Source organism: Amblyraja radiata, chromosome 3, assembly GCF_010909765.2.
Source record: "Amblyraja radiata isolate CabotCenter1 chromosome 3, sAmbRad1.1.pri, whole genome shotgun sequence".
NCBI lineage: Eukaryota > Metazoa > Chordata > Chondrichthyes > Rajiformes > Rajidae > Amblyraja > Amblyraja radiata.
Window position 1 is genome coordinate 102254888 of NC_045958.1, and position 122396 is coordinate 102377283.

At 44.9% G+C, this 122396-nt stretch overlaps 1 protein-coding gene across 3 annotated transcripts; it reads right to left on the reverse strand.

The window, feature by feature from the left end:
• Nucleotides 1–41624: 41624 nt before the first annotated feature.
• On the reverse strand, nucleotides 41625–120802 carry LOC116971343 (angiopoietin-1 receptor-like). Of its 3 annotated transcripts, XM_033018451.1 has the most exons (22): nucleotides 120358–120799; nucleotides 106297–106602; nucleotides 102208–102318; nucleotides 100926–101078; nucleotides 96822–96953; nucleotides 92775–92912; nucleotides 91799–91909; nucleotides 89219–89373; nucleotides 84250–84403; nucleotides 78186–78347; nucleotides 73280–73420; nucleotides 69121–69423; nucleotides 65634–65791; nucleotides 62479–62692; nucleotides 61795–61905; nucleotides 60265–60455; nucleotides 54423–54536; nucleotides 53067–53137; nucleotides 49811–49851; nucleotides 49383–49479; nucleotides 47587–47686; nucleotides 41625–44058 (listed from the first exon to the last, which is right to left on the reverse strand). In XM_033018451.1, exons 1-22 carry the CDS (start codon nucleotides 120407–120409, stop codon nucleotides 43984–43986), a joined length of 3090 nt encoding a protein of 1029 aa, XP_032874342.1. In that variant the 5' UTR covers nucleotides 120410–120799; the 3' UTR covers nucleotides 41625–43983. The 3 variants fall into 3 exon arrangements, with proteins under 3 accessions (XP_032874342.1, XP_032874344.1, XP_032874343.1); XM_033018453.1 differs by lacking the exon at nucleotides 78186–78347 and having other exon boundaries at nucleotides 120358–120802; XM_033018452.1 differs by lacking the exons at nucleotides 49383–49479; nucleotides 49811–49851 and having other exon boundaries at nucleotides 120358–120802.
• Between the last annotated feature and the right edge of the window lie 1594 nt (nucleotides 120803–122396).

The window sequence follows — 122396 nt, forward strand, 5'->3', positions numbered from 1 at the left end:
CCAGGCTCTCTCCCCACACACCTTCCCACTCCGCCCCACATCTCGCCCACACATCTCGCCCACACATCTCGCCCCCACAAACCCTGCCCACAAACTCTTCCCCCACTACCCCTCTCCCCCACAACCGCCCCTCCCCCCCACCCCCCATTCCCCCCACACCACCCCTCCCACACACAACCCTCTCCCCATCTTACACTCCCCTTCCAACACACACACACACCCTCCCCTCCCTCCCCACACCCCCCTTGCCACACAGCCCCCTTCCCTCCCCCCCTCCCCTCCCATACATGAAGAGGAGGGGGAGGGAGTGCTGGCGGATGTGGGGAAATGAGCCGCGCATGCACTATTGGTGAGTGGTGGAATATTGCGTTGGGGAATGGGTTGCATTGGGGGACCTAACCACCCAATGGGTCCCACTTAGTCTAGTTTGTTCCATATATATCTCTCTACGTCACCATCTATATCTCTCGTTTCCTTTTCCCCTGACCCTGAAGAAGGGGCTTGACCCAAAATATCACCCGTTCCTTTTCACCGGCAACAACCTACGTTAACCTGGCGACAACCACAACAGCACCCACGTCAGGAGAAGTCAAGCTACGCTCATTGGCGTCAAACCCACTGTCGCCGACTGTCTCCGAAATTTTTTCAACATGTTGAAAATCCAGCGGTGACCAGAAAGACGCTACGACTCTTTGGGCGACTGAGGAGACGACTCACGACCATACAGGCGACACCCCGGCGACCATGCGGCAACAGCCTAGTCGCCTGTAGTCGCCTAAAAAATAGCCTAAGTGGGACAGACCCTTAACCGTGATCTTGGTGAATGACAGAGAAGGATGAAAGGGCCAGACTGTCCTGTTTCTGATATTCATCTTCAGCTACAAGGACTGCCCAGGAATACGGGCTCCATGGTCAGCCAAAGAGGTTGCTTATGTGTGTGAGAATCTATGAGTCCAAAGAAGAAAAGAAAACAGCTCGGTCATTCTCTCCAGTGCCATTCACATGTCCTTCCAGGTACTTTAGAATCTAACATCTCCGATAGATTAAATGGTCAATGTTAGTGCCGAGATGCAGTTAGCCTGATGCATCTGATGAAGGGTCGCGACCCAAAACATCACCTATTCCTTTTCCCAGAGATGCTGTCTGACCCGCTGAGTTACTCCAGCTTTTTCTGTCCATCTTCGCATTAGTTTGAAAGCTGGGCTGAGTAGGGTTTAATATATTAGCCAAGATAAAGTTTGCAATCTAATTCCATTAATCTAAACAGATTTAATGTCACAGCCGTATATATGGTGTTCCACATGGTATTTCTTCCAGAGGTAAGGTGTTTCAGTTCCTCGTTCTTTGTTCAATGGGCAGTTCTCATAGGTTATTCACTGCCTGAAAATGAAAGCGTACGTTTCCATCGGTGATATTTCACTGACAACATTGGTGGCATGAGCCCCCCAATTTGTGTGCAGGTCCTCTCGCTGATTCTTCTGGTTGTCTTTGGACTTTACAGCATTTTGAAAGGAGCTTCTTTGCCTGCGTTCAGCTGGTGGTACATCGTGGGAGCATCCTGTATTGTGGCAGCAGCCTTTGCCTCCTTCCGCATCTATGAAGTTTGTTCACTCACATCACAGATGGAGACTACCTCGGAACTCCCACCCCTCAACTCATCACCGTAGCCAGCTCATATTTTTCGCTTGGGCAGCTTACAACCCAGCGGTATGATCATTATTTTCTCTAGAACATTTTTCTCTGGATGAAAGAATGGGTCGACTGGGCTTGTACTCACTGGAATTTAGAAGGATGAGAGTGGATCATAGAAACATATTAAATTCTTAAGGATTGGACAGGCTAGATGCAGGAAAAATATTCCCGATGTTGGGGGAGTACAGAACTGGGGGTCACACAGTTTAAGAATAAAAGCCATTTAGGACTGAGATGAGGAAAAACTTTTAGTTGTAAATCTGTGAAATTCTCTGCCACAGAAGGCAGTGGAGGCCAATTCACTGGATGTTTTCAAGAGAGAGTTAGATTTAGCTCTTAGGGCTAACGGAATCAAAGGATATGGGGGAGAAAGAAATGACTCTCAGTCTGAAGACGTCTCGACCCGATACGTCACCCATTCCTTCTCTGTAGTTCCTTCCTACACAGTAGTCAGTTGATTCATCAAGCACGAGCATACTGTAACTGCAGTACACAGGTTCCTGTGTAGATTAACAACCTACCACTCCTAATAATAATAATAATAATAATAATACACTTTACTGTCATTGGAAATACATACAACGACATTTCAGGCGCACTGCCCAAGTGCAACATTTCAGGCGCACTCCAACGTATCAGATAAATAATAACGAATGACAAATAATGAATAACAAAAATGGCAAGTAATAATGTGCAATATTTCACAGTATAGTGTTGTGGCAGTACAAAATATTGCCTATGGGGGCTGTGTGTTCAGTGCAGAGTTCAGAGTGGTGATGACCTTGGGGTAGAAACTGTTTGTTAATCTTGTGGTGTGTGATTTGATGGACCTGTAACGCTTTCCTGAGGGCAGAAGGGCAAACAAGTGATGTGCGGTATGAGATGACTATATTCACTAACATTGATTCCAGATGCCATGTTTTAAACTGGAATGTGACAGATGAGTACATAATATTCTGCCATCTGGAACTGAAAGCATATGTTTCCATTGGTTATATGCAAAGCTAAATATGGTAAATATGGAAGTCTGCAGGATTTGCTTTTGAAAGTTCCTTGTTCCAAAACACTAATTCGGTTTCTCTCTCCAAAGGTGTCACCTGACCTGCATATCAAGCAGTCCCTATCTTAATTCTGAGGCCTGGATAGGTATGATACGTTGAAGATTCATATTCTATTCTGTGGGATTGGGCACATCGCTTGGCATTTTATCTGTGATCATTTCCATAACCCTATATAATCTTCAATCTGCTCGAGAAGCTGAAAGTAGGTAGAATCTCAGAGTGTATGTTCCTAGTGGGTGTATTAAAAGGAAAGCAGACTGGCAGAACAACGTTTACCATTTTTAATGGTAAAAACACTTAAAGGTAAAGTGCTTTAGTTTAGTTTAGTTTCAAGATACAGCGCGGAAACAGGTCCTTCGTTTCGCCGAGTCTGCACTAGACCAGCGTTACCCCTAGACCAACGAGCCAGCTCTTATTCAGTTGAAAACTGTCAAGCCTTAAAATGTTTTGTTTGAGCTATCCGCAAGTGAAAAAATGTGAAACAACGCACAATTAATGACATGCAGATGTACAGTAAGAGTGGGACACGCAAGGAAATCATTACTGCTGCCTGTACGTGCTACAGAAAAGGAGTGTGCACTCACTAAGGAGCAGAACCTCGGTTCCTTGGTGCACACATAAGTTCAAAATGAAAAATATAAGCAAAGGATCTCTGGAGAGAAGGAATGGGTGACGTTTCGGGTCGAGACCCTTTTTCAAACTGATGTCAGTAGAGGTACAGTACATAGTTGCCTGAAAGTGGTATCACAAGTAGATAGGTTGGTCAAGATGGCTTTTGGTACATTGATCATTCAGGGTATTGAGTACAGAGGTTGGGATATTGTGTTTTAGTAGTACAAGACATTGGTGAAGCCGCTTTTGCAGTATTGTGTACAGTTTTGGTCACCCTGCTATAGGAAGGAGGTGCAGTAGAAGTACAGGCGGACGCGGGGTAGGCTACGACTTTATTCCTTGGAGCGCTGGAGGCAGGGTGCTGAATAGAGCGCTGAATAGACAGGGTGAATTCACAGAGCTGAAAGGCTTGTTTCTGTGCTGTATGACTCTTTCACTCTCTGACCCTAATCGCTTACATTACAATCCTCCCATCCCAGGAATCAATTTTGTGAACTTTTGTGACACTCCTTCCTTTAAAAGAATATCCTTCCTTATGCAGGAAGACCTGATCAGTCCCCAACATTCCACTGCGGCCATTGAGACTCTATATAATTGGAACAATGCACTCCTACTCTTGTACCCCAATCCTCTTGCTATAAAGATGATTATAACATTTGCTGAACCTCCATGTTATTTTCAATGAATGTGGATGTCGGTGTCCCTCTAAGTTTTTAATTTCACTCAACTTTTCTCCCTCTCATGGGGTTATAAAGTCATAGAGTGATACAGCATGGAAACAGGCCCCTCGGCCCGACTTGCCCTCACCATCCAACATGTCCCAGCTACACTAGTCCCACCTGCCCGCGTTCGGTCCATATCCCTCCATACCTGTTCTATTCATGTACCTGACTAACTGTTTCTTAAACTGAATTGAATTGAATTGATTTTATTAGGGACAGTGCATATTAATAAACATTTGCATGTAATATGCAAGATTGTAGCCAGTGGCTAATTTCCATCTTTAGTCCCACACAAGATAAACACATCCCAAACAAGGTAAAAACAAAAGACAAAAACAAAACAAACAATATGGATAGTCCCAACCTCAACAACCTCCTCTGGCAGATTGTTCCATACACCCACCACCCTTTATGTGAAAATGTTACCCCTCATATTCCTTTTAAATCTTTTCCCCTTCACCTGGACCCTATGTCCTCTGATCTTCGATTCGCCTACTCTGGGCAAGAGACTCTGTGCGACTACCCGATCTATTCCACTCAAGATTTTGTACACATCTATAAAATAACCCCTCATCCTCCTGAGCTCTAAGGAATAGAGTCCCAGCCTACTCAACCTCTCCCAGCAGCTCAGAGCCTTGGTTTTGTCTTTTTGCATTTGCTTTTGTGTATGTATGCATGTATGTGCGTGTGCATATGTGTGTGTACATGTATGTATGTATATATATGTATGGTATATATACACACACTGAACTTTCTTGTTTATTATATTGTTTAGAGTACTATATTTACATATATACTGTTGTGATGCTGCATGTAAGAATTTCATTGATTCATTTAGTTTAGTTTGGTTTAGAGATAACGAGCCAACCGAGGCCGCACTGACCAGCGATCCCCGCACATTAACACTATCCTACACATACTAGGGACAATTTACACATACACCAGGCTAATTAACCTACAATACTGCACGTCCTGAGTGTGGGAGGAAACCAAAGATCTCGGACAAAACCCAAGAGGTCACAGGAAGAACGTACAAACTCCGTACAGACAGCACCCGTAGTCGGGATCGAACCCGGGTTTCCGGCGGTGCAAGCGCAGCAAGATAGCAACTCTACCGCTGCGCCACCGTGGCCACCCTATCTTGACATTCCATCGGTCTATCTGGGACAGATGACAATAAAACTCTCTTGACTCATCAGCTTAGCAGTATTTTTGTCTGTGAAGTATCTTGAGACAATTGTTTATGTTACAGACTTTATACAATTACAAACGGTCATAATTTGGATGGTGGGTTTCATAATTTCAGAATCTGCAGACCTGCAGACTTGTGAATCATTTGGGCACCTTTAATATAATCATCTTCCCTGCTCTGGAAAAACAAACAGTGATGCCCTAAAATGGACCATCAAAATGCAGAGATGTTCAACTTTGTAAGTGCCGGAGTTGTGTGAAAAGATCATAATAATCATAATAATACTTTATTAGCCAAGTATGTTTTGCAACATATGAGGAATTTCATTTGCCATACAGTCATACCAATAAAAAGTGACAGAACACACAAAATACATATTCCTATCCATAAATATCCACCACAGTGACTCCTCCATATTCCTCACTGTGATGGAAGGCGTAAAAAAGTTCAATCTCTTGCCTACTTTGTTCTCCCGCGGTCGGGGGCATCGAGCCTTCCGTTGACAAGGTGATCTTGGCTCCTGTAGCCGGTGGTCGGGCCCTCCTATAAAGTTATAGGAGTAGAATTAGGCTATTTGGCCCATCAAGTCTACTCCGCCATTCAATCATGGCTGATCTCTGCCTCTTAATCCCATTTTCCGGCCTTCTCCCCATAACTCTTGACACCCGTTCTAATCAAGAACTTGTCTATCTCTGCCTTAAAAATATCCACTGGCTTGGCCTCCACAGCCCTCTGTGGCAGTGAATTCCACAGATTAACTACCCTCTGACTAAAGAAGTTCCTCCTCACCTCCTTTCTAAAGGAGTACCCTTTAATTCTGAGGCTATGACCTCTAGTCCTAGAATCTCCCACCAGTGGAAACATCCTTTCCACATCCACTCTATCTAGGCCTTTCATTATTCTGTAAGTTTCAATGAGGTCCCCTCTCAACCTTCTAAACTCCAGCGAGTAGAGGCCCAATGCTGTCAAACACTCATCATATGCAAACCCATTCATTCCTGGAATCATTCTTGTAAACCTCCTCTGGACCTTCTCCAGAGCCAGCACACCCTTCCTCAGATGTGGGGTCCAAATTTGCTCACAGTACTCCAAATGTACTCCCTATAGAGCCTCAGAATTACGTTTCTGTTTTTGTATTCCACATGTCTTGTGTTCAACATGTCTAAATCTTTTTTAAACATTGCAATTGTGCCCACCTCCATCGCTTCCTCTGGCAACTTGTTTCATATCCACCCTTCTCATCCCAAACCTGTGCCCTCTTGTTTTAGATACCCCTACCCTTGCAAAATGACTAATTATCTGCCCTGTCTATGCCCGCTCATGAGTTATTGAAGCTCAACAAGGTGAATCTTCAGCTTCCTTTGCACCCGGGCAAGGAGTTCCATTCCCCTTATAATTCAAGCCTTCAGGTCGAGGCAACCTTCTCATAATTGTTTTCTGCACACCGTCTACCTGAATCTCACCCTTCCTGCAGTGTGGCATCAGAACTACACTTGGTATTTTGCTAGGCACTCAGCTTAATAGACTAGCACGGTTTCAAATGTACTTCGGTTATAAAAGCAATTTGTGCAGGATATTACAAATCACTCCAGAAACGTTCAGGTTTGTAGGTTAACAAAAATGATGGAGAAACTCAGCGGGTGAGGCAGCATCTATGGAGCGAAGGAAATAGGCGACGTTTCGGGTGGAAACCCTTCTTCAGACTGAAGAAGGATCTCGACACGAAACGTTGCCTATTTCCTTCTCTCCATAGATGCTGCCTCGCCTGCTGAGTTTCTCCAGCAATTTATGTCTACTTTCGATTGTTCCAGCATCTGCAGTTCTTTCTTAAACTTAAGTCTGAAGTGTCTCGACCCGAAACCTCACCTATTCCTTTTCTCCAGAGATGCTGCCCGGCCCGTTTAAGTTACTCCAGCTTTTTGTGTCTATGTTAAAAAAAACATAGGTTGAACTTGCAGAGAAACCAAAGTTAACAATTGCAGGGAGGTGTCATACTCCACTCAAGTTTACACTGAGGACATTCTGGAGCAGCGTAATGGCCACGCTGCCTTTGATGGTTTCAGTTTCTTCTTCTTCTTCTTCTTCTTCTTCTTCTTCTTCTTCTTCTACTACTACTTCTTCCACTTCTTCCTCTTCTTCCACTTCTTCCTCGTCTTCTTCTTCTTCTTCTTCTTCTTCTTCCTCTACTTCTTCTTCTTCTTCTTCTTCCTCTTCTTCTTCTTCTCCTTCTTCTTCTTCTTCGTAGTTTTTTTTGGCGGTTGGCAAACAACTTAGTGTGGATTCCTCCCCGTTAATGCGCTTTATAAAGTGACCATATTAACCGCGCCCCTTGATATTAACCTGGCGCAGCTGGCGCTTGGATAGTGGGACGCTGATGTGGGCGGGATGCTGAGCTCCAGCGGTTATTTCCACACTCTGCCCTGTCCCTTCCTTCGCCACTGTGGGAGAGTTTACTGCCACTTCAAGCACGTCAAGAGACTGCCAACTCCACAGGGTAAGGACAAGGATCGGGGAGAGGGGTCACGTTTAAGACTGACGCCACTTGCGAGCAGGTGGAATATGTAGGCTGGAACTGCAGATGCTGCTTTACACCGAAGATAGAGACAGTGGATAGACATAAAATGCTGAAGTAACTCAGCGGGACTGGCTGCATCTCTGGGGACATTACACGTCGAGAGCCTTCTTCAGACAGGGTCTCGACCCGAAAAGTCAGTCCATCTCTCCAGAGATGCTGCCTGTCCCGCTGAGTTACTCCAGCTTTTTGCGTCTATCCTCGATACTTCAATGTAGTTGCGCAGCTGCCCACTCTCTGTTGAGAAGGGAGCGTTTGAATTAAATGCTTTGCGAATTGGTGGCGCTTTGGGCCCGGGTACGGTTTTCCTTGCCTACCTTGCTGGCTGGCCTGCTGTTCCCATACGCATTGTCCTGGCGCCGGTTGCATGGTCTGCATGCAACCTTTCTCGTTGTCTGAAACCCCCACCCGTCCTTCGGCCTTTCTGCTGCGAATGAGGTGGCCCGACCTCTCCAATTAGGGTGGGCACAAGAAAGCGAGATGCTGGAGTAACTCAGCGGGTCAGGCCAACATCTCTGGAGGATATGATGAGGGTCGATTCGAGACGGGGCCTTTCCTCGGATTGATTATGGGAGGGGGAGGAGAAAACTGAACAAATGGTGGGGTACACGACAAAGTCAGGCATGTGATGGGGAGGGGTGTTGATTGTCAGATGGGCCAGAGATGGGAAGACCTCGTATCCATCCATTGACCCCAACAACTCTTCCAGGTGAGAGAGGTTCACATAATCCTCCTCTAACTTCATCTTCTGCATTCGTTGCTCTCATTGTGGCTTTCTTTACCACAGTGAGACCAAGTGTAGGACCGTTTCACTGAACATGTGTGCTTGATCTGCCAAGGCTTGCTGGATCTCCCGGTTGCTAGCCATCTTGACTACCCTTCCCTGTCCCACAATGACCTTTCTGTCCTGGACCTCCTCCATCGCCACATGCAAACTGGAGTAACACCTCATAGTTTGCCCGGGCAGCTTACGACCCAAAGGTATGAACATTGAACGTGCCAATTTTAGGTAACTAACTAACCACAACATCCCTCTCCTTCACGTGTCTCACCTGGTTGTGCACACATTAGCTTTTCCCCGTACCTTGGTACACGCGACAATAAACTAAACTATTTATTGCGCTATCCCTTCCCCTTCTGTTCTCTTCCAACTATATCTCTTCTTCTGGCTTCACATTTCATGCCTCTTGTCTCACACATTGTGTCATCTTCCCATCTCCAGCTATTCTCCACCCATCTGCCATTCAACCCCTGACTCACTGCTACTCTCTGGTTTAAACTCTCCTGAGTAGCATGAGTAAACCTCCCTGCAAAGCTATTTGTCCCTATCCAGTTCTGATGCCACCCCTTGCATCTTGTGCCATTCCCTCTGCCCCAGAAGAGAACTCAATGGTCTTATAAAAAAAAAAAAACGGAATCCCTGCCCCCTACTCCGACTCCTGACACACGCATTGATCTGTCCTATATTCCTATTCCTACCCTCATCAGTTCAGTTCAAATGTGCAGCAAGGATCTGCGGATGTGGACCTGTGGATTAAACCGAAGATAGACACAAAATGCTGGAGTAACTCTGCGGGACAGGCAATATCTCTGGAGAGAAGGAATGGGTGATGTTTCGGGTCAAGACCCAAAACTTCACCCATTCCTTTTCTCCAGAGATATTGCCTGTCCCACAGAGTTACCCCAGCATTTCATCTACCCTCTGTTCTGTTCAGTTTATTGTCACTTGTACCGAGGTACAGTGAAAAGCTTTTGTTGTATGCTATCCAGAGAGCAGATCATGCCACTGGGCGTAATCTGGAAATTACTACCGTCGGGGCCCTGCCTTTTAATCTGTTGAGGGAATGGGTGGTGATGTTTTGGGTGAGAGCCCTTCTTCAGACTGTGAGATAACATTGTTCAAAATGTTGGTTCATTTCATTTGTCTAATGTATTTTGCTCAAAATGCTTAAAAGAATGGTCTTTGTTGCTTTCGGCCAGTACTGCTTGAGTTGAGAGTAAAAGGGCTGTCCCACTGCGGCGACCTAATTGGCAAGTTTAGGAGAGTTTGAAAAAAATGTCATCTTGAAGACCGCCTTCGACTATGACATGTAGATGACCTCCTTCGACTATGTTGAAGACTAGCTTCGACTAGCTACGACTAACTTCGGGGAAAATTGGACACCGAATAGTGGAGAGTGAAGATGATCTCCTTCGACCACCCTCGACTACCTAGCCGACCTATTCCGACTCAATCTACGAGTAAAAAAGGTATCATTTTGTTTCATAGCGGCCTTTTTTTACTCGCAGGCATTTTTCAACATGTTGAAAAATACACCGTGACCTAGCTGAGGCCTCGATTACACGGGGTCTACTCTCGAGCATGAAGGAGAGTTACAAAGACCTCCTAGCACCACGTGTCGACCATGCTGCGAGTATGAGTCTAGGGCAAACTCGCCAGAACTCGTGGATTAGGTCGCCCAAGTGGGACAGCCCCTTAAGAGAAGATTTCTCTGACGTTTGATCGCCTTTCTAGTTTTAGAATGATTTTCAAAGCAATGCTGATGTGGCGAATCTGTGGAACCCTTTGCCACAGAAGGCTGTGGAGACCAAGTCAGTGGATATTTTAAAGCAGAGAGATAGATTCCTGATTGGTACAGGTGTCGGGTGTTTATGGGTAGAAGTCAGGAGAATGGGGTTAGGAGGGAGAGATAGATCAGCCATGATTGTACGGTGGAGTAGACTTGATGGGCTGAATGGCCTAATTCTACTCCAATCACTTGTGACCTTGTGATGTTTCAACAGGTGCATCTGCCAATATTTTGGGGGACCATCGTGACCGGCCGGTGTCATCTGAAGCTGCCTGCACTGTGGTTGAGTTGGAAAAGATTACTAAAGTAATTGATGACATCAAGAGTGAGGTGGAGCAGCAACAGCAGCTTTTCTTGTGCCAGTCTTCATATGAAAATAACAGCTCAGTAACTGCAATGAACTGTGATCCCAGTACTTTTGCCACTACTGGCAAGACATCTACAGAACACAACCTTGCCTCCTTATCTGAATGCAATTACATTGAGTACAGTCCAACAGCAATATCTAACCGTTCTTCATGCAAATATGCATCCAATGTCCTATGTGAAGAGGGTGCATCCCGGGATATTGCAGTGGTTAATTCCAACATTAAACCTGATAGTTCCGTGCGTAATAAATATACGATTGAGCACTACAAACCTAGCAGTGATTTGGAGTATGATCCGTTGGTAAACTACTGTTCCAACTTTAAGCCAATTTGTAAAAAGGTATATATGGAGATGAAGCAGGAGTCCATTGAACAAGGTCCTGAAACTAAGCACTCTCTTGCATCTGAAACAATGAGGAATTTTCAATCTATTGAAGCAGTGGAGAGCTCTGAAGATGAACTTGTCATTGATGTACCAGACTTGCCTCCACTCGCTCTAAACCCGAGGACCGATGGGAGGATTTGGAGAAAGGGAAATGAAAACCTCCCTTTGATTCGTAAAGTTAAGCCACCCAATGTTGAGGGGCCCAGCAGTGGAATTCTGGCTTTGGGAAAACCTGTGAGCAACTTTACTGATCTTTGCTTGGAAACCGATTCCCGGGAAATAAAGATGGGTGTGGCTACTTTACAAAGCAAGCAACAATTTGCCACAGCTGAATGCAGCATAGCCTCCACCATAACCAGTGTCCAGATGAGTGAAGCTAGCTGCTATCACAAATGTATCCAGCTTGCCTCAAACACCAAGGGTAGAGGAGACCCCCTGAACTTAAGGCTGGTTCAGATGGAAAATACGCTGGCTCCAATTAATGTTAAACGGCCAAATCGGAAGACTGGACTGGAATATGCATCACAAAAGCTGGGAATGAGTGTCCAGAAACGTGGAAAAGCTAAAGAGCAAAGTTCATTCCGTCCAAAAGCCTTAAAACTGTTAGGTTGCACCGGGCAGCTCTCTGGGGATGGGAGTCCGTCACTGAAAGTTGGTCAAATGACCTTTACTGAAGTGAGGTGCAATGAATTGGAAACTTCATCTGCTTCTTGCACTGATAAATTGGGAAGGAGCCTGAAAAATGGCCGAGCTTGTGTAAAGTCACCGGACCAAGTTGGTCCTTTTGGCAACGACACCTGTGGTGGAAGCCTTCAAACTACAAGTTGGGACGATGAAGAATCGTCTCTCTCCAGTGAAGATCTGGAACTATCTGACTCGGACCCAATGGAAGAGTGCTTGAGGATTTTCAATGAGTTTTCAGAACAAGAAGTTAAAGCAAATAAAAGTGAAATTGAGCAGGTATTCGTTGTATATATCCCATGCTTTCATGGGTTGAGCAGGAAGCTAAATGTAAGAAGTAATCAAACCTGGAGCAGGATTTAGACCAGTCTATCTTTGCTTGGTTATTTGCTAGCAATTCCAAAGAGAAGTGCAGGTGTGTAGTTAATTGGCTTCTGTAAATTGTTCCTAGTTTGTCACATAAAACTGGTATATGCGTGATGGATGGTGGGCATGGAATCGGAGCTCTGAAGGGCCTGTTTCCATGCTGTATCTCTAAAACTAAACTAAAACTAATGTGTCAGATTTAATAGTCACTGCACTATTGTCGAATTTGTTTGAGACAATAGTGAAAAATATCTTTCCTCCCTGCATTGGTGAAAGGCTCTAGTGATGATGGAAATGTGGAGAGGCATTTTTCCATCCATTGTTGCTAAACAACATCTCTCGTGTTTGATTTATTCTTCAGTACTACAATGGTGCAAGTCGCCATTTTAACACTGAGAACAGCAGACATTTTGATGCGGGGCCCAAATCATCAGTGTGAAACTTGCACTGTTTTTCTCTTAATAATCTAAATGAAATGAGATGACGTCTGATCCCTTCAGTTCACAAAATTGAAAACTATGTAAATTATATTCCATCACTTGGATGGTCATAGGAGTCAGGCCGTTAGGACCAACATGTCCACACCACCCAAGATTCCCATCTAAGACACTCCCATTTGGCTGCGTGTGACTAAATCCTTCAACCTTTCTTGGATATGTACCTGCCCAAATTATTTTAAATGCTGTTATTGTACCAGTCTCAATCACTTTTTCTGATGGCTTGTTCCAAAAGCTTAGTACCATCCCTGAGGAGAAAAGTTTGCCTCATGAATCCCTGTTAAAAACCTTCTGTCTCACCTTAAATCTTTGTCCTGCCTTAAAGTAAAGATTCCCCAAACCCTGGGAAAAAAAATGCATTTACTCTATCTTGTGTCCATCCTTACTTTAAACGACTCTAAAAGATCATCCCTCGGTGAAATAAATTAGAAGGAATAAAGTCAGCCTGCCCATCCTCCCCCAATAGCTCTGCCTTGAGTCCTGACAACATCCTCATAAATGTTCTGCACTCTTAATTACATCTTTCTTATTGTAGGGTAACCAAAATTGAACACGCATTGGATGGGTTGAGTAGGAAGGAACTGCAAATGCTAGTTTACACTGAAGATAGTCACAAAATGCTGAAGTAACTCAGCGGGACAGGCAGCATCTCCGGATAGAAGGAATGGGTGACGTGTCGGGTCGATACCCTTTGTCAGACTCTGAGGAAGGGTCTTAACCTGAAATGTCACCCAGTCCTTCTATCCAGAGATGCTGCCTATCCCACTGAGTTACTCCAGCATTTTGTGTCTATTTTGGATGGATTATATTCTTTTTGATGAATGATTAAATTGAAGAAGTAATGTGGATTTTTTTCTACTCTGCAATGCTTACATTCTTTGTTCTGATGTTCCATTGCAAGGATGTGATATTGTTCGATCCCCACCATATTTGGTTTAGTGTATTTTTTCTTCTAGAGCTCTGTTGCAAATCCTGAGGTTCCTGTGAATGATGTTGGTGCTCGCACAAAGCAAAAGAAGCGGATTGCACATGTTGCAAAATATAAGGTAGAATTTCAGAATAGCTAATTTTGACAAACGTTTGTTGCAAACTAGTAAAATTAATAAAGTCAATTATATTATACATTTCTGCAATGCTGTTTTGCAAAGGTCACAAATAATTGGATAAAATCTCATCTGAGTTGTGTACTTAGTTATTCTCCCCAAAATAATACATTCAACAATATTTTTCAAGCCATGTTGATATGGGGAAAAAAATGGGAATGGTATTATAGAAATTCAACAAAATCATGTAAGTGTAAAGAATTGGGGAAGGGAAGGGATGTTATACAGCTAGAAAAGGTACAGAGAAGATTTCCCTGGATGTTGCCAGGACTAGAGGGCCTGAGCTATAGGGAGAAGTTCAGTAGGCTGGGACGCAGGAGGATGAGGGGTGATCTTATAGAGGTGTATAAAATCATGAGAGGAATAAATCAGGTAGATGCACAGTCTCTTATCCAGAGTGGGTGAATAGAGGACCAAAAGACATAGGTTTAAGGTGAAGGGGAAAAGATTTAATAGGAATCTGAGAGGCAACTTTTTCACATAAAGGGTTGTGGGTAGATGGAACAAGCTGCCAGAGGAGGTAGTTGAGGCAAGGACTATACCAACATTTAAGAAATGGTTAGACAGGTACATGGATAGAACAGGTTGGGAGGGATATGGGCCAAACGCAGGCATGTGGGACTAGTGTAGCTGGGACATGTTGGCTGGTGTGGGTAAGTTGGGCTGAGGGACCTGTTTCCACACTGTATCACTCTGACTCTCTATGACTCTATGATTAAGAAGCATGGCTTCAGCGGTAGCAATACATTTGATTTACTCCCAGTGCAGGTGTCATTGAGCAAGGGAGGGTGGTGCAGTTGAATGTGTGGCAGGAGATGTGGTGCAGGAGAGAAAGCTTTAAATTCCTGGAACAACCGGAAGGGGTCTGGGAGAAAGTGGGAGTTGCACAGCGTAGAGAGTGGTATTTGACACGATTGGAACCAATTTTGTTATCGGCAGTTAGACAAAAATGCTGGAGAAACTCAGCAGGTGAGGCAGCATCTATGGAGTGAAGGAAATAGGCAACGTTTAGGGCCGAATCCCTTCTTCAGACTGATGTGGGGGGGGGGGGGGAGCGGGAAGAAGAAAGGCAGAGGAGGAGCCAGTGGGCTGAGGGAGCACAGAGGGGTGGCAGCGAGGGAGGAGGTTGTTAAGCTGTCTTCGGAGAGAGGAGGAGAACATCATCAAAGTAGGCATACCTTGAGGAGATTTCGCAGTGGAGTAGACAAAATGTTTAAGAAAGAACTGCAATGTTTGAAAATCAAAGGTAGACAAAAATGCTGGAGAAACTCAGCGGGTGAGGCTGACGGGTTTCGGCCTCCAGCATTTTTGCCTACCTTCGATTTTCCAGCATCTGCAGTTCCTTCTTAAACAACTTGTTATCGGCAGGTTTAATTGCCATTGTAAGAAATTTAATAACGAGGGTACCCTACCATTTTCCAAGGAGGCCATTCTGGGACATTACAAAGGCCTCTGCAGGCTTGCAGAGCAACCCCAGTCCTGCATTTATATTCCATGTAGCCTACTCTTTTTCCACATTTCCTTCAACTTTCCCAGATTCAATTGTTCGTCATTGGCAAATTAAACCACCATCAGGGCGACATGGTGGTGCAGCGGTAGAATTGCTGCCTTACAGCGCTCGAGACCCAGGTTTGATCATGACAACGGGTGCTGTCTGTACGGAGTTTGTACGTTCTCCCCTTGACCGCGTGGGTTTTCTCCGAGATCTTTGGTTTCCTCCCATGCCCCAAAGACATACAGGTTTATAGGTCAATTGGCTTGGTGTATGGTAAATTGTCCCTAGTGTGCGTAGGATAGTGTTGATGGTATCTATTTGTTCGATATGTGGGGAGAGAGATTTTCAAAACAACAAGAAGCATAAGGTTAAAGTTAACTCTGGGGAAAGACAGAGATGGAAGCTTACAGAGACAATGATTAATGATTTAATTCAACTCCAGTAACGAATGTATCATAGAAAAATCTTGTTACTATGGCTTGTTAAAACATATGTTGTCCGATGTACATCGATAAGGCCTTTTAATAAACCGACTTGTTCGATCAGCTCACCACTGATCTAAGATTCTCTGATTCACTGATTCTCAGTCTGAAGAATTCCTTTGCTCCATAGATGCTGCCTCACCCGCTGAGTTTCTCCATCATTTTTGTCTACCTTCGATTGTTCCAGCATCTGCAGTTCCTTCTTAAACGCTGATCTAAGGGCTGTTTGTGTCTATGCCTATCTGAGTAGAGTCAGTTAAAGGGTAGAGATATAGTAGAAAATTCTCTCCTTCAGTCTGTAACACTGAAGGGTCGCAGAAGACCTTTTTACCTTTGTGCTTTAGAGCTCATGGCTTGGATGATGCATCTGATGGGGCAACTTTCAGATTAGACTATTGTCAGATACACCAGGGTGCAATGACATTTCTTGTTTGCATGAAATTCGGAGAGTACACAGTGTGAAAAATATACATCTTCTACATGCGCTGGGACGCTTCCTCAGTGATGTAATCTGGGGTCATCGGGTGTTTCGGGTCTCCCCACACCAGATACCCTCGCCCAGGCGACCCAGCCGGGGTTGATCGGGCCCTGACTTGTATCCCAGCAGCAACCGCCCACGGATCAGCCATCTTAATAACTATTCTGCAGGGGTTGGGAGACTCTAGTGCGTGGAGGGACTGGGCTCTGTGGGGCGAGTCCTGGCCGGGCTCCTCCTGCGTCTCACCAGGTTCAAGGCCTGTGCGCTGCACCTCTTTCTCCTTCACCGAGCATTTCATTCTCGCCTGATGGATTTTTTAGGCCACGGTGGTTCATTAGGCCTTTCCGTAGCTTAATTGGGTGTCTTTCTCACTAAAGACACAGACTGGGGTGTTAACTCGGCGTGTCCCGGGTGCCGTCTTTCCATGCCGTCAACTGTCTCTCCAGTAGTCACCAAACTATTCTTGGTTGTCACCCAGTCTATTTCTAGTTGTCACTGGCTGAGCAGTATATATGATAATGATGAATACAATAATAAATACAATGACTTTGCAAAATGGCAGAATTATGCAAAATTGCAAAACTATCTGAAATAGTAGAGTACTCCAAAGAGTAAGGTCATTAATTATGTTTCCGTCATGAAACGTGGTGATCTTATTTGTATGTTTTGTACGTTTAAAGCTAATAAATTGTCATTGTTAAATAGATGTTGAAATGTCAATTTCCTTTTAGAAGGGAAGATCGGCTTCGAACCGGGTGATTATTCCGTGCACACTGCCAGCACCAAAGCTAAGGGGTCAGAGTCGGATCAAGCTGGTCCAACAACAGGCCGTGCAGCTCATGGCCAACGTGAAAGGTGGTCAGGTTTATAAAGCAAGAGTGTCTGACTCCCCAGCTCCGAAGAGCCCGCTGTTGCAAAGCTCAAAGCCCCAGACTACAAACTCAGTGAAAAAGGGTAATCCTCTTGAGACAAATTTTTCGATGATCACCCAGGTAGTTGGAGTGTTTGACCGGAGGTCTTTCAAATTGCAACCTGTTCCATGTCCTTGGGGTATTATATCTGTGTACACCATTCATGCTTGTTTGCTGAAGTTACCTTGTTGACATACTTAGCAGTTTTCTAAGATAGACACTGGAGTAACTCAGTGAGCCAGGCAACATTTCTGGAGAGAAGGAATGGGTGATTTTTCGGATCGAGACCCTTCTTCAGACCTTGTTCAGTCTTTCATTCATTTGTTCTATATCTCCCTACATAATCGTCTCTATCTTTCCCTTCCCTTTCCCGTGACTTTCACTCTGATGAAGGGTCTCGACACAAAACGTCACCGATTCCTTCTCTCCAGAGATGCTGCCTGTCCCGCTGAGTTACTCCAGTATTTTATATCTACTGTTTTAATATTGTATTTGTTCACCTGGGGGGCCGGGTGGAGTGGTAGAGCACAAATTAACGCGACATTCATGAAAGAACGGCCTTTCTTAATATTATTTATTCTGGGTTGCTTCCTAGTTTCTAAGGATTCCTTCAGGAATATACCAGGTACTTCCCAACACTCCAGAGGTAATGTGCCACGGAGAAAAGGAAAGATCTTGTGCCCTACACCGAAACATGGCCATGATATTTTGTCACGGCATCCAGCAGCAACAGTCCCTGTCTCACAGGTATGCCGACCACTGTTATTTTACTGGAATATTTAGTTCATTTTATGCTCAAGGTAATTCTCCCTCTTCGTAGAGAACTAATTTAAAGCAGAGATCGAGAGTCTCTAGTAATATCCGAAGGCAATATCTTGGCTTCTTTATTGAGGAATTCCTGAAGACCTGTTCATCTCGACAGGAAGCAGTCAATAAGGTTAGTATGGGGAAAGTGAGTTGTTTGAAGAATTTGATTGAGTTTGCGGGTCTTCTAACTCAAAATAGCTTCCCCGCAAAATCAATTAGTTGAACAATATCTGTGTTTTGGAGGAAAGGGTTTGAAATAACCGCTGAATCTCTGTTCAAAAACAAAAAATAACCTGCAGATTTTGGAATATGAAATATTACCATATTGCATTTGAGTTATTAAAAAATTGAGAATTTGTTAATTGAAATAGATGTCTCATCTCTGTAATGGTAACCATGGAACTCTTGGGTTGTCCGTTTTGTCATTAAGGTGCATTAGAAAAGAAAATTACCATCCTTGTCTGGGGTGACCTGCATGTGATCCCTGATTGTGCAGGGGGGAACTGCAGATGTAGGTTTAAACCAAAGATAGACACAAATAGCTGGATTAACTAAAGCGGGTCAGGCAGCAAATCTGGAAAAAACTATTGAGGGTCGAGACCGTCGAGCAGCGACTTGAAACGCGCCTGATCTTTTTCTCTGGAGAAGCCGCCTGATCTGCTGAGTTACTCCAGCTTTTTGTATCTATCTGTGATCCCAGCTTCCTGAACTGTCTCCCCTCATGGATGCAGTATATTACAGATTAGGATAATTACGAATGAAATCGCTGGTGAAGTCCAAAGTCAAAGTCAATTTTATTTGTCAGATGCACATTGCATGCAGTGAAATGAATTTGCCAGCAGCAATACACTTAAAAGAACACACAATACACTATAAAATTTAACACAAACATCCACCACAGCATTCGTCACTGTGGTGGAAGGCAACAAAGTTCAGTCAGTCCTCCCTTGTTCACCCGTAGTCGGGGCCATAAACCTCCGTAGTCGCCGCTACAGACAGCCCTCTCATCAGGTTGATCTAAACTCCGATGTTGGGACGGCGAAACACACTCCGCGGCTTGGAGGTCCCGAATCGGCACTTTCCTACTGTGGTTTCAGGATGTTGCAGGCCACAGGCTGCCGGTCCGAGCTTTTCTCTGGTGATCCCAGGCTCCGGAGGCAAGTCCACGCCCCACCGGCGGCTAGTAGCTCCACAGACCACAGCCCCACAATGTCAACGACACCAGGCCAGCATTCGGAGCACTCCTCTCTGGCGACTCCCGGCAAGGGTTCGCCCGCTCCGAGATGGAAAGTCCACACTGTGCCTGCTGCCGATGCTCCGGGCCCAAATCCGGGAAAGGCCGCTCCAATCCATGATGTTAGGCCGCGAGGGAGGTGACATGGAAAAAGTCGCCTCTCCATGGAGGAGGCGGCCAAACGCGGTTTCCCCCTTCTCCCCCCCCAAATAAGACATGCCGAGAGACACCCAAACTGACACTAGACACCATGTTATTTAAGCACATAATTTGTTGGGTGGCACAGCAAAGCGTGAGCACTGTAGTAACACACTGTGACCTCATGGCTCCAGAGACCTGGGTTCAATCCTGTGCTTGTTTTTTGACTGTATTGGTAGGTTAATGAACCCTTATCATTCACCCATTGTATTTTCCCATTGAGGCAAGACCTGATAGCAGTATATGAAATCATAAGAGATGTAGATAAGGTAGACAGTCAAAACTATTTTTTCCCAGGATGGAGATATCGAATGCTAGAGATCATGGGTTTAATGAGGGGGAACGTTTAAAGGAGATATGTGAACAAATTATTTTGCACAGAGCATAGTTAGTGCCTGAAACGTGCTACCATGGATGGTGGTGGAGGGTATACAATTGTGGCATATTTGATAAACACATGGATATGCAGGGATATGTATTATGTGCAGGAAGATGAGTCTTGGAATCTTGTTCAGTACAGACATCATGTGCCGAAGTGGCTGTTTGTGTGCCGTGTTGTTCAATGTTAATGTGTGAATTACAATGAAAGAGAAAAGATGGTGTTAACATAGATATTTGCATGGTGGTCAGCGTAAATGATCCTGGTTCCCAGTGCGGAGGCTGATGTTATCTTTTCCCGTTGCTGCTACTTTGGTTCTTCTCCACACCATTGACTTGAGCATATGTTGTGATCTGCTGCCACAATTTGACCATATTTTGACTAACTTTTCTCTGCTTACTGATTTCAGGCCATGTCTGAGGAAAATAGCATCTTTGAGCACAGCACAAGTAGGTTCATGTATCTGAATGTAGCGGTACATACCCTGAAGATGCTCCGCCATCTTGCAACTCATGAACCCGTCCATTCAGATGGTATGTTTTCATCACTAGCTCTAAACATGTGCATCTACTGCCCAATATACTCACCTTAAGATTAATTTTCCATTGACTAAAATACGTGAAAGGGTGCAAGAAGATTTATGAAGATGTTGCCAGGACTCGAGGGCATGAGTTATTGGGAGAGGTTGAGCATGCTAAGACTCTATTCCTTGGAGCACATGGATTGATCTTGTAGAGGTGTACAAAATCATGAGATGAACAGAGCGTGTAGACGCACAGTCTCGTGCCCAGAGTAGGGGAACCGAGAGCCAGAGGACATGGGTTTGTGGGGGGGGAAAGATTCAACAGGAACCCAAGGAATAACTTTTTCACACAAATGGTGGTGAATGTTGGGAATGAGCTGCCAGAGTAGATAGTTGAGGCAGGTACTATCGAAACGTTTAAGAAATATGTAGACAGGTACATGGATAGGATAGGTTTAGAGTGATATGGGCCAAACATTGGCAGGTGGGACTAGTGTAGTTGGGATAAGTTGTGGGCAAGTTGGGCTGAAGGGCTGTAAGACTCTGATTCTATAAAGATTACAAGGAATGTTGCTGGGACAGGAGGTACTGGAAACTCCTTAACCTGGAGGAAGGAAGCTGAGGTTTATTTAAAAAAAATTATGAATAGCATAAATGATATGGATTGTCAGTGTATTTCCCCAAAGTAAGAGAGTCTAAAGCTGGCGCACATACAGTTAAAGAAAGAGGGGACATTTATTATGAAGACCCCACAGAGGTTTAGAGGAATATGGACCTGAGAGGCAAGCTTTTCACGCCAATGGCAGTGGATATATGAATGAATACTTTATAGTCACATGTAACAAGTCACAGTAAAATTCTTTGCTTGCATACCCAAGGTATGCAAATAGTCACTACATAGAAGGTGACTACAAAGTTACAAAGTACCCCCGCACCAGGTCCCCCTTTGTTCTCTTGCAAGGAGTTGTCAGTGATAGAGGCAGGAACAAACAACATTACAACATTTTTTTTTGTAGGTATATGGAAAGGAAAAGTTTAGAAGGATATGGGACAAGCTCAGAAAACATCTTGGTTAGCATGGATAAGTTGAGCCAAAGGGCCTATTTCCATCCAATATATTTGCTTAATTGGATTTGATTTATTTTGAAGGCCAACACCCAGTGAAAAGAAAAATGCCAACTTCAGTAACAACTTTCAAAGGTGAGACTGCCATATCCTGTTAGGATGTTAAATGAGTACATGTTTGTTTTAAAGTTAAAATCCTTTTTCATGTCCATCTCCACGTGACCTGCTATCTGGATGAAAATAGTCATTCGTATCAAAAAATTTTGACTCTTAAAATATCTGGTATCATAGAAAATAAAGATGGTTATCAAGAATGTGGTCTTGATTAGCTGGGCAAGTGGGTCGAGGCAGAGTTTAATTTAGATTAAGGAAGTCTAACATGGGCAGGACCTACACAGTGAATGATCGGCCTCGGATGTTGTAGAGCAGAGGCATCTAGGAGTGCAGATGCATGGTTCCTTGAAGGTAGAGTCGAAGGTAGATCGGATGGTCAAAAAGGCTTTTGGCGCATCGGCCTTCATCCGTCAGAGAATTGAGTATAGAAGTTGGGAATTCATGTTGCAGTTGTATGATTCAAGAGAGTTTATTGTCATGTGTCCCGGATAGGACAATGAAATTCTTGCTTTGCTTGTGAGACGATGGTGAGGCTGCATTTTGAGTATTGTGTTCGGTTCTGGGCACCATGTTATAGGAAAGATGTTGTCAAGCTGGAAAAGGGTGCGGAGAAGATTTACGAGGGATGTGGACCAAACGCTGGCATGTGGGACTAGTATAGTGAAGTTGGGCTGAAGGGCCTGTTTCTACACCATATCACACTGTGACACTAAGATAAGTGCAAGGTGTTGCATTTTTGAAAAGTCAAACCAGGAGGACCGTCACAGTGAATAACAGGTCCCTGATGAAATTTGTGGAGCAGAAAGATCTAGTACCTTAGTCATAAATGGAGGTAAGTAATTTGTGAGTGGGAAATTGTATCTCACAAATCTGAGTCTTTGTTTGAAGAGGTCACTAAGAGCATTGTTGAGGGCAGGGCAGTGGACATCATCAATATGGACTTTGGCAGGCGTTTGAAAAGGTCCTGCTTGTTTAGTTTAGACGTACAGCTTGGAAGTAGACCATTTGGCCCACCGAGTTCACGCCCAACAATGATCACCCATACATAGCATAGCATAGTCTGAAGAAGGGTTTCGGCCCGAAACGTCGCCTATTTCCTTCGCTCCATAGATGCTGCTGCACCCGCTGAGTTTCTCCAGCAATTCTGTGTACCTTCGATCACCCATACATAGTTCTGTTGTTCTCGTTATACATCTCACACACTAGGCGCAGTTTGCAGAAGCCAATTAACCTACAGGTCTTTAAGATGTGGGAGGAAACCAGAGCCTGGAGGTAGTCCACACTGTCACAGGGAGAATGTTGTCATGTTGTCTATGTTGTCACTAGGATACTGAGTTGGATGATCAGCCATGATCATATTGAACGGCGGTGCAGGCTCGAAGGGCCAAATAGCCTACTCCTGCACCTATTTTCTATGTCTATGTTTCTATGTACAAACTTTGTGCAGATAGTCGGGATCGAACCTAGATCTTTTAAGTCAGCAACTCTACTGCTGTGCCACTGTGCCGCCCATACAGACAGCACCCTTGGTCTGGAATGTTGGATCACATGGAATCCAAGCTGAGCTAGCCAAGTTGATTAAAAACTTGCTTAGCGGAATGACTCAAAGGGGAGTTGCAGATGGTTATTTTTCTGATTGGAGGCATGTATCCAGTGGTGGGACACAGGTGTTGGCGCTGGGTCCCCTGCTGTTAGTCATCCAAATCGCTAATGTATATAACTAAGCAGTTAACATTGATAAATTTGCAGATGATGCCAAAACTAGGTCAAGGAAAGGCAAATGAAATTTAACCGATGAGTGTGAGGTGTTGCATTGATATGACAAACCGGGACAGGACTTGCACAGTACATGGTAGAGCTGTGGCGAGTGGTGCAGAATACAAAGATCTGGGACTACAGGTTCACAAGGTATAGGAGTAGAATCAGGCCAGTCGGCCCATCGAGTCTACTCTGCCATTCAGTCATGGCTGATTTCTGCCTCCTAATCCCATTTTCCTGCCTTCTCCCCATAACCCTTGATGCCCATTCTAATCAAGAATTTGTCTATCTCTACCTTAAAAATATCCACTGACTTTGCCTCCACAGCCCTCTGTGGCAATGAGTTCGACAGATTAACTGCCCTCTGATTAAAGAAGTTCCTCCTCATCTCCTTCCTAAAAGAGCGCTCTTTAATTCTGAGGCTATGACCTCTGGTCCTAGACTCTCCCACCAGCGGAAACATCCTTTCTACATCCACTCTATCTATGCTTTTCATTATTCTATACTACAGGATCGTGGTTCCCTGCAAGTAGCGATTCAGGTGGGCTGTATGTTGAAGGTGGTGTTTGGCACGCTTGCCTTGGTTGGGAAGACCGAGTACAAATGTTGGGACATCATGATGCAACTGCCCAAGTCGTTGTGGCGATCACACGTGTCGTACTGTCAGCAGTTCTGGTTGACCAACTGTGGGACGGACGTGATTAACATGGAGAGTGTGCAGAAAAGATTCACCAGGACCTATAACTGGGCTTGCGGGCTGGGGTTATAGGGAGAGGTTGGATAGGCTGGGACTTTTATTCTTTGGAGCATGGTGAGGCTGAGGGGTGACCTTATTGAAGTGTAGAAGCTCAGGTAGGGAATGGATTAAGTGAACGCTCAGTCATTTTCCTAGATTAGAAGATTCTAAAACAAGAGGGTATAGGCTTCAGGTGAGATGGAAGAGAATGATGAGGGATCTTGGTGGTGGTGTGGGAAGAGGGTGGGGGAAGATTGGTGCAATTTTTTCACTCGGTGTGCAGTTTGTATCTGGAGTGAGCTGCCAGACAAAACTGCAGAAGTGGATAGATACAGTTAACAGCTTTGAAGGTCATTTGGATGTATGTATGAGTAAGAATGTTTTGGAGGGCATTGCACCAAATGAGGGCACGCGTGACTTACCCAATATGTCAACTTAGCAAGTTGTGCTGAAGGATCTATTTCCTTGCTGTACAGTTCCACGACTCTCTGGCTGGAAATTGCATGGATATTTCTGTTGGATAGATACAGATGGAATGGTATCGACTTCAACTGTTGGTGGAATGTCAAGTAGAATGATGTAAGGTCAAACTGATAAATGTTTCTGGGTTGGTATCAGCCTTGGAATTTGAAGACTATTGTAAATTGAGATAGTATTTATTGGACAATAAATATTACCCCAGATATCCCTGCGGAGAACTGATTTATATAATAATAATAATAATAAACTTTATTTATAAAGCGCTTTAAACAACCGCAGTTGCCACAAAGTGCTGTACATGAGAACTCATGGACAAAAAGTTATTACAAACCATTAAAAATCGTAAAACGAAGGACTAAAAACAGTAAAAATTAAAAGACATTAAAAGCACTAAGAACAGGAGCAATGTCTCAGCCTGGGGAGGAAAGGCAATTATCCCAGATTTAATCCTGTGTATCTGAACTAAATTTATGTGATGGGAGGAGAATTAGGCCATTCATCCCATCGTCTAATCCGCCATTTTCCGCCAAGTCTATTCCGCCATGGCTGATCTATCTCTCCCTCCTAACCCCATTCTCCTGTATTCTCCCCATAACCCTTGACACCCTTACTAATCAAGAATCTATCTGTCTATGCCTTAAAAATATCCATTGACTTGGCCTCTACAGTCTTCTGTGGCAATGAGTTCCACAGATTCACCAGCCTCTGACTAAAGAATGTCCTCCATCTACCTGAAGGAACGTCCATTATTTCTGAGGCTCCGGTTCTAAACTCTCCCACTAGAGGAAACATCCTCTCCACATCCACGCTATCCAAGCCTTTCACTATTCGGTAAGTTTCAACAAGGCTTCTATCCTTATCCTTCTAAACTCCAGTGAGTACAGGACCAGTGCCATCAAATGCTCATCATATGTTAACCCACTCATTCCTGGGATCATTCTCATAAAGCTCCTCTGGACTTCTCCAGAGCCAGCACATCCTTCCTCAGATATGATGCCCAAAATTTTCCAGATGCAGTCTGACCAGCACCTTGTAGTGCCTCAGCATTAATTACATCCCTGTTTTTGTATTCTAGTCCTCTTGAAATAATTGCGTTTGCCTTCCTTACTACCGATTCGACTTGCAAATTAACTTTTTGGGAATCCTGTACCAGCACCCTCAAGACCCTGTGCACCTCTGATTTCTGGATTCCCCTTTACCAGTAGGAGAGAACCAAATTGGACACAGTGTGGGAAAGGTGACCTGTTCCATTCTGTTTTGTAGTTTTTTTGCACAATCCGCAAGCATTGCCACTTTTCATTTCACTGCACATCTCGTACGCGTATGTGACTAATATACTTGACTTGACCTAAACGGAGGTGGATCAGACCTGTATGGAGAGCTGTTTGAGAGTGCTGTGCACAGCTGAGCTCATGAGTGTTTAGTCGGAGAGCAGAGCAGCAATGGGAAGGCTCTAAGGAGCATCATGTTAACAGCGGAGCTGCTGCATTTCCAGCCAGGAGGCAGAATAGCAGCAGGAACATTTAAGAGAGCTTCATGTGAGCAGCTGAACTAGTAAGTTGCCAGCCAGGCAGTGGAGCGGAGCAGCGCAGCAGTGCGACGGTTTAAGAGCGGCGTGAACACAGCTGAGCTAGTGTTTCTAACCAGGGGCCAGAACAGTCGCATAGCAACGGGACGGATTTAAAGAATGCAGATCGAGTGGTTCAAGGTGATATAAATTATAGAGTTGTCCAACATGGAAATGTCTCTCTGGCCCAATTTGTACATATGAATCAAGATGCCCCATCTTCGTTAGTCCCACCTGCCTGTGTTAGGTCCATAGGATAGTGTTAATGTGCGGGGATCGCTGGTCGGCGCGGGGCCGGAAAGGGCCTGTTTCTATGCTGTATCTCTAAACTAAAGTAAACTAAACACAGGAACAAACTTTTGGTCCCACAATGTCTGTGCTGAACAGTTGGAGAAATTTGCCAAATGTCACCGAACTGTTAAAATAATCTTTGCTAATGTATTAAGGGAATAGAATACTTCAAGTGTGTATTGATAGATAGACACAAAATAGTGAAGACAGACTCAAAATGCTGGAATGACTCAGTTGGGCAAGCAGTATCTCTGGAGGGAACGAATGGGTGACATTTCGGGTCGAGACCCCTCTTTAGTTTAGTTTAAAGATACAGTGTGGAAACGGGCCTTTCGGCCCACCGAGTCCGCACCGACCTACGATCCCCGCACATTAACACTGCCCTACACCCACTAGGGACAATGTTTTTAATATACCAAGCCAATTAACCTACAAACCTTTACGTCTTTGGAGTGTGGGAGGAAACCGAATATCTCAGAGAAAACCCACGCAGGTCATGGGGCAAAACCTACAAATTCTGTACAGACAGCACCCGTAGTCAAGATCGAGCCCGGGTCTCTGGCACTGTCAGGCAGCAACTCTACCGCTACGCCACTGTGCCACCCTATTCTTCAGACCTGTAATAAATGTGACTTTGTTTCCTTGTTTGTTACACCAGCTCATGGATCGAGATCTATTGAGGAAGGCCACACATGCATGGAGCTTGTGCTATGGAAAATGACGGAAGATGGAAATTGCTTAGACTAATCAGTGAAAGGCCACAGACTTCATACCCTCCAGCTTATATCATTGAATAGCTTCATCCCATCTCTCAGTCTGAAGAAGATTCCTGAGTTTTGTTTGCAGTTTGCCCTGTTTATGATGCCGTTGTTCATCTGGAACAATATGCAGTCCAGTTTCATTGTATCCATTGAAACTGGATGCTCCCCAGTTGATTTTCCCCTTCAAGTTCAAATACTTCCTTCGATGCTGTCTCTTAACTTTCATGGGTATTCTGCTTTAAGTTTTCCTGAAAGACGTTTGTGGTTAATGTTAACTGTTTGCGTGAGCTTTGTTAACTGGTTGTATTTGTCACTGCAAACTTGAATCAGTAGACGGATGTTAGAATAAGGAATCCAACAAACGGTTGATGTATGTACACACTTTTAGTGTTGGCACTCAAGATAATGTCCTCACTTGAGTGTGTGAGAGGTTTTGGGTCCGCTTGTCCAGACCAGTAATTGATGCACACTCTGTGTTGTGATGCAAGCTAATGGTAAGATTGTGTTCAGTGGACAACATGAACTCACCAACCAGTGGTAAAAGCAAATGACTGTGATTAGTTTAAATGTTCAAATGGGTTAGACGTTTTCCAGCATTGCTGTAGACCTACATCACGTAGATGTGTTCAGTTGCAGATGAGTACTTAATAAAATCCCAATGGGATCCACAGTTATCATGGGGAAAAAAAAAAAAAAATTCTGAATGTGTTCTCGATAGAAAGTGCAACAAAATGTGTAATAACTGTGATTCATAAAATGCACAATTACTTGTGTTGTAAATGTGGTTGGCCATTAAAGGATGTCTGCAAATCTGGTGCTAGTTCTCTCCAAACACTGCATGTTGGGTTATTCCCAATAATCTAAAGTGAGTACCCATGTGCCAGTGCCCAGACTGGTGACAACATGCTGGTTACTTGGGTAACAAATTCATTAGGATTAGGCCATTCGGCCCATCAACTCTACTCTGCCATTCAATCATGTCTGATCTATCCCTCCTAACCACATTCTCCTGCCTTCTCCCCATCACCTCTGACACTTGTACTATCCATCTCTGCCTTAAAAAAAAAAAAAATTTTAATCCACTGACTTGGCCTCCACTGCTTTCTGTGGCAAAGAATTCCAGATTCACCACCCTCTGACTAAAGAAACTTCTCCTCTTCCTAAAAGAATGTCCTTTAATTCTGAGGCTATGACCTCTAGTCCTAGACTCTCACACTAGTGGAAATGTCCTGACAACATCCACTTTATCCAGGCTCTATTCACTATTCAGTGTGTTTCAATGAGATCCCCCATCATTCCTCTAATCTCCAGTGTGTACAGGCCCAGTGCCGACAAACGCTCATCATAGGTTAACCAACTCGTTCCAGTTGTATTTTAAGATCAATAAGTTTCATTTGCGAGTGAGCAGCTGAGTGGAGGAGCAGGACAGGGGATTTAAAATTCAGTCGTGAGTGCCCGCTCCCAGTGGTGTATAAAAGGAAGGCAGACACTTGTGGGACAGCTATTTAAGAACGGCCATTTTGTGACGGACTATGTTGATGTACAAGAGCTGAGGCTTTGGCAATGAGGTTGAGCAAGAGATGACAGCGAGATAAGGGCTGTTTTTAAACTCTTCCGTCTTTGAGCAGTATAGATGGCATTTAAGGCAGTGGTATGCTCCTTGCAGGATGTGGGAAGTCATATGTTCATAAGTGATAGCAGCAGAATTAGGCCATTCGGCCCATCAAGTCTACTGTGCCATTCAATCATGGCTGATCTAGCTCTTCCTCTCAACCATATTCACCTGCCTTCTCCCTATAGCCCCTGACACCCCAAGTCAGAGAAACATGCGTGGGAAGGAAATGCAGATGCTGGCTTACACCAAAGATAGACATAAAATGCTGGAGTAACTCAGCGAGGCAGGCAGCATCTCTGGAGAAAAGGAATGGGTGATGTTTTGGGTCAAGACCCTTCTTCAGACTCGGGGAGATGGAGACACAGGAATAAGGAAGTGTAAGGTGTGAAAATGAGACATAATAAGAGATGGCGATCAAGGAAAATGAAGAATAGATCTTTGTTAACTGGAGAAGTGGACAGTGAAGCATACAGAGATAAAATTTAACCTGGGACAATCAGACTGGTTGGAGAACTAGGAAGGGGAAAGAATGTAGAAAGAGGGAAAGAAAGGGTTATGAAGATAGAGAAGTAAATATATTCATACTGCTGGGGTGTAAGCTGCCCCAGTGAAATATGAGGTGCTTGACAGTGGAGGAGGCCTGGGACAGAAAGGTCAGTGTGGGAATGGGAGGGGGAGTTAAAGTGTTTTGCAACTGGGAGATCAGGTACGTTTAGACGATTGAGCTGCAGAAGGGTTTTGACCTGAAATATCACTCATTCCTCTTTCCAGAGATGCTACCTGTCCCGCTGAGTTACTCCAGCATTTTGTGTCTACAGAGAAACATGTAGTGTCCCAGTGGACTACTCCCACGGGAAAGTGTGTCTGACTGTAGCTCCTGACTGATGGAGGGGGAGCTGCAGCTGTACGACTGGATCAGGAGACTGAGGAAGGTACAGAGAGGAAGTAGATGGATGATCACCACCAGGAAAGGGTGAAGGCAGTCACGGTGGCGCAGCGGTAGAGTTGCAGCCTTACAGCAAAATGCAGCGCCAGAGACCCAGGTTTGATCCCGACTACGGGTGCTGTCTGTATGGAGTTTGTACGTTCTTCCCATGACCTGAATGGGTTTTCTCCAAGATCTTCAGTTTCCTCCCACACTCCAAAGATGTACAGGTTTGTAGGTTAATTGGCTTGATAAAAAGGTTAAATTGTCAAAGTTGGCGATATGCAGAGTACTGTCCTGCCGAGTACAAAATTCAGAAGGTTCAGAAGGTTAGGCAGAGAGTGCAGAAATCACCTGTGTCTATTCTCCTCGAACAGGTATACCCTTTTGCTTATTGAAATTTTTGAAACGTTCAGTCTGAAGAAGGGTCTCGACCTGAAACGTCACCCATTCCTTCTGTCCAGAGATGCTACCTGTCCAGCTGAGTTACTCCAGCAATTTTTTGTCTACCTTTGATTTAAACCAGTATCTGCAGTTCCTTCCCACACAAACCCTTTTGCTTGATGTTAGAGGAGATGACTTGAAAGGGGAGCAGTGGCCTCAGTCATGCCTGTGACACTGGGACCAAATCCAAGGCACAGCCAGGTAGGGTGAAGTTAAATAGGACTATAGTGACAGGAGACACAATAGTTTGGACAGATGGGAGACACTGGCCACAAATGGGACTCTAGGTTGTCATTACCTCCCTGCTGCCAGGGTCCATGACATCTCATTGCGATGGGATCTCTTCAGGGGGCAGAGGAGAATTGTAACAAGGGGGGTGGTTGCACCTCAACTGGAAGGCGACCAATATCCTGGCCATATCCAAACAGTTGCCAAAGAAAATCTCACTCATCTGTATCCGCTATCACTTGCCAGACTTTGTCCTGCTCCTACCTCTCTTCCCGCTTTCTTTCTCCCCACCACATTGTCTGAAATAGGGTCCCAAACCAAAACGTCACCTCTTCATGTTCGCCAAATATGCTGCCTGGCCTGCTGAGGTACTCTGGCACCTTGTCATTTTTTGTAAGCCAGCGTCTACAGTTCCCGTGTCTAGAATATCCCGGTGGGCAGGTTTTTAAGTGCTCTGTGGACAGGTTTAAACTGGTTGTCAGGGAGATGGGATCTAATGCAGTAGTGAGGCAGGTGGAAGGCTGGAAATCTGTTCAGAAGGTCAATTAAGGCACGTTCACTTGATGGCAGGCAGGAGCATGGTAGGGAGCAAGGAATGACGGCTGGATTAAGTTGCATTTATTTCAATGCTAGAGGCCTGGCCAGATGACCTCACTACAGATGAGCCTTTACAGAAACCTAGCTAAGGGATGGACAAGGGTGGCAGCTTCCAGGGTAAAGTTGTATGAAGCACTTTATGATGGTGGATGTCAAGGCCACAGGATGGTAGTTGTTAAGACATTAACAACAACTCCTGTTTTTACACAGTGGTGAATCTGTGGAATTCTCTGCCACAGAAGGTAGTTGAGGCCAGTTCATTGGCTATAATTAAGAGGGCGTTAGATGTGACCCTTGTGGCTAAGGGGATCGAGGGGTATGGAGAGAAGGCAGGGATGGGATGCTGGGTTGGATGATCAGCCATGATCATATCGAATGGCGGTGCAGGCTCAAAGGGCCGAATGGCCTACTCCTGCACCTATTTTCTATGTTTCTATTAGATCTTGCTTTTAGTAGCACCTCAGAACAAAGTAGGCAGAGGTTAAAGATGTCCACGAATACTCTCGCTTGTTGGTTAAGATACAACGCTGAAACGGGCCCTTTGCCCTACCGGGTCCGCGCCGACCAGCGATCCCCACACATTAACACTGACCTACACCCACTAGGGACAATAATTTTTAACATTTACCAAGCCAATTAACCTACAAACCTGTATGTCTTTGGAATGTGGGTAGAAACCGAAAATCTCGGAGAAAGCCCACGCGGTCACGGGAGAAAGTAGAAACTCCGTACAGACTACACTGGTAGTCTGGATCGAACCCGAGTCTCCAACACTACAAGCGGTGTAAAGCAGCAACTCTACTGCTCCACCACCGTGCCACATTTTCTTCAGTACTGAGATGATAGTTGTTTTCTGGAAACAGGTGGGTACCTCAGAACGGAGGATGCAGAGGTTAAAGATGTCCATGAATACTCTCGCTAGCTGGTCCATACGACTTCTAAGGACATGGTCAGGGACTCCGTCCGGGTCATTTGCTTTCCGAGGGTTCACCCTCAGGAACGCCGATCTAACCTCTGCAATAGTGACCCTAGGAATAAGGCACACCTGGATCTGATCGGGTGGATGTCATCGCCCCACTGTCCTTCTGCTCAAAGCGAGCAGAGAAAGCATTCAGTTCATCAGGTAGGGCTGCACTATCACCAATGATGTTGCCTAATCGAGCTTCGCAACCAGTTGTATGCAGACCTTGCTGCATTCTGCATGTGTCTGAGTGATAATTCGGGGACTGAAATTTGTCCCGGTATTGTCTCTTTGCATCCTTGATGGCTTTGTGAAGAACATAACGAGCCTTTGTGTACCGCTCGGCATTGTTTGATTTGCATGCTGCAGACCTGACCTCAACCTGTGAATGTACCTCACAGTTCATCCATAGTTTCCGGTTGGGTTGGCCTCATCAGCACACAGTCTTCCACGCACTTGTTGATGAAGCCAGTCACGGACGTGGCGTACTCGTCCAGGATAGCTGCAGAATCGCTGAATATGGACCAGTCCACGGACTCAAAGCAGTCGCGGAGGTTGTTATTTGTGTCCGTCGACCAGCAGTGCACAACTGTCTGCACCAGATTCTTCTGCTCCAGGTTTTGTTTGCAGGCAGGGAGTAGAAGTACATAGAAAATAGGTGCAAGAGTAGGCCATTCGGCCCCTCGAGCCAGCACTGCCATTCAATGTGATCATGGCTGATCATCCAGAATCAGTATCCTGTTCCTGCTTTATCCCCATACCCCTTGATTCCATTAGCCCTAAGAGTTAAATCTAACTCTCTCTTGAATACATCCAGTGATTTGGCCTCTACTGCCTTCTGTGGCAGAGAATTCCACAGATTCACAACTCTCTGGGTGAAAATGTTTTTCCTCATCTCAGTCTTAAATGGCCTACTCCTTATTCTTTAGATAATACCTAGCACAGCCAAGGAGCGGTTGGTGTATTTTTATCGATGATGTGTAGCAGTGGTTGAGGGTATTCTGCCCTCTAGTGGGACAAGAGACATGGTGTAGAATGTCCCTGCAGTAGCTTTGATTGAAGTCCCCAGCTACAACGACCGGGATTTCAGGGTGTCTTATCTCAAGGCTGTTGATTGCAGCGTATTGTTCATTCAGAGCAAACTTGTTGTCCACATCGGAAGGATGTGGACTGCTGCCTTCAAGGAGGTACGCGGATGCTGGTGGTGGGCGTCAGCCGATACTGCTGGTGGAAGTCAGCCCGGCTTCTACTGGGACCTGCTGAGAGTCTGGAACTTGGTTGCCGTCCACCGATGCCTGTGGAGGGGACGGCCCGGGCGTGAGGGCGACAGGCCCTTGTCCCGCCCCCACCGGATGTCAGTGAGGCTCAAACGTGTGGAGTACTCGCGGCTGAACAAGCCCCCGCTGGAAGTGCTCGTCGGACCTAGGCACTGTAATCCTTCTTGTGAGCCGGTCCCACATAACCCGAACCGCCATTCCTCTGCGCCCTTCATCTCCCTCTGAGACTCAGAGAGGCGTCTCCTGTATGGGCTCCTCCTCCACACCCTGCACTTCCTCGCCCTGATCCACCACCCGGGCACAAAGTGGCGGTCGGTGTTGCTTTTGGACTCGAGAGGGCCCCCCAGCGGAGGTCTATGCAGGGATTCTCCCCCTCTACATCGGGGACCTGCGGTGGAGGGTACTGCACCGAGGAATCCCATGCAACCTGGTCTTATCCCGGTTCACTGGCCTGCCGCCTGCCATTTTTGCGGGCTGGTAGAGTCTGTGTTCACATAGAACACATGGAATGCGTGAGGCTGCAGCCCCTGTTCCATTGTCTAAAGGGGCTGCTCCTTGCCTTGTGGCTGCATTTCACCTCTACCATCCCCATCTTTGGACATCCTGTGCGTAGGGGAGAGGGTAGGGCTGAAGATGACCTGGTCGGGTTGCTCCTGGGCCTGGCCAAGCTGGCCATCCGCGAGTCACGGTGCCAGGCGGAAGAGGGCTCAGCCTGAGCTGGTTGCCTGCCCCTTTTCCGAGGTTACGTCCACGCCCTGGTGGTGTTAGAGCGGGCACCCTGGGGGATCTCCGGGACCACTGGGCACTGTGGGGGGTGGAATGCATCCTCAATAAGGATGGGGAAATAGTTGTAATATGTAAGAATATTTGTTTAGATAATTGTGTGATTTTGTATTATGGTGGTGGGTTTGGTATTAGGTAACAATGTTTGGTATTGTTTTGTATTGTAACTTATTTTTGCAATGAATTATTACATTTTTGTATTAAAAAAAATATAGAAGAAAGAAAAGAAAAGAAAAGAAAAGGATAGCTGAGCTGAATTCCCTCAGCAGGTAGTAGCGACGGCATTTTGCAGTCAGATATTCCAGGTCTGGATATCGTGAGCTCACCAGAACTGCTACATCTGAGTGAGACAGTGGGCTGTGGGAGAGCTGGGATGGGGAGGGAAAGGAAGGAGAAAGCAAGGACAACCTGAAATTGGAGAAGTCAATGGTCATACAGCTGGGGTGTAAACTACCCAAGCGAAATATGTGCTGTTCTTCCAATTTGCGGTGGGACTCACTCTGGCCATGGAGGAGGCCCAGGACAGAAAGGTCGGATTGGGAATGGGAGGGGGAGTTGAAATGCGGAGCCACCGGGAGATAAGATTGGTTATTGAGATCTGAGCAGAGGTGTTGGGCAAAGCGATCGCCGAGCCTGCACTTGGTCTCACAGATGTAGAACAGTTGACACCTGTAACAGCGGATGCAGTAGATGAGGTTGGGGGAGGTGCAGGTGAACCTCTGCCTTACCTGGAAAGACTGCTTGGGTCCTTGGATGGAGTGGAGGGAGGAGGTAAAGCGACAAGTGTAGCATTTCCTGCGGTTGCCAGGGAAAGTACCAGGGGAGGGGTGGTTTGGGTGGGAAGGGACGAATTGACCAGGGAGCTTCGGAGGGAACGGTCTCTGCGGAAATCAGAAAGGGGAGGAGATGGGAAGACATGGCCAGTGGTGGGATCCCGTTGGAGGTGGCGAAAATGGCGGAGGATTATATGTTGTATGCGACGGCTGGTAGGGTGGAAGGTGAGGACAAGGGGGACTCTGTCCTTGTTACGGGTAGGGGGATGGGGAGTGAGAGCTGAGCTACGGGTAATAGAGGAGACCTTGGTGAGAGCCTCATCTATAGTAGAGGAGGGGAACCCCTGTTCCATAAAGAATGAGGACATCTCCGATGCCCTGGTGTCGAACACCTCATCCTGGGTGCAGATGTGGTGTAGATGGAGGAATTGAGAGTAGGGGATAGTCCTTACAGGAAGCAAGGTGGGAAGAAGTGTAGTCCAGATAACCATAGGAGTCTGTGGGTTTGTAGTAGATTTACATCTCAATCATTTATCTGCAGTGCAGATAAGTGTGAGATGTTGCATTCTGGAAGTTAAACCAGTGCGGGACCATCACTGCGATGAAGAAAGCTTCTGGCACACTGGCTTTCATTAGTCAGCGAAATGAGTACAGATGTTATGTTTATTCTGACAACAAGAGATTACCCATTTATGACTGCTATTGATGCTCAAGTTATGGAATTAGTTTGAACAGAGATGAAAAATGGTAGAAGTAAAACATCATTGGTGGAGTAGGTAGTTAGGTGGTAGTAATGGTAGTTATTATCCAGCAGGATAAAGAATAAATCAAGTTCAAGTGAGTTTATTGTCATGTGTCCCTGTATAGGACAATGAAATTCTTGCTTTGCTTAAGCACACAGAAAATAGTAGGCATTTACTACAAAACAGATAAATGTGTCCATATACCATGATATAAATATATACACACATGAATAAATAAACTGATAAAGTGCAAATAGCAGAAAGTGGTTATTAATAATCAGAGTTTTGTCCGAGCCAGGTTTAATAGCCTGATGGCTGTGGGGAAGTAGCTATTCCTGAACCTGGTTGTTGCAGTCTTCAGGCTCCTGTACCTTCTACCTGAAGGTAGCAGGGAGATGAGTGTGTGGCCAGGATGGTGTGGGTCTTTGATGATACTGCCAGCCTTTTTGAGGCAGCGACTGCGATAAATCCCCTCGATGGAAGGAAGGTCAGAGCCGATGATGGACTGGGCAGTATTTACTACTTTTTGTAGACTTTTCCTCTCCAGGGCACTCAAATTGCCGAACCAAGCCACGATGCAACCGGTCAGTATGCTCTCGACTGTGCACCTGTAGAAGTTAGAGAGAGTCTTCCTTGACAAACCGACTCTCCGTAATCTTCTCAGGAAGTAGAGGCGCTGATGAGCTTTTTTGATAATTGCGTTAGTGTTCTCGGACCAGGAAAGATCTTCAGAGATGTGCACGCCCAGGAATTTGAAGTTCTTGACCCTTTCAACCATCGACCCGTTGATATAAATGGGGCTGTGGGTCCCCCTCCTACTCCTTCCAAAGTCCACAATCAGTTCCTTGGTTTTGCTGGTGTCGAGGGCCAGGTTATTGCGCTGGCACCATATGGACAGTTGGTCGATCTCTCTTCTGTACTCTGACTCATCCCCATCAGTGATACGTCCCACAACAGTGGTGTCATCAGCGAACTTGATGATGGAGTTCGCACTGTGGTTGGCTACGCAGTCATGGGTATAGAGTGAGTACAGCAGGGGGCTGAGCACGCAGCCTTGAGGTGCTCCCGTGCTGATTGTTATCGAGGCTGACACATTTCCACCAATACGAACAGACTGTGGTCTGTGGATGAGGAAGTCGAGGATCCAGTTGCAGAGGGATGCGCAGAGACCCAGTTCTGCGAGTTTGGTAACCAGTTTGGAGGGGATGATTATGTTGAATGCCGAGCTGTAATCGATGAATAACAGCCTGACATATGAGTTTTTGTTGTCCAATTGGTCCAGTGCGGAGTGGAGGGCCAGCGAGATCACATTCACCGTTGATCTGTTGTGGCGGTAAGCGAACTGCAATGGGTCCGGATTTTTGTCGAGGTAGGAGTTGATTTGCTCCATGATCAGCCTCTCAAAGCACTTCATCACCACCGGCGTTAGTGCCACTGGTCGATAGTCATTGAGGCACGTCACCTTACTCTTTTTGGGCACCGGTATAATTGATGCCCTTTTAAAGCAGGTGGGGACCTCAGACCTCAGAAGTGAGAGGTTGAAAATGTCCATAAAAACTCCAGCCAGTTGGTCCACACAGGTTTTTAGAACACGACCGGGTATACCATCAGGTCCAGGTGCTTTTCGGGGGTTCACCCCTCTGAAGGATTTCCTGACGTCGGCCTCTGTGACTGAGACTGAAATGCCATCACAGCGAATGGGGGATCGGGAAGGCACATCAGTATTCTCCCTGTCAAAGCGTGCGTAAAACGCATTGAGCTCGTCAGGGAGTGCTGTTTCACCAACATTCGAGCTGCCTCCTGGTTTCGCCTTGTAGGAGGTGATTGCATTCAGACCCCGCCACAGCTGCCGAACATCTGTCTCATCCTCCAGTTTGGAGCAGAAGTCCCTTTTGGCCTTTTTGATGGCCTTACCAAGGTCGTATCTGGACTTCATGTAGGCCACTGTATCATCGGACATGAATGCCCTGTGTCTGGACTTTAGAAGAGTGCGGATCTCAAAGTTCATCCAAGGTTTCTGATTGGGAAACACTCGGAAGGTTTTTGTAGGGATGCAGTCCTCCACACATTTCTTTATGATGTCTGTAACGACTGTGGCATATTCGTTCAAGTCCGTTGCCGAGTCCTTGAACATTACCCAGTCTACAGACTCCAAACAGTCCTGGAGTTGTTCTTCTGCCCCCCCCCCCCCCGCCCCCCCTCCCCCCCCCCCGACCAGGTCTGTACTGTCCTCACTTCTGGGGGTGCGCTCTTCAATTGCTGCCTGTAGGCAGGAAGAAGCAGCATCGCGGTATGGTCGGACTTACCGAAGTGAGGGCGAGGGATAGAACGATAGGCATTCTTGATGGTGGTGTAGCAGTGGTCGAGGGTGTTTGGTCCTCTGGTGCAGCAGGAGACATGTTGGTGGAAGTTGGGGAGTGATTTCTTGAGGTTTGCCTTATTGAAGTCCCCAGCAATGGTGGTAAATGCCTCGGGGTAAGACGTCTGGTGTTTGTTGACCACGGCGTGCAGCTCCTCCAGTGCCAGACGGACGTCTGCCTGGGGTGGGATGTAGACCGCGGTCATGATAACGGAGGTTAATTCTCTTGGGAGGTAGAAGGGACGGCATTTCACCGCCAGATGTTCGAGGTGTGGAGAGCAGGAGTTGGACAGGACTGCCACGTCGGAACACCACGCAGAGTTGACCATGAGGCAGACGCCCCCTCCTCTTCCTTTCCCAGATGCCAGGGTACGGTCCATACGGTGGATGGAGAACCCTTCAGGCTGGACCGGACAGAGTGATTGTCAGAATGGTACAACAATAATCCATGCAATTATAATCATCACATGAGACGATCAGGTCGAGAAGGATGAGGCTCGCTGGTCACTGCCACTGCTACCCAGAAATGCCAGCAAACAGGGTTGTGCTGGGGGAACCCACCCATGGAAAAATGTTTGCTTTGCCCAACACCTCTGCTCAGTTCTCAATAACCAATCTTATCTCCCGGTGGCTCAGCATTTCAACTCCCCCTCCCATTCCGAATCCGACCTTTCTGTCCTGAGCCTCCTCCATGGCCAGGACGGCCAATCAAGACATAAATGGGCAAGCATGACCTTGAGGAATACTTAGTGTGAATTCAGAAAGATAAAGGTTCAGGCAGCAGGCTAATTTAGTTCTAGTATTACAACATAATTTTGCTCCAAGCTGGAGGGTGAGATGGATGTTCGGCAACTGTATAAGGCAAAATCAGGAGGCAGCTCCCTGATGAGCTCAATGCGTTTTACGCATGCTTTGATAGGGAGAACACTGATGTGCTTACCCGAGCCCCCATTCGCCGTGACGGTATTTCAGTCAGTCACAGAGGACCACGTCAGAAAATCCTTCAGGGGGGTGAACCGTCGGAAAGCGCCTGGACCTGATGGTATACCTGGTCGTGTTCTAAAAACCTGTGCGGACCAACTGGCTGGAGTTTTTACGGTCATTTTCAACCTCACACTTCTGAGGTCTGAGGTTCCCACCTGCTTTAAAAGGGCATCAATAATACCGGTGTCCAAGAAGAGCAAAGTGACGTGCCTCAATGACTATCGACCAGTGGCACTAATGTCTGTGGTGATGAAGTGCTTTGAGAGGTTGATTATGGTGCATATCAACTCCTACCTCGACAAGAACCTGGACCCACTGCAGTTCGCTTACTGCCATAACAGATCAACGGTGGATGCGATCTCACTGGGTCTCCACTGCGCTCTGGACCACTTGGACAACAAAAACTCATATGTCCGGCTGTTATTCATTGACTATAGCTCGGCATTTAATACAATCATCCCCTCCAAGCTGGTTACCAAGCTCTCAGACCTGGGTCTCTGCGCATCCCTCTGCAATTAGATCCTCGACTTCCTCATCCACAGACCACAGTGTGTCCTTATTGGTGGAAATGTGTCATCCTCGATAACAATCAGCACGGGAGCACCTCAAGGCTGCGTGCTCAGCCCCCTGCTGTACTCATTCTATACTCATGACTGCATAGCCAGACATGGTGCGAACTCCATCATCAAGTTCGCCGACTACATCACTGTTGTGGGACGAATCACTGATGGGACGAGTCAGAGTATAGAAGTGAGATCGACCGATTGACCAAATGGTGCCAACACAACAACCTGGCCCTCAACACCAGCAAAATCAAGGAACTGGTTTTGGACTTTGAAAGGGGTAGGATAGGGAGCCACAGTCCCGTTTATATGAATGGGTCGATGGTGGAAAGGATCAAGAACTTCAAATTCCTGGGCGTGCATATTTCCGAAGATCTTTCCTGGTCCCAGAACACTGATGCAATTATAAAGAAAGCACATCAGCACCTCTACTTCCTGAGAAGACTACGGAGAGTCAGTATGTCAAAGAGGACTCTATCAAACTCCTACAGGTGCACAGTAGAGAGCATGCTGACTGGTTGCTTCATGGCTTGGTTCAGCAACTTGAGCGTCCAGGAGCGGAAAAGGATGCAGAAAGTTGTAACCACTGCCCAGTCCATTATCAGCTCTGACCTCCCCACCATCGAAGGGAGCTTTCGCAGTCGCTGCCTCAAAAAGGCAGCGAACATCATCAAGGACCCACACCATCCTGGCCACGCACTCATCTCTCCGCTACCATCGGCAGAAGGTACAGGAGCCTGAAATCTGTTACATCCAGGTTCAGGAACAGCCACTTCCCCACAGCCATCAGGATATTAAACTCGCCAACAAACAGACTCTGAACTGTAACATCCTATTGCACTTTATCTGCTTATTTACGTGTATATTGAACAGAACTGTTCTGTATTTTTGCTTACAATATTCTGTTGTGCTGCAGCAAGCAAGAATGTCATTGTCCGATCTGGGACACATGACAATAAACTCTCTCTTGACTCTTAAGAGATTTAATTAATGACTTCATTGTACAGGAACCTCACAGGAAAAGTGATCATAGCATGGTTGAATTTTTAATTCAGGTTGAAGGTGAGATATTTGTGTCTAAAACTACTACTAAAACTCAAAGGGAATTACCATGGTGTGAGGACTGTAACTCAAAGTGGACTCGGAAAATCGATTCATAGGGAAAGCCAGCAGACCATGAGTGCAGATGGACACAAAATGCTGGAGTAACTCAGCGGGACAGGCAGCATCTCTGGAGAGTAGGAATGGGTGACGTCTCGGGTTGGGACCCTTCTGCAGAGGTTTTAAGGAGATGGGTCATATTCTGTGATTTCAGCACAAAGTGGGAAACTGATCTTTAACATTTGAAGTCACAATTACTATTTTACAAGGTAATCACAGAATGGACTGGGACGGAGAAAGTACTCAGTATTTCCAGTGAGAGCTTACAGCGCGGGTCGGCAACCTTGGTCTGCATAGGAGCCAGGACCCATGTGTGTGTGCGGATGGGGGGGGGAACATCTATCGTCATAGTTAATAAATAATTAATGATAGTTTTTTAAAATCGCAACAAAATTGTAACAAAAAGACAATTACCCCCACGACAAACTACAACTACAACACTGTTGCTGGAGCGGAATTCCTCACCGACCCCACTAATGCTTCGCTCTCCTCCAGCCCGCCCGCCGCTGGGCTCCCGAGGAAACCGCTCCAGTGCCGCCCTGCCGAAGCCGCTCTCAGCCCGCTTGAGTTTCACACATGCCGCGGCACCGGGGTGGGGGGAGCTTTCGCTCCGGGTGGTCGGGAGGATGGGAGAGGAGGTGGGACGGTGAGAGAGAGTGAGTCGACAGGTGTTGTGATAAGGAATTGGCTGTGTGCAGGGCCGGATTTAGATGAAGAGAGGCCCTAGGCTATTCCACTTGGGAGGCCCTTCCCAATCAGCCTATGAAGCCTATAGGTAAATCCAGCCCTGCTGAGGGCCCCCTAGATCTCGAGGCCCTAAGTTTAAGCTTGTGAAGCTTATACGTAAATCCGGCCCTGGCTGTGTGTGTGTGAGAGAGAACTACTCTCGGATAAGTGTGTGTGTGTTCTGTGCTACACCTGCGGGACGGATGATTTTGGGTTACGGGCCGGATCTGGCACATGGGCCGTAGGTAACCAACCCCTGGCTTACAGAAAGCTACACGTTTCAACAATGTTTCAATTATGCTTTTAATGTCACATGTGTGAAGTGCAAAGCACAGTGGAATTCTTTTCATACAGGTTGCTTTAATATTAAATGCACTTAGGACACTTAGTTGTCAAATAATTTTATTTTTCCATATGGAATTAAACAGATACAGAGATAAACTTAAGTAATTTGGTAGAAATGGAGAATATTTTATTATCTTCTCAAACCAATACGTTGGTGTATGAATAACAAACAATGCTGGAGATCACTGCATACTGATTCACTAAGGTACTGCATCCTTTCAAAATTATCAGCCAGCGTAGATATACATGACATGTAATACTGCAGATTAGTGGGAGAAAATGCTTACATGCATGAAGTCAGACACAAATATCGATGCAATTATTTTTTTTAAAGCAGATTTTTAAATATTACCTTTGACTAAATGTGGCTATGCTATAACCTGTAGTCACACATCATGGAAACAGGCATGCGGGTTCAATGTATCCATGAACAAGCACCCACTGCCTTTAATCTCAATCTTTTCCTCTTTATCCCCATCAACTGCCCCTGATTTTCTTTCCATCCATTTGTTCCAGGGATAATTTACAGAAGGAGTTAACCAGCACATATTTGGCATGTGGGACGAAGTTGAGACACCTGGAGGAAACCCATATGGTCACAGAGAGAGCACGGAGGCTCAGCGGTAGAGTTGCTGCCTCACAACGCCAGAGACCCGGGTTCGAACTTGACTATGGCTGCTGTCTGTATGGAGTTTGTAGATTCCTGCGTGGGTTTTCTCCGAGATACTCTATTCCCTCACACACTCCAAAGACGTGCAAGTTTGTAGGTTAATTGGCTTGGTATAAATGTAATTTGACCCTACTCTATGATAGTGTTAGAGTATGTGCGGACTCGGTGGGCCGAAGTGCCTGTTTCTGCGCTGTATCTCCAAACTAAACTAAACATAAACTCCTCATAGACAGCATCATAATTGAACCCAAATCAGTTGAGTTGTGAAGCAGCAGCACTAACTACTGTATTTTGCTGTAACAGGAATTAAATAGGTTTTGACCCAGTCATATAAAAATAGTGGGGTTTTTGGAAATCCAAGAGAAGTTGTGGTAGTTTGATTTTAAAAAATGAGTTCAAGTTCACAGGTTCAAAATCTAACACATTTCTTTTAACTTAGTGTTCCTATTTTGATGTTGTTCATGTTTGCAATGTGCCACAGCCCCAGTTTTAGGCCTGGACATTGTACAGGGCACCATGGAAATAAACAGAATTAATATTCAATAACAACTGTAGCATTGAGAATTTTGCCTTGGATTGGATGCCCTTGTAATTAAAATCAAAAAAGCTATTACCTTGGCATGTTCAACTGCAAGTTGTTCAATAATGAAATGCCAAGAACAAAAGACAAATATATAATTGCCAATAACTGGGCCACTGCAACATCTAAATACTATACAGCTCTACTTCCATGTTTGAATCTATCTACTACCTACCTGCCATATTGACCACAAAGAGAAAGAGTCCCACTACAGTTTTTCACGAAAGGCCAAGAATTCTCCCCAGCAAGAGGTAACACAGTCGTGCAGCAGTAGAGTTGCTGCCTGACAACACCAGAGAGCCGGGTACAGTCGTGACTATGGGTGCTGTCTGTATGGAGTTTGTACGTTCTCTCTGTGACTGCCTGGGTTTTCTCCCACACTCCAAAGATGTACAGGTATGTAAGTTAACTGTCTTTTGTTAAAATTGTAAATTGCCCCTAGTGTGTAGGATAGTGCTAGTGTATGGGGTGATTGCTGGTCGGCGCAGGCTCCGTGGGCTGAAGGGCCTGTTTCCATGCTGTATCTCTAAAAGGTCTAAATCTGGGAATTTATCACTCTACCAATACAATGGAACAAAGTTTATCTGTTCATTATCACACTGTGTTTGAAGTGATTTATCTCTAGAAAGTTTATACATTGGTATAAAGTAGTTGTAATGTTCTAAGGCTGTGAAAGCATTTCTTTATTGCACCATTTTTAATCTATAATTTCTGTCTCTGTGTGTTATTTTCCCTGAAGGCTTAAAGTTACGATGCGGGAATATTTCACACGCTTAAAAAGCCCATATAGGTGGTTTAAATAAAATTAACCTCTCCACTAAGGGATGAATTTAAGATTAATGCAAAGGTGTTTCCAATTCAAGATCAATGTGTGGTATATTTCCATTTAGGTGTAAATTAATAGTGTGTTCACTAGCATGGAAATTCTCAAAGCATTATGGCTTTTAACCAATTTTCATAACTAGTAACAATTTGTGAGCTTGCAATAATTCCTTAAACATTCACTTTCAATACCTTTCACATCACAAATATAATATAGTATATTTCTAGTATATATTGTAATGCTATATTTGATGGTGATCTGTATTTTACAATAGTTTACTAATGCAATTTGGCTTAATTTCTGCGATGCTTATCCTCACGAACTGTTTATCCAGCTTCTTCGGCAGAGCAGTCAATGCCAGCGTAGGTGAATTTCTCAAAAAGTGTTGTGTTCACATAGGTCTGAGTGGACATTAAGAATATAGAATGAATGAATACAAAAATAAATATGGAATTGACACTTTGCAAATGAGAACACACATCCCATCCAGCTACCCCACCTGCAAGAAAGGTTAGCACAAGATTTTATCTTAACGTCTTTTCCTGAGATACATTGAGGGAAGATTTAATACAGATATATAAGATTGTGAAGGTAGACAAAAATGCTAGAGAGACTCAGCAGGTGAGGCAGCCTCTATGGAGCGAAGGAATAGGCAAAGTTTTGGGTCGAGTCACTTCTTCAGAGAGTCGGGCGAAAGGGAAACATGAGATATACAGTAGACGGTGGTGTAGAGGGATATAGAAATGAATGAAAGATAAGCAAAAATGTAACAATGATGATGCACACACACACACACGCACACACACGCACACACACGCACACACACATGCACACACACGCACACACACGCACACACAAACACACGCACGCACACACGCACACGCACACACACGCACACACACATGCACACACACGCACACACACGCACACACACACAAACACATCGCAAAGGCGGGGGCCAGGGAAAGCGGAGGAGCGCTGTCTGAGATTCACACCCGCGATGAAGAGGAAGGTAAATGGCTGCCACAGTGTACGGTAAGTCCTTTAGAAAGCGTGGGGTGGGGGGGAGAAAGAGGGGGAGAGAAGGGAGGGAGAAGGGGGGGAGAAGGAGTGGAGGCACTTTTAAGAAGCCAGACAACTTATAATAAAGTTTAGCGGGCATTTTCCCTGATCCGGAAAACTCCAATGAGCCAATCAAAATGCCGGTCAGCGAAGGAGATTGCCTATGGCTGCCCTCGACTGCCTGTAACTAAATAGCGATCCCACTCCACTGCACTACGAGTCAAAAAGAGCCATGCCGACCAAATTTTACTTGCGGAAAATTTTTCAACATGCTGAAAATTTTCTACGACCTAGCTGCGGCCACGAGTATGCGGGAACTTCCTTCGAGCATGTAGGAGAGTTCCAAAGACCTCATAGGACCTCGTGTCGACCATGCTGCGAGTTTGAGTCGAGGGCAAACTCTTCTAAACTCACAGATTAGGTCGCTGCAGTGGAACAGCCCTTTAACTATGGGAAGGTAGGACTGCACAAGGATAAAGGGGGGAATTTGTGTTTGTGATCAAGGGATGTAGGCGAGGTATTAAATTAATACTTTGCTTCTGTTTTCACCAAGGAAAACAGTGAGATCAGTAAAGAGAATACTAACATGCAAAGGTAGTTTGACATCAAGATGAAGGTGGTGTTGAAACATATTAAGGTTGATAAATCACTGGAATCTGATGGGATCTATTCCAGGTTATTGGGAGAGGCAAGAGAGGAGATTGTACTATCTTGACAAAGAACTTTGCTACATTTTAAAATGCTCTGATAGGATCTGCATCAATATTTCCTCGAAGATAGACACAAAATGCTGGAGCAACTCTGGGATAGGCAGCATCTCTGGAGAGAAGGAATTGGTGGCGTTTTGTGTCCAGACCCTTTCGGCCTGAAATGTCACCTATTCCTTCTATCCAGAGATGCTGCCTGTCCTGCCGAGTTACTCCAGCATTTTGTGTCTATCTTCGGTGTAAACCAGTATCTGTAGTGCATTCCTACATAATACTTCCTCTGGCAGCTGGTTCCATACACCCACCATCCTTTGTGTAAAAAAAAAGTTACCCCTCAGGTTCCTATTAAATCTCCCCCCCCCCCCCCCCCCCTCATTTTAAACGTTCTGAAGAAGGCTTTCGGCCCGAAACGTCGCCTATTTCCTTCCCTCCATAGATGCTGCTGCACCCGCTGAGTTTCCCCAGCAATTTTGTGTACCTTAAACGTACTGTATGTCGTTTGGTTCTCGATTGCTGTGCTTTCCCCCCGATCTATACGATTCATGATTTTGTACACCTCCATAAGAGCACCCCTCATCCTCCTGCGCTCCAAGGAATAAAGTCCTAACCTGCCCAACCTCTCCCTATAGCTCAAGCTCCTCGAGTCCTGACAACATCCTGGTAAATTGTCTCTGCACTCCTTCCAGCTGTTATATATTCCCCGTTTGGATGAGAATGTTGGTGATCCGATTAGAATGTTTGCAGATGGCAACAACATTGGTCGTGTAGTGGACACAGAAGAAGGTCACAACAGGATCTAGATCAACTGGGGAAAGTGGGCAGAGGAATGACCGATGGAATTTAACTTAGACAAGCACGAAGGAATGCATTTTGGGAATTAAACCAGGGCAAGACACATACAGTGAACGGCAGGAGATCTTGGAGAGTGTTGAAGGGGAGAGAACTAGGGGTATAAATACTTAGTTGCCCTGAAAATGTTGATGCAGTTAGATTGAATGGTGCAGGTGGCATATGGCATGCTTGTTGTCAGCTGCTGGGCATTGCGTACAAGAAATAATTGTTTTATGGTCGTATATCAATAGTACACCAAATGTGGCCTCACCAACGTCTTATTTAATTGTAAGATGACCTCCCAACATCTATACTCATTACTCTGACTGTTGAAGTCCAATATGCCGAAAGCCTTCTTGACCACCCTATCGACCTGTAATGCCAGTTTCATGGGGTGATTGGTTACATTGAGATTTGAGGACTGGAATTAGTAGGATCAGATCTGGGATTGGTAAATGGGTTGGAGTAAGAACTATGCCCAGGTTGTGCCAAGGGTTGTGAGGAGAATTGGGGACAGTTAGTGGCTGAAAGTAGAGATACAAGTGGCAGTAGATGACTGAATCTGGAGCAAATAAATAAACTGCTGGAGCATGAACATTTGACGGCACTGGGCCTGTACTCGCTGGCATTTAGGAGGGGGGGACATCATTGAACTTACCAAATGGTGAAATGCCTGGATAGAGTGGATGTGGAGAGGACATTTACACTAGTGGGAGAGTCTAGGACCAAAGGGCACAGCCTCAGAATAAAAGGATAAGAATAGTACATGTCCCAGATAGATTCCTGAAATTCTTACTTGCAACAGCACAACAGAATATGAAAACATAGTACACTGTAAACAATATAATAAACGAGAAAAAATAGTTCAGTGTGTGTGCATACACGTATACTCACACATACACACATATATATATATATATATATATATATATATACACACACGCACGCATGCGTACACATAAAAAAAAAACTATAATAGTGCAATAATAGACTGTAGTTCAGTGCTTAATGGAGGTTGTAGCATTTAATAGCCTATTGGCTGTAGGGAAGAAAATGTCCAGATTCAAAAAAGTGTCTAAGTGTAAGAAAGCTTGTGCTCTGGCAAGATTTTTTCACAGAGACGTAAGTGTCTGGAATGCATTGTCAGGGGTGGAGGTAGATACCATAGTGGTGTTTAAGAGGCTCTTAAGAGGCACACGGAAGTGCAGGGTATAGAGGGATATGGGCCAGGTACAGGCAGATGCGATCAATTTAACTAGGCATCATGTTCGGCACAAATATTGGGGGCCGAAGGGCCCGTTCCTGTGCTGTATGTTCTTATAGACTCACCTTCCTCTCCTCAAGCATTCTGTTCAGCGATACCAGTATCTGACCAAACATCGGCCTCTCATAAGGCTTTTCTCGCCAACACTGTCTCATCAATTCATACCTGAAATAATTATATTTGATGATTCACAACTTCTCTCACTGCACATGCTAAATCACTTTAATGTTCAGTTAGATGAGCTTTAAAGCAGCATCGTTTCTCTTGTTAATATCAAAACTTTCTTAATAAACCCAACAATGGATTCAGGAAATATTCCTTCATGCACACAATGCAAGACTCATTCCGGCCGAAGGTGCCCACAGTGAGGGGCAGAAGCCTGGCCCTCTCGTTAATTATGGACTAACCTGCCTCACAGGCTTGGCAAATATAAGAGGAATAGGATCTGCTGTTAGTTGATGATAGGTGAGTGGGTTAGGAAAGGAGGTTCTTATGCAGCATACCCTCCTAGAAGGTACCATCTGGTCATGAATGCAGAATACAAAAATAGGGATGTAATGCTGATGCTCTAGCAGGCACTGGTCAGACTGCATTTGGAGCATTGTGAGCAATTTTGGGCCCCATATCAGAGGAAGGACTTTCTGGCGCTGGAGAGGGTCCAGAGGAGGTTTACGAGAATGATCCCAGGAATGATTGGGTTATTGTTTGATGGCACTGGGCCTGTACTGGCGTTTAGAAGGATGAAGGGGTACCTCATTGAAACTAACTGAGTAGTGAAAGGACTGGATGGATTGGATGTGGAGAGGATGTTTCCACTAGTGAGAGAGTCTAGGACCAGAGGTCATAGCCTCAGAATTAAAGGATGTTCCTTTAGGAAGGAGATGAGGAAGAAGTGCTTTAAACAGAGGGTGGTGAATTTATAGAATTAATTGCCACAGAAGGCTGTGGAGGTAGTCAATGGATATTTTTAAGGCAGAGATAGATATATTCTTGATTAATACAGGTGTCAGGGGTTATGGGAAGAAGGCAGGAGAATGGGGTAGAGAGGGAAAGATAGATCAGCCATGATTGAATGATGGAGTACACTTAATAGGCCGAATGGCCTAAATCTGCTCCTATCACTTATGATCTTATGATGCACATCATTAACCAGCATTCATAGAAACATAGAAAATAGGTGCAGGAGGCCATTCAGCCCTTCGAGCCAGTACCGCCATTCATTGAGATCATGGCTGATCGTCGCCAATCAATAACCCGTGCCTGCCTTCTCCCCATATCCCTTGATTCCACTAGCCCCTAGAGCTGTATCTAACTCTCTCTTAAATCCATCCAGTGATTTGGCCTCCCCTTTATTCTAAGATATATTGATAACATTCCACAGACTCGCCCATGTTAAATGCTGATTTGTATGTCTCAGCCAGGACTGATGATCTTAGGAATCAAGTCAAATTCTGATCGAATCTCGCACATGATCATTTGGAAAAGAGAGACCAGCAAATGGATTAAAAAAATTGTCACCAAGGATGAGGCAGGTTGGCCCATAATTAACCGAGATGCCGTGTTTTGAGACGAGGTGCTTGCAAATGCCTACGATTTAAGTAGGAAAGGTTTAGCACCAGCTGAATGCAGGCGTAATTCCATGCACCCATTTGGAGAAGAATGATCTTCTTCTTATCGAGTCCACACACAAGATTAGAAGTTGTTCAGCCAGAGCTGAACACACTTCTAGGCATCTGCATACAATGGTGTCTGTCTTGTCGCTTCTTGTGCTTCTTGTGCGTGGTGGTGGAAAGATTGGAGGAAACAGGGCCACGATGTAAACGCTCTTCCCTTGACCCCGAGAAGAATGGTGAAGACCTACACTTCATCAACACAATTGGGTGGTTTCTCCATCCGGTATCCTAGTGGCAGCTTCTCGTAGAGTTCTGCGCAGGTCATTCCACAGTAGGGTGTGCCACCTGACCAGAGGCAAGAAGTAGAAAGAATCATTTTATCGGAACTTTGCCCAAAACCACAGCATTGAACATACATCACCCAACGCGTCACGTCTTTTCCCTCCCACCCGACATAATTCCCTGCCCACCACACAGCTTTCCACCCCGTACTAGTCATGCACCTGTCCTTGCAACAGCCTCACACCCAGTTCTCTCTCTCTCTCTCACACACCTACAGACACACACAGTTCTTGCCTGGAAAACTATCCCCTGCAACAAATGACTTCCCACAATCAGACGCTGACCTTCCCGGAGATGGCCGAGCGAAGTGAGTGATTAGAATAATATTACTCACCCAGGCTAACAATCTCCCACAAAAGGACGCCGTAGGACCATCTGCGGAAAACAGTGTACGTTTTGGGAATATGCTTAATAAAGTTCCTTTCTAAAAATATTAATGTCTTTTCAATATGAATTTCATTCAAACACTTTTATGAATTTACTGAGGCTGTTTTAAAGTCATGGAGTCACACAGCACGGAAACAGACCCCTCGATCCAAATCCTCCATGCCAATCAAGATGAGTAATTTAAGCTAGTTCCATTTGCTCATGTTTGGCCCATATCCCTCCAGATCTTCCCTATCCATGTACCTGCTTACAGTCTTTAAAATGCTGTTATCATAACTAATTCAACTAGCCCCTCTGGCAGGTTGTGCTATAAACCCACCACCCTCAGTGAAAAAGTTGTCCCTCAGGATCCTATTAAATCTTTTCCCTCTCACCTTACACCTATGTTCTCTGGTCTTTGATTCTCTTGTCCTGGGTAAAATACTTTGTGCATTCACCCTATCCATTCCCCTCATAATTTAATAACATTTTTAACATCATTCCGCAGCCTCCTGCACTCTAAGGATTAATGTCCGAGCCTGTCCAACCTCTCCAGCTCGGGTTCTCAAATCCCAGCAACATTATCAGAAATATTCTTGGCACTCTTTATTTTAGTTTAGAGATACAGTGTGGAAACAGGCCCTTCGGTCCGCACCGACCTGCGATCACCCATACACTAGTTCGATCCTACACACTAGGTACAATTTGCAGAAGCCAATTAACCTAGGAACGGGCAAGTCTTATCAGCTTAATGACATCCTTCCTATAGCAGGGTGACCAAACCTCAATAGAGTACTCCAAATGCAGCCTCACTAACATTTTGTACAACTGTATGATAACATCCCAACATCTATACTCAATACCTCACCTGATGTAGGCCGATGTACCAAATGTCTTCTTTACCACCCCATCCAACTGTGACACCACTTTCAAAATCAATATCTTATATTTATCTGCATTAAATTAAATTAATGATTACTTAGCCTACTTGCCCAGCTGATGCAAATTTACTAATCATGCCTTGCATATTCTCATCTAAGTTAGCGATATAAACCACAGACTGCAATGGGGCCAGCACTGATCCCTGAAGCACACCATGAGTTACAGACCTCTTGTCCGGAAACCACCACTCCATCACCACCCTCTTCTTCCTTCCAAGAAGCCAACTCTGTGTTGAGTTACCAACCTCTCCCTGGATCCCATTCGATCTAGTCTTCCAGAGCAGCACACAAGTGGAACTTGATCCATGCTGTATCTCCAAACTAAGACTATGGGAATATGCTTAATAAAGTTCCTTTCTAAAAATATTAATGTCTTTTCAATATGAATTTCATTCGTGCTGTGTGACTTTGCTGACATCTATATAGACAAAGTTCAACAAGGTTCCACATGGTAGGCTGCTATGGAAGGTGTGATCGCATGGGATCTAAGGAATGGATAGAAAATTGGCTTCATGGAAGGATGCAGAAGGTGATGTGGAGGTTTTCTTCAGACTGGAGGCCTGTAAATGGTGGTGTGCCTCAGGGTTTGGTGCTGGGCCCATTTCTGTTTGTCATCTATTTCAATGATTGGAATGAGAACATGATGAGCAAGTTTGCAAATAACACAAAAGTGGGAGGAATTGTAGGTAGTGAAGATGGTTGTTAAAAATTGTAGCAGCATCTTGCGTGGTTGGGTAGGTTGGCTGAGGAATAATTGATGGAAATTAACACAGAGAAATGTGACATGTTGCATTTTGGGCAGTCTAACACAGCCAGGACCTACACAATGAATGGCAGGGCTCTGGGGAATGTTGTAGAGCAGAGGGATCTAGGAGTGCAGGTGCTCGGCTTCTTGAAAATGGTGTCATAGTTAGATAGGATGGTCATAAATGTTTTTGGCACATTGACCTTCATCAGTCAGAGTACCGAGTATAGAAGATGGGAGGCCATGTTGCACATATAAAATGTTGGTGAGGCCACATTTAGAGCATTGTGTTTTGGACACCATGTTACAGAAAGATGTTGTCAAGCTGGAAAGGGTGCAGAGAAGCTTTATGAATGTTTTGCCAGGACTCGAGGGCCTGAGTTATAGGGAAAGGTTGAGCGGGCTGGGACTTTATTCCTTGGAGAGTCGGAGGATGAGGGGTGAGCATATGGAGATGTACAAAATCATGAGAGGAATAGATCATGTAAATGCCCAGACTGGGTGAATCAGAACCATAAGACATAGATTAAGGTGAGGAAAAGGTTAATAGGGAACCTGAGGGGTACAATTTTAAACAAAGGATGGTGGGTGTATGGAATGAGCTGCCAGAGGAGGTAGTTGAGGCAGGTACTATCGCAATGTCTAAGATACATTTAGACAGGTACGAGAGGGATATGGGCCAAATGCAGGTAATGGGACTTGTGTAGATGGGACATGTATGTAGGATACAAAGCTTATTCCATGTATCCACAACCCTCCATGTGAAAAACTAGCCTCTCTTGAGGTTTCTCATCCTCCTACTTTTCAGGGAAAACAGACCCAGTTTACACAGTGCAGCAGTCTGAAGAAGGGTCTCGACCCGAAACGTCACCCATTCCCTTCTCTACAGAGATGCTGCCTGTCCCGCTGAGTTACTCCAGCATTTTGTCTCTACCCAGTTTACGCAGTCTCTCCTTATAACTTAAGTCCTCCAGTCCCAGGAATATCCCTGTGACTCTTTTCTGCACCATCTCTAGCTTAACGACTCAACACTGTTTTCTCATTCCTGTTGTTATTAACTTCATACCAACTTGAAATGTCAGTTAGGAAATCTGTCTTTAGTCGGAACATCTACTAGATTTTTGTATTCATGCATTTTGGGAATCTTTTTTTTAGTTTAGAGATACAGCGCAGAAACAGGCCCTTCGGCCCACCGAGTCCGCACTGACCAGCAATCCCCGCAGATTAACACTACCCTACACACACAAGGGACAATTTACACATACATCAAGCCAATTAGCCTACAAACCTGTAGGTCTTTGGAGTGTGGGAGGAAACCGAAGATCTCGGAGAAAACCCACGCAAGTCACGGGGAGAACGCACAAACTCTGTACAGACAGCACCTGTAGTCGGGATCGAACCCGGGACTCCAGCACTGCAAGCGCTGTAAGGCAGCAACTCTACCACTGTGCCACCGTGGCCGCACTTTTTACTAGATGAAACATCGGCAATAAACAAGCACTAATCCGATCAGACTATGAAGACCATAAAGAACTTACGCATCGCTATTGGTCGTGTAAACGCTGTAATTTAGAGATTCAATGGCCATCCATCTGACTGGTAGTCTTCCCTGTTAAAATGATAAAACAGGAGTGGAAAACAACATGTGACTTTAATCACAACATCCTGTTATATGAAAATAATAATATTCCCCACGATGCTGCAACATCTGCTGACTAAGTTATAAAGAGCAAAGCTATTGATTATCTGTTCCAATGGCCCTCACTGGTGCGGGCAACATCCCTTTGGTTCAAGAGCCCTCAAAGAGATCCCATCCCTGTATTGTGTACAGGATGAGGTGCCGGTTTTCATTTGATGTCTGCTCTCCCAGTAAGGTATAGACACAAAAAGCTGGAGTAACTCAGCAGGACAGGCACCATCTCTGGAGAGAAGGAATGGGTGACGTTTCGGGTCGAGACCCTTCTTCAGCCTCCCAGTTGGGGGCCTTGCTTGGTGACAGTTCTAGACAGAAAAGTACAACTCAGAATGCATCTGATAACAGTGCAGCCAGCTTGAGGACATCTCCTCGAAGAAAGAAAAACCTCCCAAGGCTGATTGCAGATTGTCAGTGGTCATTACTGTTCCCATCGTGGCTATGTGGTCAGCATTTTCCAACCCCACAACCTCTAACATCAAGGAGAACGGAGGTAGTAGGTACATTAAACCTAAATCCTACAGCACTGTGGCTGAACCTTGGATGAAAATGGTGGTTGAAGAAGTGACTCGCCACCAGCAACTCAATGGCATTGAGAACAGGCAATAGGTGCTGACCTTGCCAGCTAATCCATTTTTTCACAACCTTCAGGCTTTTATAGTGCTTCTGGACTGGGATGAATGCAGTTCTGTTGAACTCTGTGGCCTTTTTAAGGAAAATTTGAGATCTTCTTAAGGAAAAATTCTTACGGGATTGGACAGACTGGATGCTGGGGGAGTCCAGAGCCAGGTGTCACAGTTTAAGAATAAGGGGTAGGCCATTTAGGGCTGAGAAGTGGAGAAACTTTTTCACCCAGAGAGTTGTGAATCTGTGGAATTCTCTGTCACAGAAGGCAGTGGAGGCCAATTCGCTGGATTCTTTTAAGAGAGAGTTTGACAATAGACAATAGGTGCAGGAGTAGGCCATTCGGCCCTTTGAGCGTGTGATCATGGCTGATCATTAGGTATAGCTCTTAGGGCTAAGGGAATCAAGGGATATGGGGAGAAAGCAGGAGCGGGGTACAGATTTTGGATCATCAGCCATGATCATATTGAATGGTGGTGCTGGCTCGAAGGGCCGAATGGCCTACTCCTGCACCTATTTTCTATGTTTCTATCACGCTACATGATTTCACAATTTCCCGTTAATGTTTTGTACTCACCATTGTTTTTTTTACATACACCTCCTTCCCTCTGGACAATCCAAAGTCAGCGATCTTTGCGACATAGCCATCTCCTACAAGAACATTCCTAGCAGCAAGGTCCCTGTGAATTAACTTAAAAAATAGAGAATTCTTAATGATACTGTCATTCAGTAATGCCCCTCTAATACTGCAGTATTCCCTCAATACTGTCCCTTTGAGATTCTGAGCGCACACGCTCAGAACTGTCCATTTTGCACATGCAGGATGGAACTGCAGATGCTGGTTTACACCGAAGATACACACAAAATGTTGGAGTAACTCAGCGGGACAGGCAGCATCTCTGGAGAAAAAGAATAGGTCACTTTTCAGATCGAGACCCTTCTTCAGACTGAGAGTCTGGGGAGAGGGAGTCACAGAGATAAGGAAGTGTAAGAGATCAAAAGAGATGAAAATCAAGGAAAATGTAGAATAGACCATTTTTAGCTGGAAGAAGCTGACAATAAAGCAAACAGCTGCAGTGTAATCAGAGGGACAGTCAGAGTGGTCGGAGAACTGGAAAGGGGAGGGATGGAGAGAAAGGGAAAGCAAGGGTTACTTGAAGTTAGATAATTCAATATTCACACTGCTAGGGTGTAAGCTGCCCAAGTGAAATATGAGGTGCTGTTCCTCCAATTTGCATGTTCCTCTTACATGCTGCATTCCTTCAGTATGCACTCTAACAACATAGCATTCCCCTTTAACACTGACACTCAACAGAGTGGCACTTACTTCAGTATTGCTGTTTTGACAGTGCAGTGCTCCCTTGGTAATGAAGATAGACACAACAAGCTGGAGTAACTCAGCGGGTCAGGTAGCATCTCCAGAAGAAAGAAATAGGTGGCTTTTCGGGTCGAGACCCTTCTTCAGACTGAGAGTCAGGGGAGAGGGAATGTGAGATATAGATTGTGATATAGAACAAATGTATGAAAGATTTGCAAAAAAGTAAGAATGATAAAGGAAATGGGCCATTGTTAGCTGTGTGTAAGGTGAAAACGAATTACAGACAATGAGACTCAACACGGCGACTTTAAAGCTGGTACGACTGATGCAGGGGTTACTTGGATAGAGAAATCAAGCTTCATACCACTGGGATCTAAGCTGCCCAAGCTAAATATGAGATGCCAAATAAGAGATTCCTCCAATTTGCGTTTGGCCTCACTCTGACAATGGAGGAGATCCAGGACAGAAAGAGCAGTGTGAGAATAGGAGTGGGAGTTAAAGTGTTTAGCAAACAGGAGATCAGGTAAATCCAGGCAGACTGAGCTCCCTTAGTACTGCCACTCTGAGAGTACAGAACTCCCTCAGTAGTGTGACACTCGCTCAGCACTGCCCAGTCTAGTTTAGTTTAGTTTAGAGATACAGCGTGGAAACAGGCCCTTCGGCCCACCGGGTCCGCGCCGACCAGCGATCCCCGCATATTAACACTATCCTACACCCACTAGGGACAATTTTTACATTTACCAAGCTAATTAACCTCCAAACCTGTACATCTTTGGAGTGTGGGGGGAAACTGAAGATCTCGGAGAAAACCCACCCAGGTCACGGGGAGAACGTACAAACTCCATACAGACAGCACCCGTAGTCGGGTTCGAACCCGGGTCTCCGGCGCAGCATTCGCTGTAAGGCAGCAACTCTACCGCTGTGCCACCGTGACCGACCGTGACCAGTCCTGCCAACAGTTCAGCTCTCTCTCAGTACACTGTGGTGCCCCCTTGGTATTACTCATCTGTCAGTGTAACTCTCCTTCAGTACTGCCCCCCTTTCAACAGTGCTGTGCACTCTCTGCGATGTCTCACACTCTGGTACTCTCTCAGCTTTTAGATTTTAAGGGCATGTCCCACTTGGCGATTTTTTCGGCGACTGCTGGAGTCATTGACTGATGGATCAGGGTCGCCGAAAGATTCCAAAATTCAGCGGCGACAAAAAATGTTTGCGAAACTTGCTGAGACACCGTGCGTCAACAGGTCGTCACGCCACATCATGCCGCATCACACCGTGACTGTTTCAGTGACCTGATACATCAGTCTATGATGCCGGCAATCGCTGAAAAAAACGCCTAGTGGGACAGGCCCTTTATGGAGTGTCCAACTTTGTATCATTCCACCAATACTGCTCCACTGACAGTGCAGGGAACACTCAACACAGCCCCTGCAAATTGCATCATTCCCACAGTATTTATCCTTTGATGGGTTAGGGCTTTCGCCGTGTTGCCTTTGCCATGGTGCTGAAGTCGCTCAGCACTGCAGAACTCTCCAGAAGTTTGGTGCTCCGTGTACCACTCTCACATTGAGTGCTCCTTCGTTTGCTTCGTGTGTCAGACGACGTTCTGCCATCGCTTTGCCGCAGCCAGTGCCACATCTGTGCCTCTGCGGAGATCGTCCGCAGTGCATGTCTCTCCGCCACAAGTCAGTAGATGGGCCATTGTCTGCACCTCTCCAAAGTTGCACTTGTCAGAATCCGAAAAGCCCCACTTATTCAGGTTGACTCCGCAACATCCAACTCCAGTGTGGAGGCGGTTTAGGGCTTTCCAGGTAGCATAAGGCAGGTGGTGTCCTGGTGCCATCTGTTGTTTGGTTTTGGTGCACGGTTGGCTCTAGTCCCATAAAGCCTCGTTCCATGCTCGTTGAGAACTACCCTTCTCGGAAGGAAGTTTTCCATCAGTACTTCTCCTCTGACATGGGCTCTCTCTCTCAGCCCTGTCCTTCGCATGGTGTGGTGGTCTTTCACAAGGGTTGATTAGGGATAGACGGCATAGCTTTGTACGCGGGAGATCATGCCTCATAAATCCGATTACGTTTTTTGAAGATGTGACCAAAAAGGTTTATGGGTCAAAGCTGTGGACATGTAGGTGTATACATATTTTAGCAAGGCATTTGGCAAGGTTCCACATGGTAGGCTGATGTAGGTTAGAAGGGATTCAAGGAGAGCTAACCAACTGGATAGAAAAGTGGATTCACGGAGGGATGCAGAGGGTGATGATGGAAGGTTGTTTTTCCGACTGTGACTCGGGGTTTTAGAGGTTGATTAGGACCCGTGTCAGGAGTTATGGGGAGAAGGCATGAGAACGTGGTTGAGAGAGAAAGATAGATCAGCTATGATTGAATTGCAGAGTAGACTCAATGGGCCAAATGGCATAATTCTGCTCCTATGACTTGTGAGCATGAACTGGGTGAAGAAATTGCTCCTGATCTTGGTTCTGAATGGCATATCTAAATCCTTGGGTTCTAGATTTGCCAGTCAGACAAGTCGGGCAAGCCAGGTGGAAGCCATTGAACCAATATCCTTGGAGGGAGATTCGATGGTGGGGTGGGGGAGGGAGTCAGGGTAGTAGGTCAGCAATGTTAAGAAGGGAAGGGAAGGTAAAGGTTAGGACAAGTAGGTCTCAAAGGAAGGACATTCCGGGCGAGGTGAAGAAACATGGTGAAGGTGATGGGCTGAAGTGTACTTATTTCAATGCGAGAGGTATTGTAGGGAAAGCAGATGAATTTAGAGTGTAGATCAGTGCCTGGTACTATGATGCTGTGGCCATTGTGGAAACATGGTTGAGAAAGCTGGCAGCTCAAGTTCATAGGTTTCGATGTTTCAGAGAAAGAGGGAGGGAAGAGGTGGAGGGGTTGCTCTACAGATCAGGGTGAATATCACGGTGGCAATCAGAGAGGGCATCCAGGAGGGTTCGTCCATTGCGGCAATATGAGCAGAGCTCAAACTAAAAAAAGGTGTAAGCACTCCAATGGGTTTATACCATAGCCATCGGGAAATAGAGGAACAAATATGTAGACATGTTACAGGATTACAGGAAGATGCCAAAGCAACAGGGTTGACTTCTCCAATGTTGACTGCATCTGCTCAGTGCCAGAGAACTAGATGGAGCAGAATTTGATAGGCATGCTCTGAAACAGTATAAGGTTAGGACAAGTTCAAACAGCCAGGGAACATATTGGGCAATGTGCTGGGAAACAAACCAGGCCAAGTGATGCATCACAGAGTCATAGTCACACAGCATGGAAACAGGCCCTCCAGCCCAACTTGCCCACACCGCCCAACATGTCCCAGCTACACTTGCTCCACCGGTCTGCATTTGGCCCATATCCCTTTAAACCTGTCCTATGCATGTACCTGTCTAAATGTTCCCGAAAGGTTGCAATAGTACCTGCTTCAACTACCCCCCATGGCAGCTCGTTCCATACACCCACCACCCTTTGTGTAAAAAAGTTACCCCTCAGGTTCCTATTAAATCATTCCCCCCTAACCTTAAACCTGTCCTCTGGTTTTCGATTCCACTACTCTAAGTAATGCACTCTGTGTGTTTACTCAATCTATTCCTCTCATGATTTTGTACATCTCTATAAGATCACCCCTCATCCTCCTGAGCTCCAAGGAAAAAAACCCTAGACTGCTCAACCTCTCCCTATAGATCAATGGTATTTCAGTGCAAGAGCATTTTGGGCATAGTGATCACAACTCCATACGTTATAATATGTTTTGAATAGGGAGAAGGCTGGGCTTTGCAGGAAGATACTAAATTGGAGTAAACAGACATTGTGAGCTGAAGGTAGACACAAAAATTGCTGGAGTAACTCAGCAGGACAGACAGCATCTCAGGATAGAAGGAATGGGTGACGTTTCGGGTTGAGACCCTTCTTCAGACTGAAAGATTTCACTCAAGATATACAAAAAAGCAACAATGATAAAGGAAACAGGTCATTGTTGGTTGTAACTAGGTGAGCTTGTTTCTGTACTGTTCAATGTGCATCAAGCTTGCCTGGTTGTCTTAGAGTTTTATAGCTCCTCTCCCTTCTTTCTAATCTCCAGTGATAGAGGCCTAGACCATCCAATCCCACCTCTGCCATCCGTCTTCTCTCTCTTTTGTCAGACCTGACATCCCAAGAATAGTCCAGCATACCTGTCGGACTCTCTCCATAAAAATAATGTGGTTCCTTATAGAAGAAAACGAAAACTGCACCCCAAACCGCAAGTGGGAAGTTGTGTACAACTTTTAGTTTTAGAGATACAGTACTGAAACAGGCCCTTCGACACACTGAGTCTATGCCAACCAGCAATCCCCACACATTAACACTATTCTACGCACACTAGGGAAAATTATACCAAGCCAATTAACCTACAAACTTATACGTCTTTGGAGTGTTGGAAGAAATCGAAGTTCCTGAATCTTATTGAAACATATAAGATTGTTAAGGGTTTGGACACACTAGAGGCCGGAAACATGTTCCCGATGTTGGGGGGAGTCCAGAACCAGGGGCCACAGTTTAAGAATAAGAACAGAGATGAGGAAACACTTTTTCACACAGAGAGTTGTGAGTCTGTGGAATTAGAGAATTCTCAGAGGGCGGTGGAGGCCGGTTCTCTGGATACTTTCAAGAGAGAGCTGGATAGTGCTCTTAAAGACAGCAGTCAGGGGATATGGGAGAAGGCAGGAACGGGGTACTGATTGGGGATGATCAGCCTTGATCACAGTGAATGGCGGTGCTGACTCGAAGAGCCGAATTGCCTACTCCTGCACCTATTGTCTATTGTCTATCTTGGAGAAACCCCACGCAGTCACAAGGAGAATGTACAAACTCCCTACAGACAGCAGTGTAGTTGGGATTGAACCTGGGTCTCCGGCGCTGTGAGGCAGTAACTCCACCACTGTGCTGCCCACAAAGCTGCTACAAGCTATCGTCATTTCTGCACTCAGATCATCTTGCAGTGAAGGTCAGAATACAATGTGCCTTCCTAACTGCTGCTGCACCTGAACATTCACTTTCAGTGAAAACCACCCGGGTCTTTGTTGCGAACGATAATGTAAAACGCAGCACACCTGCTTTTGGCTGAGATAATCCATGCCCTTGGCGACATCGGCTGCAAACTGCAGCAGCTGCTGGGAGGAGAGAGTGGAGGCTGTGCTGTGGGCAATGGCATAGTCCGGGTCAGTCTCCAGTACTCTGCTGTTGCGCAGAAAATCCAGCAGGTTTCCATGTGGCGCAAATTCAATGGCCACGTAGAGGTATCCTGTAGCCAGGCAAAGCCACACAGAAAATTCAGAACAATTCCAGGTGTGAAACAAATAAGCCACCGTCTCAAGAGATCTGCACAAATATTTTTTTAAGCATTTATCCATTTTTCCTTTAAATATCCCTATTAATTAGTGTGTGTGTGACGCCGCCGGCCCCCCCCCCCCCCCCCCTTGCATCTGCACGCTGAGGGGACGGGACCCAACAGGTCCTACACCCCTCAGATTCCTATGAAATCTTTTCCCCTTCACCTGAACCTATGTCCTCTGGCCTTCGATTCACCTACTCTGGGCAAGAGACTCTGTGCTTCTACCCGATCTATTCCTCTGATCTATAATGTACTTGGAAAGTACATCTGTATCTGCTCGCTTTCCTAAAACTAGATATTAGACGGAGTTGCTCCACAGCAAGTCTGAAGTTGTAGCCAAGGCTTGAAGATATTTGACATTGGGTTGTGCTTAGACCCTTTAGAGGTCAAAACTGTTTTGGACTGGGCACAAAAGTAGGCATAATGCCAGTATGCACTAGGGGCTGGTTAAAAAAAAAACTAACTCTAACAGTGGCAACAACAAAAAATGCTATGCTCCTCACTATTGTAAGGTTTGCTGCACAATGGTTTTCAGCTGGCACTTTATACATTAGTTTTACTTTACAGATATAGTGTGGAAACAGGCCTTTCGGCTCACTGAGTCTACACTGATCAGCGATCACCCCATACACTAACAGTAGGGGCAATTTTTTTACAATTTGACCGAAGCCAATTCACTTACAAACCTGCACTTCTTTGGAGTGTGGGAGGAAACCAGAGCACCTGGAGAAAACCCACGCAGGTCACAGGGAGAACGTACAAACTCCGTACAGACAACTGGATTCATTTCGGACCTCTGACACTGTCTGTGCAGAGGTTGCATGTTTTCCCTGTAACCCTGAGCGTTTTCTCTTTGTACTTCCCTTTCCTCCCATGTCACAAAGACACACAAGGTTAGTTTAGTTTAGAAAAACAGGCCCTTCGGCCCACTGAGTCCACACCGACCAGCGATCCCCGCACACTAACACTATCCTACACACACTAGGGACAATTTACACTTATACCAAGCCAATTAACCTGCAAACCTGTACGCCTTTGTGGTGGAAACCGAAGATCTCGGGGAAAACCCACGTGGTCACGGGGAGAACGTACAAACTCCGTACACACAGCACCCGTAGTCGGGATCGAACCCGGGTCTCTGGCACTGTGAGGCAGCAAATCTACCGCTGTGCCACTGTGCCAACCTACTGTTCCGTACTTAGTGTGCGCTTATCCTTTGCTGTGTAATGTGAGTCTAAGGAGTCCATACCCCTGTGTTCACAGGCTCCAAGCAGATTGATGATATTTGGATGATGACCAAGCCTGCAGAGGACTTCCAATTCACCAGCAAAATCCCGATGATCATCCTTGGAGGCATATTCTTTAGGACAAGAATCATAGGCAAAGTTAATCCCAAATATTACCAATAATTTTTAAACTTTCATGAGATTGCTAGCGGAAAAAAGGAGGTGACTAACGTGGTGTGACAAACTCCTTACCAAATCATTCATGCACCAATCAGCATTTGAACACTGCGTTTAAGATAGGGAAATATTCCATAGAGGATTTTGCAAATGAAATCTGCAAGGAGATTTAGAAATAAAACAGACCGAGAATGCTGGAAATATTCAATAGATCAGACAGCATCTGTGGTGTGTACACAAAGTTTAATATTTTGGGCTCATGAATTTTCAATCAATCACTTCAATCCGAAATGTTCAACTCATGTTTCGGGTCGAGACCCTTCTTCAGATTTAAAGAAGGGTCTTGACCCAAAACGCCACCCATTCCTTCCTTCCACAGATGCTGCCTGTCCCACTGAGTTACTCCAGCATTTTGTGTCTATATTGTGTCAAGGACGTTGCCTAGATTGGAGGATTTTAATTATAAGGAGTGATTGAATAGGTTTCACAGTCTGCTACCTCTCTGTTCCAATAAAAGGCAGAAATCTTACCTTTCATTCTTTTAATGGCAGCATTCATCTTGTGCCCGTTTTTTTTAATACGAGCCTTCAAGACCTGTCCAAAATTCCCTTCACCAATAATGTCTTCGAACTTAATGTCATCCCAGTGAAGGACAGGATAGACGATTGGCATGAGCAGCTCAGGCTTTGTTTTCCTGGAGAGTGTCAGGGTCCCTGCATTAAATTGGATTATCGGCTCTTCTCGCTTCAAAGGCAATAAAGGACAGATTAGGGGTCAACCTGCTGAAAAACAAAGCTGGAAACCACTTTAATAATTTACACTGGAGGTGTCAAGTTGGGAATTCCCCTTTGAGTCACCCCCTCAGATCCACCTCAACCTGATTGTGGATTCTGCCATAAAATTAATGTGGGATCATATCTCCGAGAGATTGTATTTAGTGTCTAAGTTTGTTATTGCAACGTGAACCAAGGTACAATGAACAGGTTGTTTTGCGTGCATGCGGACAATACTAGATACATAAATCCAATTAACTCAAGCTCAATCATAATAAGTGGAGCACAGTGGGCCTGCAGAATATAGCTCTCAGCATTGTTTAAGAAGGAACTGAAGATGCTGGAAAAATCGAAGGTAGATAAAAATGCTGGAGAAACTCAGCGGGTGAGGCAGCATCTATGGAGCGAAGGAATAGGTGACGTTTCAGGTCGTGACCCTTCTTCAGACTTCTCAACATTGTGCTGCAGTGTGCTAAAATGCACCACTGGAATTGATATGGGTCCAATAACAGAGACAAAGCTACCTTACAGGTGGAATCAACAATCTCATGGTGGTCCTTGTGAGACCAGCTGGATCTAACCTGCAGGAATAGTAAGTTATTACATAAGATAGACGCAAAAAACTAGTAAGTCCGTGGGTCAGACAGCATCTCTGGAGAAAAGGAATGGGTGGGTCGAGACCTTTCTTAAGACATCTATCTTTGGTTTAAACCAGCATCTGTAGTTTCTTCCTCCATATTACAATCATGTTCAAATAGTGGAAAATGGGCCTAGAAAATAGAACATGGTACAACAAAGGAATAAGCCTTTGGCCCACAATTTCTGTGTCAAGTTAATCTTCTCTGCCTGCACGTGGTCCATATTCATATCCATGTCCATATCCATATCCCCATTCCTTCTCTCCAGAGTTGCTGCCTGTCCTGCTGAGCTACTCCAGCATTTTGTGTCTACCTTCCACATCCCTATTCCAATGTGTAGCAGAATTTGACATTACCTTGGAGGTGTAACACTGGGGAGGAACAGTGAGGGCAGTGGGAAGATATAGATATACAGTGGAAAATACAACTTCATGCCCAGTTTTTCCATTACCAAATTGGATTGCAAACTAAACAGGGTTTAGTTTAGTTCAGTTTAGTTTAGAGATGCAGTGTGGAAACAGGTCCTTCGAGCCACTGAGTCCATGGCGACCAGCGATCCCCGCACATCCCCTCCCGCACTCCAACGACATGCAGGTTTGCAAGTTAATTGGCTTGGTATAAATGTAAATTGTCCCTAGTGTGTAGGATCGTATTAATGTGCGGGGATCACTGGTCAGGGCCCGTTACCGCGCTGTTTCACTAAACTAAACTGAACTAAACTATTGTCTGATGAAACTTTTCTGAACGTATTTCATAAATTCAACCCCATCCAAGCCCTTGTCATTTTGACAGTCACAGTCTATATTGGGAAAGTTAAAACCCCCAACGTTGACTACTTTATGAGCCTTACACCTGCCTGCAATCTCTTGGCATATTTGCTCCTGGAATTCCCGCTGTCTATTTTGGGGGCCTGTAGTATACTCTCAACAAGGTGATCATCACCACTTAGCTCGCTCCGTGCAGGTTCACTGGATGAACGATACACAAAATGCTGGAGTAACTCAGCGGGTCAGGCAGCATTTCTGGAGAAAAGGAATAGTTCAGGTTGAGACCCTTCATCAGACTCATCAGTAATGTTATCTTGGATTGCCATGATATTTTCCCTCATCAATAAGGCAACACCCCTCCTCTTTTACCCCCACCTCTATCTCTCTTGTAACATCTGCACCATGGAACATTAAACTTCGGTAGACAAAAATGCTGGAGAAACTCAGCGGGTGAGGCAGCATCTATGGAGCGAAGGAATATTCCTTCACTCCATAGATGCTGCCTCACCTGCTGAGTTTCTCCAACATTTTTGTCTACCTTCGATTTTTCCAGCATCTGCACTTCTTTCTTAAACATGAATCTTCCAGTCCTGTCCTTTTCTTATCCAGGTTTCCGTAATGGCTACAACATCCCAGTCGTAATTACCTATCCATGCCCCGAGTTCATCCTCCTTACCCATCAGGCCTCTTGCATTAAAATAAGTGCAATTCAATCCCACATTCTTTCTTCGCTCCGTCTTGCTTATTCTGTCCACTGGATTTTCTTCCATCACAATCCGTACCAACTTCCAGCCTCTTACCTGCCTCAGTCCTCAAGTCCTGCACTTGCCTGCCAGGATAGAGGTTCCCCACCAGTTCAGGTGCAACCCATCCCTATTGACATCACCTCTGCTCCAGAAGAGATCCACATGGACGAGCTGGTCTGAAGGCTCTGTTTCCATGCTGTATAACCCTGTGATTCTGACATATGACTGTCCCTTACTTCTACATATACACCTAGATTGTTGCTGAAGCATGTCCGCTGTAGAGTCCTTACATTCTGCAATATAGTTTAGCTTGCCAGGCTTTAATCCCAATCTGCATGGGCCAGATCTAGTTTAGTTTAGATTACTGTTAAGTGTACCGAGGTACAGTGAAAAGCTTTTACAATCAAAATATAATCTCATCTCTTTAAGAATCACACTTCTCTAGTTCACTGTTTTTACCATGGAATAGTCTTCTTCCTCTACCATAACTAATCTCAAAAAAGCTGAACAGTTAAAAGAGATGTGTGGGAAGGAACTGCAGACGCTGGTTTACACCAAAGATAGACACAAAATGCTGGAGTAACTCAGCAGGACATGCAGCATTTCTGGATGGAAGGAATGGGTGACATTTCGGGTGAGTCTGAAGAAGGGTCTCGACCCGAAACGTTACCCATTCCTTCTATCCAGAGATGCTACCTGTCCCGCTGAGTTACTCCAACATTTGTGTCTATCTACAGTTAAAAGAGGTCTTGCAGACTTACCGTGCTGTTTTGAAAAGCCTGAACCATTCTCCGTTGGAAGTTGCTCCGCTTGAAATGAAGCACAATGCAAAAGGCTAATAGAATGGTCAGGCACGTCATTCCTGCTGATCCCAGAATTGCATAAAGCAACAGGTGCCTTCCATGTTGTAGAACGAGAGCTGAAAAAGACACAGCACTGATGTTGAGATATATCTCAGCCATTTAACACTTTGTTAAATTAGAGTTAGATAGAGCTCTAGGGGCTAGTGGAGTCAAAGGATATGGGGAGAAGGCAGGCACGGGTTATTTATAGGAGACGATCAGCCATGATCACAATGAATGGCGGTGCTGGCTCGAAGGGCCGAATGGCCTCCTCCTGCACCTATTTTTTATGAAACGATTAGATACAAGATGACAATTTACCTATTGTGCCTATGCCAATAGTGTGCAAGGCCAATTGCTCAGTCATAAGTTCATGTGATTGGAGCAGAATTAGGCCATTTGGCCCATTAGGTCTACTCTGCCATTCCATCATAGCTGATCTATCTCTCCCTCCTAACCCTTTTCTCCTGCCTTCTCCCCATAACCACTAACACCTGTGCTAATCAAGAATCTATCTATTTCTGCTTTAAAAATATCCGTTGACTTGGCCTCCAGGGCCTTCTGTGGCAATGAATACCATAGATTCACCACCCTTTGACTAAATGAAATTCTTCCTCATCCCCCTTCCTGAAGGAACGTCTTTTAATTCTGAGGCTGGTGACCTCTGGTCCTAGACTCTCCCACTAGTGGAACCATCCTCTCCACATCCACTCTATCCAAGCCTTTCACTATTCGGTAAGTTTCAATGAGGTACCCCCTCATCCATCTAAACTCCAGCAAGTACAGTCCCAGTGCCGACAAACGCTCATCTTATGCTAACCCACTCATTCCCGGGATCAGTCCTCATCAACACTACTCCCCCTCCCCCTAAATTCCTGTTGAATCCGCACATTTCAGGGAGCACATTCCAGATCAGAGTGGTGCGCTGGGAATTAATAATACTAATAATAATAATAATAATAATATATTTTATTGTCATTGCACATAAGCGCAACAAGATTTGGTATGCAGCTTCTATCCGATGTCATAACTTAAATAACTAATACATTTAGATTTAGATACCCCGAGAACATGGTTTGTAAAAATAAATTGTTCTTGCCACTCCTCTTCAATCCGTGTCCTCTGGTTACCCACTGCCACCGGTAACATTTTGACGACTTCAAATCGCTTAGAATCACAGAATCATACTGCATGGAAACAGGCCCTTTGGCCCAATTTTCTCATGTCGATCAAAATGCCCCTTCAGCACTAGACCCACCTGTCTGCATTTGGCCCATATCCTTCCAAACCTTTCCTATCCATGTACCTGTTCAAATGACATTTAAATGTTGCTATAGTACCTGCCTCAACCCCCTCTGATAGCTCGTCCATTTACCTATCAGCCTCTGTGTGAAAAAATTGTCCCTCAGGTTCTATTTCCCCTCTCAGCTTAAACCTATGTCGTCTGGTTCTCGATTACTCTATTCTGAGTTAAATACTCTGTGCATCAACACTATCTATTCCCACATGATCTTATACATCATTATAACATCACCCTTCCACCCCCCTACTGTCTAAGGAATAAAAGTCCTAGCCTGCCCACCATCTCCTGATAGCTCATGCCCTCAGGACCTGGCAGCATCATTGTAAATTTCCAATGCTTTCCAGCTTAACAACATCTTTCCCACAGCAGGGTGACCAAAACTGAACACAGTATTCCAAATGTGGCCTCACCAACATCTTGTAAACTGTAACATAACATCCCAACTTCTATTCTGAATACATCTGACTGATAAAGGCCAATGTGCTGAAAGCCTTCATGACTTCAAGTGCCTTACTGAAATCCATCTATAAAACATCTACAGCTCTGCCTATCAACCTCTTTGGTCACATCATCAAAAAACTCAATCTGATTCATGAGACACGACCTCCCACATTTGTAACTTTCTGCCCACAGATGTTAAGCTCACTGGCTTGTAGTTTCTTGCCTTTTCCCTTTTAGCCTTGCCCTTCTTGAATAGAGGCACACGTTTTGCCGCCCTCCAGTCTTCCGTCACCTCATCTGTATTTAATGACGACTCTTGTTTAAGAAAGGTTATACTGAAATTGGAGGTAATCTGAAAGACATTCACTGGGCTAATTCCTGGGATAAGATGGTTGCCCTATCAAGAACAGCTAAGGAAATCTATATTATTTTGAATTTAGAAGAATGATGGGTGACCGTATGGGGAGAGAGACAGAATAAACTTTCTAGATTTTTTCCAGGTTTGGGAGGATCTTGAATAAGTGGACATAGTTCACAAGATTGAGGGGTGGCCATTTAAAACTGAGGTCCATAGAGCTAGTTAGGTTTATGGAACCAGAAATGGGCTGATATCATGGTAGAATTTAAAAAGATGCAGAGTTTAAAATGAGAACTTTCTGGTGTGTTTTTTTCGTGTAGGTTGATAGAGAAGATAATGATGGAATCTGGTGAGTTCATACACAGACAACAGACTGGAGGGAGAACACACATAAAATTAGAGATGAACAAACACAGAATAGTCCCAGGAAAATTCTGCAAACTGAAACTATGGCAACTAATGAACAGATAAACCTAGTTTATCTAAATTAATTATAGAGGTCTAGGAGCAAATTGGAAAGGCCATGCGGATTTTGGTGTTTGAAGTAATGGGCGATTTATTCAGACTGGTGCTTGGGCACCAGAAGGCAGCCAAAGTTGACCTGTCAAGTGTGACTTTGGTATAGTTTTTATATTCTCAGATGACAAGATTACTCAGAAACCTGATTAACAGTAACTCTAGGTCTGAATTACAGAATGGAACTCGGAAAGACTTAATTTGGTCACAAACAGAATGAGATGATTTATCCACAATTCATCAACAGTAGATTCAAATTTCTGTTACAATGATGGGTGCTCGCATAATCAATGAAATTCCTGTCTGCGGTTTCCTGTCACCGCATTTGCACAATCCACGTCCCTAAAATACGATACGATCCAACTTTATTTATCCCAGGGGGGAAATTGATCTGCCAACAGTCTTAAAACATGATACACAAAACTAAAAGGAAACTAAACATGAAACTAAAGGGATGAGTGGAAAGGATTGGAGATGTGTAAAGATTGGGGGGGAGGGGAGGGAGTCAGTCCACCCCATGACAGAAGGGGGAGGAGTTTTTAAGTTTGATAGCCACAGGGAAGAAAGATTTCCTGTGGTGTTCTGTGCTGCATCTTGGTGGAACCAGTCTGTTGCTGAAGGTACTCCTCAGGTCGACTATTTACTAATTTAGTACATACTTATTTACTAATTATTAGCCCTCACTATTGTTTACCCTGCAACAATTGGCATTTCTGTTAATTATGAAATTAAGTACGAGAATTACTTGGTCATATGTTTCAGCCTAGTCACTAAAAATGAGATGGTACCTGCAGACTCCTGTAGTGTATGCAGTTCCATTGTTGGGTTGGGTTCGCTCTCACCAATATTGTTCTTCGCACAAAGTTCCACCAGGTATGGTGAATTTGGCTCCAGGCCTCGCAGTTCAAACTGCGAAGCAATGGTGTCTTTCATTTTGATTTCTGTCTCCTGGGTGTAATCATCGGCCCCAAAGATTTTGTAACGTATGATGATAGAAGATATCGAGTTGCCACCGTCAATTCCCCAGGATATGAAGGCTGAAGAGTCAGAGATGTTAAAAATCTTGATGTTGGTGGGAGCGGGAGGCCGTTCTGAAAATATAAATTACCTCAGTATCAATCATACGACAGTCCATTTTTTAACCCCATCCAACTGAGAGAGTAGACAAAAATGCTGGAGAAACTCAGCGGGTGAGGCAGCATCTATGGAGCAAAGAAATAGGTGACGTTCAGGGTCGAGACCCTTCTTTGGACTGATCTCTTCTGAAGGATCACGACCCGAAACATCACCTATTCTTTCGCTCCATGGATGCTGCCTCACCCGCTGAGTTTCTCCAGCATTTATGTCTACCTTTGATTTTTCCAGCATCTGCAGTTCTTTCTTAAACAACTGAGGGAGTAATGTGTGGCTGAAATCCTGGTAACGTCTGAGTGAATGAGGTGTGGTCAAATGGGCACCCAGGTCTTTAATGGCTCATTATTGAAAAGGTGTGAAGTATCCTTGACTCTATTAATAGAAAAATAAGGTATAGTCTCATAAATTCATAAATCCATAAGTCATAGGAATAGAATTAGGCCACTCGGCCCATTCGAGTCTCCTCCATCATTCAATCATGGCTGATCTATCTATCCCTCTCAACCCATTTTTCCTGCCTTCTCCCCATAACTCCTGGCACCCGCACTAAAGAATCTGCCTTACAAAGACTCAATGACGGCCTCCATAGCCATTATGACAATGTATTCCACAGACTCACCACCCTCTGACTAAAGATATTCCTCCTCATCTCTGTTCTAAAGGTATGTCCTTTTATTCTGAGGCTGTGCCCTCTGGTCCTGGACTCTCCCACTAGTGGAAACATCCTCTCCATCCACTATATCCAGGTCTTTCACTATTCGATAAGTTTTAGTGAGGTCCCCCTCATCCTTCTAAACTCTAGCAAGTACTCCAGGCCCAGAGCTGTCATATACTCAAAATCTCGATGAAATACTATTTGGATGGAGAGGGAGGGAATGCAGTGGTTACTTGAGGTTAGAGAAATCAATATTCATACCCCTGGGTTGTAAGCTGCCCAAGCGAAATATGAGATGCTGTTCCTCCAGATGCTGTTCCTCCATTTAGCCTCACTCTGACAGTGGAGGAGGCCTAGGACAGAAAGGTCAGTGTGGGAATGGGAAGTGGAATTAAAGTGTTTCGCAACCGGGAGATCAGGTAGTGAAGGCGTTCAGCAAAACGATCGCCTGGTCTACGCTTGGTTTCGCCGATGTATGAGTCCACATCTTGAACAACGGATACAGTAGATGAGGTTGGAAGAGGTGCAAGTGAACCTCTGCCTAACCTGAAAGGACTGTCGGGGTCCCTGGACAGAGTCGAGGGAAGAGATATAGGGACAGGTGTTGCATCTCCTGCTGTTGCAGGGGAAGGTACCTGGGGAGAGGGTGTTTTGGGTGGGAAGGGACGAGTTAACCAGAGAGTTGGGGATGGAACGGTCTCTGCGGAAGGAGGAAAGGAGTGGAGATGGGAAGATGTGACTAGTGGTGGGATCCCGTTGGAGGTAGTGGAAATGTGTTGTATGTGACGGCTGATGGGGTGAAAGGGACTGACTAAGGTCTCTGTTGCAACTAGGGGGAGGGGGAGCAAGGGCGGAGCTGCGGGGTACCGAGGAGACATGAGTGAGGGCCTCATCTATGACAGAAGATGGGAACCACCGTTCCCTAAAGAATGAGGACATATCAGATGTCTTGGTATGGAATAGGAGTTTTGTTATAGTTGTGCATGGCAATGGTGTGGCCTCATTTGGAGTATTGTGTTTAATTTTGACCATCCCACTATAGGGATGTCATTAATTTCAAAAGCATCTATCTATATTCGCACAGATCTCAATGGAATTCCACTGGTCACAAACCTCCAGCTTGAATATCATACAACCACCACAACCCTTTGTCTTCTATCAGTAAGCCAGTTATGAAGAAGGGTTTCGGCCCGAAACGTCGCCTATTTCCTTCGCTCCATAGATGCTGCTGTACCCGCTGAGTTTCTCCAGCAATTTTGTGTACCTTATGAATCCGTACAACCCTGTTAACCCTTGCATCTTAATCTCCTGGATCACGTTACCACGGGACACTTTATCAAATCAAATAACTTGCTAAAATCCATGTGGACATCCTCCGGTATCGTTCCCTAATTGATCACCTTCTGACCTCCTGACCTCCATCTTCCCTTCATTTCTTCCAGATTCTGACCAATTACTGTAGTTCCCACATCCCTGCCTCTCTAGTTTAAACCCTTCCGAGTAGCAATAGTGAACCTCCATGCAAGAATATTGGCCCCCTGCAAGGATACCAGTCCCCCTGCATTCAATGCCTCCCTTCCCTGGGGCTATTCATTTACTTACATTTTGTACCATAGGCATGACCACCTCACTATATCTCCCATCCAGGACGTATCTCCAGATTATCCTTTTTCACTCAGATTATAGGGTGATTATATGCGAACGAGCTGCCAGAGGACGTAGTAAAGGCAGGTACAATAACATGGATAGAAAAGGTTCAGAGGGATATGGACCAAATGCAGGAAAATGGGACTAGCTTCGATGGGACATCTTGCTCAGCATGGACGAGTTGGGCCGAAGGGCCTGCTTCCATGCTGTATGTCCCTATGTCTCTAATCAAGAGAAATATATAGACAATACAAATCTAGTTAAAAAACCGCCATGTTCATTTTTGTAACCCTTGTTCCCAATTTCCCAAAATAAAGCTGGAGTAGCCACCTGCGGTCAAAAGCATTTGTCTAGGCTTTCTACAAGCCCGCCTTATGTAACTGCCCCATCTGATCATATTTATGTGTAGGGAGGAACTGCAGATGCTGGTTTAAACCCAAGATAATGGAATTCGATTGCAGACTTTATCTAGATTGATATATTAAGCCCTGCTCAGCCCAGTTTTCAAACTAATGCAAAGATAGACACAAAATGCTGGGGTAACTCAGCGGAACATGCAGCATCTCTGGTGAGAAAGAATGGGAGACGTTTCGAGTTCTAAATCATATTTATAACTGTTATCGCCAAGGAGTGCATCTGGGAAATTCAGTGCAAACCCCGGATGGCGCCAGTCTGTCCGTTTCTGCTTTGCTATATTTTTAGTATGTTAAATGTATTTAGTGTGCTTTAGCTTGTTTTATGTGGGGGGAGGGGCGGGGGGGTGGGTTGGGAGAAGCTTTTTCTAATCTCTTACCTCGGCGGTGATGCCATTTTTTTCCGTATCGTATCTCCGTCCGCACTGCGGGCTAACATCGAGGAGTTGGTGGCCTTTGCTGGAGACCCACTTTGGAGCTCCACGGCGGGAGCATGCGGAACTTTAACATCACGGAGCCCACGATCCCTTTGCCAGGGATCGACCTCTGAGCTCTTCCGCGGGTGCCCGCGGATTTTGACAACGTGGAGCCCGTGGTCTCAGGTCAGAACTGACTTCGGGAGCTTCAAGCCGCAGGAGCTTCGACCGCCCCCACACGGGGGCTTCGACCGCCACGACGCAGGAGCTTTGATCGCCCCGACAAAGCGGCTTCGACCACCAGCTGCGGGAGCTTCGATCGCCCCACGGGAGAAGGATGAGGGAGGAGGATTGGACTTTGTTGACTTCCATTGCGGTGAGGAATGTGGGGAATACACTGTAGTGGATGTTTACGTTAACTTTTATGTAGTTGCGTGTCTTGTTGGGTTTTTTTTGGTATGGCTGTATGGTAATTCACTTACCACTGTACCTTAATTGGTGTTCTTGACAATAAAAGACCTTGGAAACCTTTGACCGATGAAACCTTTGAGATCCCACATGGAAGGGTGTGATCCAATGGATCCAAAGAATAACTTTCCATTATGCTTGTCCAGATTTTTGCATAGCATTGTATAAAGTACACGTTGCCAAATGTCACAATCAAGTGGCTGTGAGTAATTACTTGCGCAGTCGGTCCAGAAACTTGCCACCGGACCGGGATGTCCCTCTCCTCTGTCTCCTGGGCGGCTCAGTTGAACACATACATTGTATTGGTACATTGGTTGCAGATTGTCCAGTTTCACCACGTCCGACGCATCTGTTACTGAAAAGAAGAAGACCACGGACAAAGAGATTGAATCTTCACAGCAATTCACTGGTAGTCTGAAGCTCTGCCACATTAGCCTTCCTCATCACCCGCAGTCCCCAGCAAGGAGGATTCACAGAAGCAACAGGCAAAATGTTCTTACGTTGTCCTGCTTCATCATCAGCACAGTCACAGTCAACCAAAGGGCACGAGCAGAAGCCGCACAGGTGTACGAGCACCTCCCCACTGCAGCCCATCAGGGTATTGGGTCATAAGGTCATGTGATAGGAGAAGAATTAGGCCATTCGGCCCATCAAGCCTACTCCGCCATTTAATTATGGCTGATCTATCTCTCCCTCCTAACCCCATTCTCCTGCATTCTCCCCATAATCCCTGACATCTGTACTAATCAAGAAATTATCTATCTCTGCCTTGAACATATCCATTGACTACTTGTCCACTTGTTTAGATGCACAGCTTTGATCTCAGTGGTGTTGCAGAGGCTTGCTGTGCAGACTGACCCAAAACGTCACCCATGCCTTCTCTCCAGAGATGCTGCCTAGTCCGCTTAGTTACTCCAGCATTTTGTGTCTATCTTTGCTGTGCAGATGTTGGCTCTCTACATTCTTATGTAACAACAGTGGCTACCCTTTTGTGTTTCGTTGCCATGAAGCTTTCAAGACATGGAGTGACTCTTCTTGTCGATTTCATCCCATAGCTTTGCAAATAGATACTGAGAATCGTACAACATGGAAACAGGCCCTTCGGCCCAACCTGCTCATGCTGACCAGGATGCCCGATCTATACTCATGCCACCAGCCTGCATTTGCCCCATATCCCAATAAACGTTTCCTATTTATGTACCTGTCCAACTGTCTTTTAAATGTTACTAGACCAAGTGCCTGTTCGGTCTGCCAACCTAACGCAATACTCCAGCACTCACCCTTTTCACCCAATGCAATGTGGGGGGCAGGTGTATGTGTGTGGGAGGGCGGCTTGTGTGGGGGGCAGGGGGGTATGTGTGGGGGGGAGGGGGGGTGTGGGCGGGGGGGGGGAGATGCTGTGGGGGGGGGATGTTTGGGTGGGATGGTGTGTGTGGTGGAAGGGATAACTTTATGGCTTTGCAGTTTTGGTCCTTCTCTTGCTCAGAGCAAATTACAGAACTATGTGCATTGAAGTCTCTATGGTTTCTGAGCTGTTGGCAGGAATGTGAAGTTGGAGAATGTCCTTGAATAACTTTAGAAGCTGGTCTGTAAGTGGGATTGAATTCCTTTACCACAGTGTTGAGAATTGGCCGTATTACTTTCAAATCATATTTGGTCTGCGATGGGACATGTGTGGGAGGGAGTGAGGGAGGGAGGGGTGGTGAGGAGGGAGCACCGTGCTGTGGGATGGAGGGAGGGAGGCCACGGGCGGGCGTGGACTAGAGTACCCGAGCGAGGCCGCAGGCGGGCGTGGACCCGAGGACCAGAGCAAGGCCGTGGGCGGGCATCAAGCAGTCAGAATGAAGCAGCTCGACCGTTGGGGAGGCGGTGAAGCATTTGAGGAATATTCTGGAAATGCAGCCCTCCCCCTGACGTCACTCAAAGCTGGTGGAATATTCTGTGTCCGACCCGAGCCATCGTGCTCGCCCACCTCATTGTGACATCATCAGTCGAAGTTGGTTGAAGAATGCGTGCGTGAATGTTTGTTTAAAAGGCAGTTTTGTCTTTTTTTTCATTTTATTCACCAATAACGTAAAATGTAGGATCAAATATAGGATCACTGCGTGGAGGTGGAAAATGGGAGTCAGAATATGTAAACATTTATGCGCTACAGCATAGCGTTTTCTCGAAAATACAAAATTCTGTCTACCGCTCTATCACATCAGAAACATTGAAACCCTTTGAGCTGCCAGTCCTATCCCTCTCGCAAACAAGTCTCTGTCATGGTCCCAACCACTTTTCATGGCTCTAAGTCCAATCGTTTTATTACAATGTCCCAGCATTGAAAGAAATACACTTCAGCACATGGGATTCACTCAGATTCCTTAACCTCTCCCTGCCTGTCCTTTCTTTGAGACATATTGGTCCCAACCTTCACCTTCCCACCTGCCCTTCCATTCGTTGACCTTCTATTCTGGTTCCCCGCCCCCTGCACCTCTAGTTTAAACATTTCTGAGTTGCATCAGTGAACCTCCCAGCAAGGATATTGGTCCCACACTAAATTCAGGCACAACCTGGTTAGTTTAGTTTAGTTTAGTTTAGAGATACAGCGCGGAAACAGGCTCTTCGGCCAACCGAATCCGCACCGACCAGCGATCCCCGCACATTAACACTATATTACCTACATACACTAGGGACAATTTACATTCTGCCAATTAACCTACAAACCTGTACATCTTTGGAGTGTGGGAGGAAACCGAAGATATCGGAGATGACCCATGCAGTCACGGGGAGAAGGTACAAACTCCATACAGACACTACCCGTAATCAGGATTGAACCCGGATCCCCTTCGCTGCAAGCGCTGTAAGGCAGCAACTCTACTGCTGTGCCACTATGCCGCCACCTGTCCCTCTTGTACAGGTCAACTGTCCCAAAAGAGATCCCAATGGTCCAAACATCCGGATCCTTGTCCCCTATACCAACTCCTCAGCCATGCATTCATCTGTCCTATCTTTCTATTCGTACCTGCACCCGCCTGTGGCACAACAGACAATAGACAATAGGTGCAGGAGTAGGCCATTTGGCCCTTTGAGCCAGCACCGCCATTCAATGAGATCATGGCTGATCATCCCCAATCAGTATCCCGTTCCTGCTATCTCCCCATATCCCCTGACTCCACTATTTTTAAGAGTCCTGTCTAGCTCTCTCTTGAAAGCATCCAGAGAACCTGCCTCCACCGCCCTCTGAGGCAGAGAATTCCACAGACTCACCAATCTCTGTGAGAAAAACTGTTTCCTCGTCTCCGTTCTAAATGGCTTACTCCTTATTCTTAAACTGTGACCCCTGGTTCTGGACTCCCCCAACATCGGGAACATGTTTCCTGCCTCTAGTGTGTCCAAGGAGATTATTCTGGTGGAGATTATTATGGTGGAAATCCTGCTTTTTAATTTTTGCCTCAATCCCTGTATTCAGTCTGCAGGACTTCATCCCTTTTCCTTTGTGCCAGCCCTGTGTCAATTGTGCCAATGTGCACTATGACTCCTGGCTGTTTGTCCTCCCCTTTGAAAATGTTTCTTCAGCTGCCCTGACACATCCTGAACCCACCACCAGGGAGGCAACACACCATCCTTGCATCACATTTGCAGAATTTCCTGTCACTATCACTGTAATTAACACATCTCCTATCACTATCACTCTGTCTGCTTTCACATTTCCACACTTACCAGGTCCAGTACCACACTTGTGACTGCTGCTCCTACTCTCCCCTGACCAGTCATCTCTCCTAACAGTATCCAAAAGAGTACACATGTTTTGGACATGAAAAGGTCATAAGGTCATGAGTAAAAGGAGCAGAATTAGGCCATTCGGCCCATCAAGTCTACTCCGCCATTCAATCATGGATGATTTATCTCTCCCACCTAACCCCATTCTCCTGCCTTCTCCCCATAACCTCTGACACCCGTACTAATCAAGAATCTATCTGTCTCTGCCTTAAAAATATCCATTCACTTGGTCTCCACAGCTTTCTGTGGCAACCCATCTCCTTCTTACACCTAACTCCTTCACAGCTCATCTACCTCACACACACAATACCCCCTCATCTCCTACTTCCTATTCTCCCCATTCCCCTTTCTATCCTATCTCTTCCTTAACATTTCATCATTCTCTCCCATCTCTTAATTCCCTCTTCTACTCCAATATCCTGTCATACTGCACCTCAATCTCACAGCCCAGCACCTTCCTTGCTCCTACAACTCCAAATCTCTTTTACCCCAATCTCCTGTTTACCTCCCTACTCCTTCTACCCTTCTTTTCCTCATCCCCCTCGTCACACAGCCCAGTTCCTTCCCATACCTTTTCACATTCACCCCATTTAGCCACAAGGGAGTTAGATGTGGCCCTTGTGGCTAAAGGGATCAGGTGGTATGGAGAGAAGGCAGGTACAGGATACCAAGTTGGATGATCAGCCATGATCATATCGAATGGCGGTGCAGGCTCGAAGGGCCGAATGGCCTACTCCTGCACCTATTTTCTATGTTTCTATGTTTCCCTTTCAATTCCTTTTCACTCCATCTCCCTCACCCACCTTTTCGCTCTCACCGCAATTCCCTTTCACCTGTCATGTCCCTCTCAGCAACCATCTTCCTCCCATATAGTCCCTCTCGTCCCTATCTCCCTCAAATCTCCAGGTTCCATCAAAACCCATATTTCCCTTCACCCCCATTATAGCCAGGACACATCTCAGCTTTGACTTCATGTCTTCATGACTTCAACAGACTGGTTCCCCCAAGATACAGCACAGAACGTCACCGGAGATCCTTTTTCCCTGTGGCTATCAAACTGCAACAACCCCCTCCCCTTCTGTTGTGGGGTAAAATAACTCCACTTCCCTTCCCCTCCTCCTCCCAAAATCTTTGCACATCCCCAATCCAGGACTTTCCACGTGTCACGTTAATTTTTTGTTTCATGTATCTTGCTGTATCTTATGACTGTTGGCAGACCAATTTCCCTCCTGGGATAAATAAAATTCTATCGTATCGTATGTATTTCTATCACTTTCTGTTGCCGCCACTGCCACAATGGAAATACTTCCAAGTCTTCCTCACAAAATGAAATAATATGCAAAATGCATCCTTACCTTCAACTGCTGACCATGACTGCAGTGCTCCAGTGGGCTTATACAAGAGTTTGGTCTGGACGATAGGTCCATCACCGATGTGCGGCTCAACGTTGGCATTAACAATAATGTATCGTATGCCGCTCTTGGCCTTGGTTGGAGGAGTCTGAGGTGAAGGAGGGACTGTTGAAAGTGCACATGTTGCATTAAGATGTAAGGCAGGAGAGAAGAAGCACATCTTCAGAGGCCACTCTCTCCACCTCAGAGGGAGGAGGGGCACTGCACACATGAAATACCTGGTCATCGGTAGAATAACTAACAGCTTTAAAGTAGCAACACCAGGGCTGTACAGTGGAGCAGCAGTAGAGTTGCTGCCTTACAGTGCCAGAGACCTGGGTTCGATCCTGACCATGGGTGCTGTCTGTACGGAGTTTGGACGTTCTCCCCGTGACCTGCTCCGATTTCCTTCCACACTCCAAAAAGGTACAGGTTTGTCAGTTACATAAGATCATAAGGTCAGAAGCGATAGGAGTAGAATTAGGCAAGTCTACTCCGCCATTCAATCATGGATGATCTATCTTTCCCTCCTAACCCCATTCTCCTGCCTTAACCTCTGACACCTGCACTTGGCTTGGTATAATTGTAAATTGTCCTAATGTGTGTAGGATTAGTGTTACTATGCGGGGATTGCTGGTCGGCGCGGGCTCGGCTGAAGGACCTGTTTTCGCAAGAGTTTTGTACAAGTTAATTTGTACATCTTCACAAGAGTTTTATACGTTCTCCCCGTGACCGCGTGGGTTTTCTCTAGCACCTTCGGTTTCTTCCCACACTCCAAAGACGTACAGGTTTGTAGGTTAATTGGCTTGATATATTTGTAAAATTGTCTCTAGCGTGTGTCGGGTAGTGTTAATGTGCGGGGATCGCTGGTCGGCGCGGACTCGGTTGGCCCATGGGCCTGTTTCCGCTTTGTGTCTCTAAACTAAACTAAACAATTGAAAGCAAAATTTATGCTGATGGAGAAGCTACAGAAGCTATGATGTTTTGTTAGAGGGAACATGTTTTGAAGTAAACTAGCAGAATACAAATTTGGAAATGTGTCAGAAGCAGGCATAAGTGCATAAAGTAAACTAGCAATGACCAGGCATGGTCAGAATCATACAGCACAGAAACAGCCTGATGTTGCCCATCATTATCTATCCTATCCTGTTTACCAGTACTTGGTCCTTCCAAATTGAGTGAAAAAAAATCTTCCCCAAGTCCTTTCTTGACTTCTAACCTCTTAACCTAAACCTATGTTCTCTAGTTTTAAACACCTCTGCAATAGGAAAAAGATTTAGTTTTGAATACAGCGCGGAAATAGGCCCATCGGGTCCGTGCCGACCAGCGATCGATGCACATTAACACTATCCTACACCCACTTGGGACATTTCTTTTAACATTTACCAAGCCAATTAACCTACAAACCTGTACGTCTTTGGAGTGTGGGAGGAAACCGAAGATCTCGAAAACCCACGCAGGTCACGGGGAGAATGTACAAACTCCGTACAGACAGCATCCATAGTCGGGATCAAACCCATGTCTTCAGCACTGCACTCGCTGTAAGGCAGCAACTCTACCGCTGCACCACCGTGACTGCCTAAGTTTCTAAGCATCTACTCCATCTATGCCACATAATTTTCTAAACCTCTATCATAATTCCTCCTCACTTTTTGCCCATTTCCCTTTCAACTTTGGCTGTACATCAATCGATCCATATAACTTTTCAATGTTATAATTATACATGTCTCCACAGCTTCCTCTGGCTGCTCATCCCATATACCCCCCATCCTTTGTGTAAAAAATCTGCCCCCGAGGTCACTCTTAAATCTTTCCCCTCTCACCTTATATCTCTGCCCTCTAATGCGAGACTCCCTACCTTGAGTAAAAGACTGTGACCATCGCACTTATTTACACCCCTCGATTTTATATACTTCCACGCTGTATCATTCTACTTTCTAGGAGACTCAGCCCTCAATGTCCTACTTACCAGGGGTAAAAGTCCCAACATATCCAGCCTCTCATGTTGTCCAGTCCTGGCTGCTTTTAGACTTTACTTTAGATATACAGCATGGAAACAGGCCCTGTAGCTCATCGAGCCCGCACTGACCAGCGATCACCCCGTACACTAACACTATCCTACACACTTGGGACCATTTACAATTTTACTGAAGCCAATTAACCTACAAACCTGTACGTCTTTCGAGTGTGGGAGGAAACCGGAGCACATGGAGAAAATCCACACGGTCACAGGGAGAACGTGCAAACTCCATACGGACAGCACCAGTAGTCGGGATCGAACCCAGGTCTCTGGTGCATTAAAGGCAGCGACTTTACTGCTGCGCCACTGTGCCGCCCCTTAAGATCTGGAAGTTCAGATTGTTTGGGATGCAGTTAACTGGATACTGAATTGGCTTGATGTTGGAGAACAGTAAGTTCTGTAATGCAGTGATCAGAACTGCACACAAAAATAGAAATGTGGCCTAATCAATATTTTTATACAGCTGCAACCTGCATTTGCAATTTTTATACTCACCACCACCGCTCTTTCCTTTTCACTTTTCGCTTACATTTCACCATCCAAAGTGCGACACCTCACACTTGTCCAAAGTGAGCACCATCTGACATTTCTCTGTCCATATCTCCAATTGAGCGACATAGAGTCATAATCATGGAGTGATACAGCATGGAAACAGGTCCATCGGCCCAACTTGCCCACACCAGCCAACATGTCCCAGCTACACTGGACCCACCTGCCCACATTTGTCCCATATCCCTCCAATCCTGTCCTATCCATGTACCTGTTTAACTGTTTCTTAAACGTTGGGATAATCCCAGCCTCAACTACCTCCCCTGGCAGCTTGCTCCATATACCCACCACCTTTTGTGTGAAAAAGTTACCTCTAAGATTCCCATTAAATATTTTCCCCTTCACCTTAAACCTATGTCCTCTTGTCCTCGATTTACCTACTCTGGACAAGAGACTGCATCCATCCGATCTATTCCTCTCATGATTTTATACACCTCTATAAGATCACCCCACGTCGTCCTGCTTTCCGAGGAATAGTCCCAGCTGATTCAACCTCTCCCTATTGCTTACACCCTCTAGTCCTTGAAACATCTTCTCTGTACCCTTTCCAGCTTGACAACATCTTTCCTATAACATGGTACCCAGAATTGAACACAATACTCTAAATACGCCCTCACCAACGTCTTATACAACTGCAACATGACCTCCCAACTTCTATACTCAATACTCAAGACTGATGAAGGCCAATGCGCCAAAAGCCTTCTTGACCACCCTTTCTACCTGCGACTCCACCTTCAATGAACCATGCACCTGCACTCCTAGATCCCTCAGCTCTACAACACTCCCCAGAGCCCTACCATTCACTGTGTAATATATTTCCTCAGTGAACAAACCTTCCAGTATGTCCTCCCTTAGTGCCACCATGACATTCCTCCTAATTAGTAGAGCATCTGCTCCACCATTTTTAGTTAAGTTTAGTTTAGAGATACAGAGAGGAAACAGGCCCTTTAACCCACGCTATCAACGCTGACCATCAATCGCACATATATTGTGTGTCAATATCCATGTAATTTATGCATATGAGCTGTACTCATACATGCGCATATAATTATGCAAATCAGGTTTGTGACTTTGATCCCAACATGAGTGTGACATGAGCCATCTTTTACCGTCTAATATATGCTAGTTTTACCTATATCGTAAGCAGACACATAACAAAACATACTGGTTCCATGTAATCCCACTTTCGTATCCTACACTAGGGCCAATTTACAGAAGCCAATTAACATACAAACCTACACGACTTTGGAATGTGGGAGGAAACAGAGCAACTGGCGAAAACCCAAGCGGTCACAGGGAGAACGTACAAACTCTGCACAGACAGCACCCGTAGTCAGGATTGAACCTGGGTCTCTGGCGCTGTAGGGCAACAACTCTACGACTGTGCCACTGCATCATATCTGAAAAACTGAAACTCTAGAACGTTGAGCAGCCAGTCTTGCCCCTGTCACAACAAAGTTTCTGCAACGGTCATCATATCATATCCAAGCACCGATCCAGGCTTTAAGTTTATCAGCTTTACCCATGATACGCCTTGCATTGAATCTTGACATTCCCATCAGTCCTTCCATTTGCTGACTTACTACACTAGTTCCCTCCTCCCTGCCTCTCTTGTTTGTGCTCACCTGAGTAGCACCTGTGAACCCCCATGCAAGGCTATCGGTACCCCAACAGTTCAGGTTTAACTCGTCCCTCTTGTGCATGTCACCTCTGCCCCAGATAAGATCTCAGTGGTCTAAAATTCTGAAACCTTGCCTCCTGCACCAAATGCTGACTACAGTCATCTGTCCTATCTTACTATTTCTAACCTCACTAGCCCGTGGCACTGGGAGAAATCTAGAGATTACTACTCTCCAGGTCCTCTATCAAATCGTTTATTATTCCCCCTGTATTCACTCTGCAGGACCTCATCCCTAATCTTACCTGTGTCAGTTGAGCACAATGACTTCTGGCGGCTCACTGAAGACTTCCTGGACCCTGGCACCATCGTAGAGTCTCAGTTGCTGCACCAAAATTTTCTGTCTGTCCCTCCAACTAACAAGTCATCTATCTCTTCTTCCCTCCCCCACCCAAGTCATACTAGTTTCAAAGTTGTCTTGTTGAGTCTCATTGTCTGTAACTCGTTTTCACCCAGCCCACTGCTAACAATGGCCTGTTTACTTTCTCATCATTACTTTTTCTGTAAATCCGTCATTCATTTGTTCTATATCTCTCTACATCACTGTCTATATCTCTGGTTTCCCTTTCCCCTGACTAATCTGATAAAGGTCTCGACCCGAAACATCACCTATTCCTTTTCTCCAGAGATGCTGTCTGACCCGCTGAGTTACTCCAGTTTTCTGTATCTATCTTCTATCTCTATTGCATGTCTGCCCTTTCCCCTCCCCCACCCCACCGCAGAGCCAGCCCCAGTGCCACCGACTGGACTGCTGTTGCTGCACTCTCCTGATGGGTCATCCCCCCTCCAACAGTATCCTGCTTTAGAGTAGAACGGCCACAGGAGTTACTGGTCACTATAACTTCTATGTATGACATTCTCACACTCGCGGAAGAGCCTGAAGATGTCCATCTGCTGCTCCAGTTCCTCAGCAAGGAGCTGCAGCTGAACACAGATGTAGTCCTCAGGGGCAATGAAAGTTTCATTCATTCTAACATCCTGCAGGATGAGAATTCCACTGTCCCACTTGCCATAAGTTCATATTCATAAGTGATAGGAGCACAATTAAGCCATTTGGCGCATCGTCCACTCTGCCATTCAATCATCACAGATACATTTTTCCCTCTCAACTCCATTCTCCTGCCTTCGCCCCATAACTTCTGACACCCTACTAATCAAGAATCTATCTATCATTGCAGTAAAAATATCCATTGATGACCTCTACAGCCTTCTATGGCAATGAATTCCACAGATTCACCACCCTCTGACAAATTTAATTACTCATCATCTCCTTCCGAAAGTAACGTCCTTTAATTCTGAGGCTATGACCGCTGGTCCTAGACTCTCCCACTAGTGGAAACATCCTTTCCACATCCACTCTATTCAGGCCTTTCACTATTCGGTAAGTTTTAATGATGTCCCTCCTCATCCAAACTCCAGCGAGTACAGGCCCAGTGCCGTCCTGACTCGAGTGATTCCTGAAATATCATGGTCAATGCCTCCATAATCTCTAAAGCCACCTCTTTCAGAGCCCTAGGGTGCAGTCCATCCGGTCCAGATGACCTATCCACCTTCAGCCCCTTCAGCTTCCCAAGCACCTTCTCCACTATAACCACTCCACTAATTTCCAAGTCCTATCCTTGCTCAGGGCCTCAAGTCCTGGCAGCATTCTGATAAAAAGCATGGCAACATTCTTGTACTCAGTGGGACTCAGATGGGAAGAGTTAATGCAAAAGATAAACAGATACCCTGACATGTTAAGCTATGCTAAAGGGCTTGCTTCTATACTGTAAGTAACATACCTTTCACTGAGACGTTGAATGATCTTGCGGCCATGCCAGCTGGAGTTTTAACACGACAGATCCACTCCCCTGAATCCGATGGGGACATTTTTGGCACTGAGAATGTGCTAATGGTGTGATTGAATGGGTGTGTAATAATTCTTGTGGATGTGAGCTAGGGGGAAAAAAAAGAAAAATTGATAAACAGCACGAGTTGCTGATGGCACATACAACATCTTTCTTCTTTATTCAAACAAAAATTTCAGTCATAAAACGTGACAATGCAATACTCTAATCTGCTTCAATATCTGCAATTTGTGTTGAATGCAAAAGGGGAAATTACAGAGAACTACAGGTCTAAAGTGTATGGCAGCTGAAAGATATTAACATTGATAAAAAAAACTAGCATTGCATTAATTATTTGAATGAAAAAGCAAGAAAGCTCGCGGACAAGGGCCTGTCACACGAGCATGCGACCTGCATGCGGCAAGGTCGACCAAACCGGAAGCGGGGGCCGCGCGGAGGTCGAGTGAGTGACGTGAAGTTCGAGCGAAGTCCGACGGGCTTGCGCAGCGTCAAGACACTGCGGGCCGGCAGGCCGTTGCCACGTGGAATTTTTGAACACGGTCAGTTTTTCAGAGCCCCGCGCAATGTCGGGACCAGCTCCAACAACTCCATAAGGCTCCGGCGATCGAAGTGGGACCAGCCCCGCGAGGCCATACGGGGTCGCGCTTGCCGCATGGAGTCGCATGCTCGAGGGACAGGCCCTTTAATGAACCACATTCTAGGTTTTGAAGTAGGTAGCAATGGTGACAGTGGATGCACGTTCAAAATGACCATATGCAGTTCACAGGCACATCCACACACTCCAGAACAATTGCCATAGATCTCATGAACGACTTGCACAGTCTTATAATGATGTCCCAACATTTGTACTCAATACCTTTCCCAATGAAGGCAAACACGCCAAACGCTTTCTCAACCACACTGTCCACTTTACTCTCCACTTTCAGGGAGCCATGCACCTGTACTCCCAGATATCTCTATTTTGCAACACTCTCCACCAAGGTTCTATCATTTATGTCAATTTTAGGCCGCATATTTGAGGGAGCACGTGTTGGCCCTGGAGAGGATCCAGAGGAGGTTTACGAGAATGATCCCAGGAATGAGAGGATTATGGTGAGCGTTTGTCGGCACTGGGCATGTGCTCGCTGGAATTTAGAAGAATGAGGGGGGACCTTATTGAAACTTACCAAATAGTGAAAGGCTTGGATAGAGTGGATGTGGAGAGGATGTTTCCACTAGTGGCAGAGTCTAGAACTAGAGGTCATAGCCTCAGAATTAAAGGATGTTCCTTTAGGAAGGAGATGTGGAGTAATTTATTTAGTCAGAGGGTGATGAATCTGTGGAATTCGTTGCCACAGAAGGTTGTTGATGCCAATGGATATATTTAAGGCAGAGATAGATAGATTCTTGATTAGTACGGGTGTCAGGGGTTATGGGGAGAAGGCAGGAGAATGGGATTAAGAGGGAAAGATAGATCAGTCTAAATCCTGTTGTTGACTTAGATAACCTTCCTTACCATCCACTACACTATCATATGCAATGGCATCTGCAAATGTACCCACAATGTTAACTACATTGTCATCCAAATACAAAAAGGCAGCAGTAGACCCAGCACTGACCCCTACGGTGCTCCACTGGTCACAGACCTCCAATCAAAAAAACTACAACTACCCATTGAGTCCTTTCTCCAACCCTCTTTTGAATCCAGTTCGCTTACTCACCTTGGCTTCCATGTGAAATAACCTTCCAGATTAGCCTACCATACTGGACCTTCTCAAAGGCCTTGCTAAGGTCTATGTGGTCAACATCATCTGCCTTTTGCCTTCATCAATCCTCTTGTTGACCTCTTCAAAAAACTATCACATTTGTGAGACATGATTTCCACGCACAAAGCCATGCTGACTATTCCTATTCAGTCTGCGCACTTGCAAATCCTGGTAAATTCTGTCCCTAAGAATTCCCTCCAACAATTATCCCAGCTATCAACACATCTAGATAGTGGTACCAAAGACATATGGTATGCCTGCTTTCCTAGGTCGGGGAATTGAATAGAAGGGCCTGGAATTCATGATGAATCTGGGGCTGTGGACAGTGAGCAACTCTATCAGTACACAGTGGGATATAGACCAACTGCAAATGGGTGGAGAAATGGTGCTGAGTGCCCCCCACCCCCCCCTGGACTGTCTCCCTCGGATGGTCACGTCGCACAGACACATCTGCACTTTAGTCTGTTTGAACTGTTTTGACTATTTTACTGTTCTTTTACAAACCATGTTCTCGGGGTATCTAAATCTAAATTTTATTAGTTATTTATGTTATGACATCGGATGGAAGCTGCATACCAAATCTCGTTGCGCTTATGTGCAATGACAATAAAATATTATTATTATTATTATTATTATTATTATTATTATTATTATTATTATTATTATTATTATTATTATTATTATTATTATTATTAAATGGCAGATGGAGTTCTATTTTGAGCAAGTGTGAGGTGCTGACCCTGAAAAGCATTGATGTATGGAGAGATATTGGGGTCACAGCCCATAACTTCCTGAAAGTGGCAACACCAGGAGGTAAAGTGGTAAATAAGACATATGGTAGGTTTGGGGTATTGAGTATAAGAGTCAGGAAGTCATGATGCGGCGATATAGGACTTTGGTTAGGCCGCATTTACATTTTGCGTGCGGTTCTGGTTGCCCCATAACAGGAAGGATGCGGAGACTTCAGTCAGTTAACTAAAAAGGTTAGTGTAGGAATTAACTGCAGATGCTGGTTTAAACCAAAATCTGAAGAAGAGTCTCGACCCGAAACGTCACCCATTACTTCTCTCCTGAGATGCTGTCTGTCCCGCTGAGTTACTCCAGCATTTTGTGTGTAACTAAAACAGTTGTAGAGGCCAAGGCTGTAGACATTGTATATATGGATTTCAGCAAGTCATTTGACAAGGTTCCACAAGGTAAGCTGCTTTGAAGGTTAGATTGGATGGGAGTCTAGGAGAGCCAGAGAATGTACAAAGCATGATTGCACAAAGCAGCAGTAGACCCTGGGCATATGGAACGAGCTGCCACAGGAAGTAGTCTTTTAACCATTTTAGAGGAATTAAGAACCAGAGGACATAGGTTTTTGATGAGGAGGAAAGATTTAGTTAGAACCTGAGGGGCTACTTTTTTTATCACAAAGGGTAGCGGACAAGTGAAAAGAGCTATCAGAGGAGGTAGTTGAGGCAGGTATTAATACAATGTTTAATAAACATGTGGACAGATACATTGAAACATAGATAAAATAGGTACAGGAGTAGACCATTCGGCCCTTCAATCCAGCATCGCCATTCAATATGATCATGGCTGATAATCTAAACTCAGTACCCCGTTCCAGCCTTTTCCCCATATCCCTTGATTCCTTTAGCCCTAAGAGTTAATTCTAATTCTCTCTTGAAAACATCCAGTGAATTGGCCTCCACTGCCTTCCATGGCAGATAATTCCACAGATTCACAACACTCCGGGTGAAAATGGTTTTCCTCATCTCAGTCATAAATGGCCCCTTATTCTTAAACTGTGACCGCTGGTTCTGGACCCCCCCCCCCCCCCAAAAATCGGAAACATTTTTCCTGCTTCAAGCCTGTCCAATCCTTCAAGAATTGTATATGTTTAAGTTCCCCTCTCATCCGTGTAAATTTCAGTGAATACAAGCCCAGTCGACTCATTCTTCCATCATATGTCAGTCCCGCCATCCCGGGAATTAACCTGTTGAACCTACGCTGCACTCCCTCAATAGCAAGAATGGCCTTCCTCAAATTAGGAGACCAAAATTGCACACAATACTCCAGCCGCAGTCTCACCAGGGCCCTGTACAACTGCAGTAGGACCTCAAACTCAAATCCTCTTGTAATGAAGGCCAACATGCCATTAGTTTTCTTCACTGCCTGCTGCACCTGCAAGCATACTTTCAGTGACTGATGTACAAGCACACCCAGGTCTCGTTACACCTCCCATTTTCCAAATCTGACACCATTCAGATAATTCCTGTTCTTGCTACCAAAGTGGATAACCTCACATTTATCCACATTATACTGCATCTGCCATGCATCAGCCCACTCACCCAACCTATCCAAGTCACTGCCTGCCATTCTGAAAAGGACCTGTTAATTCCTAGTCTTTGCTTCCTGTCTGCCAACCAGTTCTCTGTACATGTCAATACCCTACCCCCAATACCATGTACTCTAATTTTGCACACTAATCTCTTGTGTGGGACCTTGTCATAGGCTTTTTGAAAGGCCAGATACACCACATCCACTGACTCTCCTTTATCCATTCTACTTGTTACATCCTCAAAAAATTCCAGAAGATTAGTCAAGCATGATTGCCCCTTCTTAAATCCATGCTGACTTCGACCGATGCTGTCACTGCTTTCCAAATGTGCTGCTATAACACCTTTAATAATCGACTCAAGCATCTTCCCCACTACCGATGTAAGGCTAACTGTCCATAATTCCCTGTTTTCTCTCTCCCTCCTTTCTTAAAAAGTGGAGTTACATGGGCTGCCCCCCCAGTCCACAGGAACTGATCCAGAGTCTGTAGAACACTGGAAAATGATCACCAATGCATCCACGATTTCTATGGCAACCTCCTTGAGTACTCTGGGATGCAGACCATCAGTCCCTGGGCAGGTGGATGAGTGCAGATGGGGCATGTTGGTCAGAGTGGCAAGTTGGAAGCCTGTTTCCACACTCTATGACTCTATTAGAAAAATGGCTTGTCTCGTACCCTGCACCTACTCCTACTGTGATCAGGAACCAAATATCTGAGGACTTTTAGGTGGTAAACCTATTTCCAACTTCTCTGCTAAACATTGCTGCATTAATGCTGAATTACTGAACTCTGAGAGCTGGGAGCAGCAGTAGTCTTTTAAAGTACTTACATTTACTTCCCTTCCATGGGGTGTGATAAGCTGTATGTTTCCATCCACTGATCGTGGCTGTCCAGTTGCAGTACAATTGATCTGCATTGTCACTCCTGTGTTAACCTCAATGTTACCATTGGAATTCACCAGCTGGGGAAGCATAATGCCAAAACCTGTAAGAAAGAATATTGAGTTTACAACCAAGAGCAGTATTATTAATAAAGTAGCTACAATTAATTTACTTTAGAAATACAGCACGGAAAAAGGCCCTTCGGCCCACCAGGTCAGCACAAACCAGCGATCCCCACACACTAACACTATCCTACACACACTGGGGACAATTTACAGTTATACCAAGGTAATTAGCCTACAAACCTGTACGTCTTTGGGAGGAAACGGATCTCGGAGAAAACCCACGCAGGTCACGGGGAGAACGTACAGACTCCACACAGACAGCACCCGTAGTCGGGATCGATCCCGAGTCTCTGGCACTGCAAGAGCTGCAAGGCAGCAACTCTACCGCTGCGCCACCGAGCCGCCCTGGGGATAGGCAGCATGAATCATGGTTAGATGTGCTCCGAGATGAGCAAACATCGTTTCTCCTGTGCGCATCATCCCCATGCCAATGTAATAGCTGTTTACTCACACATGGTGAGCGACAATCATGGTGAATTAGACAGCAGCAATTCAGGAACAGCTGACTGCAGTGTGACTGAACTAGACTGAAAACATTCGAGTGAGATGAGGAAAAACCTTTTCACTCAGAGTTGTGAATCTATGGAATTCTCTGCCACAGAGGGCAGTTGAGGCCAATTCACTGAATGTTTTCAAGAGAGTTAGATTTAGCTCTTAGGGCTAACGGAATCAAGGGATGTGGGGAAAAAGCAGGAATGGGGTACTGATTTTGGACGATCAGCCATGATCATATTGAATGATGGTGCTGGATTGAAGGGCTAAATGGCCCACTCCTGCACCTACTTTCAATGTTTATAAACTCAGCTGGTTTTGTTTGTATTGATGATCAATGAAACCTTGGCAGGCATCTTTCTATATGATACCTAACAAAATATTTCCATTTTAGAAAGTGCTGGAGTAACTCAGTGGGTCAGGCATCATCCCTAGGAAAAATGGATGGGTGACATTTTGGATCAAGAGCCATCTTCAGACTGATTAAGAGGGGGGGGAGGAGGGGAAGAGAGAAAAAAAACGGAAAAAGGGGAAAGGCAAGACAGAGCGTGGCAGGTGGTGGCTCGGTGGCGCAGCGGTAGAGTTGCTGCCATACAGCGCTAGACCGAGTCGGGTCGAGGCCGGAACCGTGGCGGCGGCAGCGGAGACCCGACTCGGCCCTGGAGCTGTGGCGGCGGCAGCAGCGGAGACCCGACTCGGCCCCGGAGCTGTGGCGGAGGCAGCGACCACCCGCGGAGTTTGAACCGTCGCCTCGGCGCAGAGGGAGAACAAAGAGGGAAGAGACAGAGACTTTAAGATTTTGCCTTCCACCACAGTGAGGAGGTGTTTGGTGAACTCACTGTGGTGGATGTTAAATTTGTGTTGATTGTGTGTTTTTTTGTCATTTTTTTAATTATATGTATGACTGCAGGGAAACTACATTTCGTTCAGACCGAAAGGTCTGAATGACAATAAATCGAATCTAATCTAATCTAATCTAATCTAATCTAGACACATGGGTTTGATCCTGGCTACGGGTGCTGTCTGTATGGAGCTTGTACGCTCTCCCCATGACCGCACGAGTTTTATCCGTCTCAACCCGAAATGTCACCTATTCCTTTTCTCCAGAGATGCTGCCTGACCCGCTGAGTTAATGTTATTTTATTGCCCCTTTCAACCCATCGAACTGCCAAATTGAGTCCTTTTTTACTTGCTTTATTTTCTCAAAGGCCCAGTCTAATTTTGTCTTTCTAAATATTACCCATGCTTCCTTTTTCCTCTTTGACCATCCACGGTTCCCTTCCCTTGCCATCCATATCCTTCCCCCTTACTGGAACATGCCAGTCTTGAACACTAATAATAAGTTCGTAAGTGATAGGAACAGAATTAGGCCATTTGGCCCATCAATTCTACTCCGCCATGATGGTTGATCTATCTTTCCCTCCTAACCCATTCTTCGGCCTTCTCCTCATAACCCCTGACATACGTACTAATCTAGAATCTATTTATCTCTGCCTTAAAAATACCCATTGACTTGGCCTCCACAGCCTTCTGTGCCAATGAATTCCACAGATTCACCTTCCTCTGACTAAATGAAATTCCTCCTCATTTTCCTCTTTAATTCTGAGGCTGTGCCCTCTGGTCCTAGCTACTCCCACTAATGGAAACATCCTCTCCACATCCACTCTCACTATTCTGTAAGTTTCAATGAGGACCCCCTCATCTTTCTAAACTCCAGCGAGTAGATGCCCAGTGCTGTCAAACACTCATCATATGTTGACCCTTTCTTTTCTGCTGCTCTCCAGCGCCAGCATATCATTCGTCAGATATGAGTTTTAAACAACTGCCCACATATCAGATGTGCATTTACCCCTTAACAACTGCTCCCAATTTACCCTAACTCCATGTGAAATAGTACTCATGAGATCGTACCTTCATTCTCACAGTGCAGGCACAGGCAACCTCGGAAACGATCACACTTTTCACCATTGGAGCAATCACACTTGAGTTGACAATTGGCCCCATAATAATTAGGGTCACAAGCTGCAATCAAAAATTGCACGTTAGAATAGCATTCATTTTCATTTTTTCTTATGGCATAAAGTGTCCATCAATCTATTCTGTCTCTCAGAGTAGTCCCATTGCCCTTAATTCCCCTATAACGACTTCCCTCGCATATTCTCATCAATTTGTGCAGGAAGGAACTACAGATACTGGTTTACACCGAAGATTGACATAAAAAGCCGGGGTAACTCAGCGTAAGGCAGCATCTATGCATAGAAGGAATGGGTGACCATTTCGGGTCAAGACCCTTCTTGAGATTGAGAGTCAGGGGAGAGAGAGAGACAGAGTTAAGGAAGTGTAAGGTGTGAAAATGAGACATCAAGGCAGATTTCTATCCTTTCACACCATACCTGACATGGAATATGGATCGGGTCATCAGCAGCAAAACGAGACGGATCAAATCAGCAATACTGTTTGATCTACAGTCAGGTGGCTCTGTTAGTTAGGAATGAAATCCAAACTTTGGCAAGAAACAACATAGGATCAGAAGATGTAGAATCCTTGTGGGTAGAGTTAAGAAGCTGCAAGGGTAAAAAACGCTGATGGGAGTCACATACAGGTCTCCGAATAGTAGTCAGGATGTGTGCAACAAATTACATAAGGAATAGAAAAGGCATGTAGGAAATAGCAGGTTTAAAATTCAAGGCTTCATAGTGTATTGCCTGAGAGCTAAATGGCTGAATAGGTTGAGAAGGAAGAAAGATTATTTTGTAGGATAAGAGGGTTAAGGGGAAAATGTTTCATGTTTTAAGGAGCATTAAGGATTAAAAGAGGATTGTTGGGGATAATGTATATGTTCCAATGGGTTGACTAAAGTTGTCCTTGGCTTTTAACCTCGGGCTACCTTCATCACATTGAAGCCCTTTCCATCCTGTTGCACAGGAACAGCCATATGGATCCGACAGGCAGAACATGGACAATCTGCAGTTTCCTCCTTTACATGCTCCTGTGCAGTTCTGGCCATATGTATTCTCGCCACACGCTGAAAGTTAAAAAGTTCTCATTAATTAAAATCACAGCAAGGCATTCATTTAGGGACAAGGCACAACTCATCCATGCTGGCTCTTTGTTGGTGCAATCGTGGTTTTCTCCGAGATCTTCGGTTTCCTCCCACACTCCAAAGGCGTACAGGTACATAGGTTAATTGGCTTGGTAAATGTAAAAATAATCTCTAGTGGGTGTAGGATAATGTTAATATGCGGGGATTGCTGGTCAGCGTGGACCCGATGGGCCAAAGTGTCTGTTTCCATGTTGTATCTCTAAGCTAAACTAAACTAATCCAACCTTAGTTTCTGCTCTGTTCTCTCCATGACTCAATGTATTCTCCTTAGTGTCAATGACTTAACAGATATAGCAGACAAAACCTCTGCATCTCGCATTTTAAAACACTATTGGCTCTAACCTCATTCTCTCATCAAAAATATCAGTGAAGATGAAGACAAAGTGGAACGGAAATGGTTTTAGAAATGAAGCAGCAAGGCACAATCTCAGAAATGTTCCTTTCAATTAATATATCAGACCTGGTGACAGTCATAGGGTCCAAGAGGACGGAAGCAACTAGTCCATGCCATTCAAGATGCTCCATCTTAGCTAGTCATTTACCCATATTTGGCCTCAATATTTCTAACATTTTCCATGTACTTGTCAGGTTGACCAAAACTCAACAAAATGTTCCAATCTTCATGCAAATTTACCTGCCTCAACTACTTCCTTTGTGAGCTCATTACCTATATCCTCTAACTAGGTATGTTGCAAAGCCTACCTGAAGCGTCGCTGAAAATCTGTCGCTGCGGGTGTGCGCGATTTTGGCGCCGTTTAGAGGGGGCGGGTTTAAAACGCGATTTTCGCTAGGCTGTTCAAATCGAAGATGTTCAGCCTAGTCAATTATTAACGAAAAATCGCTGGAAGACCCCGTCGCAAAAGCTATTATTAGTTTTAAAGGCCTCGTATAATAGTTATAGTAGTTTAAAAATCAATCTCTAAACCCGCGACCACCAACAACCGCAGGGTCTCATAAAGCAAATAGCAGAAGGTAGGCTGTATATTTTTACATTAAAAAGGGCTTCTAAAGATCCCTTTATACAAAGTTTAATATTGCGAGTAGCTCATTTTGGGCCCATTATATACCGCAGTATTTTTCTCGGCATTTGGGGGCACAAATCTACCGCAATGTGAACGTTCTAAACCAGCGCGTTCACAGGATCCCACTGGAAAGCTGATTTAAATGGACTTTAATTTACAGCAATTGAACACTAAATTCCTTCCATTTGGTCTATAAATTAATGTAAATGAGATTTAAAAATCATGTTTTATTGTGAATTATTTGTGAATATTATTTGGACATTTAGGCTATTTAAAAATGTTAATCATTTATTAAGAAATGGATAGATGTTTAGATCTAGTAATTGAAGTCTGAAATTAGCTACAATTAGGTAACTAACTAATTATATGCTTTAATTTCAGGTCATCCAAGTAAGATAATTTTATATTTGTTTCAGAATGCTTCAATCTATGATAACTGAAAATTTCATTCAGTTCTCTTAATTTTTAAGAAAATTATGGGCTTTTGACTGTTCACGATCACAGCTTTTTTGTTATGTCCATAGAAAATCAATAGGGAACAAGATGCTCATTTCCCAGTATGAAAATGGCCATAACTTTTTAAATACTTGAGATATGAAAGTGAATTAGGTGTCAAATTAAACTTATTTTTATGCTTTATCTGATGGGATAAATTGCAGACTTGATTTTTAAAATCTCAAAATTTTGTAACATTGCTACTCTAACTTCTGAAAAGGAATGAGGTTATGATTATTATCATTTTACGCATAGAAACATAGAAACATAGAAAATAGGTGCAGGAGTAGGCCATGCGGCTCCTTCGAGCCTGCACCGCCATTCAATATGATCATGGCTGATCATCCAACTCAGTATCCTGTACCTGCCTTCCCTCCATATCCCCTGCTCCCTTTAGCCACAAGGGCCACATCTAACTCCCTCTTAAATATAGCCAATGAACTGGCCTCAACTACCTTCTGTGGCAGAGAATTCCAGAGATACACAAAGAAAAGCCAGCAGGTCACTGGGAGAACATACAAATCCCGTACAGACAGCACCCGTGGTCAGGATCGAACCGGGGACCCTGGCGCTGTAAGGCAGCAACTCTACCACTGTACCACCGTGCCGCCATGAGGTTATGATTATTTTTTCTTTTCTCACCCGAAACCTATTACCCCATCTATTCCCCTGCATGATCATATACACCCCTATAGGATCACCCCTCGTCCTCCTGCGCTCCAAGGAATAAAGTCCTAGCCTGCCCAATCTCTCCATATATCTCAGGACCTCAAGACCTTAATGTAAAGGGCCTGCCCACTTTCACGACCTAATTCACAACCTTTTTTACTGGTGGACATTTTTCATCAGGCTAGAAAAACGCCCCGACCTACTTGATGCCACGAGTACTAGCATCACGGCCTGCCTACGACTTCCTATGACCTCGTGACGACCATGCTGCGAGTATGAGTCAAGGGCAAACTCGGCAGAGGTCGTGAATTAGGTTGTGAAAGTGGGACAGGCCCTTAAAGCTGGAGGGAGGGATATGGGTGACAGCAGAGTAAAGAGGGGTGGGAGACGATGAATGGGAGGAGAGCCAAGAAACTGTCAACGGGAATGATTTGAGGAGAATGGGAGAAATGAGAGAAGGGGCATGTGACTATCAATCTATACCCTCCTTGAGTCTTATTGATGCCCCAGAATCTCCAGTCCGTCTCCCTAATATCTGGGTCCCCTATCACTCCAGCTCTGCCCGTCTACACTCTCCACCGCTGTGCAACAGAACCAGTTGTGTACTACAGAGCTGGCTGCTGCTGTGGCTCTCCTCTGAAAGGCCTTCCCCTCATTGATGCAGCATCTCTCGATGGTTGGGGTGGCGAACCCATCTAAGAGTCATAGAGGCATTCAACACAGAAAGGGGTACTTCGGCCCAACTTGTCAATGCCATCCAAGATGCCCCATCTACACTAGTCCCATCTGCCCATGTTTGTCCAGATCTCTCTAAACCCTTCCTATCCATGTAGCTGTCCAAATGTATTTTAAATGTTATTATAATACCTGCCTCGACACCTCCTCTGACAGCCCTTACATATACCCGCCACCCTCTGAGTGAAAATATTGCCCCTTAAGTTCCTATTAAATCCTTTCCCTCTTACCTTAAACCTATGTCCATTGCTTCCTGGTTCCAATATTTTGGGTAGAAGACTCTGTGCATTCACCCTATCTATTCCCCTTGTGATCTTATACACCTCTGTAAGATCTTCCTTGGCCTCCTGCGCTCCAAGGAGTAAAGTCCCAGCCTGGCCAGCCTCTCCCTATAACTCAGGGCCTCAAGTCAAGGTCGTGCGGGTTTGAAGGTTAATTGGCCCTCTGTTAATTGCCCCTCATATGTAGGATGCAAAAATCAGATAACATGGAACTAGTGTACGGGTGATCGTTGGTTGGTCGGCGCGCACTCGGTGGGCCGAAGGGCCTGCTTCCACACCTTATCTCTAAACTACTCAATGTGCCAGGCACATCTCTGGTGAGTAAAACAAAGTTAACGTTTCTGGTCGATATACTTTTGCAATTGGTAATCAAAACTAAAAACAGAAAATGTTGGAATTATTGAGCAGGTCAGGCAGCACCTGTGAAAGGAAATAGGGTTAACAATTCAGAGTGAATTAGAAACCGGTGTCTGGGATCAGAATGCTCATTGAGCTTGTGATTCAATGGCAATTGTTAGTTTATAGTGACTGAAGTAATCAAAAATCTTTGATTAGATCCTCGGCCTGTGATAACAGCTTCACCAGTAGAAAGCATTTTTAGAGATTTGTCCCATTGGAGTAATGCTTACCTGATTTACATTGTTTGCCCATGAAACCTGGTGGGCAGATGCAATGTCCCCACTCATCATGGCAAATCCCTCCATTCACACACAGTGGACAGTCCTTTGTACAGTCGACTCCCCACTTTCCAGTCTTGCACTCTGTAATTCATAAAATGCATTATGAGTGGGAAGGAATAGCAGATGCTGGTTTAAACCAAAGATGGACACAAATTGCTGGAGTTACTCAGCAGGACAGGCAGCATCTCTGGAGAGAAGGAATGGGAGAAGACTTGCTTCGAGACCCTTCTTCAGACGAATCAGGGGGAAGGGAAACAAGAGATATAGACAGCGATGTAGAGAGATATAGAACAAATGAATTAAAGAAATGCAAAAAAGTAAAGATGATAAAAGAAACGGGCCATTGTTAGCCGTTTGCTACATGAGACTGGGAACCTGGTGCGACTTGGGTGGAGGAGGGATGGAGAGAGAGGGGGTGCAGGGGTTACTTGAAGTTGGGGAAATGAATATTCATATCACTGGGTTGTAAGCTGCCCAAAAGAAATATGAGATGCTGTTCCTCCAATTTGCGATTAGCCTCACTCTGACAATGTAAGAGACCTGGACAGAAAGATCAGTGTGGGAATGGGAAGGGGAATTAAAGTGTTTGGCAGCCGGGCGATCAGGTAGGTCCAGGCGGACTGAGCGGAGGTGAGTGCAGCATTCTGCATTGCAAGTGACAAATCAAGTTCAAGCTCAAGTTCCCATTTATTGTTACATGCACCAATTAAGGTCCAGTGGAATTTGACTTACCATGCACATACTACCAATGCTGGCCACACTACCAATTTTATATAACATGCTGCATTTAATGTCATACAACATTTCCCAATGTAGACATAAGAACTGCAGATACTGTTTTGCATAAAAAGGCACAACGTGCTGGACTGCATTATGGTAGGCAAAAGCTCAACAGGGCTCTACGGTGGGCAGAAATGTTGATGCCAGATTTGCAATAATGACAAACACATAACAGAAACTAAACAGAAGGATCGAGGATTAGCAGAACACATTTCTAGTGCTGGAGGAGGTCATTAAGATAAGGAGAGCTCAGATCATGCAATATGGTTTATGCTGCAAAAATAAATGATTATTTGAACAGTCAAATATTTTTGGTGGTTTTGAAAATATAGAAAAAAGTAAGTCATAAAAGTAACCACCAGGTGGGAAAACACACACCTCCAGATTCTGGATAGACTCAAAAAGATGGAGTAACTCAGCAGAATGTCTCAACCCGAAACATCACCCATTTCTTCTCTCCAGAGATGCTGCCTGTTCCGCTGAGTTACTCATTTAGTTACCCATTGAGAACGGAGAAGAGGAGACACTTTTTCTCACAGAGAGTGGTGAGTCTGTGGAGTTCTCTGCCTCAGAGGGCGGTGGAGGCAGGTTCTCTGGATGCTTTCAAGAGAGAGCTAGATAGGGCTCTTAAAAACAGCAGAGTCAGGGGATATGGGGAGAAGGCAGGAACGGGGTACTGATTGGGGATGATCAGCCATGATCACATTGAATGCCGGTGCTGGCTCGAAGGACCGAATGGCCTACTCCTGCACCTTTTGTCTATTGTCTATTGTCTACTCCAGCTTTTTGTGACTATCTTCGGTTTAAATCTCCTTTAAACCTTTAAACCTTCTTCCTAATTTCCTAATAAGAGACAGTTTCTTCCCAGCTGTTATCAGGCAACTGAATTATCCTGCCACAACCAGAGAGCAGTCCTGAACTACTATCTACCTAATCGGTGACCCTCACACTGTCTTTGCTCAGACCTTGCTGGCTTTACCTTGCACTAAACGTTATTCCCTTATCATGTACCCATACACTGTAACTGGCTTGATTGTAATCACATATTGCCTTTCCGCTGACACGGAACAAAAGCTTTTAACTGTATACGTGACAAAACTGAGACTGAAACTGAAAACTGAAACTACAGAAACGGCAGGAAATAAAGGTGTATCTTGCTCAATAGGAACAACAGGAATGGGTTAGTAAAAATTCAGCATCAAAAGTTAATTTGAATGGATTAACTAAAATCTTGCCAGCATTTAATTATCTCTATAATGTATGGATATCTCAAATTATAGGCATAGATTCAATACAGCATGGAAACAATGCATTTGGCTCAAATTGTCCATGCTGACCACCAGGCACCCATCTTCTAGGCTTCTATGCCTAACTACTATGCCTAACTTTATTCTTTGGAGCGCAGAAGGTTAAGGGGGGACTTGATAGAGGTATTTAAAATGATGAGAGGGATAGACAGAGTTGACGTGGATAAGCTTTTCCCACTGAGAGTAGGGAAGATTCAAACAAGGAGACATGACTTGAGAATTAAGGGACAGAAGTTTAGGGGTAACATGAGGGGGAACTTCTGGTGTGGTGGCTGTGTGGAATGAGCTTCCAGGGAAGGTGGTGGAGGCAGGTTCGTTTTTATCATTTAAAAATAAATTGGATAGTTATATGGACGGGAAAGGAATGGAGGGTTATGGTCTGAGCGCAGGTATATGGGACTAGGGGAGAATACGTGTTCGGCACGGACTAGAAGGGTCGAGATGGCCTGTTTCCGTGCTGTAATTGTTATATGGTTAATTTAAGGGTTCATCTTGACATTTCTTAAGTGCTATCAGTGACTATTTCTATTTTCCAATTTCACATTCTATTATACATTAATCTCTATAGACAAGGTCACAGGGCTCGTAGAGTCATTGAACTACGCAGTATGGAAACAGGCCCTTTGACCCAACTCGTCCATGCTGACCAAGTTGCCAAACTGAGTTGAACGGGCATAACAAGCCAACAAATGTGACAGAGTCATAGAGTGATACAGTGTGAAAACATGCCCTATGGCCCAACTTGCCCACACCAGCAAACATGCCCCATCTACACGTCCCACCTGCTTGCGTTTGGCCCATATCCCACCAAACCTGTCCTATCCATGTATGTGTCTAATTGTTTTGTAAATGTTGGGATAGTCCCAGCCTCACCTATCTCCTCTGGCAGCTCGTTCCATACACCCACCACCCTTTGTATGAAAACGTTACCCCTCAGAATCCTTTAAATCTTTCCCCCCTTCACCTTAAACCTACGTCCTCTGGTCCTCCTCTGGGCAAGACACTGTGCATCTACCCGATCTATTCCTCTCATGATCTTATACACCTCTATAAGATCACCCCTCATCCTCCTGCACTCCAAGAGTCCCAGCCTACTCAACCTCTCCATATAGCTCAGACCCTCTCGTCCTGGCAACATCCTTGTAAATCTTCTCTGTACCTTCTCCAGCATGACAACATTTGACACCATTTGACATCAGTTATTGGAATTTTGCGGAGAATGCCTGTTGTATGGGGAGGTGTTTCATAATGCCTGCCTCTAAGATCCAGATAATGCTCTGGACTCACCACAGGAGTAGTGATTTGTCTTTAGCAATTAATTGATATTAGATCCATGTTTAAATAAATAAAAATTTAGGCTGCAACCAGCTCTTACAATATGACACTTTCAGCTTTCACATCAGTCATATAAGCAGTAGCGTGATTAAAATATAATAGTCTGAAATTAAAACACTGGAAATCTTAAATAAAAACTCTGAAGAAACTCTGCAGGTCAGGCAGCACCTGTGGAGAAAGGAATGGAGTTAACATTTCAGATCAATGAAGATTAAATCTGAATACTAACTGAAGATAGACTAAATCTGCTGTAGTAATTCAGCGGGACAGGCAGCTCCCCTGGAGAGAAGGAATGGGTGAAGTTTTGGGTCAAGACCCTTCTTCAGATTGAGAGTCAGGGGAAAGGGAATCTAGAGATATGGAAGGGTAAGGTGTGAAAATGACAGATCAAAGCAGATGATAAGGTCACCCATTCCTTCACTCGAGAGATGCTGCCTGTCCCGCTCCAAGTTACTCCAGCATTTTGTTTACATCTTCGGTGTAAACCAGTATCTGCAGTTCCTTCCTACACATTTTGTCTGAATACCAATCATTTTTCTCTTCATAAATGCTGGCTAACTTATCACGCGATTCCAGTAAATTCTGTTGATATTCAAGGTAAAAATAAAGAAGTAATATTTGTGAGTCTTACTTCTGACTATCAGCCGTGTAAAGGCTTTGGACGAATTGCTCTGTCCGATCAGATATGCGGCGTAGACACCTGCATTGTCCAAGCTGGCTGAGGGGATATGATATTCCGAAATATTCGTGATGTCATTATGAGGCACGGACGAGATGAATGTATCTGGAAAATAAAAATAAATGTCAAAAAATGCAAAATAGTTGCTGAATGAAGTAAAGATTGAAATTTAAATGGTGGTGTAATTTTCATGAAAAGAATAGAGTCATAAAGTGATACACTGTGGAAACAGGCCCCTCGGCCCAACTCGCCCACACCGGCCAACAATGTCCCAGCTACCTTAGTCCCACTTGCCTGCGTTTGGTCCATATCCCTCCAAACCTGTCCTATCCATGTACATGTCCAACTGCTTCTTAAACATTGGGATAATCGCAGCCTCATCTAACTCCACTGGCAGCTTGTTCCATACACCCATCAAACACTGTGTGAAAATGTTACCCCTCAGATTCCTATTAAATCAACCATTCCTCAGCCCACCTGGCCAAGAGATCACAATCCTACTGTAATATTTGACAACCATCTTCACTATCTGCAATACCACCCACATCTTCAAACTTGCTAATCTTGCCATGTACATTCTCATCTAAATCATTGATACAGTGTAATGGAATCCTTCCTGTAGCTTGTCGACCAGAACGGAACCCTCCAAGTGTGGTCTCACCAATATTGTGTAGTTGTAACTTGAAGCCCCAACCGTGTACTCAAATAAGGGGCCTGTCCCACTTAGGCGTTCTTTTAGGCAACTGCAGGTTACTAGGCTGTCGCCACATGGTCGCCGGGGTGTCGCCTGTATGGTTGTAAGTAGTCTCCTCAGTCGCCCAAAGAGTCTTTTTTTTCTTTTTTTCTGGTCACCCCTGGGTTTTCAAAATGTCCAAAAATGTTGGCGATAGTCGGCGACAGTGGTTTGACGCCAATGAGCGTAGCTTGACTTCTCCTAATGTAGATGCTGTTGTAGGTTGTCACCAGGTGATGTAGGTTGTCACCGGTGCTGACTTTGGTGAATTCCATTGGTGACTACCTACATCAACCGGCAACAGGTACTGGTGTGAAGAGAAATCTTCAGTGGGACAGGCCCCTTATAGAGAAATGTTTGAGATTGCAATGTCAATTGCAAAATAATTGAAAAGAATACAATTTAATTGCATTTAACTTTAAGATAATCAGCTAGAGATTCTAAACATGGTGTTTCTTTTTGTCTGATGGTAATTAGATTATAAATGAACAGTTTTGTTACCATTTTTATAGATCATTAAATCTGCTTCTGTCTGGTGCTGTCGGTGGAACCGAATGGTAGCGCTTTCACCTTTACTCACAGTAATAGTAAGTAAATCTGGCAAGAAGTGAGCTGTAAAATAAAAGATTTTTATTCAAATTCATCATCTCACATAAATCGTTATTCTTAATCACATTGAAACAACGATAATGAATATGTGAAAGAATCTAGCTGCTAATTCAAAGCCACATAGCTTCTAGCTCCATCCATATGGGTTCATATTCAGAAGAATTGGGGTGCCAACATCATGTTCGTATAAGTGATAGGAGCAAAATTAGGCCATTCGGCCCATCAGGTCTGCTCTACCATTCAATCATGGCTGATCTACCTCTCACTCCTAACTCCATTCTCCTGCCTTCTCCCCATAACCCCTAACACCCGTACTAATCAAAGATTTATCTATCTCGGCCTTAAAAATATCCACTGACATCCTCCACAGTCTTCTGTGACAATGAATTCCACAGATTCACCACTCTCTGACAAAATAAATTTCTCCTCATCTTACTAAAAGAACGTCCTTTAATTCAGAGGCTATGACCTCTAGTCCTTGACTATCCCACTAGTGGAAACATCCTCTCCACATCCACTCTATCCAAGCCATTCACTATTCTGTATGTTTCAATGATTGAAACATTCTTCTAAACTTCAGCGAGTACAGACCCAGTGCTGACAAACGCTCATCATAGATTAACCCACTCATTCCAGGGATCATTCTTGTAAACCTCCTCTGGACCCTCTCCAGAGCCAGCACATCCTTCCTCAGATATGGTGCTCAAAATTGTTCTCAATATTACAAATGCACCCTTATCAGCACCTTATAGAGCCTCAACATTACATCCCTGTCTGCAAATGTTATGAAAATTCATAGAGTTGTGCATACAAGGAAGGTTGACAAAGGATACAGCATCCCCTCCTTGCTGCCAAACATCAGTCTGGCCACTTCTCCATCACTAACAATAGATATTGAGGTGGAAAAGCTATTCAGGAGACAGAAAAGCCAGAAATCCCCAGGACTGGACAATGTTTCCCCCTCTACGCTCAAGCTCTGTGCCAAACAACTGGCACCAGTCTACACAGACATTTTTCAACCAGTCCCTGCAAACCCGTACTATCCCTGCCTGCTTCAAAGTCTCCACTATTGTTCCCGTACCTAAAAAGCCATGGATTACTGGACTTAATGACTACAGGCCTGTCGCACTGACCTCTGTAGTCATGAAGACCCTTGAAAGACTTGTGCTGGCCCACCTGAAAAATATCACAAACCCTCTACTGGACCCTCTGCAGTTTGCATACCGGGCAAATAGATCAGTGGATGATGCAGTCAACCTAGGCCTGCACTTCATCCTGTCTCGGTCTTCAAAGACTCTTTTCCTGAGTCTGGCGTAGGCTCCACTGGCACAAGTCAGGCGATAGTTGACCTCAGAGTCGATGTCAGCTTTTGAGGATTGAATGCTGCCAAGGTAGGGGAAGTGGTTAACGTTTTCAAGAGTGGTTTGTCGTCCACTTTTATAATGTGCTGGGTAGATGGTGATGTAGGACCTGGGTCTTCTTGATATTCAAAGCTAGGCCCAAGGCTCTGTATGCCTTGGCAAAGGCATTCAGGATGCCATGGGGGTCTTCTGCAGAGTGTGCTGCAATGGCGCAGTCATCCGCGTACTGAAACTCCATGATGGCGGTGTTACTGACTTTGCTCTTGGCCTTCAACCTATTAAGGTTGAAGAGCCCACCGTCAGTTCTGTAGAGGATTGGGATCCCCTGTGGCAGCTCTTCACCAATGAGGTAAAGTATAGCAGCAATGAAGACGACAAACAGGGTGGGTGCGATGATGCATCCCTGTTTGACCCCCCGTTTCCACGTTGAAGTGCTCGGACTCAGAGGCGCAGTTGCTGAGCACTGTGACCGACATGCCATCATGTAGAAGCCTCAATATTCTGATGTACTTCTCGTGGCAACCGTACCTTGATAGTATGCTCCAAAGAGCCTGGCATCAAAAGCCTTTGTCAGGTCTATGAAGGCCATGTACAAAGGCTGCCTTTGTTCATGGGATCACTGTTCGGTGCGGGCTCACTGGGCCAAAAGTCCTGTTTCTGCGTTGTATCTCTAAACTAAACTAGACTAAAAGGTTTAGGGTGATATGGGCCCAATGTGGCTTAGCCCAAATTTGAAACTTTGACTTGAGGAACTGCCCTGTCCTTATCTGTAACTAATTCAAAACCAATGGAAGTATGGTCCCTGGTCCCAAAAGGCTCATCAACTGACATTTCAAACACTTGCCCTGATCACTTCCCTTGGAGTGGGTCAAGTTCTGATCTCTTCCTTGTAGGGCCACTACAGATTGCCGAAAGGAACTTTTCTGAAAGCACTTGACAAATTGTCCCCATCTAAGACTTTAGCACTCTGGCAGTCCCAGCATATATTGGGAAAGTAAAAATCCCCCAATTTGACAACCCTTTTAGTCTTACAGCTCTCTGCAATCTCCCGGCATATTTGTCCCTTAATTCCTGCTCACCACCTGGTGCCAATAGTACAATCCCGACAAGGTGATCATCCCATTTTTATTTCTCTGCTCCACCCACATACCCTCAATAATGTCATCTCAGACTACTGCCGTGATGTTCTCCTTAATCAATAAAGCAACTCCCCCTCCTCTTTGCTTGCACCTCTATGTTGATCCTGTAGCACTGGTACCCGGGAACATCAAGCTGCTAGATAGATAGAACATCTCTCTAGATAGACACAAAATGCTGGAGTAACTCAGCGGGACAGGCAGCATCTCTGGAGAGAAGGAATGGGTGACATTTCGGGTTGAGACCCTTCTTTGGCCTCCGCTTAGCCAGGTTTCCATAATGGCTATAATGTCCCACTTGCATGAACCTATCCAAACCCTGCCTTAACTGTTTAGCCTCTAGCATTGAAATAAATGCAATTTTATCCAACTGCCTTTCCCCACTCCCTGCCTATCCTGTCTACAGAACTAGCAGTCATTGAGTTTTTTACCGACTTCCAGCCACCCACCTGGTTCACTATTGCATTGGTTCCCCTCCCCCTGCCAATCTAGTTTAAATCCTCTAAAGTAACATTTGCAAACTATGCTAACCAGGATGTGGCTTCCTCCCTGGTGCATTAATTTTGTTTCGTCCGCCAGAAATGTTTCCTGACCTGCTGTGCATTTCCAGCATTGCCATGTCTTATTCCAGATCTCTGGCATATTTTGACCTCTGTTGTTCTGCTCTGGCCAAAGGAAGAAAAATTATACATTTATCTCAGCAACAATTGTGCCTCAGTAGTGAGCAGCTATCAAAAGGAAATAAGATAGCATTAGGACAAAAACACAGTGGCGCGCTGGTAGAGCTGCTGCCTTACAGCGCCAGAGGCCCGGTTCGATCCTGACCACAGGTGCTGTCTGTGCGGAGTTTGTACGTTCTCCCTGTGACTGCGTGGGTTTCCTCCAGGTGCTCTGGTTTCCTCCTGATTTCCAAAGTTGTGTAGGTTTTAAGGTTAATCGGCCTCTGTAAATTGACCCTCGTGCATGAGAAAGAGGGATAACATAGAACTGATGTGAACAGGTGATCGATGGACGGCGTGGACTCGATGGACCGAAGGGCCTGTTCCCATGCTGTATCTCCGAACTAAACTAAAACTAAACGTATTTGACAGAATGGCTACCAATAGCTTGAAAGTGCAGGGACAAAGCCTGCCAATGTAATTCTTGGCGGGTGGGATTAGAAAGGGAATACGCCCTGTCTGCGGGCACCCTGAGGGAGTTCCGGGACCGCTGGGCTCCGCAGGGTGTTGAATGTATCCTCAATAAGGATTGTATCATAGTTGTATAGTAGTTTATTACATGTTTGTATTGTATTATGGTGGTGGGTTCTGGCTTGTTTTATTGTAGTGTAAATATTAAAAAATAAAAAATAAATAAATTTAAAAAAATGTAATTCTTGAATGCAAACCATAAGCAGTGCACCAATCTAAACCCATCTAGTGAACCATTACATTCCAAGTTTACATGATAGTCTACTTGTGTGCACACAAATGTGCTTGATTTACCTTCTTGTAACATCTTCATTGTAGTAATTCGCGCAACTTCTTCTTTCACTCTACCCTCACAGAAGAATACACCTTCGCCTGCACGTTTCTTGTCTATACTCCACAAAACACTTGAAGAGTAGTTTTCAGTCATTCTTTGTTCCAGAGGGCTCTGTAGCTGATCGTGGTAGGCATCAATATCACGTGCAACTGATATCCGGTCAGGATTAGGTGAGCCATGAAGGACACATATGAATGAGGTTTCCGATGTAGAGATTAGAGGGCTGGAGTTTATTAATGTTAAATCCAGCAATGCCTCGACTAAATCTGCAGGCAAAGAAAAAAATAATTAAATAAAAGAGCATTTAATCCATAATGAAGTCTAATGTGGTATTTTACATACAATGTAGGGCCGCATGGTGGTGCAGCAGTAGAGTTGCTGCCTTACAGCGCTTGCAGCACCAGAGACCCGGGTTCGATCCCAACTACGGGTGCTGTCTGTACAGAGTTTGTACATTCTCCAGGTGACCACCTGGGTTTTCTCCGAGATCTTCGGTTTCCTCCCACATTCCAAAGACGTACAGGTTTGTAGGTCAATTGGCTTGGTGTAGTGTAAATTGTCTCCGGTGTTTGTTACTTACTTACTTACTTACTTACTGCCTATTGTGCCTCCTGGCATGTTGGGCAGCAACGAAGGTCCTCCACTCCTGTCTGTTCTGGGCTAGCTTCTGGACACTACCCCAGGTCAGGCCCATTGTTTTCATTTCATCCTCTACGGTTCGCCGGCAGGTGGTTTTGGGTCTCCCTCTTTTCATTTTCCCTTCAAGTGTCCAGTGCTGGGCTATTCTTGGGATGCTGCCTGGTTCTCCTATATTCATCCTAGCATCTGTCGATAGCCCTGGAAGTCCATCACGCCCAGTAGTGTTGATTCCTTCAGTTGCTGTTTCTGTAACATATTTGTTTTACGAGACAGGTTTGTTAGACCTGTGCTCAACCTCCAACCTGGAGGACCAGTGGATCGCTCTTCGTCTCGCCTCTACCCTTCGACCTGTCCAGCATGGGAGACCCTAACAGGAGATGAATTCCCACTGGCATAGCTCTAGGGGTCACTGAGACACACAAGCTCCCCGACCACGACAAGGTTGCAATCCAAGGAGTCTGGTGTTTGTAGGATAATGTTAATATGCGGGATCTGGTCACAAATTTTCTCAGTTTACTTTGTTGTTACCTTCTCCCAGCTAACAATGATCTCTTCTACATTTTCCTTGATCTCCATTCCCTTAGCCCCGTTTTCACACCTTCACACATCCTTATCTATGTATCTCCCTCTCCCCAGAAGTCAGTCTGAAGAAGGTTCTTGACCCAAAACATCACCCATCCTTCTTTTCAGAGATGCTGCCTGTCCCGCTGAGTTACCCCAGCATTCTGTGTCTATCTTCGATTTGAACCAGCATATGCAGTTCCTTCTTACACACTAGTCATAAAACACAAGGTGCATGAAACATGAAATTAAACTCCTATCGGGAGTTCCCTGTCTCCAATGCTCCACAGAAAACAAGCCAGCTTCTCCTACCTTCCATATAGCTGAAACCCTCCAAACTGGGCAGCATCCTGGTAAACCTCTACTTCACTCTCTCCAAAGGTTCCACCACCTTCCTGTAAGGGGTGCCCAGAACTGTAGAGTGTGGCCTTACCACAAAACTTTATAAACCTGCCACATAATCTCCTGACTCTTATACTAAAAATCACTGTGGGAGCATCTTCACCAGATTAACCGCAATAGCTCATTCCCACGTTCTCAGGGGCCGCCCCATTGCTGTTTGTCATTTAGAATCAATGATTTGGATGAGAATGTATACTGACAATACAATACAATACAATACAATACAATACAATACAATACAATAATACTTTATTAGCCAAGTATGTTTTGCAACATATGAGGAATTTAATTTGCGAAGTCAATGCCAACATTGCCCAGATACTAGAAAATGAATAAACAAGAGCTAAATACAAGAGACGAGTATTGAAAATAATCACCAAACAGAAAGTAGAGACATTAAGAATTTGTTGCAAAATATGATTGCAAAGTTTAAGCAACTAAGAATTTCTTTGTTCCAGTTCAAATCCGGTGCATATGACAAATAAACTCTTCAAGGTTTTTAGAATGATAGCATATTCTGATAGAAACCATTACGGTAGTATTAACTTCAATGAATTCAACTACTGAGAGGGAACCAAGAGTCACAGTTTAAGAATATGGAGCTGGCAATTTAGGACTGAGATGAGGAAAAACATTTTCACCCAGAGAGTTGTGAATCTGTGGAATTCTCTGCCACAGAAGGCAGTGGAGGCCAATTGACTGGATGTTTTCAAGAGAGAGTTAGATATACCTCATAGTGCTAACAAAATCATGGGATATGGGGTGAAAGCAGGAATGGGGTACTGATTTAGGATGATCAGCCATGATCATATTGAATGGCAGTGCTTGCTTGAAGGACTGAATAGCCTACTCCTGCACCTATTGTCTATGTTTATATGTTTCTAAGAGCAGTTAGCCAAAACGGAAGAATTCATTTAGCTCCAACAGCCAAACAAAATGATTTCAACAGTTTTAACTTTCTTCGATGTTATAGTTTTAAAAAGGTTTTGGAACTCTTCTGATCTCAAAAACATAGCAGAGATTTTTCACCAAATAATGTGAGTGGAATTACAACCTCCACTGCAACCTCACCACCCCTCCCCAACTCAACCTCCACAATATTATGGAGTACATGCGCAGAAATGTCAGAGTGAAGGGCGAGGCAGGCAAACGTAAGGAAGCATGGATGATGAGGTGAAATTGAGGCTTTGGTCAAAAGTAAGAAGGTGGCATGGGACAGGTATAGGCAGCTAGGATCAAGTGTTTTAGGATCTGTTATTTAGTAACTTGTCAGTTTAGTAAGTGTTTCAAAATCAGTTCTTTAGTAACTTGTCAGTTTCTTTGTTTCAGGAACTAAGAAGTAAACGAAAACAGGAAATCAGAAGGGCAAAAAGGGAACAGGAGATAGCATTGGCAGATAGAATTAAGGATAATCCCAAGAAATGTTATGTACATAAAGGAAAAAATATTACTAGAGAGAGAGTGGGACCCCTCAGAAATCAAAGCTGAACTCTGTGTGGATCCACAGGAGATGGGCAAGGTTCTCAATGAATATTTGTCTTCTGTTTCTACTCTGGAGAAAGGCAGGAGAATGGAGGAATTCGGTGTAGTCACTGGAAGTATCTTGAGAAGAGTCAGTATTAAGATCCAGGAGGTGCTGAAGGTCCTAACGTGTATGAAGGTAGACACATCTCCCAGCCCTGATCAGATATATCTGAGGACACTGTGGGAAGCTAGAGAGGAAATTGCAGGAGCCCAGGCTGTAATTTACGAGTCGTCATTAAATACAGGCAAGGTGCCGGAAGACTGGAGGGTAGTAAATGTTCTATCTCTATTCAAGAAGGGCTACAGGGAAAAGGCTGGGAACTACAGGCCAGTGAGCTTAACATTCGACGACACAGTGAATGGCAGGGCTCTGGTGAGTGTTGCAGAGCAGAGGAATCTAGGAATACAGGTACATGGTTTATTGAAAGTGGCACCACAGGTAGGGTGGTCAAAAAGGCTTTTGGCACATTGGCATTAATCAGTCAGAGTATTGAATATAGAAGGGAGGTCATGTTGCAGTTCTATATGCTGCACTTAAAGTATTGTGTTCATTTCTGGGCACCATGTTATGGGAAAGATATTGTCAAGCTGGAAAGGGTGCAGTGAAGATTTACGAGGATGTTGCCAGGACTCAAAGGTCTAAGTTATAGGCAGAGGTTAGGACTCATCCTTGGAGCGCAAAATAATTAGGGGTGTTCTTACAGGTGTACAAAATCACGAGAGGAATAGATCGGATAGATGCACAGAGTCTCTTGCCCAGAGTAGGGGAGTCGAGAACCAGAGGACAAAAGTTTAAGGTGAGGGGGGAAAGATTTAATAAGAACCGGAGATGTAACATATTCACACAAAGAGTGGTGGGTGTATGGAACGAGCTGCCTGAGGAGGCATTTGAGGCAGGTACAATCACGATGTTTAAGAAACATTTAGACAGGTACATGGATATGACATGTTTAGAGGGATGTGGGCCAAACGCAGGCAGATAGGACTTGTGTAGATTGGACGCTAATTGGTGTGGGCAAGTTGCGCTGAATGGCCTGTTTCCACGCTGTATAGCTCTGTGACTGATTCTAAATCACATTTAGTCTAAGATCTTGTTGCAAAGTTTGGAGCAGTTTTTGCCTGAGATGTACTCACTGGGGACATGATAAGGTAGGTGGAAAATTCATTCTGAGCGCAATGACAAGCTTGTGATTGTTGGAAAATATGACCATTGTTGCATACTGCACTGTTTGATTTTTTTTATCATTATTTTACAGAGTCTGAGTCATAGAATGAAAGTCATAAAGCAACGAAACAGGACCTTCGGCCCACCTAGCCCGTGATGATCAACATGCCCCATCTACACCAGTCCTAGTAGGGGAATCAAAAACGACAGAATGAAGTCATCTTTTGTTGAACATTTGAAACTTCGGTAGCTGATTAAAGTATATTTAGCACTTGTGGGTCATACACCTCTGCTACCATGTAGAAGTCATTAAGCTTAACTCTATAATGGTTATAGGCTATAATGGTTATAGATCTTATGGCTATAAACATTAAAGCCATGATTAATATTTCTAGTTTTTATCTGTCTGTACTTTGGAAGGTGGGATTTGTTACGTAGAGGGGTGTGTCTATTTCGGAGGAGACTAGCGTGGACTCATAGATTGGGAGTTTAGTTTAGTCTCAGAGGATGATGAGAACTTTTTTACCACACGATGATGTGGTAACTTTTTTATCACACGGTAACACCCGCACGGTCACGACTGTATTGTCTGAATAAGAAAAGGTTAATAAGAACGAAAAGTTATGTTATTTCTTTGTTATATATTACTTCAATAAAAGACCAATTAATCAAAAAACAGCATATGGAAGATTAGTTTTTGCTATCTTAAGAGTGCGGTGAGTGCGTAAACTATATCTCCACCACATCCCTGAGGAGTAATGGCTATCGAAATTAGACTTTGAGAACTTATAGAAACTGCCATTACACACCATGTTATGTTTTGTTTAAGAAGGAACTGCATATGCTGGAAAAATCAAACGTAGATAAAAATGCTGGAGAAACTTAGCTGGTGAGGCAGCATCTATGCAGCGATGGAATAGGTGATGTTTCAGGATGAGACCCTTCTTCAGACTCATTATTTTATGTTATGTTTTGTTTTGTGGTGCTTGAAATCTACCTTCAAGATAAAAAACGGAGATAGCACTTTGTGTCGTAGTTCTCTTTCACTAGAACTTTTAAATGATACTTAAAGGGTTGACGGTGGATATGCAATGGCAAAGATTTAAAGATCGCATGGATAAATGACAACAATTGTTCCTCCCTGTCTGGCGTAAAAATAAAACAGGGAATACGGCTCAACTGTGTCTTGCGGGGGAAATTAGGGATAGTGTTAAATCCAAAGAACGGGCTTATAAATTGGCCAGAGGAAGCAACAAACTGGAGGACTGGGAGAAATTCAACAGTGGAGGACAAAGGGGTTAATTATGAGGGGGAAAATAGAGCATGAAAGAAAGCTGGCAGGGAATATAAAAAGACTGTAAAAGCTTCTATAGATATGTGAAGAGGAAAAGATTAGTGAAGACAAATGTAGGTCCCTTACAGTCAGAAACAGGTGAATTTATAATGGGAAACAAGGAAATGACAAATTATTTGGTTCTGTCTTCACTAAGGAAGACACCAACAACCTCCCAGAAATGCTAGGGGACCAAGGATCTAGCAGGAAGGAGGAACTGAACGAAATCCACATTAGTCAGGAAAGGGTGTTAGGTAAACTGTTGGGACTGAAGGCAGATAGATTCCCATGGCCTGATGGTCTGCATCCCAGAGTACTCAAGGAGGTGATCATTTTCCAATGTTCTATAGACTCTGGATCAGTTCCTGTGGACTGGTAGGCAGCTAATGCAACACCACTTTTTAAGAAAGGAGGGAGAGAGAAACGGAAATATAGACCAGTTAGCCTTACATCGGTAGTGGGGAAGCTGCTTGTGTTGGTTATTAAAGATGTACTTATTGGTCTGAAGAAGGGTCTCGACACGAAACGTCACCCATTCCTCTCCAGACATGCTGCCTGTCCCGCTGAGTTACTCCAGCATTTTGTGTCTACCTTCGATTTAAACCAGCATCTGCAGTTCTTTCCTACACAGTATGTCAAAGTCCGCATGGGTTTATGAAACGGAAATCATGCTTGACTAATCTTCTGGAATGTTTTGAGGATGTAACAAGTAGGATGAATAAGGGAGAGCCAGTGGATGTGGTGTATCAATAATTACACATTATTGTGTGTAATGTCCCACACAAGAAATGAGTGTGCAAAGTTAGAGCACATGGTATTGGGGGACGGGTATTGAAATGGATAGATAGCTGGTTGGCAGACAGGAAGCAAAGAGTAGGAATTAACGGGTCCTTTTCAGAATGGCAGGCAATGACGAATGGGGTGCCACAATGCTCAGTGCTGGGACCCTAGTTATTTACAATATATATAAACGATTTAGACAAAGGAATTAAAAATCACATCTCCCAGTTTGCCGATGACACAAAGCACGGTGGCAGAGTGAGCTGCGAGGATGCTATGAGGCTGCAGGGTGACTTGGATAGGTCGGATGAGTGGGCAGATACATGGCAGATGCAGTATAATATGGATAAATGTGAGGTTATCCACTTTGGTGGCAAGAACAAGATTATTATCTGAATGGTAGACACAAAATGCTGGAGTAATTCAGTAGGACAGGCAGCATATCTGGAGAGAAGGAATGTGTGATGTTTTGCGTCTAGACCCTTCGTCAGACTAAAGAAAGGTCTCGTACCGATATGTCACCCATTCCTTCTCTCCTGAGATGCTGCCTGTACTTATTGGTCTGAAGAAGGGTCTCGACACGAAACGTCACCCATTCCTCTCCAGACATGCTGCCTGTCCCGCTGAGTTACTCCAGCATTTTGTGTCTACCTTCGATTTAAACCTGCATCTGCAGTTCTTTTCTACACACATTATCTGAATGGTGTCAGATTAGGAAAAGGGGAAGTGCAACAAGGCCTGTTTGTGCTTGTACATCAGTCACTGAAAGTAAGTATGCAGGTACAGCAGGCAGCGAAGAAAGCTAATGGCATGTTGGCCTTAATAGCGAGAGGATTTGAGTTTAGGAGCAAAGAGTCACAGGAGTCACCGTTTCATGTCCCCTTCACACTTAGGAAACCTGAACAGAAACCTCTGGAGACCCGGAGGTTGCAGGTGGTTGCCAGAGGTTGCATGTAGTGGAAGCAGGTAGGGAGACTGACAAAAACCTCCGGGAACCGCACGGAAACCTTGGGTGGGGCGCAAAGTCTCCAGAGGTTTCTGTTCAGGTTTCCTAAGTGGGACAGGGGCATAAGAATAAGGAATAAGGCCATTTAGGACTGAGATGAGGAAAAACGTTTTCACCCAGAGAGTTGTGAATCTGTGGAATTCTCTGCCACAGAAGGCAGTGGAGGCCAATTCACTTGATGATTTCAAGAGAGATTTAGCTTTTAGGGATGATGGACTCGAGGGTTATAGGGAGAAAGCAGGAATGGGGTACTGATTTTGGATGATCAGCCACGATCATATTGCATGTCGGTGCTGGCTCGAAGGGCCGAATGGCCTACTCCTGCAACTAATTTTCTATGTTTCTATGTTACTTATACAGTGTTCTACAAGCTTCTCACTCTGCAACTGGTCACACTATCTGGATCACATGATTTACATCATGCATTTAATTTGCATGATACAACCCAGTTTCAATTGTAACAATATAACAACAGGTTTAAGATGAGAGAGGAGATATTTATTTGGAATCTGAGTTGCAACTTTTTTACAGAGTGTGGAGTGGGTATATGGAACTGATGAGGTATAGGGCTGAGGAGGCCAAGTCAGTGGATATTTTTGAGGCAGGCATAGACAAATTATTGATTCGAAAGGGTGTCTAATTCTAATTCTACTCCTGTAACTTGTGAACTTGTGATTTGAGGCAGATACTATATTAACATTAAAAAAACCATTTGGACAGGTACATGGACAGGATGGTTTAGATGGATAGGGGCCAAACCCATATGGGACTAGTGTAGATGGGGCATCATAGCCAGCATGGGCAAATAAGGCTGAAGGATCTGCTTAGGTGCTGTATGACTCTATAATTATGACTCTACAACATCCTTCCTATTGTAGGGTGACCAAAACTGATCACATTACTCCAAATATGGCCTCATCAAAATCTTGTTAAGCTATACCATAACATTCCAACTTCTATACTCAATGCCTTGACTGACGAAGCCAATGCACTGACTGATGAAACCATTACACTGAGAGCCTTCTTGACCATCCTATCTACCTGTGATACCGCTTCCAATGAACTATGTACTGGATAACTCTGTTCTACAACACTCGCAAGTCCCATCCAGGGCGGCATTGTGGTGCACTGGTAGAGTCGCTGCCTTACAGCGCCCAAGACCTGAGTTCATTCCTGACTATGGGTACTGTCTGTACGGAGATTGCATTTTCTCCCTGTGATCGTCTGGGTTTTCTCTAAATTCTACGATTTCCTCCCACACTCAAGTCTTGAAGGTTTGTAGATTCATTGACTTCTGTAAATTGTCCCTAGGATCATAAGGCCAGATAGGAGCCATATTAGGGCATTCGCCCCATCAAGTCTACTCCGCCATTCAATCATGGCTGATCCATCTCTCCCTCCTAACCCCACTCTCCTGCCTTCTCCCCATAACCCCTGACACCTATACCATTCAAGAATCTATCTATCTCTGCCTTAGAAATATCCATTGAGGGCCTCTACAACCTTCTGTGGCAAATAATTCTACAGTTTCACCCCCCCCCTCTGACTAAAGAAATTCCTCCTCATCTTCCTAAAGAAACGTCCTTTAATTCTGAGTCCATGATCTCCAAGTCCTAGACTTTCCCACGTGGAAAAATCCTCTCCACATCCACTCTGTCCAAGCCTTTCACTATTCAATAGGTTTCAATGAGGTTCCTCCCTCATTCTTCTAAACTCCAGCGAGTACAAGCCCAGTGCCATCAAACGCTCATCATATGTTAATCTACTCATTCCTGGGATTATTCTCGTAAACCTCCTCTGGACCCTCTCCAGGACCAGCACATCTTTTCTCAGATATGGTGGCCAAAATTGTTCACAATATTCCAAATGTGGCCTGACCAGCACCTTATAGCGCCTCAGCATTACATTCCTGTTTTGTATTCTAGCCCTCTTGAAATAAATGTTAGCATCGCATTTGCCTTCTTCACTACCGCTTCGACTTGCAGATTAACTTATTGGGAATCCTGCACCAGCACTCCCACGTCCCCTTGCACCTCCGATTTCTTGATTCTCTCCCCATTTAGAAAATAATCTCTGCCTTTATTCCTACTTCCAAAATGCATGACTCCACATTTTGCTACACTATATTGCATCTGCCACTTCTCTGCCCACTCTGCCAAGTCCCTGCTTTCTCTACACTACCTGCCCCCTCCACCTATTTTCGTATCATCCGCAAACTTGGCCACAAAGCCTTCTTCAATCCCCTCGTCCAAATCAGTAATATACAACGTGAAGAGTAGCGGCCCCAACACCGACCCCTGTGGAACCCCACTAGTCACTGGCAGCCAAACAGAAAAAGCCTCCTTTATTGCCACTTTTTTACTTCTGCCATCCATCCGACCTGCTATCCGTGCTAGTATCTGCTCTTTGATAACATGGGCTCTCATCTTCTTTGGCAGCCTCACGTGTGGCACCTTATCAAAGGCTTTCTGAAAATCTAGGTAAACAACATCCACTATCCAGGGTGTAGGATAGAATTAGTGTACGGGGTGATTGGTGGTCGGTGAGCTGAAGGGCCAGTTTCCACGCTGTTTCTCTTAACCTAGCTAAACACTTACCGTGTAGGTCTTGCCCTGGTTTGTCATCCTAAAATAGCAATACCTCTCACTTCTCTGCATTAAACTCCATTAGTCATTCCTTAGCCCTCTTGCATAACTTATCAAGACTTTGCTGCAATTTGTGATAACTATCTTCGCTACCTACGGTACCACCCACTTTAGAATCATCTACAACTTTACTAATCATGCCTTCCACATTCTCATCCATATTGTTGATTATAAACCACAAACAGCAATGGGCTCAGCACTGATCCCTGAGGCACATCACTACTCACAGCCCTCCAGACCGAAAAACAACCTTCCACGATCACCCTCTGCTTCCTGCCATGGTCAACTTTCTATCCAGTCGCTAGCTCTCCCTGGATCTCATGCATTCTAACCTTCCAACGTAGCCTACCATGTGGAACCTTGTTGAATGCCTTGCTGACGCCCATATGGGCAACATCTATGGCTTTGTCCTCATCAACCTTTTCAAGTCAAGAGTCAAGAGAGTTTATTGTCATGTGAACTCTACCCATTTTGCCATAGTGTATAGACACAAAATGCTGGAGTAACTCAGCGGGACAGGCAGAATCTCTGGACAGAAGGAATGGGCGACGTTTCAGGTCGACACTCTTCTTCAGACCAAAGTCAGGGGAAAGGGAAACAAGAGATGTAGATGGTGATGTAGAGAGATATAGACCAAGTGAATGAAAGATATGCAAAGAAGTAACATTGATAAAGGAAACAGGCCATTGTTAGCTGTTTTCTGGTCTGAAGAAGAGTCTCGACCCGAAACGTCAACCATTTCTTCCCTCCAGAGATGCTGCCTGTCCAGCTGAGTGACTCCAACATTTTGTGTCTATCTTGTGTTTAAACCAGCATCTGCAGTTCCTTCCTACACACCGAACCATAGTGGATGATCCCTCCGTTACATTCTCTCTTAGTGCACCTGATTGGTAATGCAACATTTGTGGGCAGCACAGTCGTACACTGGGCGGCACGGTGGCGTGGAGGTAGAGTTGCTGCCTTACATTGCTTGCAGTGCCAGATACCAGGGTTCGATCCCGACTGCGGGTGCTGTCTGTATGGAGTTTGTATGTTCTCCCCATGATCACATGGGTTTTCTCCGAGATCTTCGGTTTCCTTCCACACTCCTAAGACGTACAGGTTTGTAGATTAATTTGCTTGGTGTATGTGTAAATTGTCCCTAGTGTGTGTAGGATAATATTAATGTGTGTGGATCGCTGGTCGGTCCGGATTCGTGGGCCAAGGGACTGTATCCGCACTGTATCTTTAAACTAAACTAAAAAACTAAACTCCTCTTCTTGGTTGGCCTCCCTCTCGATCAAATCCAAAACATCGAAACCCTGGATCGTTCAGTCATCAGTCACATTCCTCTCACAAATAATGGCAAGACCATCATAGTTTCATGTACTTTTCAAAGCTCTAGGTTTATACACTTTAACCACAATAGTCCTTTCATTGAACAACCACATTTCATCCCATCAGTCTCACAAAGTGTGAGAGAAACTCAGCAGGTCAAGCAGCATCTCTGGAGGGCATGTGTCAGGTTAGGACCCCTCTTAAGACTAAGGAAGTGCTGCATTGTTAGAGGGGAAGTTTAGTTTAGTTTAGTTTAGAGATACAACGTGGAACCAGGCCTTTCGGCCCACAGAGGCAATATTTACACTATCCTACAAACAACTTGGGACAATTTACAATTATACCTAGACAATTAACCTACAAACCTGTACGTCTTTGGAGTGTGGAAGGAAACCGGAGACCCAGGACAAAACCCATACAGGTCACGGAGAGAACGTACAAACTCCGTACAGACAAGCACCCGTAGTCAGGATCGATCGCGGGTCTCTTGCGCTGTAAGACATCAACTCTGCCGCTGCGCCGCCTTGCTTTTGGAAGAGAAACAAACAATTTGGTTTCACAGCTGGGCAGAAAAAAATGATGATGGTTTTGAAGAAGAACAGGGAAGGTCATCCTGTTGTTGTACATCATGCAACATTAATGAAGATTAGCTAGCGTTTATAGAATCTTGCTGGACACAAATTGGTGGCTTTGTTTCCTATTTTACAATAGTGAATGCACTTCAAAAAATGTACTAATTAGCTTCAATAGAGACATTTTGTAGTATGCAGTGTGACAGCGCCCTCTCACTTAGATACCAGCCTGATTCATTTAACCAGCTGACAGGCCAGGAGAGGCCATTCCTCAGCATCATTGGTAACAACTGGCTTTAATCAGCTGATATTGGTTGTCCACTTGAACCCTGTCAGCCTACTCCCTATAAAACTCAGGCCTTCAAACCAGAGGAGTGGAATGGCAAGGAATGGCAGATGCTGGTTGATTGTGATTGTGATTGTGATTGTGATTGTGATTGTGATTGTGATTGTGATTGTGATTGTGATTGTGATTGTGATTGTGATTGTGATCATTTATTGCTTATCCCAATCAGCCCCTGTGCTAAGTAACTAATTGCTCCATTTCAGAACTAATTGCAAGGGAATTACAGAATGGTTGACTGGGTAAGAACAAATTGATTTTATTGCGTAAGACTTGAGTGAACCTTGCTGTCTTTAAATAATACTCCAGTGGTTATCACAGGGTGGAAACAGGCCCTTCGGCCCACCGAGTCCACACCAGCCAGACATCCCCGTACCTTAACATTATCCTACACACTCGGCACAATTTACTGTTTAATTTGACTTTATGATGATATCAGCCTTTCTCAAAAAGGATTAATCTTAAAAAAACGGCAGATGCTGGAAAAATCGAAGGAAGACAAAAATACTGGAGAAACTCAGCGGGTGAGGCAGCATCTATGGAGAGAAGGAATGGGGACGTTTCGGTCAATTTCGGTCAAGATTTTGTCAATCTTGAAGGCTTGACATATTTTAAACCGAAGATAGACAAATTGTTGAAGTAACTCAGCGGGACAGGCAACGTCTCTGGAGAGAAGGAATGGGTGACGTCTCGGGTCGAGACCCTTCTTCAGACTGAAGAAACCGACTCCCGACCCGAAACGTCACCCATTCCTTCTCTCCAGAGGTGTTGCCTGACATGCATTCTGTGTCTATCTTCGGTTTAAACCAGCATCTGCAGTTCCTTCCTACAAGGTGCAAATAAAACGATCAGACCACCAGATCTGGGACGCGCTTACACAATCCTCGTGTGCATTCATTAGAATAATACAATTGCTCAGGAAGTGTTTTTTTATGCATCACAACAAACTCCTTAGCATTTTATTTCAAATATTTGACCCGATATGAATATTAGCATGATTGGACCTGTTAGAAACTGATCTGTTTAAGTGTGTCTAGAAAGCTAAGTACACTAATAGACCATTACGCGCCATGAATTGCTCGTCACCAACAATTAAGTGACACATCGAGATGGTTTGAAAATTATAATCATGTATATTATTTATCCAACACATTAAGTTGAAAATATATTCAGTCTGATAATATTCATCTTATAAACGGTCACCAGCCACAGTACAAGACGAATAAATGTCACCGCACCCACATATCTTTCAATCTCGCTTCTCGTTTCTAGCATTGACTTCTATAAAGTTCCATAAAGTTCTATAAAAATTACATAAAGTTCTATAAAGTTCTCCCGTGCTGGTATTCCTTAGAGTCGACATATTTTAAACCGAAGATAGACAAATTGTTGAAGTAACTCAGCGGGACAGGCAACGTCTCTGGAGAGAAGGAATGGGTGACGTCTCGGGTCGAGACCCTTCTTCAGACTGAAGAAACCGACTCCCGACCCGAAACGTCACCCATTCCTTCTCTCCAGAGGTGTTGCCTGACATGCATTCTGTGTCTATCTTCGGTTTAAACCAGCATCTGCAGTTCCTTCCTACACATTTTAAATCGGTTTGGTTACAGATCAGCCCGTTCCTTTCTCGAAGCGAAGAGTACATAGATAGATGTACGTTTTAAACAACCTCAGCGAGCGAGTCTGAAGAAACGAGTCCGACTCTAGCCGCTGGAAGCTGCGAACCTATCTTACCTGGATTTAACCAACAGGTAACATGAATGATCAAAATTCCCAGTAACTCCATTACTGGGCGACACGGTATTCGGTCAATTTCACACCACGGGCTTATTCCGTTTTCGCTGTTCCCCCATTATTATATCCATGTGACTGGTTTTCTTTCTGATCTTTCGCTTGTGTCACAGAACTTGGGCAAGGGACAATTCTTTAAAAAATAAAAACTGGATCAGAAAATTGGCTGAAATATTGCAAGGTTGTGGACAAGGCGGATTCCAGCTCCTCTGACCCAGGGAAGTGGGTGATTGTTCTCCTTTCCGGTTTCCTGTGGGAACGGCTCAGGACTGTTGTATCGGATGCGGCAGCCCGCACACAGCCAAGGCGTTTGGCACCCTTTAAATAGTCAACAGCACGGAGTAATGTACTGAAAACAACTCGCAGCGGCTTTCTCAAACACCAGCTCAAGAACCAAAATTGCAGTTTGTAATGGTTGTTACACAGACATGTTAAACGTGTTATACAATCATAGAAAAATAGGTGCAGGAGAGGCCATTCGGCCCTTCGAGCCAGCACCGCCATTCAATATAATCATGGTAGATCATCTAAAATCAGTACCCCGTTCCGGCTTTCTCCCCATATCCCTTGATTCTGTTAGTACAAGGGTGGACAAATAATTAACAAAAAAAAACGAGTTGAATGTAACCTATTATAGGGTGCTATTACTGGTTATGCCTTGCTCCAAATGTACTCTATATGTGGCGCACAGAAGAGTAGACTTCTGTCTTGGATTGCCTGTAGAAAAAAGGAACTGCATATGCTGGTTTACAAAAAATAAATTAAAAAAAGTGCTGGAGTAACAGCGTGTCAGGCAGCAGCCGTGGAGAACATGGATAGGTGACGTTTCACAGAGTGCTGGAGTAACTCAGCGGGTCAGGCAGCATCTCTGGAGAACGTGGATATGTAACTTTCTGGTGGGGACCCTTCTTAGTTTAGTTTAGTTTATTGTCACGTGTACCGAGGTACAGTGAAAATATTTTGTTGCGTGCCAACCAGTCAGTAGAAAGACAATCTATATAACTAAAAGTCACATCTTGACTGCTTCCTGTTTGCGCTGTATATTGATTTTAGAAAAAATCGCTACCCTATATCGCTATGATTTTTTAGTCATCTTACTCACAGTCCTCCTCCGCTGAGGCAGGCCCGAGGATTTTTGCGATTGATGAAAATGTAAAAAGTTATGAGTTTAAAAAAGATCTTGAGTACAGCTGATTGGTCCTCTTGCCTGTCAATCACCATGATGAAGGTAACACCCCTTCCGGGGGGAGGGCAGGACTATAAAACTCTGGATGCCTGGACATGAGTCAGTCACTCTGAAATATCGCGAGGGAGAGGCCACAACTCTGAGTCTACCCAGCTGTGAGTCTACCCAGCTGTGAGTCTACCCAGCTGTGAGTCTACCCAGCTGTGAGTCTACCCAGCTGTGAGTCTACCCAGCTGTGAGTCTACCCAGCTGTGAGTCTACCCAGCTGTGAGTCTACCCAGCTGTGAGTCTACCCAGCTGTGAGTCTACCCAGCTGTGAGTCTAAGGTACACAAAATTGCTGGGGAAACTCAGCGGGTGCAGCAGCATCTATGGAGCGAAGGAAATAGGCGACGTTTCGGGCCGAAACCCTTCTTCAGACACTGTGAGTCTACCCAGCTGTGAGTCTACCCAGCTGTGAGTCTACCCTTTATGTGGTTATATGCTTTATGTATTTGCAATACCCTTTATGTGCTTGCAATAAATGATTTGTTAGCCAGCAATGAACCTTCTGAACCTTCTGATTTGTAGTCGGCAGGGCAGTACTCTGCATTTCGCCAACTTGGATATGTTGTGCATACTAACGTGCTGTTAGTGTCCCCCTAAAACTGTCTAGTGAAGGTAATTTGACTATATTGTTATCTAGTTTATTCCATTCCCTTAAAATTCTTACAAATAATTAGTTCTTATAAATATCTGTCCTGGCGAATGGGGTTTCTATTTGCATATTATTTCTCGTTCTTGTTCTCCTTTCTGTT

Bases quoted from the DNA above. Each gene is read 5' to 3' on its own strand.
- LOC116971343 (XM_033018451.1), bottom strand. From the start codon at position 120,409: ATGGAGTTACTGGGAATTTTGATCATTCATGTTACCTGTTGGTTAAAT. The intron at 65,792-69,120 runs GTACCATCTCAT...TGTCTTTTTCAG, and splicing joins TACACTACAGGAGTCTGCAG to CTCTCGTTCTACAACATGGA. The intron at 61,906-62,478 runs GTAAGATTTCTG...CTTGTCCTAAAG, and splicing joins TGCCATTAAAAGAATGAAAG to AATATGCCTCCAAGGATGAT.